The sequence below is a fragment of the Hippopotamus amphibius genome, chromosome 14 (genome assembly GCF_030028045.1).
Source record: "Hippopotamus amphibius kiboko isolate mHipAmp2 chromosome 14, mHipAmp2.hap2, whole genome shotgun sequence".
Lineage (NCBI taxonomy): Eukaryota > Metazoa > Chordata > Mammalia > Artiodactyla > Hippopotamidae > Hippopotamus > Hippopotamus amphibius.
Window position 1 is genome coordinate 72,689,095 of NC_080199.1, and position 141,464 is coordinate 72,830,558.

Consider the following 141,464-nt stretch of genomic DNA (forward strand, 5'->3'; position numbering starts at 1 on the left):
ACATGGTATGATATTTCTGCATCTCAATTCCAGGCAGGTGAGTTAATATGACTTTCTGCGTTAATATGTCAGAATAAAATATCACCATTAGCTTCTGATGATAGAAGATATTTTTCATCTTTCTTGAAGTGCTTACCTCAAAAAATTGTTGGCAAATGCTGATATAAACCTCCAGGTTGTATTTTCTTTATTTTGTGAGTTTCTCCTTGGAATTATATTGGGAGGTATGTCTGGGCTAGTTGCGCAGCTGGTAGATGGGTTCAGGGCACCTGTGCGGGGAAGTCATTTAAACCCACGGAAAGGTCAGCATTGGTGGCCAAGGTAATCCTGTTTTGCAGCATCACAAAGTCATGGACTAAATTCTCTAGAGTAGCAGCCTTCAGACCGTAAGTGGTTTGGGATATTTGATAGAATTCACTTCCAGACCTGCACCTGCATCCGTGCTCTGGACTCTGTTCTGCGGGTACAGGTTCTCTTTCCTCACCTCCCCTTTCACAGTCTCTTTCTCACTCTGTAAAAGAAAGGCCTGCTGCTCTTCCACCCCTAATCTCACTATGATATCTTGCTCTGGGTGGACAGACCCCCTAGGTACAAAACAAAGGATCCACTCAGAATCTTGGTATCAGCGATGGGAAATGACCAGGTGAAAACCCTTATGTAAACCGGGTGGTTTCTAGTTCTTTGCTGTCAACAAAATTGAAGGATGATGTAATGGAGGTATTAGCTGGTAGATCACTTAAACATCGTTTTGGATGACTAAATTACATTGTAATTTTTGGCATACAACTCAGAGGATTTTGAAAAATTAAGTAACAATACTATAATAATATTATTTCCATTTCGCATCGACTTATTGATGTGCTTACATCAATAAAAATTAAAATAGCAATAAATAATATTCATCCATGAATATATAAAAATTGTATAAAGCTCCACTAATCTCATGGAGTTGCATTTCCAATAAAATACTTTCTTATATTTAATAACTATCAAAAAATCTAATATATAACTGTTTTAATCAATTGTGTTTTCATAATAATTATGATAAATCAACCAAGAATTTTTTAATGTTTAAATCCTCAGTCAGAGGAAATTTCTTAAAACAATAATTCCAACATATATACATTTTTTGCCAAGAAGTACGATAGGATTATTAATAAATGGCTTTTGAAAATTGTGGGCATGAGTTTAAGGAGAAAAAAACAATGATTTTGCTTGTTAAAGATGAGCTCATTCCTGTATTTTTAAGGGAATGATAATAGGTGTTAAGTCACCATTGTATTGGAATGCATCTGGATAGAACAAAAGAGTGATTTAGCAGCTTTAAATTTTTTACAGTATGCTGCAATTACATGTTTTATGACTATTTGAACTGTCAGAGCATACAAAATGTTAAAAACGTAATTATAAATAGATGTTAAATATCCTACAAATAGATGAGTCAACATTTTTTAGTTAACCTGTTCAAGATGGGACCAGCATGAGACAAAGCCATTTTGAAAAGGATATGAGAAACTGGGATTTCATGTAGTTAGTGAGAGAAGAAATGCTGAAACAAGATTGCTAAATTAGAAACGGAACTGGCTAATTCCTACACGGCAATAAAATCATAACCCTTAAGGTTGTCTGCTCTAGCAGACAGGAGAAAAATCAACATACCTTATTATTTCTCTACAAGCTAACCTCTGACTTTACAGAAATGTAAAATTGTAAAATGATTGGGTTCTAATCAAGTATAAAACTAAGTCAGACTTCCATTCTCTGAACGTCGGGTTGTCCTAAAACTGGCTTGTTAGAAAATGCTCTTAGCAAGACAGTAAAAGTTCGCAGAATCATCTTTTTATCTTATTTACAAGTTTTGGATAATTCTCCTCAGTAAAACTTATGATGAAACACTTTAAATGTTAAGAAGGTAAGAAGAGCAACGTAATTTTTCGAAATCCTTTTAAAGACTACATGGACAATCATGCTGTAAGTGTAAGGATACAGTTCATGCTGAACTGTGATTCAGAGGGTTCATGGGCTATTTCTGCCCAGGTTTATATGTATTTTCTAAGAACAAGAACATAAATAATAGCACAAGGATCAAACTCAGGACATTTAACGTAGAATTTACGGATGTCATCATTTATCCCAAACAGTCCTTTACAGCTGTCCTCCCCTATCTGAGGTCCAGTATGTGAGGCGATGTGATCCTTACCAAAAGAACTCTCTGATCTTTCCACTTTGTATAGAAAGGAAACGAGAATCTGGGTGGGGATGGATCTGAAGGGCAGGGGATCAAGGTGGAAGGAATATAAAGTTGGATGAGGCTGAGAAGGGCTCACGAAGCACAATTCTGGATTCAGGGTTTTAGCTGGAGCGGGAGGAAGAACCCTGTTTGGTCGATTGTCTGAAATCGGACGGAAGGTGGCAAATGCCGGAACTGGCTTGGTGTATTGCAGAGGAAGGTATCCAAGATGCAGGGATGCTGGAATGTTAAAGTGGATGTGTCGTATAAATCCTGCGCACCCACCTTGGGCGGGACCAGAGGACACACTCATTACCGTGACTGTGGACGGGAGGTTTGGTATTGAGGGGGCCCCCGCATCCTTGCGAGCTCTGTTGTTGCTCTTCTCTGTGGGTCAGAAATTACGGTGGGAACCACTGCCATACAGCTGGGATCTCTAAATGCAGGGTGGATTATCCAGGGTGGCAGAGGCCAGGAGGTGGCACTTAACTGCCAAAGGTGGAAAATATTTAGCATGATCCCAGTAAAAATACCAGTATATTTTTTTGTTCTTCAGCAATCCGTACTTAGATATACCAGGCCATAGGCCTGTTCTTAATATTTCCCTGCTTGCTGTGGAATTCTCTTCCGGGGGCAGGGGGGATGGGGCGGGGGGGGGGGGTTCTGTGTGTTGTGCAATGACTAACCACCCTGACCCACTCCGTCCTCTCTGCACAGACATTGTGAGATTCCAGCTCCTCAGTTTTACATGGAAGTGGCCCCTTCCGGGAACCGTGCTGAGTTGGTACAGGGCTTTCCTGCGCTGTATGCCCCCTCCTGACGGTGGGTTATTACGAATCAGGCCTTCCTACGTCTCTGTGGGCCTGGTGGATCTGAGTTAGATACCACATTGCCCACAGAAGCTTGTCATTTCTTCAGTGATGTATTTGATTCTCTGCTCCCTCAAAGTGCAAATAATAGAACTTAAATGGGGTAATTTGAAAACAATCACTTTTATCTTCTTCTCTGAACCCCCAGGTTTTCCTCTCAGGAAATTGTATTTACAAGTCTTACAGTGAGGGCTTGTGTCATTCATGGTGCACAGCATAAAAGCAGAGCTTTATTAATTTGTGCTTTGCAGGACATTCCTATGTAAATCATAATCCATTTTTCACTCTCTGGGGGGACTGTAATTGGAATCTCTTGGAATAGAATCCCCCTTGAAAGCAGCAATGAACTCAGTTTGAAGTAGTCAGAAGCACTGATGAAAGAGGCTGCCTTCCAACCATCACCAAGTGGGTCTTACGTCACATTGTTGCCCCGCCTTCCATGATAAAGTGTGAGAACACCAGGAGATGGTGATCATGTGTAGACAGACATGTTGATGAGCTGTTGCAAAAACGTCAGGGGGCTTCTCCTCTGTAGGTTCCAAATGTTCTCTGTGATGACAGGGAGAAATGTGTGCAGCTGTAAACTAAAAACAGTTTTAGGACAATGTCAGTTGCGTTCAGGTTATACAGAAATGCATGTGTAGTTGCCTTGGCAGAGACAGCACTTGCTACACATTTACCGTAATCATGCATGTAGCCCAAAGCAGCGCTTAACAGAAGCACACCCAGGTAAACCGTACTTCCAGCCAGGTGGAGCAGAGCCTTGGATGTATGGTGGGCAGAACAATGGCCCCCAGAAATGTCTACATCCTCATCCTCAGAACCTGTGAATATGTTGCCTTCCATGGCAAAATGTATGCAGATGTGATGCACTTAAAGATTTTGAGGTGGGAAGATTATACTGTGTTATTCAGGTCAGTCCAGGTTCTGATGAGAGGGAGGTTGGGGTGGGGGGTCGGTCAGAAGTAGAGAAAGATTTAAAGGTGACGAATGCTGCCGTCTTCGAAGATGGAAGAAAGAGCCAGGAGCCAAGGAATGCAGGTGGCCTCTAGGAGCTGCAGGGGACAGATCCTTTGCTTAAAGGGAAGAAAATGGATTCTCCCCTAGAAGCTCCAGAAGGAGAGCAGCCCTGCCAACACCTTGATTAGCCTGGTGAGATCCATTTCAGACATTTGACCTCCAGAACTATAAGATAATAAATCTATGTCGTGTTAAGCCTCCGTCCGAGTTGTGGTAATTTGTTACAGCAGCAATAGGAATCTAATACGATGGCAGATCCCCAGCTAGGTGAAACGTTCCCACGTTCTGTCTCGTATTCCTCCCAGTTGGAATGGGTATATACTTTACAAAGTGCCCCAAAAGTCCGAGTATGTGTTTTTTATGATATGTTTTCAGAGAGTTTTAGTGATTCTATTGCCCAGTGTGAAAAGGAAATTAAATTTTTAAGTAAGCCTCTGGGTCCTTAGAAAACAATGTTAAATGTTGCCCAGCACACCTCTTCCATACCAAAGGTGCATGCAGCTTTATAAGCAAATAATTTGCACCTTTGTTAGAACTAGCAGCCCAAGCTAAATCTTGCCAAGGATAGCTCATGCACTTTTTATTTCCCCCAGGGTTTCTTGTTGGCAACTTTACTAAATCCCATTTGTTTATAAGTTTTAGAATGTCTTATATCTTTTACTTCTGTCTAAAATTTTTTCAATTATAAGAGCTATTTACAACTAGCATACGAGGGTAACACACACATAAGTTAGATATGTGGCTCTATCAATAATTTTTTGACTAGGGAAATTCCTCAGGAAGATTAGGAGCAAAATGGCATGAATAATATTTAAATACATGACACAGCTTTAATGTAGATTTCTGTATACTATGCTAGATATTCTGATTCATTTTATCCTTTAACTCATTTACTCCTCAGAGCAACCCTAAAAGATAGGAACTGTTATTATATCCATTTTACAAAAGAGAATACTGAGGTGTAGAGAGGTTAATTAACTTGTTCAGCATCACACAGTAAGTTGTAGAGCCAGGATTAAAATCCAAGTATTGTGACTCCAGCACTCTCCTATTTTAACTACAAAGCCCTGTTTGTCAGATTTAAATAACAATAAGGCCCTTTTCCAGGTAATACTACTCAAGGAATCTGGCAACCAGCTTGAAATATTTTTGTTGTAATGTTACTTAAGCGTGTACAAACATAAGACTGATTGTACATTTCTGTATTTGTCTACTCAGGCTGCCATAACAAAATACCACAGACCAGAGGGCTTACACAAAAGAAACGTATTTTCTCACAGTTCTGGAGGCTAGAAGTCGATGATCAAGGTGCCGGCCAGTTCTGTGTCTGGTGAGGCCTCTCTTCCTGGCCTGTAAATGTCCACCTTCTCCCTGTGTCCCCACATGGCCTTTCTTCCCTGTGTGTGGGGAGTGGAAGAGATCTCTAGTGTCTTGTAGGTCTCTATAAGAATAGTCCTATCAGATAGGATCTCACCCTGATGATGCCATATGAGCGTCACTACCTCCCTAAAAGCCCTTCTTCCAAATTCAGCCACATTAGGGGTTAAGGCTACAGCCTATGAATTTGGTGGGGATACAGTTCAGTCCATGACGGTTTCTTATGTTATAGCTCTTACACAACTCTGAAAGGAAAACTAACTGATAAAGGAAATCCAAACAACATTCCCAAACTGATAAAACTAATCATATTAATTTATTTTTAAAGTTTTACGTATAGCTGATTTACAATGTTAATTTCTGCTGTACAGCAAAGTGACTCACACATATATATTCTTTCTCATATTCTTTTCCATTATTGTTTATCACAGGGTATTGAATATAGTTCCCTGTGCTCTACAGTAGGACCTTGTTGTTTATCCCTCCTATATATGCTAGTTTGCATCTGCTAATCCCAAACTTCCAATCCTTCTCTCCCCATCCCCCTTACCCTTGGAAACAACAAGTCTCTTCCCCATGTCTGTGAGTCTGTTTCTGTTTTGTAGGTATGTTCATTTGTATCACATTTTAGATTCCACAGATGAATGATATCATATGGTATTTGTCTTTCTCTTTCTGAGTTCATTTAATATGATAATCTCTATATCCATCCATGATGATGCAAATGGCATTATTTCATTCTTTTCTGTGGCTGAGTAATATTCTGTTGTATATACATACCACGTCTTCTTTATCCATTCATCTGTTGATGGACACTTAGGTTGCTTCCATGTCTTGGCTATTGTGAGTAGTGCTGCTATGAACATTGGGGTGCATGTGTCTTTTCGAATTATATTGATAGCTTTGTCTGGGTATGTGTCCAGGAGTGGGATTGCTGGATCACACGGCAACTCCATTTTTAGTTTTTTGAGGAACCTCCATACTGTTTTACACAAGGGCTGCACCAATTTACATTGCCACCAACAATGTGAGAGGGTTCTCTTTTCTCCACACCCTCTTCAGCATTTATTATTTGTAGACTTTTTAATGATGGCCATTCTGACTGGTGTGAGGTGGTACCTTATTGTAGTTTTGATTTACATTTCTTTTTTTTTTTTATAAATTATTTATTGACTGTGTTGGGTCTTCACTGCTGCACATGGGCTTTCTCTAGTTGCAGCGAGCAGGGGCTACTCTTCGTTGTGGTGTGTGGGCTCCTCATTGCCGTGGCTTCTCTTCTCGTGGAGCATGGGCTCTAGGAGCGTGGGATTCAGTAGTTGCGGCACATGGGCTCAATAGTTGTGGCACACAGGCTTAATTGCTCCATGATGTGGGATCTTCCTGAAGCAGGGATCGAACCCGTGTCCCCTGCATTGGCAGGCAGATTCTTAACCACTGTGCCACCAGGGAAGCCCTGATTTGCATTTCTTAAAAATTAGTGATGATGAACATCTTTTCCTAATCACATTAATTTATGTGATGAATTTTTTTTCCCTAAAAGTAAATTTCTGGTATTATGTTTAATAGCAGAAAAATGGAACCTCGGGTCTGGTTTTGACTATTATGACTATCTGCATTCTGACTTCAGTAACCATTTGATACAAAATGTTGTTAATAACCTCAAGACTGATCCAGAGAGCTCAGCCAGACGCCAATGACTGATGCTAGCTGGAAGTCACAGTCAGCGTCGCAGTCCCATGAGTCTCCTCCAGGTTTCTTGGCACACATGCAAGCACAGGACATCTGCCTGAATGGGGCACAGCTGGAGGCATCAGCACCTCGAGGCTGTGCTCCGGGAGAGGGAGCCTGCCCCTCCCCTCCCTGCAGGTGCTCTCCCTTTTAGGCATGAGAGCTGCCTTACAAGCTGGGGGCAGCCTGGCCTGGGGTGCCTGCTGCTCAGGGGAGTTGCACGCTGAGAACAGCACCTAGAGCGTCTTGTTAAAGCTTGAGTACACTTGCAGCATCTCCCGCTGAGGGTAGGGAGCACCTGGTCCCAGCTAACTCACTGCCAACTCCGCCAGGGGTGTCAGAGCCCTGGCAGAAAAGAGATCTCACACGCAAATTGGGTAGTTGAGAAGAATTTGTTAAAGGGACTGTTTGCAAAGGTGTGGGCAGGGCGTAGGGACACCAGCAGGAATCTTGCAGTACCCCAACCCTAGCAACTGTGAGGAGCCCAAAGGGGCAACAGGAGGGGGCTGTTACTGGCCCACAGGCAGAGGAGCTGCATGGGAGAGGCTGTCCAACAGAACAGGAGGGCATCGCCCACCCACGGTGCCCAGCACCGAGGGAGCCAAAAGACCTCTCTCTCCACCGCTGCACAGCCTCCTGCAGGTGTCTCGCACTGGCCAAACCAAACTGGAAGCCAGAGGGCCAGCAAGCCTCCCAGGATGAGAAGAAGGGCAGAGACAGATGCCAGGGGCAAACAATATGCAGCACACCCAGCAACCTGGAGTGAGCCTCCGGGGTCATTTCACAGACACTCCCATTTGTCCACAGATGCTTTGTTTGCTGACTCATGATAATTAAATCAAACAGGTAATAAGAGCAATGCTAATAGTATAATAGCAACATTCTTAGAACGAATTGGTCTTTTGAAAACAAGATTAGTATTGTGGCATTATTGAAATCTACTTCAAAATGGATATTTAATCTGATTATTGCTGGACTTAGGATCTGAAAACTAAAGGTCATTTGCATGCACGTAATGAAAAACTTCAAACTCTTAAAGGAAACTGGTAATAAGGGAAGGGGCTTATTAACTCCATTTTCAACAGTAAATCAAGGTTTGTTGCTATTGCTTCCACTTTGCCTTCAGTGCGAATTATATCCACACATGCAGAGTCTGTTTTTGTAGGTGCCAAGACTTCATTTGGCCTTTGCTGTACACAAATGCACCATTTGTGAACTGGGTTTGCCCCTCTACTTTTCCAACTAAATGATGACAAAGTAGCATATTACTCATCCCAAACTGTTGTTTTCACATCAAGTCAAACCCTTTATTAAATAACTCTTTGTGAAAATGACTATCATTGATTATCTGAAAAAGGAAAATTTTACTTTTTGTAGTTGGTAAGAGAATGTGATGTTGGGTATCATTTTGATATCAGTGATTGCTTGGTGTTGACACAGAGACACAAAGATTACAGCTACCTGGTTGTCAAAAATGCTTAAATTGATTATCATATTATCTAAGAGTAAGCTCAAAATTAAAAGATTATCACAGAGAATTCTCAAACTCCAAGAATAAGTCCAGAGATCTGTAGTCTAGGTTAACTGTGTGGTAGGTTCCTGACCACTAAGGACATTTGTGCCTTAAAGACCCTCAGAAATGTGGGCTCGAGAAGGTGGAGAAGAGTCTGTTTCACGTGAGCAGAAGGCCCAGGATGGCCGGTCCTGTATTAACCATTCCTGACTGAGCTACAGGTTAACGCTCTTCCACACGTATTTACTGAGAGCGAGCTCTGTGCTGGGCTCTTTTGTAAAGGACACCAGACGAGTACGCTGACGTCCCTCACCTGGGGACCCTCCAGGGTAATAGATAAATGAGTAGATTGAGATCAAAATGAAAAAAAAAACAAGTACCAAAAAAGAAGACTCTCCTAAAGAACAAAAATATTCTCAAATATGAAGAGCCCCTGTGGGTTGGTGGAAGTCTGACTTGGCACATCGCTAGAGTACTACTCCTTGACAACACACAGTGAATGCCTTCGAACGTTTATATAAGCTGGAATTTAGCCTAAGGAAGTCATCTTGAACTCTTGAACATGTACCAAGATTTAGCTATTAGGATGTGCATTACAGCACTGTTTATAAAATTTTATATACATGAAATGCATTGACAGGTTCTCCCTGGAACCTGTCAATATATGTATATTTATATGTATACGTGCGTGTGCGTGGTGGGGGGTGGGGGGGGGGAGAGAAAGGAGAATGAAGGGAAAAGGGATGGAGAGGTAGGAAGGGAGTTGGGAGTTGCAATAGACATGCTTTTATTATATTCCTTTCACTTTCTTCAAAGAAACACCTTTAATAAGAAAAACAGTTAAAGTTCCACAACCCACCTACCTGTTAGGACCAACATAACCAACCTAACTCAGAATCACTGCCTTAAGTCTAATCTTAGCCAAGTCATCCTTCGTCTCTTGCTTTAATTTAATCTCTCATAAAAATTAAAAGTGTGGAAATGGCAAATGACCACAATAACTGGAGAGTTCCTTAGATGAATTACGGTGTAAACATACAGTGACTGCTCTGTAGGGGTTTTGTTATGGAATATTGACAGCATGTGAGACATCCATGATGTATGAAATGAGGAAAGCCAGTTACAGAGGGGCGTGGAACGCGATCCTAGAGCATTCCAGCCTCACTGGCTTTTTTCAGTTTCTCAAAGAAGCCGTAATCCCTCTGCCACAGAGCCTCTGCTGTTTCTTCTTCCTAAAAATGCTCTCCTTCTGACTCCTTTACCTGATTAACTGCTTTTTACTTTTATATCTCACATCAAAGAGCAGCTCTGTCAGCATTTATTAAAGTTTATAATTATATGCTTTAGTGGTAATAGTAGTTTTTGATTACTGTCTGTGCCCTGGATGATGGACACTACAAGAACAATGTGCTGGCTGCGTTTGCTCACCATGCATCTCCAGAATCTTAACACATAAGAGAAAACTTAATATTTCCTGAATGAGCCAAAGTTAACTTTTGTATACATGAAGATATTATCTTAAAACTCTTATTACAGAGTTTTCCTATGTTTCTGAATCCGTGAATGAAAGTCAAATATATTTCAAATTGATTAAACTCAATATGACAAAATTTTCCAGATTGTTAGAGCAAGTAATTCATAGTAATTAGAGAACCTTGAAGTTTTGAGATTAAGGTCTTTCAGGATGGAACACAGATGTGGAAATAGCACCTTCGGGGAATATTCAGTGATGTGGGTCCTATATTTAGATAGTAGAATCATAGCATTTTAAAGTTCAAACGGCATTTCATTACAAAACTGTAGCCCAGAGACACAATACGACCCTCCCAACGTTGCATAATGAGGCCAGCACAGGACCTTTTAACCCAGTGCTCATCCCACCTTGATATAAAGGAGCAGAATAACTCCCAGTTCCAGTTGTGGAATCAGTAGAAACTCGGAGGAGGGATAAAACAGGAAGTTAAAATAGTGACAAGAAATTCTAGATTTAGGAATGTCTGAAAATATCCAGTAGACTGGTGGGTAGAAAAGCCCAGAATAATGCCAGGCAGGTCTTTAGCCTAATTTCTTCTCTGCCTAAAGAATGACTCGCTTTTTAAAATAAGAAATTTGTATTTGTGTGTGTGTATGTGTTTGCTGATAGGAGATGGTCTAGGTGGCACCACTGAGTGCCCAGTGTTTAGCACAATGCCTGGCACAAGGTAGTTGCTCAAAATATATTTGTCAAGTGAATGAATGAGTGAAAGAAAGAGCAGGCAGGCAGGCCCTCCTCAGACTCCCCCAGGTCACCCACTTGTGTGCCGGTGTGTGGAATCACTCATGGTGTGGTAGGCTGAACAATGCTCCCTCCCAAAAAGATACCCAGATATCCACGTCCTAATCCCTGGAACGTGTCAATGTCATTTTATATGGAAAAGAAAAAAGAAAAAAAAGAATCCTGCAGATGTGATTAAGTAGAGGATCTGGAGACTGGGAGGGTAGCCTGGATTACCCAGGTGGGCTGCAGGTGCAATCACATGTATCCTTATGAGAGGGGGGCAGAGGGATATTTGACACACAGACATTAGATGAGAAGTCAGTGTGACCACAGGGGCAGAAATCGGGATGTGACCACAACCAAGGGATGAGGCAAAGAATGGATTCTCCCTGAGAGCCCCTGGAGGGCGCGCTGCCCTGCCAACACCCTGATTGTGGCTCAGCGATATTGATTTCTGACTTCTGGCCTCGAGAACTGTAAGATAATCAGTTTTGGGTAATGAAGGTTGGTTGTTTAAAGCCCCTATGTTTGTGGTAATTTGTTACAGCAGCCACAGGTACAAATTTTGGTACCGGGAAGTGAGATGCTTCTGTAACAGATGCCTAGGAATGTGGAGGTGGCTTTGGAATTGTAGTGGGTAGAAGCTGGAAGAATTTTTGATACACATGATAGAAAAAGCCTGCATCGCTTTAAACAGACTTTTGGTGGAAATGGATGTCAAAGATACTGCTAGTGAGGACTCAGGAGGAAGTAGGAACATGGGAAAGAAAGCTGTATTTTCTTAGAGAATACACATACTGTTATAAACAGAATGTTGGTAGATACTGGAACCTTAAAGGCCCTGCCAGTGAGGGTTCAGAAGGAAATGAGGAAAGTATTTTTGGAAACTGAAGGAACGGGGATCCTTTGTTATGTAGAAGCAGAAAGTCTAGCTGAATTATGTCCTATAGTTATTTGTAAAGCAGAACATATACGCAATGAACTTGGATATTTTGCAGAGATCTCCAAGCTATTGGATTGTGCAACCTGGTTTCTTCTTGCAGTTTATAGTAAAATTTGAGAGGAAAGCAATAAGTTGAGGTAACTGTTAAAGCAAAAATGAACCTGGACTTGATGATTTGGGAAAATTTCAGCTAATCCACATGGTAAAAGATGCTAAAATTAGGAGATTCACCATTAGAAAAGCACATTCCGAAAAGAAAGCCACAGGTGTAGCTGGACAGTCATTGGCTAGTGCCTTGAAAGGATGGAAAGGTCAGAGTTTTCCCTCACACAGAGGGTTCCCTGATCACGAATGTAGCCCGTCAGTCATCTCAGCAGGAGCCAGGAATAGAGATGAGATTATCAGGAAAGATCTGTGGAGGAGACTTTGTCTAACAGCCTGAATCCTCTTGACATACACAGGAGATTCACAAGGCTTTTGAGGTTGTTATATAAGCAGAAACACTGCCAGATTGAACTAGAAGGGACAAAAACAAGGCGAGATGAAAGAAGGCTGATAGGCTCCCCAAATTCTACAGGCAGGACACAGGATAATAATCTGTTTTTTTAAAGCCACCCCGTTTGTGATAAATTGTTGCAGGAACAACAATTAATACAGGAAATTAATACTCACACATTAGGTGCTAAACAAGACATTTTTGCTCTTTAATTAAATCAAGTCATTATTAATTACACCAAAATTAAATGTTGAGCAGGGAATATTCATAACATATGCATCAGGCATAAAGAGTACTTATAAAACAAACACTCATGCACCCACCACCGTGTCTAAGAAACAGAAATTACCATTACCTTTGAGTCCCTCTGTCCCTCTGAGAGCATATTCCTGTCATTCCCCCAGAGGTAGCTACTATCTTGAATTTTGTGTTTATCCTTCTCTTTTCTTAATTTTTTAGATGTGTATCTCTACATGTTTATTTTTTCATTTTGCATGGTTTAAAATTACATAAAGGAGATCCCACTATAAGTTTTGTTCTGTGACTTTTTAAAATTGTAGCTATATTTCATTAGTACTAACTGCAGCATAATGTGATATTGTAAAGATATTCCAGAACTCATTCTTCAAGTGATGAACATGCAGGCTGGTCCCAGCTTTCAGCTCTCCTGAACTGTGTATGCCGCTGTGGACATCCTGTTCATGCTTCTTAGTGCAAGGAGGTGTGTCTCACTAGGCATGTGCCTCAGAGTAGAGCTTCTGGGTCACAGTATATGAGTATCTTAACCTTTACCGGAGGAATTGTTTTCCAGAGTTTTAGAAGTTCAAAATTGAGTTTTAATGAGCCAGTTTCTTCCTTCTTTAACCTTCCAGCACATACTGCTTCTATTATTTGATATATAATCATGTTTGCCTTTAATCTCATATAGGGTTACTTCACGATTAACTCTTAGATTCTTGGTGGTCTTTACCTATGCTAGTGTTTTAGAACTAGGTATACATTCAGTCTGGGAAGAGGCTACATCTTCTTGATGGAGGTGAAGGAGCACAGAGATTAAATGAATAAACTCTAGAGCCAAAATGGTTGGGTTCAAAACCCAGCTCTGCCATCTACTTACCAGCTGTGTGACCTTGAGCTGGTTACTTAATCTGTCTGTGCCTCAGTTACCTCCAGTATAAACTGGGGAAAGCACTAGTACCCACTTCAGAGGGTTACTGTGAGGACAAAATAATTTCATGTGTGGAACCCTTGGAATTGTGCCAAGCATAAGTAAGCATTATATAAGTGGTTGTCATTGCTGTTCTTATTATTAATGTTGTGGTTTCCATAAAGCAAACCTAAGAGTCAAACACTCTCAGCAAATAACACTGTCTCACACTTAATAGAAATGATCAGATGTAAACACCCACATCTTCATGTCAGCAAATCTAAAAACCTTTCTCTGTGCCTACACTGTCCCTGCATCTGACAGTAGACCCTCCTGTCAGATTCCCCCACAGGGCTCTGGGTTCCATGCATTGTCGCCAGGACCGACGCGGCCACCCGTCACCCTCCCTCTCCACTTGATCATTCTTATCTCACACAGACGTTTCCTAGAATCTTCCAGCGTAAAAATATAAACTCCCAAGACCCATGTTCCCCCCTCAAGCTACCTTCACTTGTCTTTAAATCATAAAAAGAATTAACTATAAAACCCTCCCCCCCCCCAAATGTTTATAATTGCTCTCCACAATCGGAACTCCCATCCGGCCCCCACTCACTGGGAACAGTCTTGTCAAGGTCACTTCCATGCTGCTGAGTCACCCTGTCACTTCTTCATCCTCTCTTAATGGACCTCTTGGCAACACATGACACACTTGATCGTTTGCTTCTCAGAACACTCTTTCCTTGGCTTCCCTTATGCACACCCCTGCCCCAGGCTGGTGTCCCTTCCACCTCACTGACCGTCCTCCTGCTCAGGCTGACTCTAGTTCCTTCTGTCCCTACACAGTCTTGTCCAGTGGCTTTCTAAACCTTTAAAAGTACTGATGAGTTCCAAAATTATAACTCCAGCACTGACTTCTCCGCTGAGCTCGACTTCCATAGCAACTGTTTACCTGACATCACCTGGATGTTTAATAACATCCGTGATGATAGCTAAGCAATCACGGGCTTGCTTTCTTTTTCAGACATGCCAACTTTGTCCCCGCCTTACAGCCTTCGAGTTTGCTGTTCCCCCTTTTTAGAACACCCTGCACACGTCTCAGCATTCCTGACTTTGTCCATTCAGTGGGGTCTTCACTCAAGCATCACTTTCTCAGCGGTCCTCTCTGACCACTCCATCCAAACTGGTCCCCAAACCCCACCCAGCCCTGTCTCCCTGTTCTTAGTGCTTTAGAGCATTTATTATTATTAGAAACCATCTTGTTCATTCATTTGTTGCTGGTTTATGTCCTTTTCTCTGTACCTACCCCAGCTTCCTCCAGAAATATGTCTTTAAAATGAAAACATGTGCTAAAAGACTTAATGCCAGAAACAAAGCCTTCACTTTCTATAGATGGCAGGAAAGCATATTTTGCAGGTGACATGCTTATAGAAAGCTTGGGAACATAAAACATGTTTATAGAAAGCTTGGGAGCACCTACTGTATGCCAGGCATTCAAAGATGCCAGGGGTAGAGTGGTAAGTGGCACAGACAAGGGGCATCCTGGAAGGTCTGACATGTGGTGGGGGTTTAATAAACAGATGCTGAATGAATCTACTGATTGATTCATTTTAGTCCACAGAAGTTATATCTCTGATTATGAATGGAAGACAATAGGAACATTCTTACACATGTCTACTCTATTAATCTTTGAGGAAAATACATAAGCAATTATAATGGGATATGGATGTGGAAGCACTAAAGGTGTTCAATAAGTCAGAGACCCCAGAGAGCACTGGTATTTACATACCTGTGCACAGCATCACGTGCAGCCCAGCACGCTATTGTTCTGTGTTCCCAAACAGTCTATAAAGGCTGAGTTTGTGTCTAGATTTCTGATTTGGCTGCAACATGTAAAAATCCCACACAGTCAGACAACATACTTTGGCTGTATCAGCAGAAGTGGCTTTCCAGTGATTCCACCCATCACTCCTTGATGCTGACATCCCCAGTATAAAAATAGCCATTCAAAGTAAATTCCTATTTAAAAGGCAAAGAAAATATGAATAGGACAGTATCTGTCCAGGAAAGTTCAGATTCAAGACTAGTTCTTAAGATACGAATTCTATGAGAATCAGTTCTAAAATATCTCCAATTCATTATATAATAAAATAGATAATGGTTTTATAGACTTTATATAAATATATCTTCAATGTCTGATGGTTTTCTCTTAAAAGGATAGGTTTTTGTCTTTCTTTTTAAAAACTGTGTTTACTGAGCTGCCAATTTTCTCTCTGATTTCATTACTTTCTTTTCCCCACAACCTTCCCTACTGCCACTCCACTTGGACTAATAAATACATTTGAGAAATCAGAAACTTAGGCAAAGGTCTTTTACTTGTGGTTAGGCTTACATCATTCCAAAAAGTAAACATAATTAACAAAACACTTAAAAGTACCAGAGAAGGTGCTCCAGTATCAGTAGAAGGCACTGATCATCGTAACACAGAGAAAGCATGACATGGACCTTCACGTACAGATGCCAGGACAGTCCTAGCAAATGAAGACACTGTTTTCTGAGTGTGACAGTGGTAGGCAAGCGTAGGAACTGGAGGCTCTTCTCCACTGGGTCAGGCAGCCAGGCCCTCCAGGAGCAGTGTTACAGATAACATGAAGGTGACTATGATGGTAACCGTGACAGTAATCCCAGCTCTGACAGCAATACTGACATCATCAGCAATAGCACCTTCAGGTGCTTCTCACCCAGACGATCATCCTGGATCCATTGCTTGGACGGACCACAAAATCCACTTTCACAGAAATGAATCCAGTATATTCAGTTATCACTGAAAACACACGAGTCCTGGTATTTGCTAATTTGGAAAAATGGTAAATACTTTTGCATCATTTTGGAAATCAGTTACATATAAGCTACAAGAAAAATGTATTGTTAAAAAAACACACACATGGGTACTTTAGGTAGCATGGCTTTAAAACCCTGTGCTTGGCTATAAAAACATTACAGGCAAAATTAATGAATAACAATTTTTATTTAAAAAAAGAGGAAAGTATTTTACTATACCAGAATTAGTTTGACATATCAAAACCAAATTTTATGCAAATACCTTTAGAAAACTGAATTATATAATTAAAATGTTAAATACAGAATAAGCTTTAAAAATTAAGAATGTATTAAATTACTATATATTAAAGGTATGATTTGGAAATAAGAGCTATTTCAAAATACTGTTTGCAAATTTCATTCTTTTAAGAACTCTGAGAAGTTGCCAAATCACCATGCGGTCATCCCTTACACCAGGGCGTCTGCTCTGAGTCTGGAGAGAGTCATTACATAACATACAAGTAAAAATAGGAGGAAATACCAGGTACAATTAATTTAATTCACTTCCCGAGACTTACACAGAGCTCAGTGACTTGAATAAAATACAACCATGTTGTTTTTTAAATATTGAGGACACTTTTTCTGGCAGCAGCCAGTACACTTTTGTGTTACAAGTAGGTCATAAAGATAGGGCTTCAGGGAGAAACAGAACAGAGATGAACATCTAAAGGAGGAGAAAGCTCTCGCAGAAGACTTCTTATTCTCTTTTTATGAGGCACAAACAGAAAAATAGATAAAACATAACAACCTTGATTATAGACTACAGAGGATTTTTCATCACTAGACTTTTATGATGTTTTATGAATGAGCCTTAATACAGCAATCTTCCTACTGAGCTACCAGGAAATAATTTCAGTCATCAATAATACGGTTAAAAAGTTCACCTCCATTATAATATCCAGGTCAAGAGACCTTCCCTCTTCTTTATTTTATATATATAATAATAGACAGTCACATCTCTCCAGTCTCATGCCCAAATGAAACTTCCATTATAATGAAGAGAGAGGACAGGAAGGAGGCTTCTGGTACCATTTATTTTTCTGTGACAGAAATAAAGCTGCTCTTTCACAGTTTGAAAAATACACAGTAATCACTGTGTATTACAATAACCGCATAATACAAAAGCAAGTGATTTTTCCCAGGAAAAAAAAAATCTGTTTTCCCTATGACTCCTTCCCCGCCCCCAACTCCAAAATGACCAAATAATGATGTCCACCTAAAGTCAGGAAGCTTCCGATGCCACGTGCCACATGTAAGCCGCGGCATCCAGCACAGCAGGACAGTGCCAGTCTCTGCCTCTGCGTCCTGCCCGTGCCCACGGCCACCACGCTTTACAACTCTTCTTTAAAGCCCTTTTGTGTCTCCCGCCTGGCTCTGTCTTCCTCACTGGGTGCCAGCCACGTGAAATAGACCTCCACGGGATCGATGTTCCAGTGCTTGTGGAACGATATGGGAACCTGGTGAGACAGGTAGTCCTTAGGGTAATCCACGGGCCGAGCCTGCGGGAGAACATAGAACCCCACTCTCACTCATCGAAAACAGTTTTGCTTCAGAATAGTATTTAAATGCATGGAACAACTGCTTTCCTTCAATATCTGATGTTCGTTGTGGGAATCTAAAAGCAAGAAGGAAAATCTTTTCCATTAAAATCTTCCCTCTAACTGTAGGCTCTTTGCTTCTGCATCTCCAATTACTTTCATATCCCAAGTGCATCACGTTCTGCTTCTAGGTTCCATAGTCATGCCTCTGGGAGACTCCTCCATCGTGGTAATAAATATGAAAAGTTCTCCTTGGTAAGTCATTTAAATTACTATTATGACTTCTGCAAAAAGGCAGAAAAACTTACTTCCCAGGTCTAAAGAAACGAAAACATGGTGTACGTGCGGCAAGATGGGGCAAGGAGTTTGGGGGTTCCTGTTGCCTGTCCACTGCTCTAACGTGGAATTGGCGTGGGTCTTACCGAGTAGAGAAACGCGGAGCTCATCAGGGAGAGGGTAAGTCTGGAGAAGGAAACACTCTGGAGACAAAGCCAATCAGTGGCGTCCTGGGTCTGCAGATGGGGTGGGGAATGACTGCAAACGCATGCAAGGGAATCTGGGGGCGTGATCCTAGTGTCCTGAAACTGGGTCTGTGGTTGCCTAACTCCAGAAATTTGCTAAAATTTTCAAGCTACCATTCACACCATTACTATGCATCTCCAACTACCATTCACACCAATTACTATGCATTTCCAATTACTATGTGTGAACTGTGCATGGTACGTAAATCACACATCAATACAGCTATAAAAAATGTCTAAAATACCATTTCAATCTCCATTTGTTGCACTGTGTGCTGTGATCTTCACAGATAAGAAGCTTTACATTTTGCCCAGTTTATGCTCTTCTCATGCAGTTTAAGCTCTCTCTCCGTGTACACAGCTTCCCACCACGCTCCCTCCCCTGCCTGTGAGGGATTTCCTTTTGTTATTTTGGGCACAGAGGTTGATTATTAGAAGCTCTAGAGACTTCTCAGCATCACAGATGCCTCTGTGGATGATGCATTTTACTTTTCTAGTTTAGTCTTGTTCTTTTCCACGACCTCATTTATCAGAAATGATTAGCACATCTCATGCTTAATAAGTCAGCTCTTCAGCTGCATAGATGACTCCTAAGATGCAATTAATCACTTCTGGAATCTGCATCAATACAGGCAAAGACATTATGGATTTATTTTTCCTGTTAGATGTATTTATATCTACAACAGTTCATTTTTCAGTGTGAAAAACAAGCAACAATTTTAATATGTTGCTGGATTCAGTTTGCAGATATTCTATTAAGGATTTTTGCATCTATGTTCAAGACACTGGCCTGTAGTTTACTTCTGTGATGTACCATTTTAAATCCTTTAATTTTTTAGCTGTTGGTTTTTTTGTTTTTTTTTTTTTAGTGATTTTCTTAGTGCTTGCTCTAGGGATACAAGGTACATCTCTGACGTTTTAGGTTAACATTGGCCTCATAAACTGAATTAGGAATCATTCTTGCTTCTTTAATTCAATTTCATCAATGTATGTAAGTTTAAATACATTTTCTATTTCTTCTTGAGAAATAGGCTTGCTTCGAAAGTGAGGCTTTAGAAATTTCTCCATTTCATTTGAATTGTTTAATTTGTTGGCATAATTTTGGTAGGGTATGTAATGATGCCCCCTTTCATTTCTGAGTTTGGCAATTTAGGTCTTCTCTTTCTCTTGGTGAACCTAGCTAAAGGTTTACCAAATTAGAACTAATTTTTGATTTAATTGATTTTCTCTGTTTTCTATTTCATTGATTTGTGCTCTGATGACTAGTATTTCTTTTATTCCACATAGTTCAGATTTGACTTGATATTATCCTTTTGCTTCTCATATCATACCTTTTGCTTCTTAACATCTTGATTACTGATTTAATATCTTTATTCCTTTCTAACATGTTTAAAACTATAAATTTCCTTCTAATCACTATATAGCTGCACTCAAATTTTTTGATACATTGTGTTTTCATTTTCATTCCATTGAAGGTATTTTCTAATTTTCCTTATGACTTATTTATTTATTTATTTATTTATTTATTTATTGGTGTGTTGGGTCTTCATTGCTACGTGCAGGCTTTCTCTAGTTGCTGTGAAGGGGCTACTCTTCGTTGTGGTGCATGGGCACCTCATTGCTATGGCTCCTTTTGTTGTGGAGCATGGGCTCTAGGCCGTGGGCTTCAGTAGTTGTGGCACACGGGCTCAATAGTTGTGGCTCACGGGCTCTAAAGCACAGGCTCAATAGTTGTGGCACACAGGCTTAGTTGCTCCACGGCATGTGGGATCTTCCTGGAGCAGGGATCGAACCCATGTCCCCTGCATTGTCAGGCGGATTCTCAACCACTGCACCACCTAGGAAGTCCCTATGACTTCTTTTTTGAACCATGGGTTATTTTAAAGTGTGTTGTTTAATTTCCAAGTATTGGTGGAATTTTCCCAATTTTTTTTCTGTTGACTGCTAATTTCATTCCATGGTTCTGGCAGGTATACTGTGCATGTCTTCAGTCCTTCTAAGATTGAGACTTGTTTTATGACTGAGCATATGGCCTATCCTGGAGAATGTTCTATATACATTTGAAAAGAATGTTCATTATGTTGTTGTCAGGTGAAGCAGTCTGTGTGTGGTAGATCATGTGGTTAATACTTGCTATTTCTCTTTTCAGTTCTGTCCATCTGTGTTTCATGTAATTTAAAGATCTGTTAGCTGTGTACATACATTTATAATTGTTTTATTCTCTTGATATATTGACATTTTGTCATGAAATGTTCCATTTTCTGTCTAGTAATATTTCTGGCCTTAAAATTTACTGTTTAGTGTTACTATAGCCACTCAAACTCTTTGTAATCAACTGTTTGCACAGTATACCTTTTTAAGTTTTTAAACTTTTTAAATTGAAGTATAGTTAATTTACAGTGTTGTGTTAGTTTCAGGTATAAAGCAAAGTGATTCGGGGGGGGTGTGTACATATATGTGTGTGTGTATATATCTTTCAGATTCTTTTCCGTTATAGGTTATTATAAGATATTTAATATAGTTCCCTGAGCCATACAATAGGTCCTTGTTGTTTAGTTTATACATAGTAGTGTATATGTAAATCCCAAACTCCTAATTTATCCCCCAGCCCCTGATGTCTCCTTTGGTAACTATGTCTGAGAGTCTGTTTTGTAAGTTCATTTATATCAGTTTTTTAGATTCCACATATAAGTGGTATCACATGATTTTTGTCTTTATCTGACTTACTTCACTTAATGTGATACTCTCTAGGGTCCACCCATATTGCTGAAAATAGCATTATTTCATTCTTTTTTATGGCTAATGTTCCGTTGTGTATATGTACCACATCTTCTTTAGCCATTCCTCTGTCGATGGACACTCCCAAGTCCTGGCTCTTGTACACAGTGCTGCAGTGAACACTGGGGTGTATGTGTCTTTTTGAATCGTAGTTTTCTCTGGGTATACGCCCAGGAGTGGGATTGCTGGGTCATATGGTAGCTCTACTTTTAGTTTTTTAAGGAACCTCCATACTGTACTCCATAGTGTCTGCACCAATTTACATTCCTCTCTACAACACAGTTTGTATGGTATATCTTTTCCTTTTATATTCAACCTGTTTGTGTCTACAAATCTAAAGTATACTTAACGCTTACAGACAAATCATGCTTTTTATCCAGTCTGACAATCTCTGTGCTTTGACTGGGGTATTTGTATTTAGTGCATTCATATTTTTTTTTTTACAAATTTATTTACTTATTGGCTGTGTTGGGTCTTCATTGTTGCACACAGGCTTTCTCTAGTTGCTGCGAGCAGGGACTACTCTTCATTGTGGTGCGTGGGCTCATTGCAGTGGCTTCTCTCGTTGCGGAGCACGGGCTCTAGGCATGTGGGCTTCAATAGTTGCAGCACACGGGCTCAACAGTTGTGGCTCACAGGCTCTAGAGTGCAGGCTCAGTAATTGTGGCACATGGGCTTAGTTGCTCCACAGCATGTGGCATCTTCCCAGAGCAGGGCTTGAACCTGTGTCCCCTGCATTGGCAGGCAGACTCTTAACCACTGTGCCACCAGGGAAGTCCTAGTCCATTCATATTTAATGCAATACTAGATGTAGCTGTGTTTTCACCAGCCATTTGCAATCTTATATGCCATTGTTTTTTACACTTAATTTTTTGTCCGTCTGTTCCTCCTTTATTGCCATTTTTTATTAAAATCTTTTAGTATACATTTAAACATCTTTAAAATACAGCTAAAACATCAATAAAGCTATTTTCTTAAAGATTTCTCTAGGGATAACAGGCATCTTTAACTTACCAGGTTAATACTGACTTAATTCCAACAAAAATCAGCCTTGCCCCAGTAAAGCTCCACTTCCTTCCCCTGCCTTTGTTCTGTTGTCATCATATATAATTGCATCTATCTGTGTTATAAAGTGAACAATATAGAGTTATAATTATTGTTTTAAACAATCATACTTGTTAAAGAAATTAAGAGGAAAATATCTGTATGTGAATACAGCCATAAAAAAGAATGAGATAATGCCATTTGTAGCAACATGGATGGACCTATGTGTGTTCATACACACATTTTTTTCTTCGCTTAATTTTATTTATATACACACATAAACACGTATATACATACACAGTCTTTCCAATGTAATTAATTCCTTCCTAAATATTCTAGGTACCACATGGTGTCATTTTCTTTCAGCCCGAAGAATTTTCTTTAGTTTTTTTTTTTTAAGAGAAGGTCTACTAGCGAAGAGTTCTCTCATTTTTTGTTTATCTGGGAATGTCTTTATTCTAATTCCATTTTGGAAGGATAGTTTTATTGGATATAGATTTACTGGTTAAGTTTCTTTTTTTCTTTCTGCCTTCAGACCTCTATTATTTCTAATGAAAATCAGCCAATAACATTTTAATTTCCATTTAGATTAGATGTTTTTGTTGCTTTTAAGATTTTCACTTCATCATTGTTTTCCAGTGATTTGACTAACGTGTTCATGTGTGGTTCTTTTCCTGATAATCCTACTTGGGCCTTGTTGAGTTTCTCAGCTCAGTAGATTAATGTTTCTCATTACATTTGAGAAAATGTATTTCTTAAAAAAAATGTTTTTGTCCCATTCTTTATCCCTTCCCTTTTTAAAAAGGACCCCCATTAAATGTATGTTGCTGTACTTTGCTTTACCACTTGTCTTTGAGGCTGTGTTCATTTTTCTTGTCTTTTTTCTGTTCTTTAGGTAATTTCTATTCATCTACCTTCAAATTTACTGATTATTTCTTATGCCATCTTAAATCTACTGTTAAGTCCATCTTGATAATTTCTAATTTATTGGGTTTTACAACTATAGAATTTTCATTTGGTTCTAAGTTGTTTCTATCTTTCTATTAAGATTTGCTATTTGTTGAGTTATTGTAACCATATTTTCCTTTAATTCTTTGACCACAGTTTTCTTTAACTCTGTGACTATAGGTTTTGTTTTTTGTTTTTTTTTTAATCAGGTGCTTTGAAGTCTTTGTCTATTAAATCCAATATGTAGTCCCATTCAGAGTCTGTTTCTGTTCACTACATTTTTCCCTGAGTATTTTTTTTGCACATTTCACAATAATTGACTGGAAACTGCTTATTTTAAGTAATGTATTATAGCAACTCACAGATCTGTTTATTTTTACTACTGTTTTTTAAAAACTAATTTGCCTGAACTTACACCATGGAATCTTCCTCCATGGAGCATGTGGCTGCTGGTTTCTCAATTTTTAGTTCTTATTTTTATTTTCTAACATGACTTTCTAGAAGTCTCTCTTGAGTCTGAATAACTTAATGGTTAGTTTATAATCCAGGCAGAGATTGTGCTCAAACATCTCAAGCCCATAAAGCTACAATCTATGTGTGGATTGGAAAGGACATTCAAAGCTTCAGTGGGTTTTCAGATAGGCCTTGGCATTCACTTTCTGCCAGGTTCATCCACAGTCTTCCCCAGTGGGCCAGAGAATCGTGGCCAGCTTATCTAGCCCTTCTGTGCTCTCTTATTTCCAGGGTATCAGGTAGTATTTCTGACCAATAATACCTTCACCATAACTGACACTACAGCCCCAGGCCAGTGAAGATGCAGGTTCTTCTTTGTTTCCTACCCAAGTTTGACAATTTCAGCTAAAGTACCTGTGGGTTTTCATCTCTCCCACAAATCAAGTCCACCCCCTCTGACAGCAAACTTGTTTTTTTTTTCTAACCAGGCCCATATTGGTGAAACTACTGCTGCTCTCTCCAACCAAGCTGGGATGGAAGGCAGGTAGGGTGGGCGGGTTTCAGGCAGAAAGGCCTCAGATCCTGTTGCTCTTACCCAGAACTAGAGTAGTTTTTCAGGAATTAATGCTTCTTAATTTCTTTCTGGGTGACTTCCAGAGTCCTGAAATGATTATTCTGACAGTTTTGTGCAGAGGATTCACTGGCCACCACATGCTGCCACATTCACGTGGCATATAATTTTGGAAGAACAGAAAACCACATGGTCTAGACACTTTATTTTTTACGCGGGGATATACTAGACATTCCTTGAGGCCTCCTTCTGAACCTGTGATTTCACAATAACCTTCCCTGACTGAAGAGAGGAGGAATGTGGCCCAGGCAGCTTTGTATCTGAGATTGTTTCCAAATGTCCGCTCTATCTCTAACTCACCAGGAATCCTAGGTTTTATCTCTTTCTCAATATGAACAAATATACTGTTTGGACCAGTGTTCAAACATTACAAATAGAAAGTAATGTCCAAATCAGAGCAGACTCTCTTAAAAGAGGCTTAAGAATTGGAAGATAAAGCAGTGTGTGCTGGGGAGGATAGGTTTTGAGCATACTTTACGACTCTGGAAAGGTTTAACATTTACTATGTGAATTAGAGAAATCAAGAGTTTTGAAGTATAGAAAACAACAACTTTATTTTTAAATTATCTTCAAAGGACTTTTACTTAAGGATTATTTTCCTTCTTTCTTTTTTCCTTATCATTTCATTTACTAACGTATTCTTCCCTAAGTGAAAAAGGCTGCTATAAAAACCTAAGACTATGATAGTAACAGTGATAAATTTCCTTTATACACCAACAGTTTAATTACTGTTCCTTTCTGTGAGTGAAACATTATGAGACAGAGCAAGAGAGAGGGTAAGAGAGAATAACTTGCTTTTCTAAGTCATCATAACCCCACACATAGGCTCAAGGTTTTAAAAGATGGCAAAGTACCATCTGAGTAGTACCAGGAGGGAGGTTTCTCATACATTTCTTAATATAAAGGTCTACTTTTATCCTTCCTTGCAGTCCTCAAGATTCTGCCTTTCTTGGTAATGCAAGCACTTTCTTTGCCTTGTTCAAGTGATCTCCTATGGTGCTATTTCTGTCATGCCCAGTTGTCTATATGGCTATGATAGTGTTTGCTACTGGTTACTAAATAAAGCATGAGACTGTATTTTCAGTGTAAGGGAGCGCACTTAAAATACCTGCATTCAGATATTTCAAATTTCAAAAAGCTTTGAATTTCTTAAAGGAGAGCATTAAATGAGTGTGGGCTATGGTAATTTTTAGTGCAAACATATCTGCTATTCTTACAATATCAGAAGTCACTGATCAGAATATTCACTGACCTGATTCTTCAAAAAAGAAAAAAATATTGCAAAAGGATTCCCTTCTTACTCCACACTGCAGGATGGTGAAGCTGTTAGCACCAACCATCCCACTAAAAACACCATGTCATCATCTCTTCTATAAATCCCAAAGTATATGCTTACCAAGATATTATATGGAAACTTAAGTTTAGCCCTCAGTTTAACAGCAACCAAAGGGGAGAAAGCCCAATGAAAAGTCAGCCAGCAGACAGTGTAAGAACTGAGGACAGTGTAGAATTGCAAACACGTGGTGGCTAGCAGAACTACATTAGGTCAGTCCTGTACATTTCTAAATAGCATCTGATAATTTTTAAATGTCATCAATTTTTTTTTTAACTCAAAATTAAAACAAACAAACAAAAGAACAGCTTTTACCTGATCCTACATGCAAGGATGCTGGTCAAACACAATTTCATTTTCTAGGTGTTTCTGCATTCCATCTTCATGATGTACCTGGTACAGGATCAACCCTCTAGACAAAGAGGTCTGTTAAGGATTTCCCCCTGGAGTCCATCCACATAGTTCTTAAGACAGTTTCCAGAAGAAGAGGTGAAGGGAAAGAAGGAGGACCTTCAAGTGAGAAGAAAGCCCCCCTCTCCCTCTGAGGTAGCAATAAAACACTTTTCTCACCTGATGGAAGAGAGGGCTGTGTGTCACAGGGATTCCTAAGCCGCTAAAGCACATCCCCAGGACCATATCGTCTGGAGCGTCGTTGCTGTAGCAGCGACACTTGCTGGCGAGGAGTCTCCTGATTGCTGCTCTGCTGAAGACCATCCTGGGGAAAGCCAAAGCAGATGGAGAAGGCAGTTAGCCTCTCATGACCAGTAACCTGAACAAGGAAGTAGAGTTCAGAGCCGCATTTCTGATAAAGATGCTGACATCAGCAGTGTTTTATATTTGTTATTCTGAGGAAAATGTGTGTGTTTCTGTGAAAGAAAAATCGCTTTTAAGATGTTTGCCTAATAGGCAGTTTTATTTCTTTATATACATATATCTTATACACTAATGCTTGGCAGTGTTCTTTTTCTAGTTTTTCAGTGTTTTGAAAATATACTTTTCTTTTTCTAATTTTCATTGGAAAATTAGAATAGTTCGTTAGTTGACACACTCTTGATGAGATCAATGACAAAATCTGCCAACATTCCCAGCAGGTAGATGGGCCCAGAAATACTAGGTACCTCAGTTATACAGATGATGACTGACAGTGAGATCAAATCTAATTGAAGAAACCACGCATGGTCCCAGTGGTTCCAATGCACAGAGGCTTAAGGTAATTTTTGAGAAAGAGGGAAAAGAAAGAGGCAGATTGATTGATTTGCCTCAGATAGTGCTAGGATGCTGCCTGACCTGATATGTGGGTTACTTTCTGGTGAAACGCACGCCCATCCCTGCCTTTCTGTGCTCCCCTCAGTGCTGCAGGCGGCTAGAAACTTTACAGTATTTTCCAGACTCCCTGGCCAGATGGGTCCTGGCTTCGTCCTGACGACAAAGGGTCCAATACTGGGGCAGGCCGTCTGCTTCTGGCTCTGGAGGGTCTCTGCGGCAGAGGTGGGTGACGGGGGCAGCCACAGGCTCCAGCAGAGCCCGCACAGGAGAGCAGAGCGTCGATGATGGTCCCAGGTCTGCCCCAGATGCAGGGCTGTTAACCCAACAGCAGCAGCGGCCGCAGCCACCCGCCCGCACCAACGGGCTCCAGAAAGCAGCACCCTCTGCTCCCCAGCCTCAGAGGCAACGGCACTGCCTACAGTTACTGAGCTCCGGGTGAAGCCACCTGCTCCCTCTTTTTCCTCCGGCCCTTTCCAATACCTTGGTACCAAGCTCCTGCTATAAATTCTTCTCTTTTAAAAAAATATACATTGGTTTCTGCTTTCCCTCTGGTCCTAGGGTAGTGATGGATCTTATATCATGAATAACCCAACAGCTGATAGGACTGATATGGTTCACAAGTTCATTCCCAATAAGCAACAACTTTCTTGAAGGCAAAAGTATCTAAAATCTATCCATATATTCCCATAGCCAAATACAGGCTCTCACATACAGTAAGCCCTCAATCAAACCCTGATGATCCAACAACTGAGAACAAAGCCACCTTTGCAAAGCTCTTCCCCGGGGAGGGAGAGTTCTATGATCAGTCTACTCGGAAGGGAAAGAGGACGGGGCTGAGCACAATCCCTGATGCAAACATGTGGATTCCCGCTCAGCTGGGCTCAGTTCAGTGCCGTGTAACTCACTCCGGAGACCATAGCTGGCGAAGCAGTGACACGGAAGACACTCCCTGCCCGTGCTGAGATGTCAGAAGACGATGGAATGTGACCAGACAAGGAAAAGAATCTCTTTATTTAAGGTGATACAAGGAAGTACGGCTGTACAAGAGGAGAAAAAAGTGCTTATGAACTATATGAAAGCGAAAACTGCATGTGTGGAAACTCACCGTAAACTGCCTCTCTCTAGTGTCCATCAGTGACTCTGGGCCTCACACCTACATGCAGAGCCAAATTCCTGCTCTATTGACTACCCCAGGAAAGAGCCTGTGTGAGCAGATGTGTGTTCAACCATAAACAGACATTTCCCTCAAGTGTCCGTCTGATGCACTGTCAAGGAAAGTTTCATAGGGAACTAACTGTGCCAGTCACAGCTGGCATCTTGTCCTCTTAAACCCTACCTGAGTAAAAATGCTTCTCTTCTGCCAGCATCCAGTAGAGCAAAAAAAGGAAAGCCTTTCATTTTGGCCTGCTCTACCCCCAAAAGAGGAAAATTACCAGGTATAGCATAGTATGTCCGTTCTACCAACTTTTAAATATTAAAAAGATGTGTTGATAAATAAAACCAAGAGTTAGTTCTTTGAAAGGGTAAATAAAATTGACAAACCTCTGGCCAGGCTCACCAAGAAGAAAAGCGAAAGAACCCAAATAAAGTAAGAAATGAAAAAGGAGAAATCCCAACCAATACCACAGAAATACAAAAAAAACATAAGAGGGACATCCCTGGTGGCGCAGTGGTTAAGGATCCACCTGCCAATGCAGGGAACATGGGTTCAAGCCCTGGTCTGGGAAGATCCCACATGCACTGGAGCAACTAAGCCCATGTGCCACAACTACTGAGCCTGAATGCTGCAACTACTGAAGCCCACGTACCTAGAGCCTGTGCTCTGCAACCAGAGAAGCCACCACACTGAGAAGCCCACACACCACAACGAAGAGTAGCCCCCACTCTCCACAACTAGAGAAAGCCAGCATGCAGCAATGAAGACCCAATGCAGCCAAAAAATTAATTAAAAAAAAAACATAAGAGAATACTATGAACAACTATATGCCAACAAATTTGACAACCTAGAAGAAATGGACAACTTTCTAGAAATATACAGCCCACCAAAACTGAATCAAGAAGAAACAGATCATCTGAACAGACCAATCACTAGAAGTGAAATAAGATCTGTAAAAACAAAAAACAACAACAAAAATGCCCTACAAACAGAAGTCCAGCACCAGACAGCTTCATAGGCAAATTCTACCAAACACACAATGAAGAACTTATACTGCGCTTTTCAAACTCTCCCAAAACACTGAAGAGGAGGGAACACTCCCAAAGATATTCCATGAAGCCACCATCACATTGATACCAAAACCAGACAAAGACACCACCAAAAAAGAAAATTACAGGCCAATATCTTTGATGAACATAGATGCAAAAATCCTCAACAAAATATTAGCAAACCAAATCCAACACATAAAAAAGATCACACATCATGACCAAGTGGGATTCATCCCAAGTTCACAAGGATGGTTCAACATACTCAAATTAATCAAAGTAATACCCCACATGAACAAGAGAAAAGTCAAAAGCCACATGATCATCTCAATAGATGCAGAAAAAGCATTTGACAAAATTCAACATCCACTCGTGATAAAAGCTCTTACCAAAGTGGGTATACAGGGAACATATCTCAACATAATAAAGGCCATTCATGACAAACCCACAGCAAATATAATACTCAATGGTGAAAAGCTGAAAGCCTTCCTGCAAAAATCTGGAACAAGACAAGCATGTCCACTCTCTCCACTTCTATTCAACGTAGTATTGGAAATCCCAGCCACAGCAATCAGACAAGAAAGAAAAGGCATCCAAATCAGAAGGGAAGAGGCAAAATTGTCACTATTTGCAGATGACATGATTCCATATATAGAAAACCCTAAGGACTCCACACAAAAACTACTAGATCTAATAAATGAATTCAGCAAAGTAGCAGCATACAAGATTAACATTCAGAAATCAGTCGTGTTTCTTTACACTAACAATGAAATATCAGAAAGGGAATTTAAAAAAAAAACCTTTTAAAATTGCACCAAAAAAGTAAAATACCTAGGAATAAACCTGACCAAGGAGGTGAAAGACTTACATGCTGGGAACTATAAGACATTAATAAAGGAAATTAAAAAGGGTTCAAAGAAGTGGAAAGATATCCCATGCTCTTGGATTGGAAGAATTAATGTTATTAAAATGGCAATACTACCCAAAGCAATCTACAAATTAATGCAATCCCTATCAAATTACCCATGGTATTTTTCACAGAACTAGAACAAATAATCCAAAAATTTTTACAGAACCATAAAAGACCCAGAATTGCCAAAGCAATCCTGAAGGGGAAAAAAACACAAAGCAGGAGGCATAACTCTTCCAGGCTTCAGACAATACTACAAGGCTACAGTAATCAAAACAGTGTGGTACTAGTACAAAAACAGACATACAGATGAATAGAGAATAGAGAGCCCAGAAATAAACCCACACGTGGATGGACAATTAATCTTCAACGAAAGAGGCAAGAATATAAAATGGGAAAAAGATGGTCTCTTCAGCAAATGGTGCTGGGAAAATTAGACAGCTGCATGTAAATCAAGGAATTTAGAACACACCCTCACACCATGCACACACACACAAAAACCAACTCAAAATGGCTTAAAGATGTAAACATAAGACATGATACCATAGGAGTCCTAGAAGAAAGCACAGGCAAAACATTCTGTGACATAAATCATACATAAATGTTTTCTTAGGTCAGCCTCCCAAGGCAATAAAAATTAAAGCAAAAATAAGCAAATGGGACCTAATCAAACTTATAAGCTTTTGCACAGTAAAGGAAACCATTTTATAAAAAAGAAAAAAGAAAAAGACAACATACGGAATGGGAGAAAATATTTGCAAATGATGCCACTGACAAGAGCTTAATATCCAAAATATACAAACAGCTCATACAACTCAACAACAAAAAACAAACAACCCAATCAAAAAGTGGACAGAAGACCTTAATAGGCATTTCTCCAAAGAAGACATACATATATGGCCAGCAGGCACATGAGATGTTCAGCATCATTAATTATTAGAGAAATGTAAATCAAAACTACAGTGAGGTACCACCTCACACTAGTCAGAATGGCCATCATTAAAAAGTCTACAAATAACTAATGCTGGAGAGAGTGTGGAGAAAAGAGACGCCTGCTACACTGTTGGTAGGAATGTAAGTTGGTGCAGCCATGATGGAAAATGGTATGGAGCTTCCTTAGAAAACTAAAACTATTTAGAGTTCCATATGATCCAGCAATCCCACTCCTGGGCATATACCTGCACAAAAGTATAATTCAAAAAGGCACACACCCCTATGTTCATAGCAGCACTATTCACAATAGCCAAGATGTGGAAAAAACCTAAATGTCCATCAACAGATGAATGTAAAGAACATGTGGTACTTATACACAATGGAATATTACTCAGCCATAAAAAGGAACAAAATTGGGACATTTGTAGGACATGGATGGACTTAGAAACTTTATACAGAATGAGGTAAGTCAGACAAAGAAAAACAATTATTGTATATTAATGCATATATGCAGAATACAGAAAAATGGTACAAATCAACCTGTGTGCAAGGCAGAAATAGAGACACAGATGTAGAGAACAAACATATGGACACCAAAGGGGGAAAGTGGGGGGAGGAGATGAACAGGGAGATTGGGATTGCCATATATACATTACTAATAAGAAAAAATATCAAATTGTACACTTTAAATATATGTTGTTTATTGTATGTCAATTATATCTCAATAAAAGTTCTTAAAAAAAATACACACACCCCTTTGTTCACAGCAGCACTATTTACAATAGCCAAGACATGGAAACAACCTAAATGTCCACCAACAGATGAATGGATAAAGAAGTTGTAAATGTATACAATGTAACACTACTCAGCCATAAAAAAGAACATAATGCCATTTGCAGCAACATGGATGCAACTAGAGATTATCATACTAAGTGAAGTAAGTCAGAAAGAGAAAGACAAATACCATATGATATCACTTATATGTGGAATCTAAAATATGGCACCAATGAACCTATCTACAAAACAGAAACAGACTCACAGACACAGAGAACAGACTTGTTGCCAAGGGCTGGGGAGAGGGAGGGGGAGGGAGAGGGATGCACTGGGAGTTTAGAGTTAGTAGATGCAAACTGTTACATTTAGAATGGATAAACAACAAGGTCCTATATCTAATCTATATATCCAATCACATGAACTATATCCAATCTCCTGGGATAAACCATAATGGAAAATATAAAAAAAAGAATTTATATATGTGTATAACTGAGTCACTTTCCTGTACAGCAGAAATTAGCACAACGTAAATCAACTATACTTAAATTAAAAAAATAAAATTTTAAAAATGTTAATAAAAAAACATGTTGAAAGGCTATATGACTTCCTTTAATATAACATATACTAATTTTAGAAATAAGAACAACTGAAATGGAAGGCAGGGACTTGCGCAAGGGCATACCTGCAAATCAAGAAGAGGCATGCGGTGCAGCCGGGGGCTCCTAGTGGATGAACAGGTCATGGCTGTCTCTTTGGGCAGCATTGCCAGGGCCTCTTCCAAGAAGGCTGCCAAAAACACTACTGACATCCTGACCACAGCTTCCTACCCAAACATACGTATTTTCAAAAAAGAAGATAGTTATTGAACTAATTATCTCTAAATATCCAAACTTTTGAGGAGTAATCAAAGTGGAAGACAGACACTTGGATTCAAATAGTGCAAGGTCTCATTTTCCAAACAATACAGAATACCTACACAGAAATCACTGGAGTCCACACTCCTGGTTTAGCTCCGATAAGTGGGGCTGAAGAGGGATGATTTAAGGCAGTGGTTTCTAAAAACTTACTTGACTAATCCACGGTGAGAAAACAAGAAACACAGTTCCTATGCAACCATTTATGTATGTGAGTGTATGTGTATAAAACTGAAAAATATCACATAACAATACTTACTCTTACTACATGTGAGGTATGTGATATATCTGTTTTATTCTATTCCATTCTATATTTCATTGTTTTTATTTTTCCTCAGATCTTTATTGGAGTATAACTGTTTTACAATGTTGTGCAGTTTCTGCTGTACAACAAAGTGAATCGGCTGTGTTTACACATATATCCCCACATCCCCTCCCTCCTCTCCTCCCTATCCCACCCTTCTAGGTCATTATTTTTAAATGATGCTTATGGTCCATTCACTGGTTTTATAAGCCATTAATTGATCCTGACTTGCTGTTTAAAGAAACATGTTGGTTCTTAAGCCAGATCATCAGAAAAGCCTCTTGTAATATTAGAGGAACAATTAATGTCTGCAGCTTTTAGCAAAGGTAGATAGGAGACAATCTCATGAAGAACATTTCTGCATCTCTGTAATGTGCTGCTGAGAACAGGTTATGACACTGGTCCATATTAGTTATGTAAAGATCAGCACCAGTGTTCATGCACCTGTTTATTCATTTATCCCTTGTACCCTGTAAAAAATAAGTCCCCACGCTAGGAAGTGAGGATGGGATGGGAAGTGAGGCACAGGTGCCGCCTTCAAATAGTTCATAACTTGGGTGGAAAACAGAAAAGTAAATAGGCGATTAAATGGTAATGGTTTGCATAATATGCTATGAAAGTATATTAGAAAGGCATCAAACCCAGATTTCAGAGGCTGGACTAGGGTGAAGGCTTCCAGGAATAAATAACCGATAGCACTGAGTCCAAAACAAGACGGATTAGCCCGGAGACAGAGGGGGACAGTGCTGTGTAGAGACCAGCAGACACCATATCTGGGGGGAAGACTTTAAAAAGCGCCTCTGAGGAATTGTAACAGGTTCAGCGTGAATTCTTTTAAGATGAGGGTGCAGATAAATGAAGCTAAGAAGGTGAAATAACATCTGCCAAGATCAGGAGAGGCCTGGTGAGCCTCAGTGAGGAATCTGGACTTCATCCTAACAGCAGTGAGAGGTTACGAAAAGATGTGAAAGACTTTCACTCCCCTGGGAATGCAAAGAAAAATCCAAGTAAGATAAAAATCACATTAACCTATGGAACTGTTGAAGAGAGGATAAAATGAAGCCTAGATGAGCCAGTTTCCAGGGAGGAGCCCTTCCTGGGTGAGTAGCAAGAGGGCAAGCGGGTCTGGGGGCGGGAAGGCGGAAGGAAAGACCCGCTGGAGACTTAGCCCCAAGGCCACAGCTTCAGGAGCACCTGGGAGGCTGGGAATTAGGCCAGCAAGGGGTGGTTAAAATTGAGGCCTGATGCAGATCAGTGTGGCTCTGGCTGAAATCTGAATGATTATCTCCTAGTCAGAGGCCAGAAGTAGGAAAGCGTTCACACTAAAAGTAAAGGGCAGGCAGTGCAGGCCCTGAGCAGGGAGTGAGAGCACCAGGTGCTTTCAGAGTCTCTGTGACTGCAGCACAGAGAACAGCACGGAGTGGAGGAGGACAGGAGCAGGGAAGCCAGAAGTCTGTTCCTTCTGGGTTCAAAGTATTAACACCTTCCTGCTGCAAAACACATATACCCTGGTACAAAGAACAAGGCCCTTTACAAAAGGGGAAATCTCGGGCTTAATGGGCACCAACATCTCACCAAGGAAAGAAACTAATGCATTTACTATAAGGCTGCAAAGAGATGGAAACTTTTTTTTTTAAAGACGGTGAGCTCAATACTCCTTGGCTTTATGCTTTAGTGTCTTAAAGGCCTGTGTGGACCCCCGTCTCCTATTGCTAATGGCTGCGGGCGGGTCAACAAAGATCAGTACTCCTGCCCAGGCCTGGTCATCACTAGGAAAGGGCTGCCTCCGTGAGCGGCCAGAGCAAACCAGAGCACCTGGAGTAGGACCCTGCAGCAGTAGGTCCTACAGCAGGAATGGTTCTAGCCAAGGGGACTGCCAAGTAAGAGTGTAAGGTCCTAGCCTTCAGAAGTCTGTAATCCAGTGCCTAGAATGTTGCTCAGCACACCGTGGGCATCCAACAAAAACTTGCTGATTAAATGTAAATTCCTATAGTGGATAATGTGATACTCCCCAAATATCCCAACAGCAAAGCCTATAGAAATAACAGAAGAGACTAACTGCTCCATTGATTTACTCACAGAAATCAAATCAAAATCTTTCCCCCTAAGAGATTAGGCAGATACTTATTTAAAAGCATTGATTTTTCACTGTTACTTAAACCCTATAAACCCCACACAAACATCACTTAATTGCTTAAGTCTCAAACTTCCATACCACTCTTCTCCCAAACATGATTTATAAGCACTGGATAATTAAAGTCTAATGACTTATTTTCTGAAATTAAAATCTATCCAAAATTTTTTTTTTCATTTAAACACAATCAAAACTAACTGGCTGCCTAGAAGCAATCATGACTAAAGGGACACGTCTACCAAGTACCCTGACATACATTTATATACTGTCTCTTAAAAGAGTGAAATATTCTTCACTGTGGGTTCTTTTTAATGTTCACTTTCCTATTACCGTAACAGCTCCCGTTTACAGAGCACTTAGGTATCAGTACAGATCCCGTGGCGACAGCCCCACCTCTGCATCCTGGAAACGGAGTGTAATGTAGTGAGTATCTGCAGCAAGCCATGCTCATAGTTACCCTCCTCCTCCTGTGATGTAGCTGTAGCCGCCGGTGCCCAGGCCGTAGCCGTAACGCTCTCCCAGAAACACGGGTTCTTGGGCGTCGTAACAGCTCAGCAGGTGCCGGAGCCTGGAGATGCTAAGATTCCCAAGGGAAGAGAAGGGACAGTTGCTTAATTCAAACGTGTTTTCAGAGTATTTTATGGTTGTTAGAGCCCACTGATTATATTAGGCAATACCACATGTAAATCATTTAGAGATGAAATTCAAGAGACTTACAGAAAAAAAGATTTTTTTCTAAAAAGAAAAAAAGAATTGAACACTGTATGTTTACTGGAACCAGGAGAGGAACTGAGAAACAAGGGCCTCCCCCCGAGTTTTAACAAGCCCCTGCCAGGCATGACTGCCTCATTTGGGTGGGCAGGGTGGCAGGATGAGGAGGTAAAGGTGGAACCAGTGTCCTAGCTCACTTCTGCCAGTCCTGGTCTCCACTGAGAGTGAACTAATCATCACACTTTTCAGACGTACTTGGTATTTTTAAAACTTCTTCACGGCTGAAAAGGGAACTTGTGAAGTACAGACGAGGTCCGTGTCAAGCAGGTACCTAGCAGGCAGGGAAGGGCATGTGGGCACGAAGCTCTCCAGAAAGCCTTCAGACATGATGCACCCCTGTGCTTACGCTCTCAAATGAGGCTTCCCTCATCTGTGGTCTTCCGTGTCTGTCTGTTTATACCTCTGGCCCCTCTGCTTCTTTGTCGTGTGTCAACAGTGACAGCTTACAGAGGGCCTTGAGAGTATCCATGAGCTGCTCAGAAAAATGCCAGCAGCTACAGCTGCTGTTAGGATGGAAAAAAAAGATTTCATAGGACAATAAAACCTATAAAAAATTTTTAAGTGGAGACAAAGGCTGATGTTAGGAAAGGCTAGTTTCCTTGATTTAAGAACTTTTGTCCCTTATATATGCCTTATAAAGACCTTCTACAGTTTCTTCTAAATGTAGAGCTTTTCAGGTCACACACACCAAATCCTAACGTCCCTCATGATACTAATTAAAAAGTTTTTCCATGGCCAGTGACTTTGGGTTAAATACATTTTATGGACGAAGTAAATTTCCGTGTTTCTCGAGTCTGTGGTTCATCAGCATCGTGCATCTAAGAGGTCGGTATGTCAAGCACTTCTCTCAGTTATCAATCGTGAATTCTTTTCTCAAGAGCAACACTAACATCCAGAACACTGCTGCTCTGGAGTCTCGTTTTCCCTCTCTTTCTGGGGGGTGGGGGGTCATAAGAAGACAGAACAGAGATGTTCAGGAAGGGGCCATCTTTCCCATCCGCGCTTATGCACCTCACACTCAGCTAAGAAAACAAATTTGATGTATGAAAAAAAATCTCTTCCAAGTGTGGTGCCCAGAGTCTACAAGTTGACTGATCAGCTTTATATCTGCCCGAAGGTCAAGGGCTCTGATAATGATGACAGTTTCTAAGTGGCCAGAAAGTGTTTGAAAACTACCCTATTTTTGACACAGAAGTTAAACATTCTGGATACCTAGTTTGGAATCGGTATTCAGGAAGTCACCTAATAAATACCTCTGCGGGGAAAAGCAAGGAAGGATGTGGACACCTAGTAAATCACCATTCGGTCATGGAGAAGACACTCTTAGGAAGTTGCAGGCTTTGCTTGGTATAAAGCTCCCTAAAAGCTCAAAGTCCCTTGGGGCAAATGTGTGACGAAATGAGAAGTATTTCCCTTCTTTCTGCATTATAAAATTAGCAGTTAAAACCTAAACCTTCAATTTCTGAGGTTAAAAGTAACTAGGACTTAACATCTCATCTGGGTTTCCTTTCCTGGTAACATTAAGTATTTTCATGTTCGCAAGTTCATATTAAAGCTGGAGAAGCATTAACTGAGCGTGACCACTATCACATACTTCATATTTGCTGGAAATTGGAAATGTGGCTATAGCAGGCAGGTCTCCAGCTCAACCCAATTGGGCTGGCTACGGGTCCAGGAAGAGGACCTCATTTAACCATCTGTTACCATTTCAGGAATTTGAGGCACAGAAATAAACAGAAACAGTATGGAAATGGTCAAGTGCTGTCAAAGTTCTGTGAATACATTTTAGTCTTTCACCATTCACACTCAATTCCTCTATGTATGTGTATGTATATGTATGTGTATACACACACACACACGTACCTATATCTATATTTTGCATACATCAATGCGTATATTCCAGTAACAGTAATGAAAGTCAGCCACCTCAGAAATCCTACCACTGACACAGCAGCTTTCTTAAAAGGTTAAAACACACTTATTGTATGTCTAGCCATTCTGCTCCTCAGTATGTCACCAAGATAAATGAAAGCAGATGTCTACACAAAGATATGTACACAAAAGTTCACAGCAGCCTTAGTTATAACCCAGCACTATAAACACTGACACAGTGCTTATATCCAAGCTACCATCCATTTTCCAATTCTATCAACTAACCCAATAACGTGCTTTATAGCATTTTCCCCTCCAATACAGGATGCAGCCCAGGATCCTTTATTGCATTTATTTATCGTTCACTTTATTCTCCTTTAATATGGAATGGTTCCTCAGCTTTTTGTCTTTCATGGCATTGGTATTTTTAAGTAATAAATGATGCCCACACCCTATGTTTTTAATAGACTGATTCTCATCTTGGGTTTGTCCTATGTTTCCTCATAATAAAGGCAAGGTTATACATTCCCAGGTGCAGTATGGTACACGTGATGCTGTCTGGCACGTGGTGGCCACCTGTCCTCCAGTGGGAATATCTATTCTGATCACACAGTGCTGTCTCGTGTCTCCCCTGGATACTCACTGTTTTCCCTTTGCTATTTCTCAGTCTCTGGGAAGACACTTTAACACCAGCAAATATCCTGGTCTTCATCAAAATTTACCCCTAGCTTAGCATCCGTTAATGATTCTTGCCTGAATCAATCTTTACTATAATGGTTACAAAGAGATGACTATTCCAGCTCCATCATCACTCCACATCTGTCAGTCAGGATTCCTCCTCTTATCCTGCTGGCTAAGCCAGAGCCCACCCGCTGTGGACTGAATTACGCGCCCACCGACAACAGTCATATGCTGAAGCCTTAATCCCCATGTGACTGTATTTGGAGATGGGGCCTATAAGGAGGTAGTTAAGTTTAATGAGGTCATAAGGGTAGGACCCTGACGCGACAGAGTAAGTGTCCTTAAGGGACCCCAGAGGGCGCTCTCTCCACAGCACACAAAGAAGAGGTCACGTCAGCACCACCAGGATGGCAGCCACCTTCAAACCAAGAGAAGAAGCCTCAGAAGCCTACCCTGCCAGCAGCTTGATCTTGGACTTGCCAGCCTCCAAAACGGTGAGAAATAAATTTATGTTGTTTAAGCTACCAGTCTGTGATATTTTGTTATGGTGCCTGATCTGCCTCTTGCATTTATCTATGTATTTATTTATTATAAGCATGAACTCATTGGTTCCTTATTTTAATGGTTCATAATCCATTATCGTCCTTAATCATACTGATGCTCTTGTCCCAGATCCCGCCAACAGGAACCTTTTTAAGCTCACTTCTGTGTCCTCTTGACATACACTTTTCCTTCTTTTTTCTCCCTAAGCACTTCCTTAGTCTCTGGCATCAAAAAGAATGTTCCAAATGTCTTCTTGTATCTTCCCTGCCTCAGCCTTAAAATCTTGCCTCCACCTTTCTCTGAGAAGGCCTGGTTTCTTTTAGTGGGAAAGCAGTATTAGTCCTGGTCATTAGTTGTTTAGGGCCACTGGGATGTCTTTGCTTCCGGTCTTCTCTGGGGGGAAGAACTAGAAAGATGTGTGTGCGTGTACACACATACACAGACACACTTTTTAGAAATCGTGAGTCTAACAGAAATTATGAATTCTTGCAGATTTTTCCACTTGTTTTCATTTGAAATACAGTTGGGTTCATTTATTTCAGCTTTCTCCTCATCCTTGTTGATTTTTCTCCTGTCCTTATAGATTTATTTTTCAATAGGTAAAATATTAGCATGCTTCCCAAAATCAAAACTAAACTGAGAGGTAAACTCAGAAAAGGGTCACACACACTCCATCTACCCAATCCTCCCACCCACCCCACTTTGGAAACTACTTCATGGTTTTCCGCCCATTTGTTTTTTGTACAAATAAGCCTACATGGGAGTGTTTTATTTCCCCTTTTCCTTACACAGAGGGAAGCAAACTAAATACATTTTTGTGCACTTGGCTTTTTCCACATAATGGTACCTCCTGGAAATCACTCAGTACAATTTGTTCATTTTTTTTCTCAAGGAACCAAAATTTTGGTTCCTTAGTTTGATCCTCTGCTTTTTTTTTTACCTCTACCTCATTATTTCTGCATTTATCTTTACTATTATTTTCTTCCTTGTTTTGGGGAGTTTACTTTGAGATGCTTTTTGAGTTGGGAATTGAATTTTTTATTTTTGTTGTTCCCATTGTCTTGGCAAACCTTATCCAGCCCTTTATTGTTATTAGACTTTTTGAGTGACTGTGTTTATGTGTCTCTCATATAAAACGTACAGTTAGGGTTTGTTTTATGAGCCAGTCTGAAAAGTTTGTTCTTTTATTAGGGGAGTTAAACCCACTCACATTTAGTGATATGATTGATGTTTGATTTCAACACTAAAATTATTTTAGGTTTGCATTAATACACATATGATACTATATTTACTGTGTTTCTTTATCTACTTAACATTTGGATATTTAGAAAGTTTTCTTTTCCTGGTACTTACCTTCTATCTAGCTTTTCATGTCTTATCATGCTTTTTCTCTTACGTGGTCTGACAGTTCTACGTGGTACCCTTTGAATTCTATCTATTACCTGTACAAAAGGCCATTATCTTATCCTACTATCCCTTTTCCTTCCTTTTTTAAGTTGCAAGCTTTCTACTTTGTCAGAATATATAACATTTACATGCTGTTATTTACTCATGTGCCCCCCCCCATTCTGCTTTTAGTTCTACAGTTAAATATATGCAATGCTCACCATCAGTCATTTTGCCAAGATTTCATCTTAGTTGCATGAAGTTCTTTCCCTAATATATTCCTCAGGAAGGGCATGTTTGTTCACGTACACTGAGAACCTTTTCTGTAGCCTCGATCTGAAGAACATCTAGCTGTGTATAAAATCCATGATTCACAATTTATTTGTTGAAAACGTTCCTCCCCTGTTACTATACTTATGTTATTTTGAGAAGCCTGACATCAGGCTAATCTTCTTGTTCTTTAGGTTATTTCATCATTTTTCCTAAAGGCGCAGACAACTGTATGATCAAAATCTAACAGTTTTACTAGGATATGTGATGAAGCTGATGATTCCAGGTCAATTTTCCCTCCTACCTACTAGGCCCTTTCAATATATAAATTAAGGTCTTTTATTTCTGGTAATTTACAGATCATTTCTGTTCTGATTTTTGTCCATCAGGGACTCCAGTTATACATGTGTTAGACTTCACTGCTTCCTCCATTTCAAACACAGACACTGTGAAATTTTACCTTGCTGGTTGCTGGATGTTTGTGTTTCCATAAATATTCTCAAGCTTTGTTCCTGGATGCAGTCCAGTTACTTAGAAACAGTTTGGTCTTCGGGGGGATCTTGCTTTAGTATTTGTTAGGCACGACCAAGCACTGCTTAGTTTAGGGTTTGCTATTTGCCATTATTAAAGCAAGACCCTTCTACAAACTCTACCCAATACCTGTGAATCAAGGGTTTTCCAGTCTGGCTGGTGGGAAGAGGTACCATACTCAGCCCTCTAACAGTGGTGGGCACCACTCCCTCTAATCACTCTGGTTAGTTCTTTCTCCACCTCCAGTAGCTTCCTCACACAGATGCACCCACCAAACTCTACTGAATTCCTAAGGGGCACCTCCACAGACCTGCAGTGTTCTCTTCCTGTGCAGCCCTCTCCTTTCCAGTGCTCTGTCCTGCAAACTCTTAACAGCCTTGGTCTCCCCAGACTCTCAACATCATCACTTCAACTCAAGGGTTTGGCCAGATTCCACCTGGGTCCCCCTCCCTGAGCAGGGATGTGGGAACTCTCTTAGGGCAGTTAGCTGGGGCGGCCATAGGACTCACCTCATTGCTTCATGTGTCTTGCAGACTGTTGTCATTTGCTGCCTAAAATCAGTGTCTTAAAAACATTTATTTCATTATTGTGTCCTATGGGGGGTTGTTTCAGATGGGAGGGTAAATCCAGTCCCTGTTACCCCATCTTGGCCAGCAGCAGAAGTACCCATCATACTTTCTGTCTATGAATATACGTAGACTCTAAAGCTACCCTAGAACAGGAATGACGCCTTACCTTATTAATGTGTCATCATCCACAATGACTAACCATGCTATTTTGTCATGGCTGTGATTCAAAAATCTTTCCAAAATGGCAAATGTCTTTCCACAATGACCTAGGAAGGGTGAGAAGAAAACAAACAATGCATTATTTTCCTTAAAATGTATATAATTCATTTGGAAACACTGTTTTAAGGTGTTATAAGTAAAACTAGAAATGCTGACATGCACCTTAAGAATTTCATATTTTAAAAATTAGCCTTTTCTAATGTCCATAGACATAGTGAACCAGGGAGAGCATTAGAGATCATGCAGTCAAAGTCATTCATTTCACACATGAGGAACTGAAGACCTAGAGGTGAGGGGAATTACACAAGGTCAAGTACAGGTAGGACTAGTATCTTCACGCCAGACACACAAGAAAGTTGTAAGCCTCATAGAAATTACAGGAGCCTGGCATCTTTCCTTAGATCTACTTACAATGAAGGGAAATATTAGAACCTCAAACATCACTACATTAGGGAAAGTGGTGCAAAAGCACAATATTCTACCTTCAGCTATTTATTTTGTAAATATTTGCGATTAAGTTTCTAATATGCCAGACATGGTGGCCAGTTCTAGGACGTGCTCTAAAGGTACAGTGCTAAGACAAAGGCACAGTCCCTTAGACGCCAACAGATATTGAAGCTTTAATGGAAAATGCTGGGACCAGGACAGCAATAAAATGCTTGAGAAGAGAACTCAAGTCGATAAAAAAGAATAAGCCCCTCTTTTCAACAAAGTATTTGGTGACACAGTAGAGAACAAACCACTCGATTTAACCTTTATTTTCCTTATTCTTGATCTATGTATTTTTAACCATTACAGTATGTATTTTTGAAAACCATCTCAAATTCATTTTGGATAAAGTAGAAGATAAATATGAGCAATGATAAGGTCAGACTGGAAATGAATTAAGGAATCACGTAAGGATTACATCAACAGGTAAGTGATTACTAGAGTCAGCAAAGTCTAAACAGCAAGATTAACAGAAACAAACAAAACAAAACAAAGGAAAGAAAACTCAATCAAAAATCGTTTTCCCAAAACAGACAACAGACAGACAGACTAAGGGATATATTTACTAACCTTGTCAGAATAATCGATAACCACAGGAATGGCATATCTGATTCTACACTGTACTTGATCAGTCAAGGCATTATGAGTGACACTACCATAAAATAATCAAGATAAATTACTCTATAGAACAAGATAATTAACTTACTTTTTTTTTCCCATAAAAGGGTTTGGGGGAACCAGAGAACTAAAGAAAAAATATGGCAGGAACACTGGATAAAAATTGATGAACAAAGAGCATCTGAAGGTGAGATGGCCAAATTTCTACTTCAATTTTGTTGAAATTAAAAAAATACATATATATATACATATATATATTTTAAATTAGAAAGCCTGCAATGTGAAGAGAAAAGCAGATATACTTACAAAAATTTACTGATTAAAATATTAATATATATGGATACATAGATGCACTTACACTACATATATTCCATGTAGGGTGTGGTTAAGTTCTACTCAGCAGTACAAACAAAATGCATCCTAGACCATAATAGACCATAAGCTTCAGGAGGATGGAAACTGCCACCTTCATTCCTATTTCCCTCAGTATCTACCCACGGCTGGCAGGCAGCAGCTGGATAGCAGTCCTGGCCAGATAAATGGCTAAAATTAAATGAGGAGATGCTTTGTATGGGAAGATGATAAATTAACTCTGGGTGCCTATTGTGGCCACACTGAACTATGAAGGTACAAAAAGATCTATTATTAAACTCTATCCTGTCATAATTGTTGTGTATCAACGACATCCATATGACCGACTGAAAACTTAAAACCTTTGTTAGCACTGAAAACAGCACCTAAACTGCAAGAATCGGTCCCACATCCGTGGGTAAAGATGTGAGGGGAGGAAGGAAAGAAACTTACAGGTGGAGAAAATTACAGTATTTATAAACGATTTCATTTTTATCCTAATTTACTGTATGTACAGAACGGACATTTTGCTTTTTTTTTTTTTTCCGCTGTGCCACATGGCTTGTGCAATCTTAGTTCCATGACCAGGGACTGAACCAAGGCCACAGCAGTGAAAGCGTGGAGTCGTAACCGCTGGATGGCCAGGGAATTCCCCAGAATGGAACTAAGAACTCACCTCTCTCTGTATTAGGAATTCCCAGATCCACCGCTGGAACGGAACTGTCTGCGTAATCGCTGTAGTATTCAATGCGACCTGCCTGTGCCGCCCAAGTCTGCTTCACGATGGGGACTGAAAAAATGAGAGAGGGGACCATCACTGGCACAGGCATCTAGGAAGCCTGGACTCAAAGCAGCGGGATAGCCACCTGTAAAGTCAGGGAACCATTACTTCTTGTTCTTTAGGGGTCCCAGGACTTGGAGCTTGCTTTCCACCCTGAGACATGCCAGCAGCACAGGAATAAAATCCTCTTCTAGAGGCATTTTCAGATATACCCTAGAGCCAAGCACTTCTCATTGCTAGTGATAAATACACTGCCTCCATATAAGGATACATTTTCTAGTCTGATTATACTGTTGTGTTTAACTTTAATTTTTCTCTTTTCCCAATAGGTTGCTTCATTTAAAATTCACAACTGGACTTTTATTATTTTAATGCAATAAACACAAACAGCAGAAAACTTTGCTGGTTTTCTATATTTTAGGGTGAGATGCTCAAAGGTAGCTGTGTCTCCACACCTGACGTACAGAAATCTGCTTGATCTATTTGATATTAATTTACTTGACCGACTACCCCAGTAATTATTTTCTTCTATACTTTTTTAAATTACTATCTGTACATATCTAAATTTTAAGAAGGGGTATCTGTTGTTGTTTTAATGGAAAAGACCATCACATCTACATTTTATACTCTGTTGATTTAAGAATGTCAACTCTGATGAACCACATCTTCAGGTCAGTATTTTGAGACTTTATCATTTATCAGATCATTTATCTTTTCCTTTTTCCCAATCTAAATAAAAATAAATGATATGCAAAAACTACCCATGCAGGGCTTCCCTAGTGGCACAGTGGTTAAGAATCCACCTGCCAATGCAGGGGACGCGGGTTTGACCCCTGGGCCGGGAAAGATCCCGCATGCCTTGGAGCCACTAAGTCTGCCAGCCGCAACTACTGAAGCCCGCACGCCACAACAAGAGAAGCCACCACAATCAGAAGCCTGTGCACTGCAACAAGGAGTAGCCCCCACTCACCACAACTAGAGAGAGCCTGTGCACAGCAACAAAGACCCAACGCAGCCAAAAATAGAATAAATAATAAAGTAAATCTTTAAAAAAAACCCAAACTACTCATGCAATGCCAAATTTAAGTGTCTAGCTATGCTAGTCAGCAAACCAGGAGACAAACTCAGACAGCCCTTATATAGAAAATACACAAGTCCACCATTTTACAGTTCATTATTCACCAGATTTTAAAAAAGAAAAAGACCTCTGAACTCTGGACATTTGCTACAGTAATCTCCAAATTACCTATTTTAAGCCACTAAGTATTATTTTTATACATTAAAATGCAATTTTTCTGCAGTCATAAAAAGGCAGATATAAAGGTTTCTCCATGCCAGGATGAACAGAGATGCAGTAAATAATATATAAGGTTGTTGAGGGGGGAAAAAAATCTTTACTCTGTCCCAACTGCAGCACAACAAAAATCAGCCTTGGCCCTGCAGTGGCAGTTTGCTTTGCATACAAGAAGCACAGCTTACCCAGACAAGGCTCCCTGCAGCCTGCAGCCTCTAGTGCACACTCTTGGGTAAAATGTCCTCCACTGCGTAACGGGAAGAAGCTGTGAGGAAAGGCCAAGATTCCCCTGGGTCTCAGCACTGGGTGCCACAAATTCTGCTTGTACTTTCCTCAGCCTTTAGCCTTCAGATTCTGTTTGCTCTAAGAGCTTTAATAAACAGCACCAGCATTTCTTCTCAATTCTCTAATCTGAATGAAGTTAAAATCAAAATCAAGTGTGTGTTAGCTCTTCACTACACCTAACTACTTCCAGTTTTCACTTGAAACAGATGAAACAGAAATGTCACTCAAGGTAAGAATTACTGTATGACAATGCCCAGCACCTGACACGGGGCCTGGGACGTAGCAGGTGCTCAATAAATAGCTGACTGAGAACTGGGTTTTGTAAGAATTCCAACAAAAGGCCGAGGGCTCTTTTTGGAACTAGTTTAAAAGAAAGTTTTATTCTTGAATATCAGTGATTCATCCTTTGGTACAAGACTGATACCACGATTACCAATCATTTAAAAACAGACAAACCATTTCAACACAGTAATGTGTTCTGAGACTCTACCACCAAAAACATCCAACAGTGTGTCATCTGTCCCCTCATCACTGTAACACCTGTACATTTCTAAAGAGCTAAAGTTAAGGCTAAGTCTTCTACAACAGCAGGTGAAGACTATTTTCAAAGAGTTGATTCAAAATTACTTAAAACTTTAAAAATATTGGTCTGTTTTATTATCACTGAATCCTAAATTGAATTCATTCTATTATTTAAATATATTTCATATTGTATTAAGGCACTATATTCCGAAAGCTATTAAACTCGGAGAAAATATTTCAATATAGTTACGTGATCTACTATCTCATTTTCAATACAGAGAAGCATACTTTCTCCCACATAATAAAACAATAGTGAATGCCTCTTTCAAGAATGTTTGCCACAAGATAATTTAAAATTGGGGCAAAGGAAAAACTGTACAATTTTTAAAAAATAAAACCCTCTGCCCAGATGGCATAAATCTTCCACGTGGCTTTAAAGCCTGGAAGCAGGAGATGCATCTCCCTACGAGGCACAGAACACACTTTTGCTCCCAGTGAACTGACATGGAAAACTGATTATGAGTGAAAATGAACTGACACTTGAGCCCTGCACAAAATCTACCACACAATCAGATGTGCGTGATCATCTTGATTTAAGGAGTCTGCTGTTTTCCACTAACAGACGGACCCTTTGTCTCAGTATGAAAGTCAGTGACCACAAAATAAAGCCCTGGTTTCTCTTCTCTCTTCAGGAGAGGCTTGGCGATAGCGCCAAGGGTGTGCTCTCATTCCCGGGTCTAGAGATGAGGCGTCTGTAAGACGGAAGACCCCCCTCCTGGCTGACCTAACAGGGCAGTTTGGCCCGTCTTCATCTGCGCAGCAGTGGGGGGGAGAACTCAACTGTCCTTATAATTAATGCACTCATTTCACCTAACACAGGACGTGGCCTGCCTTCTGGTTGCGTTCTGATTCAAACCTCATGTTTTCAATGAGCAGATTGTACCACAGTACCCGTAAGCCTCTCCAACCCGAGGGACCACAGCTACCGCACGCTCTTCAAAATAAGGTGTTCAGATCTTCTAGAAAAGATCACTACAGTGAAGATACTGAACAGATTTTTTTTTTTTATCCTGAAAGGAGTAAACTTTATTTTTAGGAGCTCAGGAAGCTATCAAAAGGAACTAATGGCTGAGCAAATGGCAATTTAACCTCTTTAATGAGAGGGAGACCGCAGGAGAGGAAACACCTCACAACCCACCATTTGACAAACAGAAACAGTAGCTGCCACGAAGTTTTTGAGGCCCACGTGCGAACCGCGTGGCAGGAGGACACGGAGAAAATTCTTAACATTCATTCACTGACAGCTCACGTCACACAAGGAAAAACACATAACCCAAGAGGAAGCGATCAAGAGGAGTATTAAACTGCAGAGGTCTCTTCCTTGCTTAAACGTAACTTCACGTGCTACAGCAGTTCACTGCTTTATGTGATGCCCTCAGAGTTTCTTTAAAACCCTACCAACAGCTTGCATCCCAGCCAGTGCTGCTGTCCCGATGCTGTCGATATGTATTTCTTTCTTAAACTAAAAGAGAGAGTACATTTTTGCTGTGTCCTAAGATGCTTTATTTCATCTAAATCAGAATCAAGACACACACAGTTACGTAAACGTTTGTTTCACTGTTAGGCAAAAAAAAAAGTACAAGATGTAAAATCGTTTTTTTCTACTTTTGGAACTTGGCTTTATTGCAAGTTCTTTCAAAAGAGTACGAAAAAGGAGTTCAATGTATACGCTCCCTTGGCTTCCATCCCTCATCTCACCCCTGGAGGAGCCAGGAGTGGGGGCCGTGGCCAGTGTCCGCTTACGCTGCGTACCTGGGGCAGCGCCCCCACAAGTGAGAGCCTGCCTCCAGAGAAGTCACTGACAGCGTGGCCGGCTCTCGGGTGCTCAGAGATACAGTCTTGCCTGTGTTTATTTTTTCCTTTATTGCCATTTAGTTTTTGTAATTTCAAGTATTTCTACCAGAGTGCGTACAGAAAGAAAAAAGTAAACGACCCCCCCCACCCCAAGTCCGTGTGTTCTGCTTGACTAGAGCAGTAACGTGCGAGGACAGGGTGGCAATCTGAATTCCCAGCTCAATGTATATTTTAGATCAAGTGTGGATCTGAATTCCTGGCTCTCTCCTCTGCTACTGAAAATAAAAAGCCTCCTGCCACCGCTTCTGGCCACATCAGAACCAACCCTGAGCACAGCGGAGCATTAACACAGCTATCCAATGCCATTTATCAAGCGTTAGGTTTACAATACGTCCACAGAGATTACAGCACAGCTCTGCCGTAGCAGAAAGAACTGGGGATTTGGAGCCGGGAAACCTGAGCCCCAGCTCCCCTGCTCAATCTACAAGAAGTTGGGCCACTTGTGTCTTGTCCCATAGTTAGCTTTCTCTGTGATACCAAGTGAATAACAATAATGACCACATCACAAGGAACTGTTGACATGAAATCAGATGATAGAATATGGGTGAAAAACACGCCAGAAAATGTAAAAAAGATTAGCAGTTAGAAGCAGTTACTGTGGCGTTGTCATTGAAGCTAATATGATCACTGGATAATTCTTTGGGCCAACTGGTAGCTGGACTAGATTTCCCAAAGGAGGTGCAGAGCAGCCCCCGGCCTGGCAGGTTTCACTTCCATCAAGTAAAATGGACATCAGAGCCCCTAAAATTCTGCTGCCTAGGCCATCTTTTCAAACAAACAGGTCCAAGTTTAAAGATGGCTTGCCACAGCAACTCGGCTGCAAAGTCCTCAAAATACCTTTTAGGTCTCAGGCTATAGTGACCCTAGATCCAAATCAGTAGCAGTAAGTCAGTGCATCTGGCTTTGGGAGGTTTGGTTTTAATGCTCCTAACAGGCTTGGAAGAGTTTATCATTTTTAAAAACCTCTGACTCAAAATTCAAATATAAAAGCATTTGATAGGTACCTCAAAAGTTTATCGCAACCTTATGCAAAATTAGAAAGCAATAAACTAGATTATTCAAAATGACTAAATTAAAATTAGCAAACTTTTTTTCGTTTCTGTAGAATATGGAAACAACAGGGACGGTCCCAGATTTTACTGCTGTACTATCTACTTGAGAAACATGTTTCAAAAGAGAAAATACCACCACCCCCATTCCTAACACTGATATTATACTCTAAGTGCAGCTTCAAGATCAAATAAATCAATTCAAGCACTTCTGCTTGCTGTTTAAAAAAAAGCCACCTAGTTCATTTCCCGTGACACTTTTTTAATGAAAGGTATTTGTCAAAAATCATCCCACAGAGCCCTTACAGATTATGAAAAAAATGAAAAAAATTAAAGCAAGGTTAAATTTATGATAAATGAAATTTTTAATTTAAGTGCTATATTGATCTTTAATAGTATTTTAGGACTCGTATAATGAATGCATATATTTACTAAAGTTGATTTAATAGGACTTAGGATTTATCATGACTATTTTAGGTAACCTTGAAGGTTTATAGTAAATGTACTTGTTTGACTATAACAAGATTTGAATTGCTGTCAGTGTCTTAAACAATGCTTTAATCCCGAATTATAATATTCTTTTATTTGGAAAATATGTTCCCCTTTAAAATACAGTTTGCAACTATTGTATTATCACATAAATTATATACATGAACTCCCCACATAGCTCTAATCCCACAAAAGTGACAGCCGGTTTAGAAATCTCTCCTTTATAAATATCACACTCTTGGTGAAACTGAGAGTCTTTTCATGGAAAAACATTAAAATATGTGCTAATATTAGAAAATGCAAAAGACTGTCTAATCTTCAATTTCAGAAAAGTACTGCTTGAAATAAGGTGAAAAAGGAGATCAATTATGTATTTATACTTAAGAGAGGCTTTTTAAAAAAATATTACCACCCTAACTTAGTAGAATTCTGTAATGACACGAAAAATCTGAATAAAAATAACATTCATCTACATGCAGGATTTCCTGAAGAAGGAACCACTGCTTGGAAGGCACATTATTCCTTTTTTCTATACATCTACACATGAGCAAATACATATCCTGACTTAAAAGTTCTGACGCATGCATTTGAAATAAACATAAAAAGAAGGAACAGTGTTAGAAAGACATTTTTTTTTGGCATTCTGTCACCCTGAAATCCCCTCTTATACTCTTCTCACAGCTCAGAGACTGCACTTGGACATAACAGGGCACTGTTTTGCAAAATGCAATTATTCACTTAGTGTCTCCTAGATTGAGCTTTTCCACTCCAATTTAAAATACTGCTCGAATCAGTCCTTAGAAGGGCTATGACCACTCATGTTGCAATACAGAATTGTCTTTTCTAATTGATCTTGGTGATCAAAGTGGTATGATGAGGAATACTGATTAAATAACTGCTTTTGCTTCAACAATGTATCTGTCATTATCCCTTTCTTGGGTGGAGTTTATATCGGGTTTGTACTGTCTTTTCATAGGCAGTTTGGATTTTTAAAGTTCAATAAAAATGAATAACCCAAAACATACTTCTGTCACCATGAAATTTCTTGCATGTTTTTACTGCAACAAAAATATCCTCCTTCTTCACTGGATTTCCCTAAAACAAAAAAAAAACAAGAAAAATATATGCATACATGAGTCAATGTATCTTAACCTCACACCCACATTAACTCTCACACGCTCTTGAGTTCAAATTCACCAGTGTCAGGGACATCAAACTTGTCTCCAGGATTAAGCTTTAGGGGAAAAAAGGAACTGTAGCTCCACTGACCACGAAGCCTTTGCTCAGCCAGACCGACACCAGAATCCCAGCTCTGCCATTTCCACTGTGTCACCTGGATGTGTGTCCTCAGCTCTCTCAACTTCCGTCTGCTTGTTTAGGAAACTGGGAGGATAACCACCAGTATGGCTGCTTTGTTACCACTGTTTATGAAGAGCATCATAGGTACCCAATAAATGCAGGTTACCTTCCCTTTCCTTTTTCCAGCCGGTGAAGATTTTGACAAAGGGAGAGAAAAGAATGGGATGTTTTAGTGTAAAGTAAGAGACAACTCCCGTCTGGGGGCCTGGCCTTACTTTAATGTTAAAATATTTTTACGGCTCTTTATCATCTACCCAAGCTCAGGCAACAGCCACATTCAGTCCTCTGCCAAAGGCAGGATTACTTCCAACGCCTGCGGGGAGCCTGGAGGCTTGCTCCAGGCTGGCTCCAGCCCAGGCCACTCACTCAGATGAGGGGGCTCAGGGAGGGCCTCACGGACAACCCACACCCAGGCCGTGGGCGCTTGCCGGAGTGGGGCCGGGGTGGGGCCGGGGTGGGGGTGTGTGTTCTGACCCCTTTATCACCATCTTAGGCCTGTGGTGATACTCAATCCTGAATCTGCATCATTTGGGGCTGGTGTATCATGACACGTAACTGTAGTTTTGTCATGTCAGCCAAGGCACTAAGAGGTCAACCCCTCCAGATTGTCTAGAAGAACACTAAGGAACAAGCAAGTATAATGTCTAGAAAGACACTTCCCCTGCAGGAACTGTGCCAGCAGTACAGATTCTCTCCCGCTGGTGGTGTGTGTGTGTCTGTCTGTATGTACATACATTCCCGTTTGAAAATGCAACATACAGGCTACTGCATCACTGACTTGAAAACAGCAGACAACATCTGGGGTAGTGAATATATTTTTCCTTATGAGAAAGGACTGTTAACTAGCCAGCTGAGTCCCGGGGTCTTCAGGCCCCTCCTGGGAACTGGACCAAGGGTCTACTCTAACGTACAGTAGCTTCGTTCTGAAAGTTCTGGACAGTCTCAGGTGAGATCAAAACAGGGTCACTGGCTGAGAGGGTAAAGCAGGCAGGCTTGAGGAGAAGGCTTAGGAACAACAGGAAACGTATGACCTTGCCTTCCTAGGAAACAGAACAGGAATTCCAGCAGCTACACGTTACATCTTCAACAGAAGAAATGACTCCAGGCCTCCACAGCTCTCAGTGCCACTTTGCTCTCTTCTCTTGTGTAAAATAGGGTAACGACAGTGCTTAGCTTATGGGGCCGTTATCCCTAGAAACATGATACACAGTTCTCACCTGGCACATGGCAGATGGGGTGTTTTTAGCATGTAAAGTGCTAGGACAACACTGTGCACAGCATGTATATTTTCCTTTGACACGCGAGGAAGGTGCCTTTCTATTACTTACACAAAGTGGTAGGAAAGAATGGAATGTAGTAGCACAAGAGGAGTCCACACCGTCTGTGCAAAACTCAGGCACGGGAGTGAGGGGAGGTCCGGCACCTTCGTCCCAGATGTAGAGAGCAATCTGTCACACAGGAAACTGGCATGAATGAAAACGCCTAACCACCACCACAGGTCCCTGAAGGCATGAAATATCTCAAGCGCAAGCAGACCTCCCCTTCTTTAGAGAATATTAAATTGAACCACATCAATATGTCAGCATTCAACAGTTTTTTGTTTTTTACTTACAAAAATTGTAGTTCCATGTGGAGCAATCTAATCTTTTATTAACCATTAACAATTAATCAATATTCTGACCTTCAAAAAACTACAAAAATTTTAAGCTATTTTAGGGAAGCTATTTTAGGGATTCTAAAACATCACAGAGAAAGATAAAAGATATTTAAATATCATCATGACTGGTTTCCTGCAGGATGGTAATTACATACCCTGAAAAACTGACTGGCTGAAAGTATCTTAAAATATTGGATAAACTATCTTTAAAATCATTTTAAATGTGTGGCTAAATTGGCACAAAAATGTGGAGCTTTTGAGGACAAAAACGGAAAGTGGGAACCTCGGGGAAAAGGGCACTGAAGGTAGTTTTCCCCAGCAGGTATCAGCTGGGCTCTAAGGATGCTGAGTTTCTGAAATGTGTTCAGGACAAAGCGCCTGACCCACCCAAGGGCGGGGCGTGCCTAACACCAAACCCCCACAGGAAGCCAGGACTCTGGCACCAGATGGAGGAAAAAATCACCTCCAGATATCCTGGGATTTTGGAACCAAAAGCCAGGCCCCCCTAATTTGTCACCTATGTGGTCCAGAAACATCTGAGTAATTTAAAGTGGCCCTAAGTCGGCCTGAGCCTCTAGCAGCAGGCCAAAACTAACTCAAATCCTTACTGAGGAACCCACAACCTTAATATAGGACCCGGGGGACTGCCACAAAGTTCCCCAGGAGTGCGAGTACTCAGGAAAATCACAAAAAGTAGTGCAAGTGGGAAGTTGCTGTATAACGAAGGGAGATCAACTCGATGATGGGTGACGCCTTAGAGGGCCAGGACAGCGAGGGTGGGAGGGAGTCGCGGGAGGGAGGGGATATGGGGGTATATGTATAAATACAGCTGATTCACTCTGGTGTACCGCAAAAGCAGGTACAAGAATGTAAAGCAATTATATTCCAGTAAAGAGCTTAAAAAAAAAAGTTCTGCAAAGAGATGAGGTGATGCACAGGAGCCAACGAACCCAGCTCCGTCAGGCCCAGAGACTGCAGGGGTTGGAATGTCAAGCACAGAACAGAAAATTACTGTTTCGTACATTTTTATAAAGAAAAGAAAAACTTTAAAACATGAGCAACAAACAACCCAATCAAAAAATGGGCAGAAGACCTACATAGGCATTTCTCCACAGAAGACATACAGATGGCCAAGAGGCACATGAAAAGCTGCTCAACATCACTAGTTATTAGAGAAATGCAAATCAAAACGACAATGAGGTATCACCTCACACCAGTCAGAATGGGCATCATCAGAAAATTGACGAACAGTAAATGCTGGAGGGGGTGTGGAGAAAAGGGAGCGCTCTTGCCCTGTTGGTGGGAATGTAAATTGATACAGCCACTATGGAGAACAGTATGGAGGTTCCTTGCAAAACTAAAAATAGAGTTACCTTATGACCCAGCAATCCCACTGCTGGGCATATACCCAGAGAACACCATAATTCAAAAAGACACATGCACCCCAATGTTCACTGCAGCACTATTTACAACAGGACATGGAAGCAACCTAAATGTCCATCAACAGATGAATGGATAAAGAAGATGTGGTACATATATACGATGGAATATTACTCAGCTGTAAAAAGCAATGAAACTGGGACATTTGTAGAGACATGGATGAACCTAGAGACTGTCATACAGAGTGAAGTGAGTCATAAAGAGAAAAACAAATACGTATATTAACACATATATGCAGAATATAGAAAAATGGTACAGATCAACCAGTTTGCAAGGCAGAAATAGAGACACAGATGTAGAGAACAAACATATGGACACCAAGCGGGGAGAGCAGGGAGGGTTGGGAGGGGGATGAACTGGGAGATTGGGATTGCCATATATGCATTACTAGTAAGAAAAAAAATACCAAATTGTACACTCTAAATATATACAGTTTATTGTCTGTTAACTGTATCTCAATAAAAGTTCTTTAAAAAATGAACACAATATTTCTGAAAGATTGTACAAGAGAGCAAATTTGAAAACAAAATATTTGGAATGTATAGATGTGAAAAATATGACGCTTAAAATAAACATTTTAATGGTGAGGACAAACAGCCTGTTAGACATAGCTGAATAAAAATTAGGGAACTAAAAGATGAAGCCCCCCAAGTTATCTGAAATGCAGCCCAGCTAGAAACAGAGATGGGGAATGTAGAAGAGAAGTTCAAACCTCTGGCATATATCAGAAGTTCCAGAAGAAGACAACAGAGGGGATGAGAAATAGTTGAAAAGACAATGGATGAGAATTTTAAAAAATATAATTAAAAAAAAAAAAAACAGGATTGCTTTACAGTTCTATTATAGAAAGGCTCAATGAATGCTAAGTAGGATTTGAAAAAAAGAGTCTGCACCTAGACATATACATATGGTAGTGAAACTACAGAACACCAAAGACAAAGAACAATCTTAAATTCAGCCAGAGAAACGGCACATCACCTACAGACGAACCAGGTAAGAGTGATGGTTGGTTTCCCAACACAATAGCCTTAACAGAAGCCAGAGCACAGGGGAACAACAGTACTGGGATGAGAGAAAATGTCTCCCAACCTACAACTGTACACACACAATGCAACTACGTCTCAAGAACCAAGTTGAAAGAAATTATTTTTAAACGGGAAAAAAATCTGAGAATTTGCCACCCACTAAAAAGGAAATTCTGAAGGATGTACTTCAGGAAGAATAAAAATGATCCCTATTGGCATGTCCAAGAAGCAAAACAGAATAGTGAGCACAGACACGGCAAATACAGGGTTAAGCTAATGCAAATGATAACTGCATAAATAAGGACAACATCTGAGTTGCAGGGTTGAAAACACAGAACAAAAATACTGGACAAAAGAGCATAAAAATTGGGAGAGTGATAATCAGAGTTAAATTATTCTCAGGCCCTTGAATTTTCAGGCTATTGATTAATTAGCCATGGTTAGGTTAAGAATGCATGTTAAGTGACTTCCGTGGTGGCACAGTGGTTAGGAATCCGCCTGCCAATGCAGGGGACACGGGTTCGATCCCTGGTCCAGGAAGATCCCACATGCCATGAAGCAACTAAGCCTGTGTGCCACAACTACTGAGTCTGTGCTCTAGAACCCACAAGCTACAACTACTGAGCCCATGAGCCATACCTACTGAAGCCCTCGCGCCTTAGAGCCTGCAAGCCACAACTACTGAGCCCACATGCTGTAACTACTGAAGCCCACACACCTAGAGCTCCGCAACAAGAGAAGCCACTGCACCACAATGAAGAGTAGCCCCTGCTCGCCACAACTAGAGAAAGCCCACACAGAGCAACGAAGACCCAATGCAGCCAAAATAAACACATACATAAATAAGAATTTTAAAATTTAAAAATATTTTTTAAAAAAGAGTGCGTGTTAAAATACATTAAGTGGAAGAGAAAAAGATGGCGGCGAAGTAGAGAGACGTGGAGTGCATCCCTCTCCACAGATGCATTGGGAATGCACGGAAGGACACAGTCATTCCCACAGAGAACCAGCTGAACACCAGCAGACGGCCTCGGACACCGGAAAGGGCTGCGGAGAACCTGACATAGCCGGTAGGGAGGCATCTACGAGGGCTCAAAGAGGGTGAAGCGGCGGAGCTGTGGCAGACGGGAGGGAGTGAGAAACATACGGAGGGTCCGCAGCGCAGCTCAGCGTTCCCGGACCGAGACATCGATCCGCGGCTGAACGGAGGGTCCAGGAGCGGGAGCGTGGGAACCGGAGAGCTGGTTCAGGGGGAGAAACATTGTTGCCGGTAGGGTGACGGACCGAGAGGACAGGAGGGAGGAGGTCCGCGGAGAGGAGTGCCGATCCCTGAGAGCTGCCCGGCCATGATGGCGGCTGGAGGCTGCAGGCTCCCGGGCGGGGGGGAGGAGCCGCGCGCATAGCCTCTCCCTCTCTTTCAGCGCCTCTGCAACAGGCAGCGGAGAGACGCCCTGCGGGGCCACATAAGGCGCTCAGGGATAACAAGCACCCTCAGGCGCTCGGGCGGGGCTAGATTAAAACTCCTTGCAACGCCAGCAGCAGGGAGGCTGCCAAGAGAAAAAAAAAAACAAAAAAAACCAGCATCAAAAAGAAAAAACCCCGAGAGAGGCCCAACTCTAAGACTTTCTGTGTACGCCTGAGCCACCAGCGCCTTCTGCAACAGGCACCTCCAAGCCTGACTGAAGCAACAGTGCGCCACTGCTCACTCCCTCCCAGGAGAAGGAGCCACTATTGCACCCTCTCCCTCCCCACACACCGAGGCTTACAGACGAACAATAAAGGAACCTCTGCTGGTCACAGAATAACGCAAAAAAAAAAAAAAACCCAAGGCAAGGAAAAGGACACTTACAGCTGAGACGCTAAGGAAACAGAAATAGTAGTATCAATACCTATTGAACTGGTCCATTCGGGGATCAGTTCTGGATTTTTTTTTTTTTCCTCTTTTTTTTTTTTTTGATTTATTAAATACGATCTTAGCCCTAAGGGATCTACAAGTTTTACAACATAATTTTATAAGGATATTTTTTACTCTTTTTTTTTTTTTTGCCTTTTAAAATACTTCTATATCTAGCTAAGTTTTTGGTAGTACGGACAAAATATCTTTCATACTTTCCTTTCATCCCTTTCTTTTATACACTTCTATTCCTTTCTTTTTCTTTGCATATTTCCAACCACATTACGCTCTTCTGTTCCCCTTTCTTCCAGCCATTTTAAGTGTATTTTATCTTAACATACTTATAAGCAACACTATCGGTCTGCTCAGACTCCTTGCTCTATTCTCCAGATGATGCACTGCCTTGGTATTAATATTAGGCTTTTGTCTTTATCTTAGTTCTTAGTACAGTTGTCTAATTACATTCTGAGAATCTCCATTCTCTCTGGTGGTACTCCAGCTCATTTCTATATTTGATCCTAGCTTACAAAATCTCCCTGGATTGATGTTTGTATGTGTAGGGTGTTATTTGTTGTTTGTTTGCTTTTGCTTTTGTCTCTGATTTGTTCTGTTTCAGTTGTCAATTTCTGCTGGGTTTCTCTCTGAATATCTGATAGCACACTGGGGTTCTGTCAGGTCTTTCTAGAGCCTTATGTCCTAACGGATTCAATAATTGTGTGTCTTATACATGTATGTGTTTCCTAGACTGAATATTCGTCTAATCCAATACTTGGACATTAGTCTGAGGCTTGGACAGTCTTCTATAAACACCTCTATCACCAGGACAAGCAACCCCAAAAGCTTGGACAACCATGAGGAAACAAAGAAACACCATGCAGGCAAAGGAGCAGGAAAAAAACCCACAAGACCAAATAAATGAGGAGGAAATAGGAAAAATGCCTGAAAAAGAATTTAGAGTAATGATAGTAAAAATGATACAAAATCTCGATAACAAATTAGAGAAAGTACAAGAAACAGTTCATAAGAACTCAGAAAAACAAACAGCAATGGATAACAAAATAACTGAAATTAAAAATACTCTAGATGCTCTAACCAGCAGAATGACTGAGGCAGAAGAACGAATAAGTGAGTTGGAAGATAGAATGGAAGAAATAAACGCCACAGAGCAGGAAAAAGATAAAAAAATAAAAAGACTAGAAGACAGCCTCAGAGACCTCAGTGATAACCTTAAACATACCAACATTCGAATTATAGGCATTCCAGAAGAAGAAGAAAACAAGAAAGGGTCTGTGAAAATATTTGAAGAGGTTCTAGTGGAAAACTTCCCCAACATGGGAAAGGAAATAATGAACCAAGTCCAAGAAGCACAGAGAGTCCCATACAGAATAAACCCAAGGAGAAATACACCAAGACACATATTAATCAAACTAACGACAATTCAACACAAAGAAAAAATATTAAAAGCAGCAAGAGAAAAGCAACAAACAACATATAAGGGAAAACCCATCAGGATAACAGCTGACCTTTCTACAGAAACTCTGCAGGCCAGAAGGGAATGGCAGGATATACTGAAAGTCCTGAAAGAGAGAAACCTACAGCCAAGAATACTTTACCCAGCAAAAATCTCATTCAGATTTGAGGGAGAAATCAAAAGCTTTCCAGACAAGCAAAAGTTAAGAGAATTCAGCACCACCAAACCAGCCTTACAACAAGTGCTAAAGGAACTTCTCTAAGTAGGAAACACAAGAAAAGGAAAACACCTACAAATACAAACCCAAAACAATTAAGAAAATGGTCATTGGAACACACATGTCAATAATCACTTTAAATGTCAATGGATTAAATGCTCCAACCAAAAGACACAGACTGGCTGAATGGATACAAAAACAAGACCCTTCTATATGCTGCCTACAAGAAACCCACTTCAGACCAAGGGATACATATAGACTGAAAGTGAAGGGATGGAAAAAGATATTCCATGCAAATGGAAGTCAAAAGAAAGCTGGAGTAGCAATACTCATATCAGATAAATTAGACTTGAAAGTAAAGACTATTAAAAGAGACAAGGAAGGGCACTACATAATGATCAAGGGATCCATCCAAGAAGAACATATCACAATGGTAAATATCTATGCCCCCAATATAGGAGCACCTCAATACATAAGGCAAATGCTAACAGCTATAAAAGGGGACATCGACAGTAACACAATTATAGTGGGAGACTTGAACACCCCACTTACATCAATGGACAGATCATCCAAACAGAAAATAAATAAAGACACACAAGCTTTAAATGGACACATTAGACCATCTCGACTTAATTGATATTTATAGGACATTCCATCCAAAAACGACAGACTACACTTTCTTCTCAAGTGCACACGGAACATTTTCCAGGATAGATCACATCTTGGGTCACAAATCAAACCTCAGCAAATTCAAGAAAATTGAAATCATATCAAGCATCTTCTCAGACCACAACGCCATGAGACTAGATATCAATTACAGGAAAAAAACTGCAAAAAATACAAACACATGGAGGCTAAACAATTCACTATTAAACAACCAAGGAATCACTACAGAAATCAAAGAGGAAATCAAAAAGTATCTAGAAACAAATGACAACGAAAACACAACAACCCAAAACCTATGGGACGCAGCAAAAGCAGTTCTAAGAGGGAAGTTTATAGCAATACAGTCCTACCTTAAGAAACAAGAAAATGATCGAATAAACAACCTAACCTTACACCTCAAACAACTAGAGAAAGAAGAACAAAGAAACCCCAAAGTGAGCAGAAGGAAAGAAATCGTAAAGATCAGAGCAGAAATAAATGAAAAAGAAAGGAAAGAAACCATAAGAAAAATAAATAAAACTAAAAGCTGGTTCTTTGAGAAGATTAACAAAATGGATAAACCATTAGCCAGACTCATCAAGAAAAAAAGGGAGAAGATGCAAATCAACAGAATTAGAAATGAAAAAGGAGAAGTCACAACGGACACCTCAGAAATACAAAACATCATGAGAGACTACTACAAGCAACTATATGCCAATCAATTGGATAACCTGGAAGAAATGGATACATTCTTAGAAAAATACAATCTTCCAAGACTGAACCAGGAAGAAATAGAAACCATGAACAGACCAATCACAAGTACAGAAATTGAGGCAGTGATTAAAAATCTCCCAACACACAAAAGCCCAGGACCAGATGGATTCACAGGCGAATTCTATCAAACATTTCGAGAAGAGTTAACACCTATCCTTCTCAAACTCTTCCAAAATATTGCAGAAGGCGGAGCACTCCCAAACTCATTCTATGAGGCTACCATCACCCTGATACCAAAACCAGGCAAAGATGTCACAAAAAAAGAAAACTACAGACCAATATCACTGATGAATATAGATGCAAAAATCCTCAACAAAATACTAGCTAACAGACTGCAACAGCACATTAAAAAAATCATACACCACGATCAAGTGGGGTTTATCCCTGGGATGCAAGGATTCTTCAATATACGCAAATCAATCAACGTGATACATCATATCAACAAATTGAAGGATAAAAACCATATGATCATTTCAATAGATGCAGAAAAAGCTTTTGACAAAGTTCAACATCCATTTATGATAAAAGCTCTCCAGAAAATGGGCATAGGAGGAAATTACCTCAACATCATAAAAGCCATATATGACAAACCAAAAGCCAACATTGTTCTCAATGGAGAAAAACTGGAAGAATTCCCTCTAAGAACAGGAACAAGACAAGGGTGTCCACTCTCACCACTGTTATTCAACATAGTTTTGGAAGTGTTAGCCACAGCAATCAGAGAAGAAAAAGAAATTAAAGGAATCCAAATTGGAAAAGAAGAAGTAAAATTATCACTCCTTGCAGATGACATGATACTATATATAGAAAACCCTAAAGACTCTACCAGAAAACTGCTAGCACTCATTGATGAGTTTAGTAAAGTAGCAGGATACAAAATTAATGCACAGAAATCTCTTGCATTCCTATACACTAACAACGGAAGAGCAGAAAGAGAAATTAAGGAAACTCTCCCATTCACCATTGCAACCAAAAGAATAAAATACCTAGGAATAAACCTGCCTAAGGAGGCAAAAGATCTGTATGCAGAAAACTTTAAGACATTGATGAAAGAAATCAAAGATGACATAAACAGATGGAGGGATATACCATGTTCCTGGATTGGAAGAATCAACATCGTGAAAATGACTGTACTACCCAAAGCAATTTACAGATTTAATGCAATCCTGATCAGATTACCAATGGCATTTTTCACAGAACTAGAGCAAGAAATCTTACGATTTGTATGGAAACGCAAAAGACCCCGAATAGCCAAAGCAATCTTGAGAAGGAAAAATGGAGTTGGTGGAATCAGGCTTCCTGACTTCAAACTATACTACAAGGCCATAGTGATCAAGACAGTATGGTACTGGCACAAAAATAGAAAGGAAGATCAATGGAACAGAATAGAGAACTCAGAAGTAAGCCCAAACACATATGGGCACCTTATCTTTGACAAAGGAGGCACGAGTATACAATGGAAAAAAGACAGCCTCTTCAATAAGTGGTGCTGGCAAAATTGGACAGCAACATGTAAAAGAATGAAATTAGAACACTTCCTAACACCATACACAAAAATAAACTCCAAATGGATTAAAGACCTACATATAAGGCCAGACACTATCAAACTCCTAGAGGAAAACATAGGCAGAACACTCTTTGACATACATCAAAGCAAGATCCTTTTTGACCCACCTCCTAGAATCATGGAAATAAAATCAAGAATAAACGAATGGGACCTCATGAAACTTAAAAGCTTTTGCACAGCAAAAGAAACCATAAACAAGACTAAAAGGCAACCCTCAGAATGGGAAAAAATAATTGCCTATGAAACAACGGACAAAGGATTAACCTCCAAAATATACAAGCAGCTCATGCAGCTTCATACCAAAAAAGCAAATAACCCAATCCACAAATGGGCAGAAGACCTAAATAGACATTTCTCCAAAGAAGACATACAGATGGCCAACAAACACATGAAAAGATGCTCAACATCACTCATCATCAGAGAAATGCAAGTCAAAGCCACAATGAGGTATCACCTCACACCAATCAGAATGGCCATCATCACAAAGTCTGGAAACAACAAATGTTGGAGAGGGTGTGGAGAAAAGGGAACTCTCCTGCACTGTTGGTGGGACTGTAAGTTGGTACAGCCACTATGGAAAACAATTTGGAGGTTCCTTAAAAAACTACAAATAGAACTACCATATGATCCAGTAATCCCACTCCTGGGCATATACCCAAAGAAAACCATAATCCCAAAAGAAACTTGTACCATAATGTTTATTGCAGCACTCTTTACAATAGCCAGGACATGGAAGCAACCTAAATGCCCATCAACAGATGAATGGATACAGAAGATGTGGCATATATATACAATGGAATATTACTCAGCTATAAAAAGGGATGAGATGGAGCTATATGTAATGAGGTGGATAGAACTACAATCTGTCATACAGAGTGAAGTAAGTCAGAAAGAGAAAGACAAATATTGTATGCTAACTCACATATACGGAATCTAAAAATGGTACTGATGAACTCAGTGACAAGAACAGGGAAGCAGATACAGGGAATGGACTGGAGAACTCGAGGTATGGGAGGGGGCGGGGGGTGAAGGGGAAACTGAGAAGAAGCGGGAGAGTAGTACAGACATATATATACTACCAACTGTAAAATAGTCAGTGGGAAGTTGTTGTATAACAAAGGGAGTCCAACTCAAGGATGGAAGATGCCTTAGAGGACTGGGGCAGGGAGGGTGGGGGGGAATCGAGGGGGGGGCGTCAAGGAAGGGAGGGAATATGGGGATATGTGTATAAAAACAGTTGATTGAACCTGGTGTACCCCCCAAAAAAAATAAAATAAAATAATAATAAAAAATAAATAAATAAAATAAAATAAAATAAAATAAAATAAAATAAAATACATTAAGTCCCCTACATATGAACGAGTGCCATTCTCAGAGCACATTCCTAAGTCCAATTTGTTCCTAAGTCCAACAAAGTTAGCCTAGGTATCCAATGAACACAATCAGCTACCTAGTACTGCACTGGAATAGGTTTATAATATGTTCACATCTTTGAAAGTTCGCAGCTTGAAAGCTTATATGTAGGAGACCTACTGTATTTAAAATAACCATTAAGAAACAGACATCGAGACTGAACTTCAAAAATAACAGGAGGGAAAAAAATGGAATAAAAAGTTTTTTTAATCTAAAAGAAAGCAAGGAAATATTCAAAAGAAAAAAAGAGTTGACAAAGAATAAAATAAAGTGTTAGTAAACATGGAAATGGAAATGTGCTGTATGGTTTGAAGATAAAGATGGTCAAACTGGGAGAAAAAAACACACACGTCCTCTTTAAGAGAGACGCAGAAGATGAGGACACAAAAGGACTGAAAGAAAAAAACGAAAAACAATGATGAGGCAAACACGGAAAGAAAGCTAGTGCAGAGGTGTTCCTGTACAACAAAACAAACTCTAAGGCAAAGAACATTACTAGAGATCAAGGTCAATTTACCAAGAGGAGGTAGCAATTCTAAACTTGTATGCATCTAATTAACATAGCCACAGAGTATAAACAGCAAGAGTTGGCAGTTCCACAAAGAGGCACTGTCACCACTATTATGGAAGATTTTCACATTCCTCCCTTAGTAAATGGTAGATCAAGCAGACAGAACAAGAGGAGGAGGAGGAAGGGAGGAAATAAAACGTGGAGAGCACAACAGATTAACTGATGAATCTACTTCCTCTTTAATAGACATAAAGGGAATATTACACCCCAAACTAGAGAATATACATCTTTTTCTCCATTTATGAAAGGTGAACATGAACTATGCCATAAGGCAAGCCTAAAAATACTTCAAATGACTGTTACATAGACCAATCATACTCAGTTAGAAATCAATAACAAAACACAGTAACAACACACAAATACACTGAGTCACAATGAAAAATGTATTTTTTAAAGTGGATCACAGTCAAAAAAAAAAAAAAAAAACAGTTTAAAAGCTTATGCCATAGAGAAACTCCTGGAGATGATCATCAGGGCACATGTCAAAAAATCCTCATAGAAGCAGTACGGGCAACATCAAGAAACCAGTAGCAACACAGAGGCCCAGTACCAGGAGGCCGGGCAGACACACTGCGGTCCAGTTCTCGGAGGGACTGTTCCAGAAAATGATGATTAGAACCACATTCATGGTACAGTTCTGTTTCTGTAAAGTCCAGACGGATGCAAAACTACGAGGGTGGGTCAAAAATGATCCGCACTCCAGCTACAGTAAATCTTCTATAAATTCTATGGTCAGAGTGCGGACCGTTTTTGGCTCACCCTCGTACATAATCTATTATTCAGAAAGACGTTCACACGTTATAAATAAAACATGCAGGGAGAGAGGGTGAGAATTCAAAACAGTTGTTGACCCTGGTGAGAACAAAGGGGGGGCCCGCTGGGGAGATGCTTACAGGTGGCCTCCAAGCAACTGGTCAAGTTCTCTGTCGTGACTGATCTTTATACCTTTCACTTATGTTCGAGGGGTTTTTTTGGTATGTTGTTCAATGTTTCACAGATTGCCAGATCTGGGTACCTCTACTTGAGCTGCCTTTTCATCAAAAATATCTAGACAGACCTGGCTTTCAACAAGTCATGCTTTCCCTTTTTGGAAAAGAATGATTTTTGACATGAATATTTCTTCTCGAATAACCTATCTCATCATTTGAAAATACTCCCCAAATTAAAATCCTGTGAGAGCCCTTTGCGCTCCTGGCAAGCTGCCAGCACTGCTGGACTGAGTTATGTGTCATGACTGACCCCAATGTCCTAAGACAGAGTCCTACAGAGAGGAAAGGCAGGTCTGTTTCAGGCAGTGAGATGTACCCATGAATGAAATGCACAAAGAGACCTTCTTAATGATGATTCAGGAGAGACTAATGGGTTAATGATGGGACGCCTGCCACCTGCCTCCAGGGTGATTGGTCACAGATGCCCACTAAATGCCAGGGGGACCAGCTGGCTCAATTCCGCTTTACGGGGCCCAGCACAGAGACATAGCAAAGGCACATGTGCAACTGAAGCATGAGATAAGACCAGAGGTATTTCACTGACGTTGCATGTTTTTAAAAATCCACCTCTGGGCCCATCCACCTAGTAGCGTGAAAACAAAGGATCAAGAATCACAGACGCAACTGTTTTTTCCGCTATTCCTTCTCCACCTACGTGACCAAAATGAGCTTTAAAAGAAGGCCCTCACTCACTGGAGTGTGTGCAGTTTCCACGATGGGAGATGGATGTGAGTGGGGGAGGAGTGCACCTTTAAGGGAATACAAAACACTTTTTATATCACAAGATGTGAATTCTTGATGACAAAGACTTTTAACCAAACAAATCATGACCTACCTCATGTTTTAAATCTATCGTAAAGTCGGATTTCAGGGATTCACTCTTTAATCTCTTGGTAAGCCTAGAAAAAAGAGACAATTTGAGATTTTTTAAAAAGCCAAAAAAAGCATCAAACAAGAATAACACATTCTTGAGACTTTCTAATGTTTGGAAACAATAATATAAATTTTAAGATAAAAATAAGAGTTTCATTTCCTTGAGGCAAAGGACTATGAAAACACAATTATTTTGGACCAGGAAATGAATGCAAGGTGTTGCAAATGTAGTGTTCGGTATTTCAACATCTGGAGAATAACGTAAAACACAATATGATACAAAAAATGTCTTTAAAAAAAAAAAGCCATGAATTGTGTTGACTCCTGATAATCCTTGACTAAATAATGGCAGAGAAAGAAAAAGAAAAGAAAAAAAGCTTACATGAAAGAGAAACTCAAGTTGCTACTTTTCAGTCTCCTGCGTTTAACAACCCTAACGAATTACAGTTTGTAGAGTGTTCAGGGGGAGAGAGCCTGTGGGTTCAGGAGAGAGTAACAGTTTCAAGCCACTTTCTTGCTTCAAAAAAATCTGTAATGGGTCTTCTGGACACAGAATAAAGCCCCAGACCCCTGGGCCCAGGCTCTAGAGCGCCCCCGCCCGCCCAGCGCGGACCCGCTGCCCCCAGCGCACACCCGCTGCCCCCAGCGCGGACCCGCTGCCCCCAGCGCACACCCCTGCAGGCACAGCTGCCGAGTTCACCCCCAGCCAGCCTTCACCTGGCAACCTTTTCTTCAAGACCAAACTCAAGGGCTTCCAGGCTTGCCTGCAAGAATAAATGGAAGCTTCCTTTGCTCCCAGAGTGGGACGTACAGCCCTCTTCACCACGCACGGCAGTCCCACCAGTTCCCTCTGCACCCCTCCTGCGTCAGACCCCCAACACCACCCATCACCCCGGCCAAAACGAGCACTCGGTGAGCGGCCTGAATGCACGAGGGCAAACATCAGTACACGCCTCGATTCCAAGCTGAGTGACGTGCTCAGCAAGACCTCTGCCCTGCCACAGGGTCTATTTATGACAGGGCTACAGACCCGACCCTCCTTTCAATTACAAACCTCCTATTCAGTATTTACAACAGTGGTTTTAAAAAAGAGTAATAAGTTTCAGAAGTCTTTCCTGAGTTTTCAGTTTTCTGAGCCACCAAGATTTCTTTAAAAATTTACTTCTCAGGAAAGATAAAGGAGGACGCCGCAGGTGATAATTTACATGTAGTTCTGAACCACTGGTCTCACGGTTGAGATGAGCGTAGCCCGAGGGCAGAAAGACGGCTCTAAAAGAAGCCCCAGTGGAATCTCTGTCACACTCCTGCTCAGTATCTGCCCACGGACCCATGAGCAGGAGTGGGTGAGGATGTTACATAAAGAGACTACATCCCCAGATACGTTCCTGATATATATTAAGAGAAAAAAACCGGCCCTGACATGGAATCTGTCCAGCTCCAACTCTGCTTGGTTGGAGCCAGGTTTTATGAATAAACTCTTTCAAGGTAACTTTGGGATTTGGACTCATGCTAAGTGCCTTCAAAATCTGATTGGACTACATTCAGACTCCAAAGACAAATGAAAAAAAAAAAAAAGTCATACCTGGGCTTACTGCCAAAGGCAAGGAACACACAACTGTGATCAGAATCCAATGGCCTGTGACATCTACAATCAGATGGCCATGCTGCCCACACCCCTTAGAAGACAATAAACACCTCTGAACTGTTGACTTCAACATGCTCTCTACTCTTCTGGATTTTTTAAGTTTCTCATTCAATTCTTATACATTTTTCATTGAGGGAAACCACAGAGGGGTAAAAATGACAGCCACTGATAGAATCTCTTTAAGATGAAAGAATCTCTTTCAGATGAACAACGACAGATTGGAGACCAATCAGTATGTACACTGACATCTGCAAGTGGCTACGTTTAGCAGCCTGTGGAATCTGCCAAAACCAGTGATGGTTACTTCAATATCACGAACTTCACGTGAATGAGTCAGCCTCATGGGACACCCAGGGCCTAACCCAGTCACCTTGCAATCGAGTCCCCGTTCTGAAAGTGTGCAGCGGGCATTCACCTAACTTAAAAGGCCAGTCCCAGTGGTGGGAACTTGGTTTCATTTTTCTACACACCAAGCAAGGGCTATACCCGAGGGCTTTTCAAATGCTAATTTCAGTAACCAACAATGCCAAAAATACAAGGCCAGATATCCCAATTATTTCGTGAAAATATTTCATTAAATATTCAGTTTCTGGCAAATAAGACGTCTGACATTCAGCTTTCCTACTTTCAGAAGGCGTTAAGTCATGTCCCAATAACACAACCAGCTAGACTGGAAACCTGCAACAAATATAGGGTCCCTTCAACTCCGTACCAGGAAAACTTCCTACTTGACGTTTCTAGTCCCACTTGTGAGACAGTCAACACAGCAAGATATTGCAGGAAATCTAGATAAGGTTTTCTGGTGGAAAAACAACAGAGGAAACCAGTAACAGTGTTCCGTAGTAACACATATTGAAGAAATCATCTTATGGAAAATTAGGAAGCGTTTCTCCAAAGATGCAAGTATACTTTTTTAACTGATGCCGTGGTTAGAAGATCCCGTAGGTGGAGCACTGGGAAACGCTGGGCAGAGAATTCAACACTCACTGCTGCAGGACTGCCAGCCCCACAAACACTTTTGGTGAGAAAGTCTAGGAAAGCGAATGTCACGAGATGTCTTTAACCAGTTTTTCTGGTGACTTGAGCGGAAGAACGTCTTAAGTAACTATAAATCATTGTTCTACCTACTAAGTGAGCCACAAAGTCAAGGAAAAGAGACACAGGGCATCAACACTCCCGGCGTGGGCGCTGTCGGCTACCCACACAACACAGAGCCTCCCCTTCCTTCCTCTAAGAGAATTCCGACTCTGATTATTCAGGGCAATAAAGGGGCTCCAGGGTCAGAGTCACTTTGATCTCAGTCGATGCACTGAAGTTCCCCAGCATCTGTGAATGGTCCAGAGGTTGGCAGAGGCCTGACGTTGTCCCAGTTGACTTTAATTAGACAGGACCCACCTAGAGACTGAGGATAAGCACTTACATTCCAGGTCAGAGGCTCTCTCCTGCTGGACATAAATAAGAAACATATAGCCCTTACTGCCTTGAAACCACAGAGCAGAGCAGATTTCAGATGAGGTGACACCGTGCCCTACACTGGAGAGACAGAGGGAGTCAGCCTCCTCGGGGACACTGCTGAACTCCTGCACCAGCCACCCCCCACCCTTGCGGTTCCAGCCGCAGCAGTCCCTTCATCCACTTTGCCTATGTCTCTGCCACTTGCGTCTACATTGGGAAGGAGAGTATTCCATTGCAAGGAACTTTCAAATGTCCAGGGAGCAGTTCATAGCTTTGGGCAACCACACATGGCAAAGTTATCTCCTACAATGGGCTGAAACGCTTTTCAGGACTCCAAACCCTAGAAGCAGGACACTAACTGTAAGAAATAATAGAAACACTTTCATCTCTGCAGATATAAAAACCACAGCTGCACTATCAACTTTCCGTTCCCTAAAGAACAAAAACACGTCATCTGAGTTATTTAGGTTAAGAGGGCGGTCGACGGCCACATTTCTCCTGAATTACAACTTATCTTCCCCTTTCGCGTGGCAAACAGCATGGCGGTGACTATCACACACACCGCTGGGGACGCCTCCTGCCCAGACCGTGTTTAAACGCGCCTGTATATCCACGCACATACCCAGTCATCACCCCATCCCTGGGCGTGCGGCTGATTCATTTCCTTACTGACGATCAGAGTCACGCCTGGAGCTCACTAGGTCCACCGGCAACAATGGTCACACCTCTGGGTGCAGAGTCCTGAGACTGCTCTCACGGTTGATCATTCGCCTCATTTTGCAGGTGAGTAGGAGGAAGGACAGAGCAGCTGAGCTACGAGTCTGAGGCGATGAGTGAGTGGTGGGGCCTCGCTGCCTCTGCCGAAAAGCTCACTCAGATCTATCAACTGCAGGACTCGGTGAAATAAAAGTCGATTCATACACAAAACAAAATGTAAAGAAAGTCTAATAAATTCTTACTTGTTTACCAGTGGAATACTAAGGGCCCAGCCAGCTGCAAAGTCTGGATACTGAAAAACTGTAGGGTTTTCAGAAAAGGCATAATGGTGAATTATTGTGGACTCTTCATCATGTAATGCTTTTCCTAAAAACCATTCCTGTTAAATAAAGAGAGAAATTTTTTTAAAAAGCCATCTCATGTAAGACCAAAAACAAACTGGTATCATTAGTTTTAGTTAAATATTCTGCATGATGGAGAATAAGCACAGATTATGTATTTTTAAATAATTTTCACAAAAATATTATTACTTATATGATAATGGATATAGCATAATCTTGGTCTACAGAATAAGTAATTTAAGTTCATCAGGTTGAACAAAATGTTAGTCATCATTATTCTTATAAACACATAAAAGTGGTATTTTATAGACTATTCCATATCAAAATACTATTAATGTAAAGAAAGCAGTGTTCCTTTATGTCCCACTGAGGTTTGCAAAGGTGAAAAATTCCTTCCAGAATCAGTGCCTATTTTATTCATTCATTCATTAACATTTATTAATATGTGTTACCAATCAACATTTAACATTTATCCCACACCAGCTGGGAACAGAACTTACACAATAGTGGAGAGACAGAAAGTAAGCAAGTAAATAAAGTAAGTTCAGACAGTGACTGCTGTGGGCTATGATGAAAATAAAACAGAGCGACAGGGGACCACCCGGAAAGAGAGGGGAACCTCTTAGGAGGTAACAGCTGCACGGAGCCAGCCAAGCACAAATCTGGGGAAGAATAAGTAAGGCAGTTAATACAAAGTTCCTGAGGTGGGAAAAAGCTTGATACATTCGATGAAAAAATAAGTCCAGTGTGGCTGGAATATACTGGGTATGAGAAACACGGTATGAAAGAGAAGCAGGAGATAGACCAGGGTTCAGATGTCACAACAGAACAGCCTGCATCAGATCAACTCTCCCACCGAGAACAAGTACAGAAGCTGTACAGAAGAAATTCTTAGAGCAAATGATTGAGGGCATCAGAAAACAACAAAGGCAAAGAGGATGCGAGGGCTAACATCCCAGGGAGAAGGGCACCCCACCCATGGGAGCCCCACATGCACCTCCTTTTACCCTCAAGGAATTTGCTGGTTCCCAGAGCAGAGGACAGCACACAACGGAGAACAGCAGCTGGGGACTCGTGCAGTCTGGCTGCACTGCAGAGACAGAGGCTGGAGCTGGAGGCTGCCAAGAAGGTAGAGATGTAAGGGGATCCCAGAGGAGGGAGCCCAAAATCTTGCCTGCAATCTCCCTTCAACTCCTCGGCTGCACCAAAACCAAGGGAAAACACAAGAACCAAGAGGAAAACAGCAGTAAGTGGCTGAAATCGGAGCAGAGGCTTCTCAGCAGTAGTTCTGGGAGCCCAAGGTTGGAGTGCAGGGTCTGCCAGGGGAGAAGGGTCTGGGAATAAGGGTGGTCTGTAAACAGACCCACCGGAACAAGGTCTGCGACCCAGAGAACAGTAAACCTCCTGAAGGAAGGGGTATCATCCACAGCCTCTTCAGGTTTTCACATAAAATATCTGATAGTGAGAAATTACCAGGCACGCCAAGAAACAAGACCTGACCAAAAACAGAGAAAAATGAGAAATAGATTCCCAGATACATCAGATTTTGCAGTCAAAAAAAAAAAAAAATACTATAATTAATATATTTAAGAAAAAACACGGAGATGAAGATTTTTACCAAAGACGTCTATAAACAAGAGTCAAATGGAAATTCTAAAACTGAATAATGCAATAACTAAAGTTAGGAATTCAAGAGAATATTAGATATAAAAGAAGAGTGAATAGCAACCTAGAAGGTAAGTTAGTAAAAATATCCATATGGATGCACAAAAAAGAAAACAAAGAGGGACATACAGAAAAGAGCTTACTTAAGTGCAACATGAGACACAGTGAAAGGTCTAAAATACATGATGTTCAAACTAAGTGAAGTGAGAAAGAGAAAGACGAATACCATATGATATCACTTACATGTGGAAACTTAAATATGGCACAAATGAACCTATCTACAAACAGAAACAGACTCACAGACATAAAGAACAGACTTGTGGTTGCCGGGGGTCGGGGTATAGGGATAGACTGCGAGTTTGGGTTGGTAGGTTCAAACTATTACATTTAAATGGATAAACAACAAGGTCCTACTGTTGAGCAGAGGGAACTATATTCAATATCCTGTGATAAACCATAATGGAAAAGAATATTAAAAAAGAATATATATGTGTGTATAACTGAGTCTCTCTGCTGTACAGCAGAGATTGGCACAATACTGTAAATCAACTATACTTCAATAAAAAATAAACTAAAATAAAATACATGATGTTCAAAACCCAGAATAGGAAGAGAGAGACAATGGGACTCAATCAATATCTGAAGAAATACAGGCTTAGAATCTTCTCAGAAACTGACAAAAGTCATCAAATCATAGAGTCAAGAAGCTCTATAAACTCTAATCAAGAGAAATACAAAGAAAACCACACATAGGCATATATTGGCTGAAAAACCAAAGATAGAGAAAATCTTAAAAGTAGTTTTGGGGGAGGGGTTACATCTTTCTTTCAAAGGAACAAAAGCAAGGCATGCAGTTAACTTTTCAACAAAAACAAGTGAAGTGAAAGAATGGAGCATCTTTACAACAACAGAAAATTACTGCTGACCTGGAGTGCTATACCTAGTGAAACTATCTTAGGTGCAGTGGGAAACCACAGGAAGTTTTTGAGCAGGTAAGGGAGATGACCTGAATTACAGAGATACTGGATTATTGGGATGGCAAGAGTGGAAACCAGGAGAGCAGTTAGGATGCTTAAATCATGGTCAAGGAAAGATGACAGTAGCCTGGACCAGAGTGATAGTATTTAAATGGTGAGAAGATGGATGAGGGGTGTATCCTGGAGGGAGACTCCACTGAATGTCCCAACATGAAGTTGAGGGGAAAGAGGACTCAATCACCGGTCCCAGCTTTTTCATATGAGCAACCGGATAGACAGTGATGCCATTTCTGAGACGTGGGAGACTGAAGATGGAAGAGGTTAAAAGGGGGCATGAAGAGTTCAGTTCTGAACAAGCTGAGTTTGAGGCTCCCGTCAGACAAGTAGGCAGCTGGACATAGGAGTGGGGAGCACATAACTCCCTCCCTCAGTTCCTTCACACGTGGCTCAAGTGTGACCTGATCTGTGAGTTCTTCCTGAACACTCTCTATAGAAAAGTAAGCCCACCATCCGTCTACCCTTCATCCCTCTTATTTTGCTTTATTTTTCTCTATAGCACTTATTACCATCTGACACATTATTCCACCTTTGCCTACTCCCTGTCTCCCCTGCACAGGACTCTCCCTCCTTGTGACCAGGGATGTTGTCATTTTGCTCTCTACTGTATCCCCAGGACACCTAACATGTCCGAGGTGCTCCTAGTTTTGTGTTAAATGATGCAACAAGCCCGGGGGGCTTTCAAAGGCAACTATTAAAGAAACATCAGCAGATAATTTAGCTCAAGTACCCTAAGTTCTAAACGTTTCATATATTTTCTCTCTCATCCAACCGTCACCACCTCACTCCCTATTCCTTATCAGAAAGTAAAAGCAGGAGCGATATAGTGCTGTCTCCTCAGAGCCCGCCTCTGCTCATGGTTCTGTTCCAAATACCTCCCAGAGTCTTAGTTTGGGTCAATTCATCAACAAGTCATAAATGAACATACATGAAAGCCAGTAACATAACTGTGTGTCTAGGTTCATAGTTCCACCCAAGAAGTAATTATAAGGCAAACAGCCTCGGCTTGAGATAGAAAATTCAACATCGTTTTAAAAAATCAAACTACTAAACATTAACCAGTATGAAAAGCATCACAATTAACATACCATGTAAACATGGCTTGTTTCAAGAAACTAAACACTTCAGGATATTTCAGCATCTTTCTTAATAATCTTTCACTATTATAATCGCCTGTTCCAAACATAAATTTATGCAGAACATGTTTTTATGTTTTAACAACTAATAGCAGTGTTCAGCTGTTACCTAGTATATAAGATTGTTTTTCCATATTTTTGTGGGCAGTTACACTGTAAACTAAGGGAGAAATTAATACAGATTCTGTGAAGAGGCACTCCCCCATCTTTCTTAATAACTTTCTTAATGGCTTCTTAATAAAGACAATTATAATCAAGACAAACTATAAAAGAATAACTCAATGTTCTATTAGTATGTTAGAATCACTCTTTGCCAGCACTCATGTTTCACCTCTATTAAAAATTAAAAATTCAAGACATTTCAGCAAATGCACACATATTAAAAGCATACTGTGGGGAAAAAAAAGAAAGACTTCAGTAAGATACAGAAATTTAAAAAAATCACCTAGAAAGACAACTTAACAAAGATTAATTACTTTAATAAAGATTAAAGCTTTTCACCTAAAATATAACAGCATAAATTTGCATCAGTAAGAACGACAAAAGGATATTGAAAAGTCAGAATCCAACAAAATAACTGATACACTAACACAAAATTATTATTTTAATGTAGTTTATCTGTCTCAATATCAAAGCCAGGTTTGTTCTATTCTTTTTTCCTAAAACTTCATATGGTGGGGGAAAAAAACACACACTGGTTTGAGCTAACTTCAATATTATGTAATTTTTATTCCCTAATGGTAGTTTCAAAAGAAATAAAGCATCCTAGATTTTTTTTATGTGGTATATAGCTCACAAAAGAAGAAGAAAATATCTCATTTTCCCTCTGTTCTGTACTTGCTTTTCATGAACTTGCTTTGAACTTTTAAATTTATCATTCCAATTTTCATTAAAAAGTACAGTGAGTCACCGTCTTCTGTACAGAATTAGAGCTACGGATGATGGAAAAAATAATCTCCAGGTGAAATGAACACTAGGAGGAGATTAAAACTCCTACATCCTAAAAAAGACCTGGGAGTATTTCTCAAGTCAAAGGCAAACATAAAAGCCTAACAAATGTTTTCCATAAAACATGGCACAGAGTACACAGAGGCTGCTCAGCGTCGTCTGGAAAGACTGGATGAGACACGTTCGTAATTCTTTTCTCCTTTGAAGGAATTATTTTTTTAACCTATCAACCTTCTCATTCAATTATATATGTACTTTCCCAGAAATCAAAAGCATGAAGAGAAATCATAATGGATCCTTTCAGCATTTTAAAAACATCAAAACCAGTGGTTTTATTAAAATAACAAACTTTCCAGCATTTGAAAAATCAGCCTAATGATCACTGGTGCCCAGCTTTGCGTGTCCACATCAACAAAGCAGGCGGGCACCCAGAAGCCGCGGCTCCTCTCCACATCCTCGTTAAATCTGATTCACTGCTGGGGTGGGCATCAGGATAGGGCTGGGGTGGGTGTCCAGCGGTCCCAGAAAGGACCCGATTCTGCTTATTCCACGTTTAAAGAATTGCACACGGTGATCAGGGAGTAACCGGGACTTCTCCAAGAGAACTAAACAGCCTGGTTTACCCTCCGCACAGCTCCAGGGCCGCCTCTGAACCTCTGAGACACTGAACACAGCCCAGGAGGACAGATGACATTACAGAGTTGCTCAGTCGCATGCAAATATTTATTGACCACCTACTAAGGGTTAAACACTATGCTCAGTGCTCAGAACTTATAGGTAAACAAGATCCAGCTGCGACATCATAGCTGCACAAAATAAAATGTTAAAATATGAAAGCAGCAGTGAACTTCTCACACAAGATGCATCCCTTCTCACCTTCAGACCTTCTCAAATACTGTTCCCCCTGCTTAGACCACTCTCTCCAGTAACTCCTACTCATCCCACGGGCTCAGGTTAAATGTCACTTCCTGCCATGACCTTCCCAGATTAGCTCTGATGCCCTGCTGTGCGCTCCTAACAGTGCCGGATCTTTCCCTTAGAAGACATCTCACTTCTCAGAGGAACTGCTGCTTCAATGGTTCATCCTCTCCCTGCTACTCTGTACCATCCAGGCAGTCAGGACCCTTGCCTGTCTGGCCGGGCCCTCTCTATACACAGTTGGTACTCAAAAAATATTGCGTATCTAAAATAATATGTGGCCACTGTTGATAAAGAGAAATAACCAATTTAAACTTCTTGATTAACCCTAGGTTATAGTTTCTTAATTCTCTAAAATTGCTAACACATATCAATAGATTTTTTCACTTAAATATGGCTCATTATATGTTCCACCCACCGATGGCTACAAACCCCAAAGAGAATTATTTAACATTGCTTCCAGATAGTCAACTCTTATTTCATTCTTTTTTTTTGTTTTTAAGTGAAAGCAGGTTTATTGAGAGATATACACGTTCCATAGATAGAATGTGCTCCATTTTACAAGGCGAGAGCAGCCTATTTCATTCTTAATTTTAAATTAAGTGTTTTTATTAGACTAAAAAACCTCTTAATCAAAATTAGACTTCTTTTAAGCATTTGCTCCAAAATAAAAACACTCATATTGAAACTGTGTTTACCTTAGAGGGGTCGTATCTTCTGAGTGTTTCTAAGAGTCGTGGAATTTGTATTCCTGTCTCTTCTTCACAGAAGAAAATCCATGATGAATTGCTGCTATATGTTACAGCAAAGCTGACAAAAAGAAACAGGTTATAGTAATCACTTTTATAAAGTGAGTTTACAATAAGGTTTAAAACTGATAAGCAGGAAACAGATGAAGGACAAACAAGCTGGCAAGAAATCTGGAATTTTTTCCCCTATATTTTTCTTCCATGTAGTTTCAGCTTATAGGAAAGCCAGATACTAGTGGTTTATGAAATAGCTAGAGTTCTTAGCGTTAATTCTTTCCATGACAAACTCCAATTCAGAAGAGATACAATTCTCAAATAAAATATCAAATATATTGACATTATATCTTTTAAGAAACATTTAAAAATAAAAGCTATTCATGATTAAGAATCAATCATCAATGCTTAAAATGTATGAGTAATTCAGTTTGATTATAAGCACATCTAGTTTCTCTAATATTAAAGTAGTTCTAAAGACACATGGTACATATGGTACACGGGAGACTCAGAAAACTGAATCATTTTTTGTAAAAAAAATCCAAGAAATACCTAATTGGTTTGAACAAGTGCTTATGTAGTACTTAGGATGTATAACTTGGGAAGAATTGTTTTAGACATGAGACAAACAGTAAGGAGCTGGGGAATTATGGTCAGTGTAGATTAATTCAAATAAAACCCACTGCCTAGTAAAACAGGAAAAAAAAAATCAGTCATCAAGAAATCTGATTCAGGTAGGGGTCATAGAGTCCACATTGACTTTACTTCCTGACTCTGAGGAAAAAACACCCCCTCAGTAAGAGAACTAGGAGCCTACAAGTGTCAGGTAGAGAGGCCAACACAAGCATGGTTCACGCCGAGCAAACGTACTGTGGTAACAGCGGGAGCACGGTCCACGCACCTTCCTGCTGAGCCAGCTGGTGGAGGAGGAGGACTCTGGGGACTTCCTGAAGAAACAACCGTCAAAGCAGCGAGAAATAAAAACCACAATATGACCACAACAACGTCTTAAAAAGACTCTAATTTAAAACCAGGGATTTTTAAAGATTTGACATTTCACTCTTCCTACTACTCTTTCTTCTCTTCACGAGCCACTAGAAATGAAGGATTTTAGCTGAACCCACACAACCCCTTCAGCACCCAGACTCCAGACGGTGCTGAAGCCCTCCAAGAAGGGTCTCCAGTGACACCCAGAGCCGACCTGGAATTTGCAGAGTTGCAAAGGCTACTGAAAGGGAAGAGGCCGGGGGCAGTCAGGGAAAACTCGGAGGCATAAGGACAGCTTTTACTCTGCACACAACAGAGGGAGCACGTGGAAAATAAAACACTTTGGCTAAACAAGAAGAATAATATCCAATTTAGCTCATATGAAGAAAAAATCTTCGAGTGCCCTAAAAACAAGAAAACGCCATCATAACGAAGAGCTTTGCATCTAAATACTAGAAATAGAATCCTCAAGTATTCAGGCAACAACAGTAATGCATAATGATGGATTTCCAACATTTATAAACTTAGGAGGAACTAAGGTCCAGAAATAGACAAAACTATGGTTACATATACACACATACCTATGCAGAGAGAGAGAGAGAGAGAGGGAGAGACTGACTCATAGTTTTAAATATATAAATGTGAGCTTTGAGGTTAAGCACTGTTTAATCTGTTTCAAGTTGTGATAAGCCGAAACTCAGATATGTAACCTGCTTGGACATCCCTACAACAAACTTTAGTGTATTCTGTTTTATAGTACCTACATCCTGGCAGTTGTTACAAAGGACTTTAAGAATAAACAATTAACTATTTGAAATATTACCACACTAAAGTAGATTCCATACCATTCTTGAAGTTCATATAAGTTTATTATTTAAAAAGATTAGTTTTCAATACAAATCTTTGGAATATCAAATAAGCCTCATTTCTTTATTTTACATAGGATTTTTTTTAACTTCCATGTACAAATATGAAATGGAAAAACACTCACAATATGGCATGTTAGAGAGAAAAAGCAAACTCCTAAAGGCTGAATGAGCAGCTACCCAACGTAACTCCAGGCTTTCCTATTGTTGATTCTGAATGATGAAGTTATTTTCATTTTCTTTTCAAAAATTTCTGTATGTATATATATACACACACATATTAGCTATATGCCATATACACATATATGCCATACGTATAACATGTATATGCCATATACATATCTATACACATATATGCATATATAGCTATATGCTATATACATATGCTATATATACATATATACACATACATATATATCACATACATATTCACGAGGGATTCTATAAGCAAAAATCACATGTGAAGAAAACTAGTGACATTAATATCTGCATAAAACTTTCAAATAATTATGCGAGCTTGCTAATGTGAACTAGCTAGAGTAACAACAAAACTAAAAAAAGTCTTACAAGAAAGTAAGTAGTAAAGGAGCTATTACGTAGCAACTGAAATTATAATAAGGAATACATTATGACAATGGAATATCTTTATGTTACATGTTAAAACAGACATAATTCCAACCATATAAAACAAATTCATAGATGAACAGAGACCAGACCATAAGGGAGCCAGAAAAATGAAAATATTTGTGTCAGAAGGATGAAATTATTACATATATGCTTTCAAATACACTCTTAAGTAAAAAATTGTTTTGAGCAAAAATAAATACAAAAATGTGGCTTCAAACAAGAACCACCCTTCCAAGTTCCAGGAACTGTACAAGTGATGTCAACAGGCATTACACCCAGACAGGCCACCTCCGCACAAAGGCTGGGAGGGCACGTTCCTGGCAGAGATGCAAAGGCAGACTGACGAACACCTTCTGTCACGGCAGTAAAAGTGCAGCAGGCAAAGGTTTCGTCAGCGCAAAGGTGGAGTTACATTCTAGACTAAAATAAGCTCTCTGGATTACTGGTGGGTTACAATCTTTCCTACCTCCATTACTTTTAGTTTACTAAATCATGTGCCTGGATTGAGTATTTGCTTCAGTTGGTGAACACAAAAGTAGAAATCAAGTTTTCTGTACCCCTGTATCTCCAAATAGAAACATTCTAAAGACTAGTGTGCTGTTGATAACTATCTCCAAACATGTGGATTCCTTTGTCTCAAAAATACAAAATAGGTCCTACCAGAATTACAACTAACTGCTGAACAATCATCGACAGAAAGACACTGGAACTCACCAAAAAAGACACCCCACATCCAGAGACAAAGGAGAAGCCGCAATGAGACAGTAGGAGGGGTGCAATCGCGTTAAAACCAAATCCCATAAATGCTGGGTGGGTGACTCACAAACTGGAGAACAGTTATACTGCAGAAGTCCACCCACTAAAGTGAGGGTTCTGAGCCCCACGTCAGGCTTCCCAACCTGGGAGTCCAGCAACAGGAGGAGGAATCCCCAGAGAATGAGACTCTGAAAGCCAGCAGGATGTGATTGCAGGACCTCCACAGGACTGGGGGAAACAGAGACTCCACTCTTGGAGGGCACACAAAAAAATGTGCTCACCAGGACCCAGGGGGAAGGAGCAGTGACCCCATAGGAGACTGACCGAGACCTACCTGCTGGTGTTGGAGGGTTGCCTGAAGAGGTGGGGGGCAGCTCTGGCTCAATGAGGAGACAGGGGCACTGGCAGCAGGGGTTCTGGGAAGTGCTCATTGGTGTGAGCCCTCCCAGAGTCCATTAGCCCCACCAAAGAGCCTGTAGGCTCCAGTGCTAAGTAGCCTCAGGCCAAACAACCAACAAGGTGGGAACACAGCCCCACCCATTAGCAGACAAGCAGATTAAAGTTTTACTGAGCTCCGCCCACCAAATCAGATTAAAGCCTTACTGAGCTCTGCCCACCCAGCCCTACCCACCATCAGTCCCTCCCATCAGGAAGCACGCCTGAGCCTCCTAGACAGCTTCCTCCACAAGAGGGCAGACAGCAGTATCAGCAGTACTTTGTCTTGTGGAACTGAAAACCACAGCCACAGAAAGACAGAGAAAATGAGAAAGCAGAGGACTTTGTACCAGATGAAGAGATAGGATAAAACCCCAAAAAAACAACTAAATGAAGAGGAGATAGGCACCCTTCCAGAAAAAGAATTCAGAATAATGATAGTGAAGATGATCCAGGACTTTGAAAAAAGACTGGATGCAAAGATCGAAAAGGTTACCAAAGACCTAGAAGCATTAAAGAGCAAACAAACAGAGATATGCAACACAATAACTGAAATGAACAATACACTAGAAGGAACCAAGAGCAGATTAACGGAGGCAGAAGGGCGAATAAGTGACCTGGAAGACAGAATGGTGATCATCACTGAGGCAGAAAAGAATAAAGAAAAAAGAATGAAAAGAACTGAAGACAGCCTAAGAGACCTCTGGGACAATGTTAAACACACCAACATTCGCATTATAAGGGTCCCAGAAGGAGAAGAGAGAGAGAAAGGACCTGAGAAAATATTGGAAGAGATTATAGTTGAAAACTTCCCTGACATGGGAAAGGAAACAGCTGCCCAAGTGCAGGAAGCACAGAGAGTCCCAAGCAGGATAAACCCATGGAGAAACACGCCAAGACATACAGTAGTCAAACTGACAAAAATTAAAGACAGAGAAAAGTTATTAAAAGCAACAAGGGAAACACGACAAATAACATACAAGGGAACTCCCATAAGGTCTCAGCAGAAACTCTGCAAGCCAGAAGGGAGTGGCACGATATATTTCAAGTGATGAAAGGGAAGAACCTACAACCAAGAATACTCTACCCAGCAAGGATCTCATTCAGATTTGATGGTGAAATCAAAAGCTTTACAGACAAGCAACAGCTAAGAGAATTCAGCACCACCAAACCAGCCCTACAACAAATGCTAAAGGAACTTCCCTAAGTGGGAAACATAAGAGAAGAAAAGGACCTACAAAAACAAAAACAAAACAATAAGAAAATGGTAACAGGAACCTACATATCGATAATTGACCTTGAATGTAAATGGACTAAATGCACCAAGCAGAAGACACAGACTGGCTGAATGGATACAAAAACAAGACCCATATATATGCTGTCTACAAGAGACCCACTTCAGACCTAGGCACACATACAGACAGAAAGTGAGGGGATGGAAAAAGTTATTCCATGCAAATGGAAATCAAAAGAAAGCTGGAGTAGCAATACTCCTATCAGATAAAATAGACTTTAAAATAAAAAATGTTACAAGAGACAAGAAAGGACATTACATAAAGATCAAGGGATTCATCCAAGAAGAGGAGATAACAAGTATAAATACATATGCACCCAATATAGGAGCACCTCAATACATAAGGCAAATGCTAACAACTATGAAAGAGGAAATGCAAGGCAGAAACAGAGACACAGATGTAGAGAACAAACACATGGACACCAAGTGGGGAAAGCGGGGAGGGTTGGGGGGGAATGAATTGGGAGATTGGGACACCAAATTGTACACTCTAAATATATGCTGTTTATTGTCTGTTAACTGTATCTCAATAAAAGTTCTTAAAAAAAAAAATACAAAATAGGTCCTCCCTTGATGCTCAGAAGCCTGGTGTAACTATTGATTAAGCCAAAGCCATTTTACTTATAAACTTTTATCTACTAATCCTCAAAAAGGGCCAAGAGCTCTTACTGTTTTATGTGTGTGTGTGTGTGTGTGTGTGTGTTTGTGTGTCTTTGTGTATATATCCTGGCTGTGAAGGCACACACAGACCCAGACTTAGATACACACATACTCATGTGTATTAGCACCTCTAAGGTAAAATAATCTAAAAGGTCACAATAAAATTTTCCATGAAATGATCGTATCTCAGTTCTTACCACTCAGGACAATAATAATTTATATTCTTTCTACCTACCTGTCTGTTCTACCCACAAGACTTAGACCTCCTTAAAGATGCCACATCACCCGCTGACAGAACTTTTAGATGCAGAGAGAGATTTTATTATGTAATTGCATGGATGAATAAGAGAGTTTTCAAATGAAAAGTCAAGGAAAAAGTAAGAAAATGTTTTATCAAAGGAGACCTTTGGAATAAAAGCTAGAAGCTAGAGCAAAGGCACTCATGCCTGTCATCAATCTAAATGATGCCTATTCACCAAACCATGATACTATTTCAAACCTAAAAGTTGAAGGAAAAATTCTATCAAAAATGAGATAATACCGCAACAGAGGCAAGCATAAAAGGACTAAAAATACAAATAATCAGAAATGGATAAATGGCAGAAAAGGAAAAAAAAATGAAAAAGTTGATCACAGTAATTGAAACATTCTTACGTTAACGCTGTTTGTCTCGTTGAACCAAAATCTACCTTCGTTTCCATCTCTGGCATCTGCTGCTATCCTAATAAGCACTTTGAAGTCAGAAAGCCTACTGGACCTTCAGGCAGTACTTCCTTTGAACATTTTTTATCAAGGCATCTTCACATTTAATGCCACTAATAATTACTGGGAAGCAACAAATTCAAAACCAACACTCTAATGCATTCCCTGGTTCTCATACATATTCACCATCTTCATTTGGGAAAGGGTTTTGATTGCATAGCTGAGCATTCTAAAAATGCTTTGAGAATGGAGAAAGCCCATTATTCTTGATATGGAGGGAGAAATCATTAAACATTTATATCTAGAAATATTAATAATATGAATGAAAAGCCAACATTTGAATGTGGATCAAAGCAGATTAATATTTTAAATGTCATAAATAACTTTAATTATTTGGCAAATTTGGTTTTGAACCACTTTAGTCCTTCTGCCTCCGTCTGGGGAAAAAATTCAACTAATTGAACTCCATGATGCTGGCCTTTTCCCTTCACAACATCTGTAACGTGTCCATGCCTTAATTTAAAATATAAGCCTGGCAGTACATGAGTTTATGGTCTAATTCCGTCTCATTATTCAGACCAAGTACTAAATTAGAAAGCAAAAACCAAGACATTTGTTCAGTATTAGGCAAAGGTTCTAAAGGACTGAATCCTGTTTTAAGACTGATTCCAGTTCAACTGTATTTCCAAATCCCTAAGAACTAGTTCTTAGGCACTGAATTGAGGTTTTAGACCAACATACAAATCATGACGAAAATTAACATCTCTTTATTGTTATCATTTCTTCCATAGGAAGTAGGTCTATCTTAGGAGGATAATAATAGAGATGTGTAACATGCTGTTTGTAACATATATCAGACAAATTTCCTAGTCTTTAAAAACCCAGTATTCATTTGTGGACCAGTAGATTACATGCGATGCTGTAATAACAAACCTTCCAGGAGTCTGCGCCTATATTAAAAGATATTTTTTCCCCACGAGTCTGTCTTAATCCTTAACTGTCATTACCTAAGAGAAAAATATTACCTCATCATTGATATACTTTATTTTTATTAACTATTTACTTTGAAATGCATGACTAAGTACACTTTTATAGCTCATATAAATTCAGTCATTCATGAAAGGCTGTAAAGCTTAGCATTTAGGGACCTGATTTCTGGAGCCAAAGTGCTCGCATCAGAATCCTGGCTCCAGCTCTTCTGAGCCCCGCGGCCCTGAGCGAGTTCTCAGACGTGCCCGTGGTCTGTTACCTCATCTCTAATACGGGGGTCACAACAGTCCTGGGGATCGAGAGGTACCACGTGCCAAGCACGTGGCACAAGCTTGCGTGTGATGCTTATTAATGTCATTATTGATTGTACAGCGTCTGCTGAGCAACCACGTGCCAGGTGCTGTTCTAGGTACACAGTAAACAGCTGTGAAAAGGCAGGGCCGAGCCCCTCCCCTCTTAGATCTCAAGTTCCAATGAAGGAGGCAGGCAATAAACAAATAAATCTAGACTATAATGTCAAACAGTATAAAAAAATAATAAAGCCAGGTAAAGTGAGAGAGGGCACAGGCCACTGTTTGCTGCCCGCACAGGATTACCTGCACACGGCAGCGGCAGCGGTCTGCTGCCCCGGCCGTGATGAAGGCCCCCCCTGTGTGTCAGGAGTCAGGACAGCACTGAGGTGCAGGCCTGGCCGCACTGCTCGGTTAGTGATGTGAGCGTGGGCAAGTCGCTCAGTCGCTCTAGGCCTCAGTTTCCTCTCTGCACATGGGGAGAATTACAGAAACTACTTCACAGACGTCGATGAGCTGGTGCTTGAAAGCGGCACCGAGCACTGAACTGAGCCCGAGGTAGAATACCGATGCTGATGCGGAGCACTCAGTGAAAGCCCACGGTGAGCACTGCTGTGGCTGCCGGCCTCCTCCAGGGTCTCAACACTGCAGACCCTGGCCCCACGTGTTAGGTGTCTCACTGGTCCCTCCAAGCCCACCTCCCCAAACACGGACTCAGGGTGTTGTGGTAGCTCACAGAGTAGCTGATCTCCCTGCAAACATCCCACAAGACCCGAGATTTACTGTCTCCATCAGGGGGGGTCCTCACCGTTGCCCCAGGCAGGAGTCCAGCAAACTCTCCCTATTTCTTCAAGGCTCAGTTCAAATGTCATGAGAAAGCCTCCGCTGACCTTTCCAGGCAGGGTGGCCCCCTAGCACGAGCCTCCCAGAGGGCGGCACAGGCGGGCCCCATCCACCGGGACTCGCCGGGAAGAGGCCACACTGCAGGGTGCCACCTCCCCCAGAGCACTGGCCTCCTCCTCACTCGGTCCCCGCTGTCACCACCAGACACTGGGCACTGATGTGAGGGAGGGAGATCTGAAGTGACCACTTATCCAGGTCCCTGGCTCCAGACTCAGAATCCTGTGTGGCCATGTCCAGCTGCCCACCCTCCATGAGCTGGGGAGACCCCAAGATTGGCCTCTGATGTCCTGAGTGGGCTGAGCCCACTCCCACCAGACTCACACCGGGTAAGGGAATTCTCCAGTAAGGGAAGGGGTCCAAATGCTGGGTACCAGACCGAGACCCCTGTTCACAGCATGGTGTGAAGAAGTCGCTACCGCTGAGCAAGCCCCCGAGGAAGTGCACTCGGTCTCACTGCTCTGCCTCCTCCGGGGGCACCTTGCCTAAGTAAATATTCCACCAAGATTTAGTAAATATGTGCATAAATTCTCATTCAACAGTCAGTAACAAAAACGCCAGTTTAATAAATACCTACATGTGATTACTTAACACTTATCAAAATTAGGACAAAAAAACACGTTTTCACTAAGTAATTAAGCATCCAATTGCTCTCACCTAAAAGGTAAGTTTGGTGAAAGCAACTCGGTTCTCACAGCTAACCTTTTAATGAACCACCTCACACTGTCTTCTTGCCAATAAAACAAGTCTAAGAATAGAAAACACAAGGCCTGTTTTCTCAAGCTTCTTCACACTAATCTCTGAAAGGCTTTGCTCCCAGCTCTCCTAGTTTATCACATGGAAATGAGGTTTTTTAAACTAAAGAGCCAAGACCTAACTCTTCTCAAGAAAATAGTGATTTCCAAAACTTTCTGTGAGTAAGCAGAAAGAATCATTTATTTCTAAGGTTGTGAATCTGCCAGGTTTTAAATAAAGTTCATACCACAAAAGAAGGCAACAAAACTGGAAGTGTCTGTTCTCTTCAAAAGCTATTTAGCTGCTGGTAGGGAGAGGACAGGGGTTTCTAAACAGCTAGTCTGGCCCGTTTAGGCCTAAAACAGAACATGTAATCCAATACCTGTCATAAAGTGAAATTTACAGGGGTACCATACCCCCCTAAAAACAAAACAAAACACAACACCTTATAAGCCAAACTCACTTCTGAATTTTCTTTTCTGTATTTGGAGGATGCTTTAAAAATGGGTCCGTAACATGTCCGTGGTTCTGCCCCTCCCACAGGTCCCGCCTTCATTCTAAGTTCTGCTCCTCCCCTCTCTCCCTGTACTCACTCCTACAGGGGCTTATTTCCCATTCTAAGTGATTCCCCAACCAAGCATGACCTATGCCCTTGTGCTAAGGTTAAAGGTCACACTTCAGAGTCTTCAAAATATACGAGTCTTGATTTTACCAAAACCTACTTTTAAAAAAACACATGATGCTTTATCCTCTCTCCTTTATTGTTTCCAATTTAATCTTATTTTGAAATTCCTCTGGCGAACAATAATGGTTTCTATAATTTTAAAGCAAGCGTTGATACATTTCTGAAGGTGCAGTAAAAATCATCTCAATCTAAGATCAGCCTTGGTTACTGGATCCCAGGTCCTAGAAGGAAGAAAAATTCATTTGACAGCCTCTCCATTACAACATAAACACAAGCTTCTCCAACAGAGTCTTCAGCAGCAACTGAGCTGTCTGTGCCCATTTCATGGAAAAAAAAAAAAAATGTTCACGCAAACATCCACTCAAGAAGGAATTTTTTCAAGTGCAAAAAACGGAAGTCAAATCATAATTGACACACAGATGCTATGCACGTAATAGGTGTTTAAAACAAAACACATCTGGGCTTCCCTGGTGGTGCAGTGGTTAAGAATCCGCCTGCCAATGCAGGCAACACGGGTTTGAGCCCTGGGCAGGGAAGATCCCACACGCTGAGAAGCAACTAAGCCCATGCACCACAACTACTGAGCCTGTGCTCCAGAGCCTGAGAGCCACAACTACTGAGCCCATGTGCCACAACTACTGAAGCCCGTGTGCCTAGAGCCCATGCTCCTCAACAAGAGAAGCCACTGCAATAAGAAGCCCATGCACCGCAATGAAGAATAACCCCTGCTCACCACAACTGGAGAAAGCCCGCGTGCAGCAATGAAACACAGCCAATAAATTAAAGCTAAACAAAATTATTTTTTTATAAAAACACACTCAAGTGCCTGATTAATTCAGAGATCATCACACAAATTCTCCTAGTGGGTTTCTGTTTGCCTCACCTGTCTGGCTTTTGTTTATACACCTCTCTGAATAGTCAATCTTTGTAACGTCACATTACCCTTCCTTGGCAGTCCTTCCAAATCTGCATTCTTCTATCTATAGATGTGCATTTAGGAACCCTGTACTGGTTAACCACCTTTACCAGCTCTGCTTTCCATTTTGATCTAAAAAGATCACTATTCCTGCTGAAACCCACTTTACCCACCCTCCCCACCCCAAACAAATCCTAGGTCCCCTGGCATCCCAAAAGCAAACCTATCTGACACTTCAGGTCTTCGTCTTCCAGATCCAGTTCCGTGCTCCAAACCAACATCCCTGCAGCTGATTCCCTGCCTCTCCCACCTGATGTGACAAGTCTTCCTTCATGTGCACAGTTAGCACTATACTTACTCGTGCTGTTTACACTTTGCTCCACTTCCTAAACAGCTTTGTGACCGTCAGCTTTCTCAAGGGCCCCATGGACTGTCTAGAGATGTCCTGCTACGTCCCAAAGTACCTAATATCGCTATAGATATGCAATTAATATCTGTTGCATAGATATTTTAATAGGCTTATTTTGCACTTCTAATGTCTACTTAATGATGATCATTTCTGAGTTCATTACCATCTATCTTGTAAGTAATTCAAAGAAGTAGAGTATCTTTTCTGATTCCTCTCTAACTCTGCTCCACAGCAACCCAGGATGGGTCTCTGTACATAGGAAGCACTTGGTAAAGTCTGCCAGCTTTCTGATGAGAGGAAATACATCATGATAGACTTCAAAATCATTATGAACTGCATTATAAACAGCAAACCTGGAAACAGGAGTGACAACTCACAGTGACCCAGACTGCTTCAGAAAACAAGGAAACAGCTTCACCACTCTGGTAACAACTCCAAGTACTGTGTTAAGTTTCACAAAGAAAGTTTGCTCAGGCTCCTGTTTTTATACTCACATGAGAAGAATGAAAAATGTTTGTGTTTTCAATAAGACCACATTTTAGCACCTTGAGGCAAAAAAGGCACAGGCAATGACTTGCCAAAGCAAAAGAGAACAGCTAGAAGCAGATGCATAACTGCAGAAACCATTAAATTTTTGCACCTTAATTTTTGGCAGATTTCGTAGTCAAGTGCAACCCGACAGGAGTGATGGATAAACAAACAGCAGTTCTAGATATCTGGTGGCGTGGGAGGAAGAGATATTTTAGTCCATCAGATGAATATTCAGATGACAAAACTTAACGGCTGATTCCTCCCTCACTTAAGCAACTGTGGTGAAGGCTCACGGTGGGCAAATCTAAGGAGAAAAGCAAAATTGTAACCTGAAGACATCATGGTTCAGGTCTCAGGTGACATCCTGGCCCATGAGAGGCACAGTGCATACCTGGCAAACCACGGGGCTGACCCCTCCGAGGAGGAGCCCGCCTGCTCCCCGCTGCCGTGCTGGGGGTGCCCTGACAACTCTGCCTCGGATCCAGCCGTCCTCAGTTTCCCTGATGGATGACTAGACTGTCAATTCTTTTTCAAGAATATGTCAGTTTCTTAAAACAAGCTCCAGTCAAGCTGTAACTAGGGAGCCATTACTTGCCTCTCCAAGTAACTTTGCTGCCCTACAGTTTGTGCATCTTGGCACTTAATTCTCTGCAGTTAATCTTCTTTCTCTATTTTCATGTAGTTCTAGGTCAGGGTAGCTCCTCATTGCTCCAAGTACTGTCCCCAGACCCGACATGAGCTTTCAACAATCTGGGGGTCTCCGAAATGCTATTCAAGGAATAAACTCGACTTGCAATCACATATGTAACATAAAGAACTCTACAGAGAGAAAAAAAAATGAACCCGTATCATGCATAGTTGCAAACTCTAAAATCTTTCCAGCCACCTCAACCAACAAAAGACTTGTTAACCCAAATATGAAATTACCTAAGTCATAACCATATACCCTGGATCTTGTGAGCAAATTAAATCCAAGTGCTAAAATAAAGTTCTGTCACAACTACTTCAGTCCTCATAGCTGGCTTCCACGCTAGGAAAGAATTTCAGAGTAAGAAAACCAGACCATCTGATCATTAAAGGGAGGTTTCCTATTGCTTTAGTCTAGACTCCATTCAAGATCATGGAAATTAGATGCTGGGGGAGAGGCGTGTGCTTGATGATACTGCTTAATTAGATCTTTAACTGTAAAACCAATATTGCCACCTAGTGGCCATCTAAGTCACTGGCTAAACAGGTGGTGTAAACGGCAAACTGTAAATGCAAAGGACTATACAAACTAAGTAGAAGCATACTGAAACTAAACAGAAGCACAGAATAAAGTGTTGGAAAAGTTCAATACTTTAGAGAAATGGAACTCTTTTCTAAGTTTCAAAGTTGAGAATTACGCATCCACGAAAATACAGTCTCTAATATGGTGTGTTGTACAACTTCAAGGTTATATCCTTACAAGGAAGCTGCTGTCCTCCACACACCAGGATGCAGACGTAACGGCGGTTAGCCAGCTTCGGCCACGCAGAGGAGGACTTGACTCCACGGCGAAGGCAACGTACCGAGATGGAAGGAGACCCGAGCAGAGCTGCCTACCCCCGCGTCCCCCCACCCACCCCCCACGACGGACTGTTTGCGGGGGAACTAAATCTCCACCTTCCTTCGTCACTGTTAAGCTGTCTGTATGAAAGCAGTCCGCGAATTTTCTGGTTCTTTCCCATATTGTCATTCAATTAATCATGAGATCCTACCTTCCGAGCATTAACTCACGCTCCGTGTTTTACTCTACTCTTCTCCCTAAACTCTGCGGCTCCCCTGGAGAAGTAAAATAGCTGTTGTATTCACTATGAGAGGGGTTGGCCCTTACCAATTTAAAAATTAACAAAAATTTTTTGAATGAGTAAATTTACAGTACTTAAAATTACGTTTAGCTTTCATTTGTTCAATGTCTTCTGGATTCCATTCAACTGCCGTATGCTGACTACCCACTGGGCTGAAGGTGCTACGGAGGAGTCAAATCAGAACCAGACAAAGCATCTGCACTCAAAGAACCTGTGATTTCACACGGGTGTGCATGTGTGCGGTCCAAAGTGTGCACAGGGGTCTTCCCTGGTGGCACAGGGGTTAAGAATCTGCCTGCCAATCCACAGGGGACATGGGTTCAATCCCTGGTCCGGGAAGATCCCACATGCATGGCGCAACTAAGCCCACGAGCCACAACTACTGAGCCCATGTGCCACAGCGACTGAAGCCCGTCTGCCTAGAGCCCATGCTCTGCAACGAGAGAAGCCACTTCTCACTAACAAGCCCGTGCACTGCAACAGAGTAGCCCCTGCTCTCCCCAACTCGAGAAAGCCCATGTGCAGCAACGAAGACCCAACACAGCCAATAAAAATAAAATCAATTAATTAATTTAAAAAAAAGTGTTCACAGCAGCACTATTTACAATAGCCAAGACAGGTATACAAACTAAGTGTCCATCCACAGATGAATGGATAAAGAAGATGTGGTACATGTATACAACAGAATACTACTCAAAAGAATGAAATAATGCCATTCGCAGCAATATGGATGGACCTAGAGGTTATCATACCAAGTGAAGTCAAACAGAGAAAGACAAATATCATGCGATATCACTTATATGTGGGATCTAAAATATGATACAAATGAACTTATTTACAAAACAGAAATAGATTCACAGACACAGAAAACAAACTTATGATTAACAAAGGGGAAAGGAGAAGGAGGGATAAACTAGGAGTCTGGAATTAACAGATAAGACACTACTATATATAAAGCAAACAGCTAAGACCTACTGCATAGCACAGGGAACTATACTCAGTATCTTGTAATGAGCTATAATGGAAAAGAATCTGAAAAAGAGTGTGTGTGTACATAAAACTGAATCACTTTACTGTACACTTGAAACTAACACAATATTGTAAATTAACTCTACTTCAATTTAAAAAAATGGTTTAAGAAAAAAGTGACCATACTATAAAAGAAATAAAAGGAAACTTCTATCACAACAGAAAAGAGAATAAGGAACAGTTAGGCAACGAATTTCAGGGATTCAGTTTAATGAACATTCACGGAGGACCAGGCTCAGTACATGGAAAGCTCTATGCTTGGTTCCGAGGCATCAAAAACTAGTAAGACACACTCTCTGCTCTTGAAATTTATGAAAGAGACAGACAGAGATGTAACAAACAGAAATAGTACAAAGTGAAAAGTATACAATAAAAGTGGAGGCAAGGAGAAAGTGATTTGTCCCTGCGGGTCAAGACACTGCACAGAAAAGCTTCACCGGGACCCAGGAGCTTGTCAAGAGGAAGGTCATCCCGTGCAAGGCCACAGAGGCTTGGCATAACAAGGTGACCCCAGGGACCATGCAGAGTTCGAAATTATTGGCAAAGAAAATGCAAGGGGACGAGTGGTAGGAAATGAAGCTGGGATCATAGATGGGGATTTTAGTTAACAAGCTCTGGTGCAACCATCTTGGCAAAAAGTAATGAGCATGGGAGGTTCCCACGGCTCGCTGCTGGGACCACACCCTCTCAGCTGCTGCCACCTTGCCTCCATCCCTAAATATGACGGCCAACCTCAGCTGAGACAGGAGCCTGTGAGCATCCTCCCCACAGGCTACTGCCAGTTTTAAGTACCCAGTGGTTCTGCATCCCAGGCCCCATCCTCTAAGCAGCCCCAGGCCTCCCGAAGAAGCAGGCATTCCCAGCCCCTCACAGCACCTTCTGCCTACAGGGCAGAAGAGAAGACAGAACATTTCATAACCTATACTGCTTCCCACCGAAAGGTACCCACATGTCTTCTCCCCACTGTAAACCAAGTCCTCGGAGCACTCTCCTGGCCTGGTTCCCTGGAAGCTACTCTTCCCAGAAGAGCAAAGGGGAAAAGGCAGGTAGGGGGCCAGTGATGAGTACCCACTTGCACAAAAAAGGCCAAAAAAAAAAAAAAAAAAAAATTAAAAAGCAAACGACAACAAAAAAGGAGCTGACAAACAGTAGAGCAAGTATTGGGGGTTATACTCAATCAGCTGGCCTTGGCTGGCAAAGAATGTCATCACCCACATTAACAGCAAGGACTATCACTATGGACTAAACGGGGAAGGTATCTGATCTACACACACGACTCTGCCTCTGCCTCTGCAAAAGGGAAGGTATTTCTGGGAACGAGGTACACCGAGATACACGTGCCCTTAATTCACATATGAATTGAAATGATACACAACTCCGTCCTGACGTCATCAGTGATTCACAGTTTGGGGTAACAGCCAAGGCCTGACTGAGCTCAATTCCATGAACGCTCGCCTGGACCCCACCGAGGGACTATGTGGGCCTCTGGCTCCACCCACCCCCCGCCTCCCTTGCAGAGGCCCCTACTGGAGCCCAGGGAGGAAGCCCTGCCCATCAGGGGTGCTGCAGGACTGCCTCTCTGATGGAATCTGAAAAGGTTTAGTAGAACTCTCCAAAGTTGGGTTTCCAGACAAAGGAGAACTTGAAACTCATCAAGCTGCTCCTATCTCCAGTTACTGAAAACACCACCACCACACCTGTCTGCAGCCTGCAGTTCTTTCCTCGCCCTGTGATAGGTATGATGCTCCAAGTAGAGGAACCAAGGATCTGTCCTGGCGGGGACATGGGGAGGGTGGATGAATTTTATACGCAAAGCATTTAAAGATTAAGCACAATAACCCTTACTGTCAGCAGTGCCTTAACCTTGAATACCATTCAGGTTGTTCAGTTTTCCATCGATATTTCCCACCCTTTACTTCCAAGCTCCCACCAAGAGAACGCAAGCCATCTGCAAACACACAGCTCCCTTGTCAGAGGTCCTGATGGCTTTCACTTCCAGGCAGTGCTTCTGTTGTGAAGGCCACAGCCACGTAGTGTAGCCGGGAGGAATTTACTTGCTTGGCTAAGGAAGAAAGCTTCTATGTGGCAGCACAAGAAGGTAGATCTTCCTCTGCCCCAAACCTCCAGCATTATCCAGAACAGATTTAAATTCAGTTCATGCCTATTTTAAACGTTATTAAAGTGTACCTGGATGTGTGGATCTTTCTCTCCATAATCCTTCTCAGATATTATATTATAAATCAAATCAAAAGTTCAATTAATATCCAATTAAAAGACAGATTAAGAAACTCACAGAAGAAGCACCGCACTAAGGTTAATGAAAATGTTATTTCGACATAAAAATTGCCGTAGAACTTGTTAACAAAATTTTGAACATTAATTATCTTTGCTATTTTAGGCTCTTCCTTTAAAAAGTTATTTCTTCCTCTTTTTTTCTATCATACTTTAGATGAAACCATGATCATCCTATACATTTATATAATTCTCTTAAAATATATATAATAAAGGACGCAGATACAGAGAATGGACTGGAGAACTCGAGGTATGGGAGGGGGTGGGGGGTGAAGGGGAAACTGAGACGAAGCGAGAGAGTAGCACAGACATATATATACTATCAACTGTAAAATAGATAGTCAGTGGGAAGTTGTTGTATAACAAAGGGAGTCCAACTCGAGGATGGAAGATGCCTTAGAGGACTGGGGCGGGGAAGGTGGGTGGGACTCGAGGCGGGGGGAGTCAAGGAAGGGAGGGAATACGGGGATATGTGTATAAAAACAGATGACTGAACTTGGTGTACCCCCCCAAAAAAAAAAAAAAAATATATATATATATAATAATTTAGATGCTTTGAGCATTAGGAATTAACTAGAGCATTTTAAACAATATAGTGCATATTAAGCCAGCAAAACAAAAACAGAAGAGGTACTTTATCTAAATAAAATTGATTCTCCATGGACCAAGAGCTTTGGAAAACATCAATGTACAAAGAAATAAATAATTATTAGACATCCCAAGCCACCTCTACATACCTGTGTAAGATCTGCAGCTTGCTTTAAGATGCTGTGTTTTAACTGTTCTGCTTTCTTCGCATGAAAAGAATTACTTTGACTCTGGATGACAAATACAATTCCTTTTAAATCTAGAACAACAACAACAAAAAGTTTTCAGGTATTTTTTTTAACAACGACTGAAATAAACTTGAAAACAAGTCAAAAAAAAACAAAACCCAACCACAAGGCAAGCCTTCAGGCAATAAACTCTTACGGAAAAAAATCAATTTAAACGTAATCCTAGTGACAAAAATTTCTTTTTAAACTGATCTCTGCAACTTCCTAGAAGTTAGCAAGTAAATAAGCTAGCTGTACTAGACCAAGTCTGTAACAAACTGTGAATCTGCTCCTGTATCTGTCAAAAAGTATGCAAATGTAAACCTGGGAAAGTATGCAGATGTCTAGAACACTCACCTCCCTAGTCACTGAAAATCCAATGTTTGCCAGAAGCCTTTAAACAATTCACACGTAATCCTACAGTGTGCCTACCTGTTAGGGGTTGCATCGTGTACCCCAAACTTCATGTCTTGAAGTCCTCACCCCCAGTACCTCAGAATGTGACCTTATTTGGAACTGGGTTTTTACAGAGGTGATCAAATTAACGTGAGATTATTAGTATAGGTCCTAATCCAATACACAATACTTGGGGTCTTTATAAAAAGGAGAAATCTGGGCAAGGATGCTGTGAAGACAGGGAGAGGACAGCCACCTGCAAGCCAAGTAGAGAGGCCTCAGAGGAAACCACCCCAGCCACCAGAACCGGGAAACGAATTTCTGTGGAAGCCACACGGTTTGTGGCACTTTGTCCGCAGCCCTAGCAGATGAACACTCTACCGCAAGCACGTCCTGGACAGCCCTTCACAGTGACCCTCAGCAGTGCCCCCACAAGGCACCAGGCCAGGACGCCATGTGATCTCCAGGAGAGCAGCCCCGATTCCATGCAGCAGGGCTCAGGCAGGAAGGGTGGCATAAAAGCCCGTCACTAAGACTGGCTTCTGGGCAGCTGGCATCTTGACAGGGGCAGGCAGGGAGGCAGCCCTGGTCTGTCACCCCCTCCGGACCAGGGGAGGACATGGACATCTCACCGCAGAGGGGGCGGCCCAGGCCCCACACCAGGGAAACACGTCAGGCTGCCCAGGTTCTGAGCTCAGGATAAAGAAAAGAAACTGCCATTGTGTCAGGACCCTGACACCAGACAGGGGTAGTGGCCGAAGGTGTATGTCACGTAAAGTTGTAACCTCCAAGCAGCATGGATGGACCTGGAGATTATCATGCTAGGTGAAGTAAGCCAGAAAGAGAAAGACAAATATCCTAAGATATCACTTATATGTGGAATCTAATAAAAAAATACAAATGAACTTATTAACAAAACAGAAACAGACCCACAGACTTAGAGAATGAACCCCTAGTTACCAGAGGGGAAGAGCTGGGGGGTACAGATTGGGAGTTTGGGATTGGCATGTATACACGGCTATATTTTAAATGGATAGGAACTTCCCAGGCGGTCCAGTGGTTAAAACTTCGCCTTCCAATGCAGAGGGTGCGGGTTTGATCCCTGGTCGGGGAGCTAAGATCCCACATGCCTCATGGCCAAAGAACCAAAACATAAAACAGAAGCAATACTGTAACAAATTCAATAAAGACCTAAAAATTTTTAAAAAAAATAAAATAAAATGGATAACCAACAAGGACCTGCTGTAGAGCACAGGGAACTCTGCTAAACACTCTGTAACAATCTAAATGGAAAAAGAATTAGAAAAAGGATAGATATATGTGTATGTATAACTAAATCACTTTGCTGTACACCTAGAACTAACACAACACTGTTAATCAACCGTACTCCAATATAAAATAAATTTTTTTAAAAAATAAAAAAAATAAATACAACTGTAGCCTCCAGCCAGGCTGACAATAAATGAATGTGGGGACCCTCCCCCCACCGTAAGCATTTCCCTTTAACACTTGGACCCTGGAACACTAAGCTGGCTTTAATTTATTCCATTATATTTTATGGTTCTCATGTTCAGTTCTATAGTTCCATTCATTTATCCACTCACTCAAATATTCACACAGCAAACAGCTCCACAGAGAGCCGTCCAGATCCCAAAAATAATCCAAAATGCTCCTTGGTTAAAACTCAACAAAAAATCTAAAAGGAAATGCTGAACAACCTGCTGAATGTGACCTAATTCTTTCTTTGTGGGAGTTCATGTAAATACGAACCTTCCACATACCTAGCTCTGTTTTTTAAGTCAGCTTCTTGGTTCTATAAATCAGACACACAGATAAGGCTCAAGGGTGTCCTCTATTTCAACTGAAATGTAACCTCCGATCCAGCCCATCTGAAACATTAACATAACTGACTTGGCAAAATGAAAAAGATTTATTTTTGTCAAGAATGGAGTCAATAAACCTCTGAGAATAATTTCTGCAAAATGTATTAAACTGAAGATGCACATGTGCATTGACCCAGAAACTCCACTCCCATTCGTCATCCTTGAGAAACTCTCAATGTGTGTACAAGGGTGCATCACAAGAGTGCTCACAGCAGCACTGTGTAAAAAGAAAAACTTGGCAGCAAACCAGATACCCACTAACAAGATACACAAACTGGACGACTACACGGCAATGAAGATTAACGGACACTACATGCATCAATCCAGATGGCTGCTGGAGGTGACCCTACCGACAGAGAAAAGCAAGGTGTGAGGGAACAACCATACAGTATACATCAGTGGTTTCCAAAAATATAAACATGAATATATACAAAGGGGATCTATACCACAAATATGCATGTGCACACATCAAATATGATGTAAAAGTACGAAGGACTACATGAGAATGATGAACACCAAATCAAGATACTGGTTTAGGCACTTCCCTGGTGGCGCAGTGGTTAAGAATCTGCCTGCCAATGCAGGGGACATGGGTTCGATCCCTGATCCAGGAAGATCCCACACGCTGCAGAGCCACAACTGCTGAGCCCACATGCTGCAACTACTAAAGCCTGTGTGCCTAGAGCCCGTGCTCCACAGCAAGAGAAGCCACCGCACTGAGAAGCCCACGCACTGCAACGAAGAGTAGCCCCTGCTCACTCCAACTAGAGAAAGCCCACGTGCAGTAATGAAGACCCAACGCAGCCAAATAAATAAATATTTAAATATATATGTATTTTTTAAAAAAGATACAGGTTTCAAGGCTGCAGCGTGTTAGGAATCTTTTATTTCTTCATCTGGGTGGTAGATACACGGATGTTACTCTTTGTAGCTTCCTGTATGTTCAAAACAATGCATAACAAATTCCTTTTAAAAGAACAACTCCATCTGTCAAAAGGTTAACCCTGCAGGAATCAACTCCCACCACCTCTTTTACCAGATCAGCAAAGTTCCCACTGTTGGCAGAAGCAGCTCTTCCACGTGGGGAAGAGGCTTAGGGAGAAGGAGAAAAGCGAACTCTTCCCCTTTTCATATACTGGGTCCTGTGCTATGACTTGCATGTGTTTCCTCTTCTCCTGAGAGGTCACCCCCTTCCTTCATCCCATGCTTGGCTCTCACATGCTATGCGTACTCATTCAGCCAACATCTCCAAGCCTCTTCTGAGCTCACGCGTCCAGAGACAAAAAGGAGCGAGCGCGGCCCCAGGACGGGAGTCTAGCTCAGAAGACGCCATCACAGCACAAGGCCGTGGGTGTTGCTGCAGAGCCAAGTGGGGCCCTGTGAGCACCGAGGAGGGGAGCCAGTGCAGGGACAGCTTCTGTGAAGGGGTGTTTCCTGAGGTTCCTCTGAAATGCAGCAGTGGGACTTTCCTGGCGGTCCAGTGGTTAAGACTCCATGCTTCCACTGCAGAGGGCATGGGTTCAATCCCTGGTTGGGAACTAAGATCCCACATGCCAAAGAAGTTTTTTAAAAAATTAAAAATTAAAATTAAATAAAATGCAGCAGTTTTCTGCAGATGAAGGCACAGAAGGTGGCAGAAAGAAGGGGTTATCACAGAGCCCACAGTCCACCTTATCTCTGCAGCAGCCCTGAGAGGTGACCAGGGAGTTTATCGGGCATTTCTGAGAAAAGGATGAAGGGAACAGTCAGTGGTAAGTTAGAGAGGAAGGCTGCGTCAGCCAGATCAGATCAGGAAGGATTTATGTGCCAGGCAAAGAGGCCCGGTCTACAGATTAACAGCTTTCAAAATGGGGAAGGACCCCAGAGCCCTCCAGGACCCCAGCTAGCAGGGCCTCCCCAGGGGACATGATGAAGACACCAAGTCCTAGGGACACCCAGGGACGACTTTCCCAACAGAGGGCCGTGAAGGTTTGGGACAGCAAGCGGAGTGTGGGGCCCTGAAAACATTAGTTAGGTGTGGCTGTACAGTGAGGTACGGAACAGGACGCAAACGGCGGAGTTACCTCTATGGGGCAAAAGAGAAAGGGTGTACCCAGATCCTAAAACCCTGATACACTAAACGACAGACAATCCCATTCAGTCCCACCCCCGCTCCAGAAAAGAATCAGCATAGTACAGTTTGGTTCTTAAATTCCTGCTGTTCTTTATATCAGCACCAAGAAATATTTCCTGATGTATATTCTAAGCCCTCCTAGACTGCACTGCATTCTGGCTGAGCCCAGACCCCAGGCCTAGACCCCAGGGCTGTCTTCTCTGTTCATGCCATTCAACCATCTGTCTCTTTTTCTTTTCTTAATATTTATTTATTTGGCTGTGCCAGGTCTTACTTGCAGCATGCAGACTCTCAGTTCCTGCATGCAACTAAGGGATCTAGTTCCCCAAGCAGGGATCGAACCCGGAGCCCCTGCGCTGGGAGCGCCAAGTCTTAACCGTTGGACCGCCGGGGAAGTCCCAACCACCTGACTCTTAAGCTCCCACTGCCCAGTCAGTGGAGCCAAAGAAGACGATTCCACTATTTCCCCATCCCTCTGCAGACACTTCCATAAACCTATGGCAATTTGCCTTTAGCAAACACTGTCACAACTCGAGACAAACTGTCACTGTTTCTCCTCCAGGAATGAGCGATAAATGGGTCGTGCACGAAGTGCCTGACAATAGTGACAAGAGTGACGGGCGAGAAGGGAAGATAAAGACATTAGTCAAGGGTCCGGCGAGGACCTACGTGGTGACAGGAGCTGCAGAGCTTCCAGGAAACAGGACCGGAGATGGCTAAAGAGGGAGCCCTGCAAGAGGATTAACTCTGCTGTGAAGGGAAAAGCAGAGGTTCTCCAATTCTCCCATCTCTGAGATACACCATGCACCAAACATTCCACTAAGTGCTCCTCTCTCCCGGTCAGAAGTTATCTAGGAACTCGGATTTCCTCACACTGGTGCTTTTCCAATGAGAAAGTAGAGTGCTGTTCTTCTGACAAAAGCTGCATATATACATTACTAATAAAAAAAAATATCAAATTGTGCACGTTAAAAAAAAAAAAAAGCGCCTGAACACACACACACACACACACACACACAGGAAGAGCCACTCCCATGATGTCGTACTTGGTAAGAACAATGGTCACCAGTGAATGTATTGATTAGGCAATGAGTCCAAGGAGGAAAAAAGACTGCCCTTGGAGTCGGTCACCCAGCCCTGAGTACTGAGAGACCATGATCCAGGCGCTGATTCTGCTGGGACAGCTGCTCCAGGCGCCCCACCCCCACCCAGCCCTGCAGACTCACATTAAGAGTGTAGCAAATAAGTCCCCTGGGTCTTTTTTCAGATGCACCAATACCACATTAAGTATCCCTGGACTTGCCATTTGCAACTGCGAGAATATATAGGTTCACTCGCTCAGGCAGCTTCCCAGATACACTCAAGCCCACGTTCCAGACCAGGGCCACTGTTCATTTAAGAACCATTTACCAGAGGAGGCCCACCCGTTCCCACAAAATAAACACACAGACAAATGCCCAAACCCACAAGCACTGGCCAGAGGTAAAATCTCTGAGGTTTCTAAGTCTCCTCCTGTGAGGAGCAGCTGAGCCACGCAGGGTGTTGCCACGCAGGGAAGACAGAGCCACGACCCACGGCAGCACCTTCAACACGGCCGCTCTCAGACCCGAAGACGCCAGCCGTGCCCCTGTGGTCCCTGCACACCCAGGCCCAGCCCAGGCCATCCTACCCCTGCACCGAGATGGGGGGATGGGGGCCTCTCCTGCCTTCTAGACGCCTCAGAATCCAGGCCCCCGAAGCAAGGAGGGCCTAGGAAGGGAAGCATCCCTTCCCACCCCGCTTCCGAGGCCCACCTCCCAGGTCTCCACGGCCCACCCTGGAATGACTGACGATCATCAAGTTCACAGCCTCCGGGAAGAAACACGACACACTGAGGTGCAGCCGTGCCCTGCCATCAACACCCTGCGGCCCGCTGCCCGTGTGGGGGTGGGGGGAGGTACGTGCATAAAGCAAGTGCAGATACGGGCGCTGATAGGCTGTGAGGCCAGCCTGGTGTGTGTCTGCAAAGCAGCCAGGAGCCGCCTCCGCTGCAGGGTGAACAGGACACGCGGCTGCCAAGCTGACCCCAAGGGGATGGCGTTGCTGCCTGCAGGTCAGGGGTGGCGACCCGACTCCAGGCGGAGGGGATGTGAGCAAAGGCCACGGTGGACCCTTCCTCCCGCTAAGTGCGCGCCCCTAAGAACAGACGCTATCTCATTTGCCTCTGCAGCCCCCACAGTGGCCCAGCCTGGCAACTCAAACCGCGGCCGAGGGAATTAAACCCAGCATATTAGCTGCTACTTCCAATACATCAGTCTGAAAGTGTTCTCCCCGTGTCTTCATGAGGGTAAACACCAGGCTGAGCCAAAGACGTACTATTTGGACAACAATATCTATCCCGTAAATAAAATGAGAAAGAAAAATTCACTGAAATATAATTTACAAGAAATACACCTGGATACAAACTCTTAAGTTCAAAAAGAAATCATTACTCACCTATGTCATTTTTCTCTGATACACCACTTTTCTCCAAATTCTGTATTTTAAATAAAAGAGAAAAGAATAAAATGTCGTCACATAACAACACTAGCAATACACCAAATAAATATGTATGGTACATATTAACATTTGAGGGGATGACACTGAAAATGAGAGCTTGGAAATGCTTCCCTAAAGAAACAGACCAAGCAGCAAGGATGTACTTCTGCATCACAACAGAAGATTCCTATGGGGCCATTCATCTTGGGCAAGTCACTGAATTGAGTTGAGTGTCTTTCTTCCTGTGTAAAATGGTTCACGATGCTCTCGGGAGGGTTCATTTTAAAACCCTGTAAATACTGAGCGTTACAAACGTATCAGAGACAGTTCCGGAAGATGAGCTCTACTAATTACTGTATTTAACATTTTGGGGGCTCAGACGTACTGCCATCAAGAATGTCACCACTGTGTTCTCTCCTACCTGAGAAGCAGGTCTGGGGCCCTGAGCAGGACCCTGGAGGGGTCAGACTGAGGCTCATGAGATTTCACAAGCACAGAAGGGTCGTCTCAGAGCTGCAGAGCTTCAGACACAGAAACCTGGACGTGGGCACGTGGGCGCAGAAGCACCTGATCCTGATCGTGGGTAAATCGGGGAGGAGCTCTTCAAAGACTTCTCTGACAAAGCGCAGAGTGTCAGCAGCTAAATCTGCCACTTTCATTGTCTTCTCTGGCAGAAGGAATTTTCTAATTGCCCCTTTCCATTTGTAAGTGCTACATGCTATAATTATGACAATTGGACGGTGGCAAATATCCCTCCATTTTCTTCCCAGACTGCAACAAGAAATGCAGTTGTGAGCCTTTATCAACAAAACCCAACAGCTAAGAAGCCAAGATACTGCCATGAGATGCGGGAGGGACTGTGACAGCACACAAAGGAGAGAACACAGGGGAGCAGCCACCTTTGGGAGCATTTTCTTAAATTATCTTTGTCTCAAAGAACAGAAATACCACCAAGTCGAGAAGAACCTCAGAGCTACATACTGATGTGCTACAACTCGGGGTCAAGTGACACTTTACCTAATCTTGATAAAAACACATATATTTCAGAAAGGCCACTAAAAAAGACTGGAAAGCTCAAGCTACTTCCCTTAATGTGCTGAACCAGAGCCAGGCTATCATCCTAGGTCAGGGCTTGTGGACTCCCTGCCCCTCTGGCCTGGAGCACAGCCTGCGCTTGGGGAGAGAGCCCTAGGCTTCCCCGTGACCAGGCCGCCTTCTCCTTGCCAGGCCACAGCTCTGGCTGCCAGATGAGGGTGGTGGAAAACTGGAAATTTTAGATCTAAAAATAGCAGCGGAATAGATGAAGAAAATGTGGTCCCTTCATGCAACGGAATATCATCCAGCCTTAAAAAAGGAAGGGAATTCTGACACCTGCTACAGCATGGATGAACCTTGAGGACATTATGCTAAGTGACATTGGCCAGTTATAAAAAGAAAGAGACTGTATCACTCCACCTACATGAGGTACCTGGAATTCACAGAGATGAACATAGGGTGGGTGGGGGCCAGGGGCTGGGGGAGGGGTGGAGAGTCGTGGTTTATTGGGTGCAGAGGTTCAGTTCTTCAGGATGAGGACAGTTCTGGAGACTGCTTGCACGACAGTATGAATATACGTACCACTACTGAACTGTATACCTAAATATGGTTAAAATAGTAAATTGTATGTTATGTATATTTTACCACAATTTTTAAAAAATTGCATGGGAGATGATCCAATCCAACACTCACTCCCTTTGTGCAACTAAGGGAGGCTCAGAAAAGAAACAGGATTTGCCCAACATCCAAGAGCCATTCCAGCTGCAGAACCAGGATTAAAATCCAGGTCTCTGACTCTGTTCCAGCATTCCCTCCTCACACCCCCTGCCCCCATAACGTAGGCCTAGTCCTCCTCCAGAGGCGTTCCTCAGAAAACATGCGTCATTAGGTGGAAACGTATTTTGAGAGTATGCTAAAATACCTACAACAAAAGTCACCTTTACCAGAAGTTGAACATAAAAAGTATCCTGAACTCAATGTTTCCAGACTAAGCAAGCTGGAACAGGAATTGGACTTTCTACCAGATGCCTTTGTGAAACCAAAGAAAATCAACCAACCCACAGCTTCCCATTTGTTATTAAGCACTGCAGCTCCGACTGCCTGACACAATAGCTAGGAAATGATTAGCCACTTCAAATGGCTCAATTTGTAAACTGTAAAAATAAAATATCTAAGGAACACTTGAATTAGGTGAACTGAAACGGAACCAAATGGTCTCCAGTAATTTCCCCTTTGAGAAAGAAAATTAGACTAAATGAACGGATTGACAGAACATTTAAAATTCTGTCTCCAGCTTCCCTGGTGAAAAGGCTTAGTTCTTCCTGAGAAGAAACACGGGGTTTGTTTTATTCTCTCTGCTGCTACATGTTTCTGACACTGACTCTGAATATCCCTGAGAATGTACTCACTGTCAAAGTTTCCTAAGTCACCGGAACTGCTACCAGGGCATCTGCCCCACAGACAGCTCCTACCCCAGCCAGGCAAAGACAAATCCAAGTCACCCTTCTGTGCAGGTTTTATCTGAAGGCACAATAGATTCGAACGCTTGCAGTCCGTATATGTGATGCTTAGTTTATAAACCCTTCATTAAAAGCAGATAAAACAGCCTCAAAAGAATCAGTTATGAAATCTTTTAAAAAGAAAGAGACGTAAACTGGCATCTTCTACCTGGTTGCAAACCACCGCCCCCTAAATTTTGAAGAAAATGAATGAATCCGATGTGTTCATTGTTACACTCGGTTGTAAGCTGGGCCCATGTTCTAATTCTGCCTCCACCACCACTAGCTCAGGCCTCAATAATTGTAAGCTCCTACTCATCTACTTTATATGAAGTCAACCATCACCATAAAAAAATTTAACTGATAAAAGCAGTAAGGTCTGTGGTTCCTCTTGTTACTCTGATCTGTGTGGGTACCTGTTAAAAGGCTGCATAAGACATGTCTTGCTGTCATAGCAGGTAAACATTTAAACAGGGACTGGCACTGCTCCGAGTGGTGGACACACACACACACTTTACCTTCAAAACAGCTTTTTGAGGGTGGTCCTGTTACCCCATCTTACAGACTAGGAGGCTGAGCACAGCGAGGTTTGGTGGGTCCCACAGGGGGTCAGGGTTGGAGAAGGGCCGTGAGCCACAGCAGTTTGGCTCCACAGCCCGACTCTAAGCCTCCATCACACAGGGTCCAGGATCATAGGCCAGCACAGGATGTAGGGCCGGGCAGAGCTGCAGCTGGCAGACAGGTCTGTGGCTTGGCTGAGACAGCAGCCTGAGTCCGAGCCGGGAGGGCAGGCTCCACGGAAAGCCGGGGTGGGTCAGAACCCGACAGAGCCAGGGGCCAGGAGCCCAGGAGAGGAGCCTGGGCCTGAGGTCAGGTCCCAGGCAGGACGACGGGGCGGTGGCAGCCTCGGGATCGTGGTGCGAAGCCACTGGACGCCAGCCAGCATGTCAGTCGATTTGCAGAAGGACCCCAGCCCTGAGCAGGGCTGGCCTAGCTCCAGGGAACCAGGGCCCTCGACCAAAGCGAGCAGTGGGGCGAGCGGGACGGAAGGCGGCCTCCTGGGCAGCGGGGTCAGATCCTGATCAGTTCCACTGAGAGTGATGTGCTAACGGCAACCCCAGGTTAACGCGGCTGCTGCTAAGAGCCTTAACTCCTACCTCGGGTTCATCTACAGACTCCAGACGACCTTGGACAAGTGATTCTTCTCCGTCTCCCAGCCTCGGGTATGGGCTACAGGAGACATTTGATCGCTGCCTCTCCTACGGGATTAATGGCTCTGTGGCCTAAGCACAGATGGGATTGATGATATTTTTCAAGGGCTTTAATACCTTTGCATGAAAAAATGGCACTAAGACCTAGGACTCACCTGATCTCTATATTTATATTTATATGTGTATTTAAGGCCCAAAATACATATATTTCCTCTTTTGAAAAGATCTGTAAAAACTTATATTTGAAAGTATGTGCTATAATTTCTAAATTTCCTACACAAATTTTTAATTCCCTATTAATAACCCTTAAATTCATTATAAATGAGCCTCACTACTGACACACACACACACACACACACACAACTACAACACACATGGTAAAATGTAATACAAAGTTACCGTGTGAAAAATTTGAGGAGTCTGAAAATTTGGATTCTGACTTCACTTTTAATAGTCATGTGACCGTGATCAAATTACTGAACTTCTCGGAGGGTAAATTTCTCTGCTCTCCAAGCAGTAAATATCTGCTTTGCTTAGCAATAACACGACCACTGACAAAAATTAAATGAAATGTCTTAAAATGCTCTATTAACCATAAAGAATCTTAAAACCATAAGGAATTATTATTCTTGTTTCCCCTGTGTAGGGATCCCACGGTATAGTTAGAACTGATGACACTCTGTTGGTAAAAGAAACATTCTATTTAAAAATGTTTTTCTACTAAATTGTGGGGTAAAAAGAGAGTCAACTGAGCCTTAATTAATGTGACAAAAACAACTCATATTTTTAAAATATTCTCTCTCTCATATGCTAAGCTGATCTAACGCAACCCCAAATGGTAAAACTTAGACACGGTTCTTGAAAGCAGCCGATGGAAAAGGAGCAGCTCTGAGATTTGGATAAGTGCTGCCCCCTCTCCACGGGTCCCCCAGGGCTCGGTTTCGGGTTCTGACTGTGCAAGGAGCCTGGCGGTCACCTTTGGAGTCTCTCAGCCAGTCCCCAGGATGCCCTCTCAGACGGCGCCACCTTCAAGGTGAGGGACACTCAGGCTCTTGTGACCTCAACACAGCGCAATCCTTTCACAGGCTGGGAAAATTAAGCCCACGGTTAAGACACGGTCTTAACTGGAGGAAACTTAGGTATCCAAGCAAGACTTCTAAAATGTCTAGCTCCATATCCAAGCACCTTTTTTCTTAAAATGAAATTTAAAATCAAGTTGATCTGCCTTAACTTTTAAAGGATTTTTTTTTAAGCAAGCCTCTCTGTGGGTTGCTGCTGTGGATTCAAAACCTATGTGGGCCAACACTTCATTAATTCACTGAAAGATGAAAACATTACGGCTCCCGTTAAAGAAACTTCAGACAAAAGCTCAGAAAGGAAGAATAGGTTTGACTTTAGAATTAGTACCTTAGACTGTCTGACCTCTTTCTTCACATCTTCAGAAACCAAAGCAAAAGCTGGGGAAAGAAAAAAAAAATATTTTTACATTAAAATTAGCAATTAAGGGGCGACTGGGGGAAAAATTAGCAATTAAGATTCCTTCTCATATTCAACAGTTTTGCTTCAAATGGGGAAAAAAATGATACCTTAACAAGATAAATTTTTCTCATCTTTAAAAGCAGCTGCACTGCTGCAAACTAGTACCACAGGCTGCCCTTCTCCAGACCTAAGATTATCCATCGGTGTAAAGCCGACATGCTTCGGCCACCAGCTAAGGAAACACTTCTACATCAAAGGAGTTGGGATCCGAGTGTGCCACTTGTGTCTGCAGCTATAACCCACAGATAGATGCATACAGAACACAACTTCTTAGAAACCTGGATTCTGGTGCCTTCTGCAGCAAAAGGGAATTGCTGAGAATCCAGCGGGAAGAAGTACAGATTCCCACTCTCACATCCCTGCCAGAACTTGGCGGGCAGCAGAGGTAAATCTGGGGCAAGCTTTCCACCTCAGCAGTTTCGGGTCAGCCGTGCGGTGCAGATACTGCTCTGGGCACGGAGGGGAGAGTTACCTGAACCCTGCTGAAGCCATGGGGCCAGGGGAGTGAGAGGAATTGGAATCCTTCCCCATTTAGAATGATTTAATGTTTTGAGTTGGAGCCCATAAATAGACAAAGATATCCCTGGAGACACATCTAGGCTCTACATTAAAAATAATAACAACCTGACCATAACACTTCAAAAATGGAAAGCAAAATGATAAACCAAACAGTCAGGAAGGCTGACCACACACAAAGAAGAATACCTTAATTTTACAGTGCCTGTCTCCTGGAAAGCTAAGAGGAAAGTATTTCATAGACTTTGCTTTCTCCAGTTGGCACTCCCGGGAGAAAGCAGGCAACGCCAAAGAGCAAGAAGGTACTGAGGGGCTGGCCAGGCAATTCCAAGGAGCAGAAATGCAGTGCAAGGAGCACGGGGTGGCGAGGCAGGGGCTGCTCCCGAGGTGACAGGAGACCCCAGTCAGAAGCAGGAGACAAGGCCGCCCATCCCAATACCTCTGAACCCTCCCACCCCATCCCCAGACGTCCACTGCCTCAAATTCCCTCTCCGCTCACATCTGTTCAAAGGAAACAATCTAAAACATATTCACACTAGGAAGCAAATGACTAACACGGTTTAATCATTTCCACTTCCAGGATGACACTGCAGGAGGGTGAAATCCCAATGAACTCTGTGGGAACCGAGATGCCAGCAGGTATCGTACGAGGCTCCCAAGAGTAAAGCCCACGGCCAGCCCCGCCCTACCCTTCACTCTGCTCTATTCTTCTCCAGAGCACTTACCACCCCTGACATAATATATATTTATTTGTTTATTGCTTGACTCATATATTAGTTTAATGTAAGCTCCATGAAGGCAGGAATGTGGTTTTATGTAGTGTTTGCCCCCAAACCTAGAACACAGCCAGCACACAGAAGGTCAATAAATATTTATCGGGGGCTTCCCTGGCGGCGCAGTGGTTAAGACTCTGCCTGCCAATGCAGGGGACGTGGGTTCTATCCCTGGCCCAGGAAGATCCTACATGCCGCGGAGTAACTAAGCCCGTGAGCCACGACTGCTGAGCCTGTGCTCTAGAGCCCATGAGCCACAACTACTAAGCCCACGTACCACAACTACTGAAGCCCACGCACCTAGAGCCCATGCTCCGCAACGAAAGAAGCCACCACAATGAGAAGCCTGCACACCGCAACTAGAGAAAGCCCGTGTGCAGCAAAGAAGACCCAATGCAGCCAATAAAATAAGTAAATTAATTAATTAAAAAAATATTTATCAAATGGGTTAATGAACGAATGAAAGTCTTCCCAATCCATCACTTAAGGGCTGTTTCCTCCTCACAACTGAACACCACCAAGCCAGTAGAACAAAGGAGTTTAGTGGCCCCACTTGGTTTATGTTCTCTAGGATCTGATCTGCTTTCTCACTTTTTACAGACACACACACACACAGCCCCACCACGAGGAACATGTAAAGCCCAAACCAATCATTAATTCTAAGAAGAGAGGACATTTAACCTCAAACACCATTTAAATTCTGCTTCTGGGTATTTAATATTTGGGTTTTTTTTAAATTTATCTCTAACCTAGCATGCATATTTAAAACCCTCAAAAAGATCTCAAAAATAGAATTATTAATAAACATCATACAGGGAGGTTGCCACACGTCAGCACCACGCAGCCACAGAATTCCAGAACACAGAACACCGTGGCAACCTGCGGGATATAAAAACTGTGGTCGATCTAATGCAGGACTTGAGACTCAAAAATCCATCTCCCCCAACCCCACTGATGCCTAATTCTGAACATGGACAGTGAAAGCTCTCTGGGTTAGAATTTCCTCTTTTATCAAGAAAAATAACCTTCCCAGTTTAACAAGTTCAGGGACTCCTGTTAGTCTTACCTCACTTTTTTTTGCAAGGCCAGATGGCTATGTGAAAAAGAAGAGTATGTCAACCCAAAAGCCCCCACCCTTCAGAACACAGACTCTGTAACGAAGAAAAAGTGTCTTCAGTTGGTATTGGTTCTAAACACGACTCATGCATCACCTTCCATAAATAAGCAGCCAATAGTAGTTGACAGTGTTACTGTTTAAAGTAGGAATTACATAGAGGAAAGATGTTTCCCGTAAATCAAATGAATTCCACAAATCTTCCCTGTCTTTGTGGAATAAAGACACCATACTTTTATTCAGACAAGGCTTCTCTGAGGGAAGGATAAACTAGATTTTAGTTGTCTCCAAAAATACATGGGCCTAAAGTTAAAATATCCTTTTAAAGAAAAGGAAACAAAACATATTTCTCCCTAGCACCCTGCTATAAAATTAAGAAACTCCTTTTTCCCACGATAGAAATAAATTATACAATATTTAAAGCAATAACATAAGAAATACCGTTACTTGCAGGCATAAGAGCAAATCATAATATGGCAAGATAATCCCCATTAGATGAATATTAAAAAAAAAAAAAGTTGGTTTTATCTTTGCATTTCCATATTCTAAATAAAACAAAAGAAATCATCAAGGAACCAAATGCATTCTGAAATCACGGAATATGCCATACCATTAACAAGCCCGAATTTAAAATAATGAATCATTTACAGAATTCCTACCCACAAAATGCCAACGTTTGCCGTTTGTGGAAATGAAGGAGAAATGGTGCTAATAGAGGAGAAAAGTGAGAAAAATTAGCAAGTGGGGTAAGAAATGTTCTGTCACCTTCAGGAGAGCACAGAGTGGGAATCTCACACAGCAGGAGGGAGGGAGGAGGACAGGCAGTGAGGCCCCAACCAAGGAGGGTGGCCCCCTGGGGCTCAGTGTTTGCTGTCTAGCTTCATACTAATTTCCAGATTCAGTGGGGGAGGGGGGGAGGGGGCAGGTAATGTTCTTGAAAACTCGGCCTTAATGCATAGTTGGAGAAATATTCCAAGGTAAATCATGCTCTTCTCTGCCAAAGTGCTGTTTAAAAGCAATTTTCCCTTTTCTATTTTCAACATGAATTCCTGTGAGTTGCTACAGGGAACTATATTTAAAGTGCAAATCAGGGCAGGCAAGAGAAATAAGACCTTTCTCATGATAACTTTAAATAATTCCAGCCAACTAATGCGTGTTAGCACACCTATCCCGAGAGATAAATCAAACTTCACAGCTAACCTGGGCCTAAGATTTATAGGCTAGCCTCAGCCCAAGAGTGCGAGAAAACGGGAGAGGAATTAATTGCAGTGCCCTTAAGCAACACTAACCAACTGTCCTCTGTTCCTGGGAGGGAGGCAGCAGGACCAGCCCAGGCAGGAAGAGGACTGCGCCTCCTAACTCCTAACTCTGTTTTGTTCCTGTGCCCGACTTACCCTCCCAAGCTCTCCCTGTAACATTCATCAGAGAAACCAAATTAAATACCAAACACCAAAAGCAGTAAGACGCTAAATGACCCCCTGAGAGGGGAGCCGCGGGGATGACGTGAGATGAGGCGGCACGTGTCTGGCGAGGGCTCAGGAGGTGCGGGTGGTGCTGCAGCCGGTGGAGGAGATAAACGATCGACCGCCTGGGGCCCGGTGGCCGTGGGTCCCCCACACAAGCCGGGGGGGAGCGGGCAGGGATCCAAGCGAGGCGGGCCTGCCGTCCAGGTCAGAGCTCACCGCACCCCTGGGAGCCCATGACTGGCGCCTCCCCGGCTCAGGGATCCTCCTGGCCCGTCTTTGCCGTGACCTACTTCACTTAACAGGTTTAGGCGGCACAGCCCCGCCCCTGCAGCTCCTGCTCCTTAGGGCTTCCACGCTTAATCCCAGCTCCTCCAAAGGGGCCTGCAGCTCCAGGATGCAAGGCCCGCAGCCAATTTACGCGCTTCCGACTACCTGCTTTGAAGATAATCCCTGGCAGCAGAGGGAACAGAAACAAAGGCACCTGGCCCAGGGACAGGGGCAGGACCTGCTTTCCTCTCCTCCTCGGACAAATCCACTGTCCCCAGGACTGTGAACGTGGGGCGCGTGGGGCGACGCCCAGACACAGGATGGCGCACCGGGCACTCCGCAGGGCTGAGGACAGAGGGCAGAACCAGCCCAGGGGGCGGCCGAGGACCCCACGGCTGAACCCACGTGACCGGCCCAGAACGCCCGGCTCGCGTCGAGGGCTCTGGGTGTGAGCAGCTGCTGCAGTCATCACCACCCATTACGCTCCTGTTTGTTCCACAGAAAATCAAACTGTGGCTGCAGGAAGGCTGCGAGGAGCTGGGCAACGGGGACTACGCAGCTCCCGGGGGGCCGCCGCCTTTCTGATGGCACCGCCCGAGGGAGCCCCTGAGGAGGCAGGAGGGCAGAGCACCCAGCAGGGCAGCAGGCTCCCCGCTGGGGCCTGACGCGGTAAACCCCAGGCAGCAGAGATTTCAAGTACAAGAGGGGGAGGCCTGGAAACAGGCCTCTGCATACAAAGCGCATTCAACAGTCCTGGGGGAGGGAGTGACCCAGGCCTGGACACCTGGGGGGGAGAGAGTGACCCGGGCATGGACACCTGGGGGGGAGGGACCTGGGCATGGACATCTGGGGGGAGAGGCTGACCTGGGCATGGACACCTGGGGGGGAGAGAGTGACCCGGGCATGGACACCTGGGGGGGAGGGGAGTGACCCGGGCATGGACACCTGGGGGGAGAGGCTGACCTGGGCATGGACGCCTCGGGGGAGGGAGTGACCCGGGCATGGACACCTGGGGGGGAGAGAGTGACCCGGGCATGGACACCTGGGGGGGAGGGGAGTGACCCGGGCATGGACACCTGGGGGGAGAGGCTGACCTGGGCATGGACGCCTCGGGGGAGGGAGTGACCCGGGCATGGACACCTGGGGGGGAGAGAGTGACCCGGGCATGGACACCTGGGGGGAGAGGCTGACCTGGGCATGGACACCTGGGGGGAGAGGCTGACCTGGGCATGGACGCCTCGGGGGAGGGAGTGACCCAGGCCTGGACACCTGGAGGGGAGAGAGTGACCCGGGCATGGACACCTGGGGGGGAGGGGAGTGACCCGGGCCTGGACACCTGGGGGGGAGAGAGTGACCCGGGCATGGACACCTGGGGGGGAGTGACCTGGGCATGGATGCCTCGGGGGAGGGAGTGACCTGGGCATGGACACCTGGGGGGGAGTGACCCGGGCATGGACACCTGGGGGGGAGTGACCCGGGCATGGACGCCTGGAGGGGTGCGACCCGGGCATGGACACCTGGGGGGGAGTGACCTGGGCATGGACACCTGGGGGGAGAGAGTGACCTGGGCATGGACACCTGGGGGGAGAGAGTGACCTGGGCATGGACACCTGGGGGGGTGTGACCTGGCATGGACATCTGGGGGGGAGTAACCTGGGCATGGACACCTGGGGGGGGAATGACCTGGGCATGGACATCTGGGGGGAGAGAGTGACCCGGGCATGGACACCTGGGGGGGAGTGACCTGGGCATGGACATCTGGGGGGGAGTGACCTGGGCATGGACGCCTCGGGGGAGGGAGTGACCTGGGCAAGGACACCTGGGGGAGGGAGTGACCTGGGCAAGGACACCTGGGGGGGAGGGTATCACTGGGGCCAGAGGTGAGGCTGGAGACAGCAGGGGCCACATCCTGAAAGGGGTTGCTTTTAGGGAGTCTGGTTTCATTCCGAGTGCCATTAAAAGCTTTTTGAGGCTTCTAAGGAGATGCCATGTTGAAATGTGTGCCTTAGACAAGTTTCTAGAGGCAGCGTGTGGGGTGCGCTGTGGGGGGAGGGATGGACGGACGGACGGAGAGACAGACACACACGCCAGCTAGGAGGGCCACGGAGCCAGACGATGAGAGGTCGGGGACCTAGTGAAGGCGGGGCAGCGCCCAGGCACAGCGGGGCGGGAGCAGGAGGGGAGCTGGGGACACTGAAGCAGCAGAGGCTCCAGGCCTGGAGATAGACCCGCCAGGTGACGCGAGCAGGGACGGCACCGACAGAGAGGAGTGTAGGTGATTCCAGGTTTCAGATTCCAGGGACGGGTAGACTGGGGAGCCAGTCATAGGCTAGAGGATAACAGAGGGTGAGTAGACTGTGGGAAGACTCAGTTTGGTTCCCAACTTCCCAAGGTGCCACACCCCACCGCACCTGGTCCCCAGTGTGCAGCTCAGAGCCAAGGGTGAGAGGAGCCTCCACGCACCGAGTCTCCACGGCGGGAGGGAACGGAAGCCACAAGGCTGGATGGGAAAGACGGGAGCAGGGGAACCCCAACATCTCAGGGTCAAAACTGCAGAGGGGACAAAGGGTGCGTCCAGGCAGAGAGGAGAAGGCACGTGTGTAGGGCATCTTCAAGGTGTTCTTTGGAGCAGTCCTCTCCTCAGAGCTCCACAGGACGACAGAAGATGCCGCGTCCCAGGAGCCCCGCGGGACCACGAGGACGAGCACAGCACCCTGGCCACACGCGGAGTCCAACCCACGCCCCGTGCAATCCAGCCCAGGCTCTGCCACTTAGCAGCTCAGCAACGTGGCCTCCGGGAGCCTCTGTTTCCCTCCCTGTAAAGGTCGGGATTTGAACCAGGGTCAGACAAGTCAATGCTCGTACAGGTTCAGGGCCATGCCTGGCCTATGGGAAGAGCTGAAGCCTTTTGCTCAGGTGCCAGATACAAACTCTCAGAAAATAAGATCGGCTGCTTTGGGGACAATGCCAGCACAATTCTGCCGCCACAGCAGACGGAGAGCGGTTCGGTGTGTAGGGTCGGGAACCCCTCTGCCAAGTTGCCTGGGCTCCTCGACCCTGACAAAGGACGCAGCGAGTTGGGAGAAGCAGGGAGAGGCGTGGCCCCTTGTGGCAGGGAGCACACAGCCCTGACACCCCTCCTCACTGAGCCCAGGGCTGCCTGCATTTGATCTCCCTCCAAATGAAACACGTCCCGTTTCCTCTTAGAAGCCGGTGGGAAAGTGGAGTCTGGAATACAGATTTTCCCTCACTTGGCAACAACGTTTGCCAGGACCAACATAGTCTATGTGCCAGAGGGTAAGCATATGTACAGGAAGGACAGTAAATGGGAGGGGGGAAGAAAAAGAAAAAGGAAATAACCATATATTTTAGGAAAGAAAAGATCTTTTGCTTCTTTGATTCATATTTCATTTAAACAGACGATATGAAAACCCATATGCCACTCAGGATCTGAAAACAAGAAAACTCCAACTCAAACAGTCTGGAGAGAGATTCATAAGCGCGTCGCACAGGCTAAGCCATGGGTGAGGGGCAAAAGAATCCCGGTCACGCCACCCACTCCAGAACACACGGAACAGGTCCCAGAGGACAAATACGCAGACACAGGGAAATCAGCGCTCCGCACAATTCCTAGAGAGAGTATTCAGCAGTTAACTATCAGGCTCATTTATGCCTTTCGGTATCTTAATTTTGTAATATAAAAAGTGGGTCCCAAAAAGCAGCCCTGTCAGTGCCACTGAATCCGTGGCATCCACAGCCTCAGATGTCCTAGTGCCGTTAGGAACTCACCTATTATCCAAAACCTCTGCTCCAACAACCCACCACTCCAGGTTCTGAGACTCACTCCCCACGCACGTCAGTCCCTCCAGCAGCATCTGGATATCTGCCAAACGATGCTGGAACCAGAGGAAAACTTCTTAGTTCGAATTCTGGGCTTTCTGGTTCCTCTCCCAAGGAGACAGAGCCCCTGACTGCAGAATATCAGGCCTCAACTCCACACTCTTCGTCCAAAACAGCTCCTTACTTCATCTTAAAGACAAAGCAACCAGCAATCACCTCCACATTCTACAGATGTTCAGGAAAATTACCCAGTAACACTCCCAATTTACACCTGGGCTGGGGTGGCCTAAGCAGGGTCCTGTACCTGCCAGCACACACAACTCACCTGGCTCCTTGTTAAAGATGCAAATCCGCGGGGCCTCATTTTGGCTCTCTTGAATGAGAAAAATGTGGAGCAGGAACCCAGAAATCTGCATTTTAACAAAGGGGACTCTCTAAGACTCTGAGGAGTTCCCTGTGTGCTGAAGTCTGAGAGACACTGGGATGGACAGGAAGACGGGCATTCAAGGGAACAGAAGGAGGCTTTATTCCCCCAACAGGTTTTGGCCATTTATCTTCCTTTACTTCCTTCATTTCATAAATGAAAAACAAGCTCCTGTGTATCCACCCTCAAGGATCTGGAGAAGATAAATTCAGCGTGATGTATAAAGAGCCTTGAGCTTCTTATGGGAAGCAATGATGTAAACCAAAACATATCACCTTTCCAGATCATAAAATATTCCTTTAGGAGTGAAAGTAAGTTGTATCCCTCAGAGAGACTGGCATTGCTATATTTGAGATGCATTCAAAATCTTATTTGATGATACCTTAACTCACTTGTTTTGTCGAAACCTGCAGCTTTAGATCATATCAGCTTTACAGATAGACTGTATGCTTCCCCGAATTCTACCAAATCTTCAGTACACACACATTTTAAGTAAATGTTTAAATAAATTTATGTTGCCAATCAAGGATCTCTTCTTTAAAAAGAAAAAAAAAAACCTCAAATTTCCCCCAAATCTCTCTCAAGCCAACCTCTCCTCTGAGCCCCAGACCCGCAGATCTAACTGCCCACCAGACGTGGTACCTGAGCATCTCACATGCACCCCAAACTCAACCTGTCCGAACAGAACTCATCATCTTCACCTCCCCTTAAATTTGAGAAAACCGTCCGGGTACTTAATGCCACAGAACAGTACATTTAATGACTCAAACGATTCATTTTATGTCATATATATTTAACTACAGTAAAAATTTTTTCTTTTGATTAAATCTGGTCCTTCTGCATCAGTGCTTCTATCAGTAAACAGTGCCACGCTCCACCTACAGCTCAGAGCAGAAACCTATGACTCATCCTTGACCCTTCCTCTCTACCTACTGTACCAGTCCAACCACCGCACCTCAGATTCTTAATCAGCTCTCACGTGGTGGACTTTGGCGGCCTCCTCACTGGTCCCACATGTCCACGCTGGCCCCCTCCCATCCCTCACAACCAGTGTGAGCTTCTCAAAACAGAAATCTAATCACACTACTCTCCTCTGACAGCCCTGCCACACCTCCCTACCGCTGTAAGGACAAAGTCCAAAATCCCTACCCCCTGCTCTGCGAGTCCCTGCAGAAGCTGGCCCTGACTGACCTTCCAGCTGCGCCCCTCTCTCCAGTCCCGTCCTTTCTCCACCGGCTTCCCTTCCTCCAGCCAGAGCTCTGCCCCTGCAGGCATGCTCCCCCCCTTCCTCCCTCCAGGTACCTGATCTCGGCATCCCCTTCGGGTGTAAGCTCTCTCTGATGCCCTTCCTTAAGAAACTCCGAGGTTCTCAGCCTGGCGCTATTGATGATCTGAACCAGATAATTGATTCTTGGGGGGGTGGGGCGTGGTCCTGTTCACTGTGGGCCGCTCAGCAGTGCTGCTGCCAAACCACGCCCTGTGGCAGCCATGAGGTCTCTCAGCACCTACAAGTGCTCCCTGGGGGGCAAGATGCCCCCCCCCCCCCCATTGAGAACCACTGTTCCAGACTCCAGGTAAAGCCACACAGTCCCTACAACACTTGTCACGGCGCTCAGGTCGCTGCCTCCACAGCACCGAGCTGGCTGCAATCCACGTTCCTGGTGCAGTTTGTGTTCAATGTCACCTTCCCTTCAAGACTGCAAGTTCCACAAGGCTACAGACAGACTAGATGGGTCTTCCTCCCGCAACAGCCCCAGGGCCTGACACATAGTAGATAGTACTCAACACTTTCTGAACAGACGAAGACACTTTGGGTACAGTTTTTCCTTTCAATACTATTTAAGTTATTAACATGTTCTAGTAGTTCAAATCAGCACCTACACTGAATCCAGTTTCTTTGGGAGTAGCGTAGTGGACAGACCTTTGAAATGTGGCCTTAAGGGAGACTTAATCAATAAGAGGTCTGATGAACCCCTGACACCCATCATCACTTTTCCTTTATATTCAGAAAGGTGGAATTAGCACTCGTGTATATTGTTCTTCAGCAAGAATCTGCTCAACACCAAGAAGGAATACACACAATGCTATAAGGAGGCAAAATATACAACATTTGCAAACTCTGCTTGCTTTGTAACGTTTCTAATGAAAAGCAAGAAAACCTGGCCCTTAATGAGGTCAGTAATTATGACTTGCTCAAGTACTGGGCCCACAATGTTTGCCTCTGATGAGGAAGTTAACAAGAGGGTCAGGACATCGCCGCCCCTCCCGCCATGGCCATTTGAAACAGCTGCTCTTCCATCCGGAGAGCCTGACTATCTGCTACAGGCAAACTCCCTTGGGTCAAGTCCATGACCAAGGGGGCCATGCCAGATTGGGGGTCCTAGACTACCTGCACAAAAGAGCATCCACCCAGATGGTTAAAATCTGTGCCGGTTGCACTGCTGAGGAAATAAACGGAGGGCTTAAAAATCCAAAATAAAAAAACACAAAACAACCTGGAGCCAGGTGTGACTCTTGAGGTCCTAAAATGTTTGACTCACTGCAATGAAAAGAATCCAAGCAAGACCCGGCTCAGAATGAAAAATCATCCCTAATTTTGGCAGTTGCTAAGAAATATAATCCTGACTCAGAGTAGAAACAGGGATAAGAAACATAAACGTTAACATAGATTATGTTACCATTGGTCCAAATAAGCTTCTTCACAGATGTATCAATGAGAATTAAGTTTGGCTGCATGTAATAAAAGAACCTTAACAATTAGGCTTAAACAAGACAGACTTTTTATCTCATGCCATACAGGTGTGTTAACAGGCAATGCTGGGCTAGCACGGAGCCCCACATCCTCCTGGCACCCAGGTGGTGCCATCCTTTTTGCTCTACCGTCCTGACTACTGGTTTCTGTCTTCAAGGTCGCCTCATGGGCACAAGATGGCCATCGTAGCTCCAGCCATCAGATTTACATAATTGGCAATGGGAAGGAAGAGGAAACAATGGCAGAAGACCTGCATCCCAGCTGGGTCAGCCACCTTTCATAAGCTTTACCAAGAGACGCACCCAAAAATCTCTACAGATAGCTCACTGGCTACCCGTTTGCAAGGGCCACGGAAAAGTGTTTTCTCACTGGACACACTGCCGTGGCCACAACCACTCCTCCACCCTTCCCCTCACCCCCTATATTATTAGTCTGCTAGGGCTGCCATTATAGAACCCACAGACTGGGGGGCTTAAACAACAGAAAGTTTCTCACAGTTCTAGAGGCTGGAAGTCCAAGATCAAGGTGCCAGCAGGCTTGGTTTGGGCTGAGACCTCTCTCCTTGGCCTGCTGGGTGGATATCTGCTCACTGTGCCCTCAAAACCACCTCTTCTCTGTGAGCATTTCTGGCGTCTCTTCCTCTTCTTCTAAGGACACCAGTCCTATTGGATTAGCGCGCCACCCTTATGACCTCTTTTAACCTCCATTACCTCCTTAAAGGCACATCTCCAGATATACTCATATTGGGGATCAAGGTTTCAACACAGGCATTTGAAGAAACAATTCAGTCCATAACACTGCCGATTATCTATGAGGTTTTTCATTCAGGAAAAGAAGGAACTAAGGGATGTGGTGTAGCAGACAGCAGACTCTGCTACAACAGAATCAGTTAAAACTGTAAGGGACGGCAAAGTTCTAATATTTTATCTAGTCTATGCCTCCCATTCTATATGAGAAAACCGAGACTCTAAGCTATGAGAAACCACACACTGGCTGACCTAAAGGTGTGAATAAATCTTCTGAGACTAGTACTGGCTTTGGACTTTAGAACTGAAGTTGCAGTGGGTTTGGTTTGTATAACCATATGGGTTTAAAATAAATGTTCTATGTTGACCTTTCTCTAAAAGCTCAAATGAATATACCACAATTTGTGGGAAAACTAAACTATATACAGTCAAGCCCCCGCCCCCCTTCTAAGGGAATATTTAAGGTATTTTGACTTTGCCTGGATTATTCACATGCCTTGGAACTCCTATCATGTTCTCTATTTCAGCAAGAGTCCAAGAATTCTTATTTCAAGATATACAAAGACTGGGTACCACAGCTTTTTATTACTCCCTGCCCCTCCGCAACATCAAAGCAGAGCTCAACAAAAGGAACTCAAGATTGACTTCAGACCTGGAAGAATACAGCTTCCTGTTTGTACCAGCCCATGAAAGCCAGTTCACAAAGCCAAATGTCTCACAGGGACCTTTTAATAGGTTTTATGTCTTATTTATTGTGCTTATCTGACAACTTCACAAGGCTAATAGACATCTCTAAAAATGTGTGGACATTTGAGTTCATTCTGAATGTCCTTTAATGTATTATCAAGTATGGACAGTGCAGATATTCCCTTGCGTGCAGTGAAAAATAGATACACACAGCAACACAAGTGTGCACGTCAGCCTATAGTGAATATATTATATACATGTATTATGCCCCCAGTACATCCTTACAAAATGCAGGGCTATAAATAGAATGCCAATTTCAGCTGCCACCCACCCCATTTGGTGAGTTGCAAACCGTCTTGGCAGCAGGCCAACTGATGCAGGCAGGGGTCCCTTAGCCGAGGTCCCACCCCTCCAGCCTCCCCTTCTCCCAGGGCTGCTCCCCCCTCCACCAGCAATGCATTCTTTCTTCCACTAAAGCTGATCCCCGCCAAGTTTAGTTGCTCCCCACCATCAATTAAAGTCTTCTCTGCCCAAGGTGCCCAAACATTTTTAATTACATTACTTACTTAATCACGCGTATGAACAATTACCAATTAATCCCCCTCGATTTTCCCACACTTACTGAGCTCCTATAGACATGCCAGGGGTACACAGACAAGGTCCTTATTCGGAGAGTTTAAGGCCAAATCAAAACGGCAGTCAAGGTTCCGGCGGGCTACCAAAACAACAGTGTGCAACGACGCGACGTCTTTTCCTAAATGACACCAGTCTGCCATTTCTAAAAATCTGAAATTACTGCCTCTTAACAGGCTGTAAACACAAAAGTCTGGGATAGAAGACAACCACCCTGAGAAGACTGAGAAGGAATAATTTTTCCTCCAAGCTTTCACACTTGAACACATCTCATCATGAAAGTCAATTGCAATGATCTTCTAAAAAACTTTCATCACATTATTTTATGATAAAGCGGGGAGCACGCTCCTGTGAGGAGCATGAAAGGAAAAGGGGGCACGACAGCAGCAGCACACAAGCACTGTTTTACATAAGTGTTCTCTCACTTCCCCCCCATGAAAACGCAAGATTCGGGAAGGCTGCCCCACGGCCTCCCCCACGCCACGACGGCCACACGGAGGCCCAGCCGGACACCCGGTCCTCCCTTCCTGGTCAAGGAACCCGCAGAAGGGGCTGGTGCCCGGTGGGCATCCCAGCCTAGGGGGGCCAGGGCAGGTCCGCGGGACGCCGCGGGGAGCCCTGGCAGTCGCCCCCACGGGCCGGGCCGGGCCGGGCGGGCGGGGCGGGGCGGAGCGCGCGGGGGCCCGGGCCGCGCAGCCCGCCCGCCTCCAGCCTCTGCCGCCGGCGCGGGGCGCGGGGGGCCGGCGGGGCGCTGGCGGAAGGTGGGGGGGCGGGCCCGCGGCCGCCGCTTCCCTCTCTCCAAAGTTTCTCGCAGTTGCACATTCGCTCCGCGCTTCCTGTGGGGGTGGGCGCCGCGCCCTCGTGCCGGGCCGGCCGCCCGCTCCCGGCGGAAGGAAGCGGGAAGACGCGGGTCGGGCGGGGGCTGCGGCGGCGGGACCCCGCGAACCCGCAGGGGCCGGGAAGGCGCGCCCCGGGGCCCCGAGGTCGGGGGACACGGGTCCAGCCGGGGCTCCGCGAGAGGGCGCAGCCGCGGGCGCGGCGGGGACGGGGCGGCGGGGCGCGGGCGCCCGCGGGGCGGGGCGCGGCCGGGCCGCCCGGCGGCTCCCCGGGTGCGGACGCGGGGCGCAGGCGGCTGCGCCCGGGGAGCCCACGCCTCTCCCGTGCGCGCCCGGGCCGCCCGCTACTTACCCAGGGAGCAGGCGAGCAGCGAGAGCAGTGCCGGGAGCGCCAGGCGGCGGCTGCGGCGGGCGGGCGGCCGCATGCCGGCAGCGGGGCTGCGCGCCCTCTCCGGGCGCGGGGACTGGAGACGCGCGGGGAGCGGAGCTGCGCCGCTACCGCCGCCGCCGCCCCTGCCGCCGCAGCTGACCCCTCTCTGCCGGCTCCCCTCCTCCCTCCCCCAGCTCCGCGCCGGCTCCGGACGCGCCCTCTGGCGGCTGGTCGCGGGAGCGCCCTCGTGCTCGCGGCTGTGGCTGAGGTCCGCGGCCCGGGCGCGGGAGGAGGTGGCCGCTCCTCCGCGGGGACAGCGCCCTGCTTCCAGGCATCTGACCTCTGCTCCCTCGGCCTCCACGCCTCCTCCTCCTTCCTCTCCCTCACCTAGGCCCCATCCTCTCTCTCCGTGCGCTCCCACCTTACTCCATCACCTCCCTCTGCTTGATCGCCAGCAGTAGGTCACTAGTGCCCCTTCTTATCCCCAAAGTGAAGCGGGGGTTGGGGGGGATGGGCGGCAGAGGAAGGAAAGGAGAATCACTTTTCTTCCCTGTTAATGTACCATCTGCTATAAAAAAAAATCAATAATTCAACTCAGTATTGTTGGCACCAATGTTCTGCTTTGATGAAGGTGTTTTTAATCAGCTCAACTAATTTACTTCATATTCTCTTTTTTAATGGAATTTTGCCAATAGCTTAGGCCTGGAATTTGGCCTTTAATAGAAGTTTGTGTAAATGTCATTTTGTATAAATGTAATTTTCAGTGTTCACCATAATGGAAGGGAGAGGAACTTTTATTCAAAAGTCTGATAAAAAATAAATTACACTGGAACCGAGAAAAGCAGAGGGAGCACAGAAACCTCCTTTGCAAAGTCCCTCTTGTCCCCAGGTGAACCTGAGTTTAGACCATGACCTCCTGAAGGTCACATCCATGTTTTCACTGGTACTTCGTCATAGTTTTTGGATGCCCACTATATGCCCGGGACTGTGCCAAGCACCCTATGAACACCAGTATCTACCACATGGACACGCAACATTCACCCACTTGCTAAACATTACATGAAGACCAGTGCCAGGCCCCAGGGATACCAGTAAGACGTGGGGGAGACAGAGAAGCAGGTCCACGTGAATGTTTGGTGTCTTGAGACCCATAAACGTGAATGGTCACTGGGAGGTTTAACCTTCAATACACGAGGCCAGTATGGTCATCTGTCCTTACAACAGTGGCTACAAGTGTTTTAAAAGGAAGTCTGGAGACAAGGGGGTTTCTCTCTCTGGTTTATGTTGACTTCTTAAAACTGGGAACTGCATATTTTGTGCTTTCTATTTTGTGTGAATGCAAATAGTGCCATTTGGTTCCATTCAGCCAAGGTTTGTGGCTGCAAGGAAAAGAAATGTAGGACTCCTTCCTTCCATTTTTTAGTGAAGCTTTTTAAATTTATGGTTGACTGCATTGATCCCTTCTATCCTTTAAAACCCACCTGTCTGGTTTAGAGTTCTAGAAGTTTTCCAATTTCCAGAGCTGTTTAGCTTTCTTCCAAGAAAATATTCTTCACATATGTTAGATATTAAACATTAAATCAAGGTGTTTAGGGACTTCCCTGGTGGCACAGTGGTTGAGAATCCACCTGCCAATGCAGGGGACACGGGTTCAATCCCTGCTCCAGGAAGATCCCACATGCCACGGAGCAACTAAGCCCGTGCGCCACAACTACTGAAGCCTGAGAGCCTGTGTTCCGCAACAAGAGAAGCCACCACAATGAGAAGCCCATGCACAGCAACGAAGAGTAGTCCCTGCTCACCGCAACTAGAGAAAGCCTGTGCACAGCAACAAAGACCCAATGTAGCCAATAAATAAATTTAATTAATTAATTAATCGTTTAAAAACACACACACATACACAAACAAAGGTGTTTAAACAGACACAGAAGCCTAGAAATTAAGCAGCTTCCTTACTGGTTATGCATTCACATACCTACTCCGTGTTTGGAAACAAGCAACTCTAGATGCTTAACCAAAATTTTCATCCAAATTCATCATGTGGAGTAGAGGTGTGGGAAACAGCCCTAAATACAGCCGAGAGCACCATCTAAGTCATCAGCTTGCCCTGGCGTTCTTCCTTCCCACAGTAGACACAGATAAACGGCACATCACAAAGCTTCATAACTCACATGTTAAAAAGGATTACCTTTCACTTACTCTAGTCATATGATTAATGGACTTGCTGGAAGTGTTCCCTCCCGATCACAGGTTGAGAGTTTCCTGGAACAAAACGTGCTCGCGGGGACACTAATGTTCCTGGTGATGCCTGCCTGCCTCAGCGCCTGAAACACCAACTGTAAGGGGACACCTTTCAACAGAGAGGAATTAATTTCATGCACTGTAAGACTGTGATGGAAAAAAGGGCAGGTCACAGCTCTGCCTTCCTGGGGTTCACTGACCTGAATTCCAGATGCTCCCCACACACTGGCCCTCAAAAGTATACCCTTCCCTTGTGCAGGGGTAGAACAGGGTGTCACCTACTTGGGGGGGGGGGGAGCTATTGCATCATGATTGAAACAGGTAATTTGGGGAGGGCATGGGTTTGATCCCTGGCTGGGGAACTGAGATCCCACATGCTTCACGGCACAGCCAAGAAAAGAAAAAAACCAGACTGGTAATTTTTAAAAGAATTCTCTAAATACTAAAGGAAAATATAAAGATATATGCAGAAAACCATGGATAGACAAGATATCTAATAAGTTCCAAACAGATGGTTTCTGATCTCATAATAACTATACTTTAGGCCCAAAAGACTGGGCTCCATTTGTCATTCAACTGACGCTGAATGCCTTCTAGCTGACATGCCCATTGCTAGGCTCTGGGGCAGATACAAAGAGCATAAAGCCTGGCCTTGGGCGCAAGAACACACAGTCCAGTGAGGGAGATAGAAATATTCAGAAGTAAGGTTCCTGCGGTAACGTTATACTACAGCACAGGTGGAAACACTTCGGAATTTACAGAGGGGAAAACAGCATCTATCAGTGCCATGGGATTTGGTCAGAAAAGCAGAAGTGGCTTTGGGGCAGAGTCTTAAAGGGAAAATAGGTTTCCAGGCTGAGAAAAAGAGGAAAGGCATTCCCAGCAGAGGCAGACACGCATAAAGCAAAACTCAAAGTTGTCTGGTGGGTGGGGGAGTGATGATAAGGGCGCAGGCTTCATGCCCAGCCCCGCCCAGCCGGCGTCCTCTGTCCCAAGACTGGGCATCCTGTCTTGAATCAGCAAAGACCAAGGGACAGATTCCAGCTCTCCGTTCTCAGGGCATCAGGAGGGTCATGCTCTTCGCACACAAAAAAAGTGGCCTTATGAGTTATGAGTGCCCTTGGGGGTTACTTTCCAAACCTGAAATCCAGCCTGGGGTCTGACAGTGGATTATAATCTCTAAAACTGGGTCTTTGTGATTCTCAGACCCATAATTTAACCACCTGCTAACCATGCCTCACACCCCCAGAGTCAGCGCACACCTGGTCATAGGAGAGAAACCAGTCACTTCACCTGAGGCTTTAAGCTTTAGGGAAGCAAGGGAATCTTTATCCCCTACAGGAGAAGAGATGGCGAAAACCTCCACTGCTAGGTACAGTAGACCGAGTGGCTATGGCCTCCCCTGCTGCAGGCTCTCAGGAGGAACACTCCAATGACAATTAATACAGGGGTCTCTCCCATGCCCTGGAGGAGCTTGTCTCCCTTTGCTTCCAAAGCTATACCAAGATTGTAAGCGAAACCATGATTTTTACCCAAAGAGGCTTAACCACAGGATTCCTACAGACTATCAGCCCTGAGACAAGATCCAGGAAATAAAACAGAGGTTACCATCTTGGTAGGCCCCCAGGACAAGCCCAGAAACCTGAAGCCATTGACATTCTGGGTTTTTGTTTGTCTGTTTTTGTTTGTTTTGAAGATAGAAAAAGGTGTAAAGTCTTCTCCACCAAAAAAAGCTATCTCCTAGGGCTCCTCTGGTAGTGGGGTGGTTAAGAATCCACCTGGCAATACAGGGGACACGGGTTCAAGCCCTGGTCCAGGAAGATCCCACATGCCGTGGAGCAACTAAGCCCATGTGCCACAACTACTGAAGCCCGCACACCTAGAGCCTATGTTCCACAACAAGAGAAGCCATCGCAATGAGAAGCCCGTGCACCACAACGAAGGGTAGCCCCCACTCTCCGCAACTAGAGAAAACCTGTGTGCAGCAATGAAGACCCAATGCAACTAATAAAAAATAAACAAATTTATAAAAAAAAATTTTTTTTAAGTGATCTCCTAGAAACTTTTGATCAGAAACAGATTATCTACTTGGCTCTTTTATTCTCCTTTCTAGAATCATAAAACCTCCCATTCTCAGTAAAGATCAGGAATCGCTCCTAATAGGCCTATCAACAAGAGCAACAGGAAATGTCTGCATCTAGCTTTTTTTTTTTGCAATTTAAGTATATTTTATTTCCCCTCTATGATCCATTTTTAAAATTCAATTTCTTTAGACTTAAAAAAATTGATCCATTTCTCTCACACTCTACCCCCTGCCTCTGGCAACCACCAGTCTGCATCTATGAGCTTGGCGTATGTATATATTAACTTCCACATATAAGAGAGATCATACAGCGTATGTTTTTCTCTGTCTGACTTACTTCACTTAGCATAATGTCCTTGAGGTTTATTCATATTATCACGAATGGCAAGACTTCTTTTTTATGGCTGAATAATACCCCACCAAATATATACCACAAGTTCTTTACCTATTCATCCAACAATGGACACTTAGGTCATTTCCTTCTTTTAGCTATTTTAAATAATTCTGCAGTGAATATGGGGTGCATATATTCTCAAATTAGTGTTTTTGTTTTCATCAGATAAATACCAGAAGTGAAATTGCTGGATCTGATAGTTCTATTTTTAATTTTTTGAAGAAACTCCTTACTATTTTCCATAGTGGCTGCACCAATTTACATTCCCACCAACAGTAGGATCTGTGCTATTTGCAGATTACATGATACTATGTACAGAAAACCCTAAAGACTTCATAAGAAAACCACTAAAATAAAGGAATTCAGTAAAAAATGAAAAATATATGCATTTCTATATACTAATAATGAATTATCAGGAAGAGAAATTAAGAAAATCTCATTTACAATTGCATCAAAAAGAAATATGTAAGAATAAATTAACCAAGGAGGTGAAAGACCTGTACACTGAAAACTGCAAGACATAAATGAAAGAAATTAAAGAAGACAAATAAATGGAAAGATATTTCATGCTCATAGATTGGGAGAATTTATATTGTATTGTTAAAATGTGCTAACATGCACTGAACATTTGCCATAGCTAGACACTCTGTTAGTTACTTTCAAATACATTATTTCATTTAACCCTCACTAAAATATATATATGACTATTCTTTTTCCCGCTTTACAGATTAGTAAACTGAGTCTCAGGCAGGTCAAATACCAACAGCCAGAACTGCCTTTAACGGCAGTTTCTTCCCACCAAATCACACTCTGTATGCTGGGTGGTAGCAGCAGGAATAGGAGAAAGGGACCATTGTGAAGGCGTGACAGAGATCACATCAAGAGTACTTGTGATTAGTGGCTGGAGTGAAGAGAAGGACCACAGGAGACAGGTGGAGCCATTAGCTAAAACAAAGAGCTGCCAAAGGAATGAGTTTATGGGGAAAAATAAGAGTATCATCATTACTACTATTATAAATGATAGCTATACCCTCACAATATCAATAGATTAATAGTAGCAGTAGCGAACATTTAACAAACACTTGTTATATACCAGGCACTAAGTACTCTCCATGCATTATTTCTTTCCTTTGTTTGTTTGTTTTTGTTTTTGTTGGAGTATAATTGGTTTACAATGTTCTGTTAAACAGCCTCTTCAATAAGTGGTGCTAAGCAAACTGGACAACTACATGTAAAAGAATGAAATTAGAAAACTACCTAATCCATACACAAAAACAGACTCAAAATGGTTTAAAGACCTAAATGTAAGACTGGACACTATAAAACTCTTGGTTTTAGGAAAATGTAGGGAAAACACTCTTTGACATAAACCACAGCAAGACCTTTTTGACACACCTTCTAGAGTAATGAAAGCATTATTTCTTATTAAATAATATTTTATTTAACTCTCTAAACAGTTTTATTCCTATTTTAGAGAGGTCAGGTGGCTTACACGTCAGCAGTTCTCATGTGTGGTCCGCTATCCTCCTGGGGTCCCTAAGACACTTTCATGTGCCCAGGTTCACAAGTCAAAACTTTTTATAACAGTACTAAATATTAAAACATTACCTGGGTTTTTTCCTGTGTTGAATTCCCACCAATGGTGCAAAAGCATTCACGGGAAAAGGTACTGCCTTAGCACTAATGAAGGCAGGGGCAACAATAAAAAGCCAAGTTCACTTAAGAGGACCCTTGCTGAAGCAGGACAAATTAATAATTTTATTAAATTACACCCTTGAGCACACATCTTTTTAACATTTTGTGGGGCAAACTGAGGTGTAACATATAAGTACTTCTGCTCTATATCAAACTATGATGTTACCTCAAGCAAAAGCACCTGTGTGATTGCTCGACTTGCAAGCTGAACTAGCTGCCTTTTTCACACAACATGGCTTTTAGCTGACAGACTGATAGGTAAACCATGGTTATTCACCCTTAGGGACTGGGCAAACAATTTCTCAAAAATAAAGTGAGCCTGCCACTTCGAGGAAAACAACTGGTGTTATTTGTGACAACTGTAAGATTTAAGCTTTGACATAAAGCTTGAACTTTTTGGACAACTTGTTTCTGCTCCCGTGAGCTTCACAGCCTCCCATCCCTGAAGACTTTGCAGTGATGTCAATGATAGTGCTAATAAATGTGATTTTTTGATACTGTAGTCAACATTTGGAAGTCCTGCAACTTCTGGGAAACAATATTTTCCAAACAGCCTATGTAAGATGTTACAAAATCATGAATGGGTTTTTTAAAAAGTTCCATTCAAAGCAAATGGGTTTTAATGTAACCCCATACAGAAGTTCACTGACACAGCTTTAGAGTCATGTTGCATCTAACCGTTAAGAAACTCTTGATCATGATGAATTTTGGTGTAATGTCAAAGAATACCCACAATTTTATGGAAAGATTATTAAAAACCCTTCCATTTTCCAATTGTGTATCTATGAAGTTGGATTTTCTTCACTTACTTCATCCAAAACTATATATCCCAACAGATAAAATGAAGCAAATATGACAATCCACCTTCTATTAAACTAGATATTAAAGAATTTTCAAGAATGTATATTAATGACAGTTCTAATTTGGGGGGACATAGTTATTTCTTATAAAAATATATTAACGTGTGATAATATAGTTATTTTTAATGAATTGATAAGTCACTGTTAAAAATCTTTGGTCTTGTATCTAATACAACAAATATTCAGAGACATGATGCATATAAACAAAAGTTCTTTGGGGTCCTCATAATTTTTAAGAGTATAAAGGGAGCCTAAGACCAAAATGCTTGAAAACTGCCAATTCAGGACATATAACTTGTAAACTGTAGGAGCCAGGATTCAAACCCTGATCAGTCTGACTCCAAAACCCTCCCTCTTACCCTGAATTGCTCCCTGTTTTGGTTTAGATTTGTTGCATTCAAGGCGCCAAATTTCCAAGAATCCCACTGTCTCTCAATTACCTATTTAAACTCCTAGTCACTAAGGATTTAAAACAAAAAGTATCAGTTAGATGGGCAACGTTATGCTCTGGTAACAAACAACCCAAAAATTTCAGTGGCTTGAAGCTACCAAGGCTTTCTTGGTCCTGCCAGGTCTGCTGCTGGCCCAGACACCCCACCAGCCCAGCCGTTCTGCATCGTGGGTGACCTCCGGGCTGGCCGCCATCTCAGCTCAAGTTCCCTTTCATGGGGTGGTGTTGGAAGAGAAGAGCACGTTGCAGGCACAGAATTTAAAAGGACCTCTCAATGTTTGGAATCAGCATCTTCTTTCTATGATCCCTTCAGGTAGCATCCCTCAGTCTGCTGAAATGCTTGAGGTTAAATCATAGAATATATGAAGCAAGATGAGGAAAGACGGTTGAGGCCTTGAACGGCAAGCTTACAAAGCTGTACTTCCTCTGAGTGTCAGTAGGGAAAATTTATGTTGTTGACAGGCTGACCCTCATCAAAGTAGCCCATGAAGAAGGCTCTGGTGGGAGAATCCGGATGCACCAGAGAGTGTAGACAGACAGACAGACGGCAGTGAGGTGGTTTGAAGACCGTTGTGATGGTCCAGGCATAAGACGACAAAGAGCCAAACTAGAGCCGTGGCTGCAGAATTAGGAAAAGAAAGGGAATGCAGGAGTCATCGTGAAGGATAAATCGAAAGACTGAGGATTAACCAGAAGAAATTAAGCGTGATTGTGACGTTTGGAATCTGAGTGCCAAAGTACCACGGTCAGAGACGTGAGGGAAAAGAACACGTTCTGTATTTCTGTTTTCTGCATTAGACAAACTGCATCTGGGGTGGGGGGGAGCAGCTGAACAGAAATATTCGGTAGGCAGATAGACATGAGGACTGAAACCAAGAGAAGGGTCAGTGACTGAGGTACAGATTTGAAGCGATCCGCAAAAGAACTGGAAAGAAAGTTCACAGGCATCCTGAAGAGCAGAGAGTGGAAAACAGCAGAACACCAAGTTAGGGGCACCATCCTGAGCGCTGTTCAGTTTTTCCCTCTCGACACCAAGTACTTTTCCGACGCTGCATCTCCAACGCTCTGATACCAGCCAGGTGTCCAACAAATCCATTCTGACACCATCTACCTGGACTCCGTGTCAGATCCCACAAGTTAAAAGCCTAGTTCCACAGACTGCCCCATTTCAGATGCCAACGGACCGAGAGGCTGAAAATGTGAGGTTCCCACAACCTCCTCTTCAGATTCAGTGATTTCCTGGAACAACTCACGGAACTGAGGAAGTCAGTCTCCTTAGGTTTATCAATTTATTACAAAAGATGTATATGAACAACCAGCATGCATTGGGTGACATCCAAAAGGGTCCCAAGCACAGGAGCGTCTGTCCCCATTGAATTGGGGTGCACCACCCTTCTGGAACATGGAAGTACTGGCCAAATTGGAAGCACTCCAAATGCCATCATTTAGGGGTTTTCATGGAGGTTTCATTATGAGGCATGATTGATTTGTCATTGGTGATTAACTCCAGCCTCTAGCCTCAATCTCTCTCTTCCCTGGAGGTTGGGAGTGATTAGAGGGGTGGGAGGGTGCTGAAAGTTCCAAGCTTCTAATTAAGCCTTGGTCTTTCTGGCAACCAGCCCCCACCCTCAAGTATCTAGGGGCCCACCCCAGAGTCACTTCATTAGAACAAAAGAAACTCCTATTACCCTTATCACTCAGGAAGTTCCAAGGATTTTAGGAGCTTTTTGCCAGGAACCAAGGAAAAAGACCTAATACGTTTTTATATCACAGGGGCGGTCCTCATTTAAGGGCCAAGGGGAGGAAGAGAAGCTAGTGACAAAGCATTCCAACAGGTGGGAGGAGGAGCCAGACCAGACATTTCAGAAGGAGCTAGCAAGTGAACATGTAGCTCTCATTTGTTTTGTTTTGGCCACACTGAGTGGCTTGTGGGATCTTAGTTCCCTGACCAGGGATTGAACCTGGACCTTTGGCAGTGAGAGCACAGAGCCCTAACCACTGGAGCGCCAGGGAATTCCTTTTGACTCTCCAGCATCTCAGCCCTTTGCTACATTGAGGGAATTTCTCGCCTTACTGGACAAAGCCTGATCACTTTCCCAGCCTCCCCTGCAGCTAAGGAGGGAGTGGGGGCATAACCTTGACCCTGCCAATCAGACACTCATGCCCCAGGCTCTGAACAAGAGGCTAGGGACGCTGCATGGAACACTGCATTGAACTGTGGCAGCAGCGACAGGCCATCCAGTATTGGAGCAGCATAAGGAGCGATACTCAGGGCCAGCACCAGATTCCGCGGATCAATCTCCAGCAGGATTTTGGGAACTTATTCTTGGCTGTCTGGCTTTCAGGCCTGGTTCCCTGCTCCTCCCCAACATCCACGGTCCAATCCCCCCAGATTATATGAGCTACCCAATGCCCTTCTGTTCCTCTTCTCCTTAAATCAACCTGAGTGATTTCTGCTACTTGCAACTAAGACCGGAACTAGAACAAAAATGTTGCCAATAATGTAAAGGCCTACAGACTGTCCAAGGGGGCATTTGAGGGAATTCCCTGGGAGTCCAGTGGTTAGGACTCCTTGCTCTCACTGCCGAGGGCCCAGATTCAATCCTTGGGTGGGGAACTGAAAATCTCACAAGCCACACAGCGTGGGCAAAAAAAAAGGGGGGGGGGGAGGGCATTGACGTCACGATTTGGTTATTTGTGATTTTAGAGATCTAGTCATAGGAATAACATGTTATTAGCAGTGGAAAAGAGCGTGTGTTCAAAGATAATGCTTATCTAACCCCATGTGTGAGATCAACAATGTGCTCACCAAAAGTATGGATTTGCTACAGGCTGCTGCAGGACCATTATGGTCCAAGGGTTAAAAACCCAAGGCCCTCTTCTGCTGGGGCGGGGTGGGGGTGGGTATGTTTTAGAGGTTCGGTGCAGCAGGAGAGTTTTGGATTCTCATTCCTTCTTCCTCCAACAAAGGGAGACCCACTCAACATCACAACTAGGAAGAGGATCCCACAGGTTGGCCCCGTGGGCTGTGGGAAGGTGTGATCAGCCACCCTTCTCTTTCCTCCCCTCCTGTCCTCACAGGGGGTAAAACACAGGTCCAAGAACTCGGCAAACAAAGTCCCTCTCCACCTTTCCACCACCTGGTCCTCCTCTCCCGCCCCTCGCTGGTCCCACTATGGATGCAAGGCTCTCTCCAGCCCGCCCACATTTTGTAACAGCATCACATTCTTTCACACGTGTGAGAAACACTGCAGTATTTTTCATCTGACTAACATGGTCCCCCTGCTTTTCTGCCTGGCAAAATCACAGGCTTCCTGGGGCATCCAGATCAAATACTGCTTACTCAGGGATGTTATTCTGAGTCCTCCGCACCTCAGATCAAATGATTCCTGTTTCTGGTCTCATTTAGCAGTGAGTCTAACGACCAATTATACACCACAGCTACCTACGTCTATTCATAAATGATGTGTGTCACTGGACCAATTATGTCATCTAAAAACTTACCAAAATAGAAAAATTTAAAGTATGAGATAAAAAATATAAAGACAAGTTCTAATATTTTTTTCCTGTCCCTCCCCTACCTCCAGCCTGGGACCCCCCTTTCAGCATAGTTCTATCATATTCATAGCATCTATCACATCCTATTATAATTCTGTTTCAATACCCTGTCTAATTTCCCTTGTATCCACAGAGTGCCTGACGCAAAGCAGATGCTTATAAATATCTGTTGAATTAACTTATATAACATTAGAAATCATTTTTTACAAATAGTTCCAAGTTCCCATAATTTCTCAGGAATGGCTGATTGTAGACATTGGTGCATTGAATGACTTACTGAAAAATCCGGTTTAAACTCAGGCAAATTGCTCTCCTTCAAACTGTCCTGACACATGTGCTCAGCTGGGTTTTCTCCTGTCAGTCTTGGATGTATGCCTTAGGGCACAAATGAACACTATCCAATCCCAGGCCTGGGCTATTAAAAAATTCCAGGGTTTGTTTTGAAATGAAGTATTTGGACGTTACCATCTCAGCTACGACTGGGTCATTAATTTGCAAATGTAAAATTCTCCCCAAACAAGCCAGAAGCCCAGTTATTCACACAAGTCTTGAGTCAGAAAAAAAAAAAAAAGGAATATACCTTAGACAGTCACAATTCCCATTTCTGAAAATTCTTTGAGCATTCAAGGCTCAGTGCTTTTTCTTATGAGAATTATCTGTGAACACTTATTAAAAAATAGAATCTTTAAAAAATATTGTTGTGTTGTGGTCCTTCATGGTGTTCATTCTAGTTGTTTAAATAATACTGCTGATGGCCAAGCTAATCAGGAAACAACGTGTTAATAATCATTAAAGTGTTAATAATTAAGTGTGTGAGTTCTCTGACGACAGCCTAAGTGCACCTGCCTGATGGGGAGGTGCCTGGTGAGTGTTAACTCTGCACCATGTTCTACAGCTTCATTTTCCAGCATCCTGCCAAGAAACCTCCAAAACATACCCTTTAATAATTAAAAAAAAAAAAAAAGGCTAACTTGAAATAGGTCCATAAAGAGTCTTAGCTGAGCACTTATTCTTTATTTTGTTCTTTGTTTACTTCTCCCTCAAGACAACATTACATTTCTGTTAGGGCTGTTTGGTAACAGTAATATGGGTGAGCTATTAGGAATGCTGCTTTTGTTTGGGGAAACCCTACAGATAAGGAAATGAATAGTAGATTGTATGCTATTAAATGAGCTGTTTAGGGTTTGAGCTGGTGTTTAGGGTAATAGACCACTCATTCATCCTTCCCCCTTGGGATTTATTCCTGTGTCCTACACCCAAGGAACAGTAGCTGAAGAACTGCTAGAATTACAACCCCCACAGCTAAGCTGGAGTTAGGCTGGGTGCGTATGGCTGAATGTGGTTGAGGCCAGGAGACTTAACAGAAGGTTTTTCTTCCAATCCTTCCCTTCCAAGTCTAAGGTGGCTAAATTGGTAGAGCAGAGCAAGCCCACTCACCCAGGCAATCAAACGGGCAGAAATGACAAGCAAGGCCCTGAGGAGGCAGAATGTAAACAAGAGAGTAGGTCTTGTCAGTCCAGACCTTTAAGACCAACAACACAGCTCACTAGCAAAGCGCAGGCCAGGGATTGTCTTGAATTCTAATCATTCAGTAAGTTCTCCTTCTGCAGAAGCACTGAAGTGCTTGAGCATACAGATAAATATGGGTTAAAGTATCCCATCCACTATGGGGAGGGAGACTGAAAATGATGAGAAGGTCTGAAAATTCCTCTTTTCCGATAATGGTGATATTCAGTTCTGTGATGTGCTGGTGTTTTTGAAATTTTGTGGGTTTGAGGTGATGTATCTGTCAGGTTAGGCTATGCTATACAGAAGTAACAAAAGACCCCCCTCTCTCATACTATGTGTCCATCAAGGTTTAGCTGTAGTTCTTCTCCACGTCATTCTGACTCTAGGACACAAGATGATACAGCAGCCTCTGCCTGGGACCTTGGCAGTTGCCACAGCAGAAGGGGAAAAAAATACAACAAAATGCACATCACTTTTGTTCACATCTCTTTGGGCAAAGTGAGTTGCACGGCCACACATGAGGGAGGGGACGTGTCAACCTTTCTAGGAAGGATTACCACAAGCAGAACACTGAACACAGTTGAACCATATTACAATCTGATGCACACTGTTACATTTTTATGTTGCATACTGACCTCAGAGAACTTTAGAAAAGAGAGACACAAAAGAGACCCAGAAATGGAGAAATACAGCTATGGCAGTGTTCTAGCCTGTTTTGCTTCATCGACAAATAACTCAAAAACAAATAATATAGGCTTATTTTTTGCTCATAACGCATGTCCACATCAGGCGGTTCTGCTCTCTGGTGTCCTCACCCAGAGACATGAGCCTCTGCCCCATCATCTGCCACATGGGGGACCCAGGGCAGGGAAAGAGAACATGGTCACATGCACAAGCTGTCTTGACTTTCACCAAGAGGTAACACAAGACATTCCTGCTCCCACGCTGTTAACCAAAATAGGCCACATGGCCATGTCCAAACGTAAAGGGAAAGTACTATCCCATGAGGTACCTGGAAGGAGGAGAACGAAACTACAAGTGACCCCCCCCCCCAATGATGCCCACGGGGGCCACTGAAGGGGTTACATGGGTTGAAGGTGGCCTGGGCTGAGCAACTGAATAAAGAATCCAGAATCCACCAAGCACCTGTGACTGCTCTGGCCAGATTTTGAAGAATAGGGGGAAAAGAAACAACAACAATAACAAAAACATCTTTCCTTTGTCCCTTCAACTTAAATTTCCCTGTGGGAAAAACAAATGAAAGGGTTAAAGTTTTATATGTTGATGCAAAATTTGAGTTATTTTGGATACTAGCAGTGTTATCGAGGCCAGGTTCACACCTGATGCTCGCTGTGTAAAATTGGGGCAAACCCAGCTAGGCATGGAAATCGACCACTGATGAGTTCTCAGCCTGTTGTAGAGGGTGACCCCCAGCACAGCAATGAATGCCTCGCCTTGATCCAGCTTAGAGGCCACATCATAAAGGTCTTGAGGGACCCAAAGGCCCTTACAGATTCCTGTGGGAAGGAGCGGGGAGGATGGGGATGTTAATTCTGTGAAGGGTCCAGGGTCCACTCCCCCACTGGGCACAGCAGGCATGGTGTCTGGGGCCCACAATTCTTTTAGGGCCCCAGGGCAATGTATTACGTCTTTTTAAAATCAGAAGAAACAAAAATTTTTAGGCCAAAGAAAATGTTTTAATATATAATATTAATAGATCCATCTTTTTATCAATGCAGTAGTAAAATATAGTTTTTAATTTTATGGGAAAAGGGGCTCATGAAGACAACAGTGCCTAAGACCCATGAGAGTTAATATGGTGCTAGAAGGGGCACCCAGGATTCTCCCCAACCTCCTCTCTGGAGAACAACAGAAATATGGTTAGCTACCATACAATCCAGCAATCCCACTCCTTGGCATGTACCTGGGAAAAAACCATATTTTGAAAATATAAAAGCACCCCTAAGTTCATTGCAGCACTATTTACAATAGCCAGGACATAGAAGCCTCCTAAATGTCCATCAACAGAGGAATGGATAAATAAGATGGGGTATGTGGAATATTACTCAGCCATAAAAAAGAACAAAATACTGTCATTTTCAGCAACATGGATGGACCTAGAGATTGTCATACTAAGTGAAGTAAGTCAGACAAAGACAAATACTATATGATACTGCTTATATGTGGAATCTAAAAAAAAGGGGTACAAGTAAACTTATCTACAGAACAGAAACAGAGTTACAGATGTAGAAAACAAACTTATTGTTACCAGGAGGTAAGAGGGGGGTGGGATAAATTGGGAGATTGGGATTGACATATACTAATGACTATATACAAAATAGATAACTAGTAAGGACCTACTGCATAACATAGGGAACTCTACTCAATACACTACAATAGCCTATATGGGAAAAGAATCTAAAAAAGAGTGGATGTGTATATGCATAACTGATTCATTTTGCTGCACACATGAAACACAACATTGTAAATCAACTGTACTCCAATAAAAAATTTATATAAAAAAAGAAAAATACATACACACGCTGAACAGAAAAAGAAAGAAAGGAGTATGGTTGACCCAGTCTGACTATTGAATGCATTTGAAATTAACAAGCCAAGAAGGCAAATCAGAAAATTCAGGCCTCAAAGGGAAAGTAGAGTTTCTGCCTACTCCCCACCCCAGGGCAGACCGAGTGGAAAAGTGCTGATAAGATGGTCAGGTCTCCATAATAATTCGGGGATCTAGAGATGGTGGGGCTTTCCTGGTGCTGGAGTGCCACGAGGAAGGCGTTACAATGCTCAGGCAGAGATGAACGTCTACTTCTGCCGCCTCCTCTCCCAAGGTGGGGTCCTGTGTCAGGCCTGGAGGTGTTCCCAATACAGATCCTGCTTCTCCCTACAGCGAGCAGGGATGGGAGATTCAGCGAGTTCTACCCTCTGCCTCAGGGAACAGCTATGATTTCTCCGGATTGCTCCTCGCCTGGGTGCTTCTGCCCCCGGCTTCATCTTTCCTCACCATTCTCTCTCATCTGCACCACTGCAAGAATGTCTAACCTGGTGACCCTGTTTCCACCCTTGCCCCCCCATAGTGTAGACCTGTGCTACCCAGTATGGTAACTGAAACTGAGCTTGACCGTGTGGGACTCCTGGGCACAAAGACTTTCTGTGTCCCCACCCCACCCACCTCCACTTCTTGTTTGCAGGAAATGGGCTTCATTCAGCCTTCAGGATCGTCCCTGAGTTCCAACAGGCAGGTTCAAGCAGTTGCTAATCAGGGAAGGGAGGGGGTGTGGGGACAAGGGAGGAACAGTCAGGAAACTATAGTGCAGCCTTGGGGAGGGTCCTGGTTTCCCCTCAAGGGACACACATAACATCTGTGGGCTGTTTTGCAGATACTGAAACTCCCACCAGGCAGGGGAAGTTAACTGTTTGCTGCCCACAAGCGCGTAGGCCTCACGCTGGTTGGAACTAGAAAGTTGATGATGTTGACGCCCAATGACCTCACCACCAACCAATCAGAAGAATGTCCACGAGCTGATCACGCTCTCTTTGAACCATGACTATAAAACTTACTACCCCCTCCAGGTGGGGACACATAGTTTTGAGGGTATTAGCCTGCTGTGGTCCCCTTTGCCTGGCAAAGCAATAAAGCTATTCTTTTCTGCTTCTCCCAAAACTCTGTCTCCCAGATTCAATTCAGTACTGGGGTACAGAGGCCAAATTTTGGCTATGTAACCACAAGCCAGGAAGGGCTATTAAACACTTGAAATGTGACTATTCGAAGTAAGAGGTGCTGTAAGAGTGAAATATACACGAGGTTTTGAAGATTTAGTATATAAAAAAATGTAATAACGAGCTCAATAATTTTCTGTTGCTCACAGGCTGTGCTCTTAATAATTTAGATATATTAGGTTAACTGTATTGAAATATTTTCACCTGTTTCTTTTTGCTTGTTAACGTGGCTGAGGCAGGTTAATAACAAAAACAGGGAAGGACAAAGCAACCACAGGAAAATGCAAGCCCCAGGGAATAACTAACTTATGGCCTCTTTCACAAGACCCTGCCAAGGACAGCACAAATATCTGGGTCAACTAGATAAGGAAAAACTAACCTACGCACTCTGGCTTCTGTACATTGCTTCTACGTAGATAAACATAGCTAGAAGCTCCCAAAAGCACAGGAACTGATCTATAAAAGGAGAAGCTCTCCTTTGGTTCAGGGCTCAGTCTTTGGATGTGAATCCACTGGGCCTGTGCCGGTCCACTGGGCCTGTGCTGGTACAATAAACATTGCTTCCTGCATTATAAGCCTCGGTGTCCTGCCTACCTCTATCGATTCCTCCAACATGGCTACTAGAAAACAATTTTTAGTTACATATGATTTGCATTTGTGGCTCAGGTTACATTCTGTTGGATAGCATTGCTCTGGACTCCATGTAGCACCTAGGGTGATGCTTTGAGGGTCGTGAGTCTCATGTCACTTCTCTACTCAAACTCTCCAATGGCTTTACATGTCACTCAGGGGCAACGAAAAGATCTTATTGTGGCCTGTGAGGCCTCAGATGGCCGTAGATGATCCCAACTACCTCTCCGACCCCCTCGCCTGTCACTCCTGCCTCTGCCACTCCATTCGGGGCACACTGGCCTCCTTGCCCCTTGCCAATCCTGCCAACCAGGATTCTACCCCAGGGCCTTTGCATGTGTTATCCCCTCTGCTCAGAATCCCTTCCTCAAATATTTGTATGTCACTCCCTCCTTCCTTCAGGTCTCTGCTCATCTGTTACCATCCTATTTAAAGTAGGAGTGTGTTCACGCACACACACACTCCCCTGTACCACCTGTTCCCTCCTTACTCTGCTTTAGTTTTCTTCATGGTGCTTACCACAAGCTGTCATTTTTTTTGTCTGTCTCCCTATCTTAGAATGTAAGCTCCATGAGGGCAAGGATTTTTGTGGGTTGTTTACTGTTGAAGACCAAATGCCTAGAACAGTGCCTGGCATGTAGTAGATACTTAATGAACGTTTGTTGAATGACTATCAGAGTGGTAAATATGTGTGGATCCAGGGGGCAAAAAGTCCAGGCTGCCCCTCGGGTCTGCTGCTAGCCGAAGTAAAAGGATCTCCTCCACCGCCAATAGATTTTTACTCTGGGGTTTGAAGCAAAAAGCCTTACAGTAACGGTCTCCTTTGCCTGACCTTGTCTCAACAGAAACTGCAGGAAGTGGCTACGGCAAGACGGGACCTGGGTGCCATCCAAATACCATCAGCCCTAACACAGCTCACCAAGGTCTCTTGTCTGGGACTTCCCTGATGGCACAGTGGCTAAGAATCCGCCTGCCAATGCAGAGGACACAGATTCTATTCCTATTCCGGGAAGATCCCACATGCTGCAGAGCAACTAAGCCTGTGAGCCACAACTACCGAGCCCATGCACCACAACTACTGAAGCCCATGCGCCTAGGGCTCATGCTCCACAGCAATGAGAAGCCCGAGCACCACAATAAAGAATAGCCCCTGCTCACCACAACTGGAGAAAGTCTGCACTCAGCAATGAAGACCCAGTGCAGCCAAAAATAAATAAAAATAATAAATAATAATAATAAATTAAAAAAACTCAAAAGTCTCATGTGTGTATGATCTTTCTTCCTTCCTTCCTCCCTCCCTCACAACTAAAACAAAATACAGTATTTTTAAATTCTTAGGTAAAATCAAAAGAAAGCAAAGAAATCCAAATAGCATAAAACCACTTGCTGTAAGGCTTGGGCTGTGCTCTTACAATAGCTAGAGTCAAGTCACAGATGGATTAAATTTTCAAGAGCGAGGCCTGGCTTCCTTGGGCTTCGGCTTTCATCTTCTCCAGGTCATCTGTGCTCTGGACATTACCTCATCCGCCATTCCCTAGCGTTCTCCTGAACATGCTCCGTCCAAGGAGAAGCTGAAAAGTCAGCTTCTCTTGTTAAGAAACCCTTGCTTTCTAGAGGCCTCTAGCTCACAGTTTATAGTCACTTACACACAGTCAACCCCAGTTCTTCCAGTCAGTACCCCCTCTGCCCCCACTGGCCTGGAGTCATCTCTGTAGGCTGTTCCCACCCCTACTGGACTCAAGGCACCCTTCCCTCCACCCCCCCCCCCCCCCCCCAGATTTAGCAGCTCTGTCCCAGTTCACAGGGAAATGAGCGCCTGAAGGCTGCCGGGGCCCCAGATGGTAAGAGCCTCCTGGGTCAGCCTCACCACCTGAGAGCAGCCTGTGGACCCTCTGTGCCCCTTCCCCAGGGGGGGCCTGGACTCTGCTCGGTGTGGGCTCAGATAGGAGTACCATCCCCACAGATACTCCTGAAGCCTCACCTACTCCATCCCCACAAATTGCTGGGCACCAGATATTAACTTGTGCCTCTAATGGAATGGAAATTCTGTTCCATTCTGTGGGACTTACCTGTTAGGGGTTTTATGAATTAGGCTGTGCTTGAAGAAAGGAAGGGATTACTTAAAAGCACATTCCGTTTTCTCACACCCACCTGCGCCCGCCTCTCTCACCCCCAGCCTGCCAGCCAAGGTCCCCAGGCCCGTCCCCATCAATTCCTTCAGATCAAGCAAAGACTTCCATGATTAATACCCGGCTCCACCACCTAACCACTTCACAGTTGGGGGAATTACTTAATCCAGCTGAGTCTTATTTGTAAAAACGAGGATGAAATACAAAGTACCTATCTCAGCGAGACCTTGGCGCTTATCTGGAAAACACGCTTGACGCCCACCCCGCTCCTCCAGGTGTAAGTACTACGTCAACCTGGAGCTGGGCCGGGCTTTGCCCCCACGTGAGGAAGGCCCCTGATGGAAGGAGAGCATCACGGGGCCAGAGCGCAGCTGAGAGGTGGATAAAGAAAGACAAAGGCAGGGTGAGTCGTGATGAGCCCACCCTAGCCCCTGGATGTAGCTGCACCCAAAACCTTCAAGTTACGTGAATCAGTACATTCTCCTTCATTCTTTTTTGTTGTTGCCTGAAATTGCAAAAGCCCAAACTGAAATACTACATTTCTGGTCCCCGGCTCTTAATTTAGGCGGCTTTGTGTAAGAGATTCATGAATCTCTGGCTCCCCTGGGTGGCAAAGAGAATAAATTCACATGTCTAGGATTCCTATTCTCTGCACAAGCATCCTCATCTCTACGATTTATTTACAGTTCGACTCCTCTCGTCTCAGATATACTCAGGTTTGCTCTTAACCCACAAATGCCTCGACAGAGATTTTTTTTCATGGCTCACCTGCTCTCCTGGCTGTGGCCGTGCTGTGTCTGTGGTGAGCCCGTTGAATCCCCTCACTGGTCCTGTTTGGGGTGGCTATTGGGTTTGAGTCGGGGTAGAGTGAGTGGCCTGAGTCAGGAGGGCAGTGGGCCACCCTCCTCCAGAAGCGGTCAGGCCATGAAGCGCCATCTTGACACTATGAGAAGGTTTTGCCAACCATGTGACTCCATCACTTTTAAAAGCCCCAGTCACGTGACCTGGGCTCACCAGATTACTTCGAAAGAGGAAAGTGCAGAATTGGGGGAAAAAAAAAAAAAGTCAAGCTGATAGACATTTTCATTATGAAATTTGTGAGGACATATTCAAAAACACAAAGGGACTTCCCTAGTGGTCCAGTGGTTGAGACTCTGCGCTTCCACTGAAGAGGGCATGGGTTCGATCCCTTGTCGGAGAAATAAGATCCCACATGCCAAGCACTGTAGCCAAAAAACAAATTACTGAAAAAATAAAAAATAAAACCACAAAGATTTGGCCATATGGGTTTTATTTGATCAGATCAATGTCCTCCTGGAGAGCCACAGCTATTCCTTGAAACCCTCGTAGTTTCCTACTCAGAGACAGTCTGGAAACACAGTTAGTGTGTGTCACTCTGACGTGCTTGTTTTTACATCATTGTTGCTCATTTCCTCATTTCAGAAACAGTAACCTACTCATCCTCACAGGTATCACCACCTCCTGTGCATTTGCATATTTGGCCGAGAAATGGAGGACCCTACCTCCAGCTCCGCACCTCGGCTCA

General features: G+C 43.0%; 1 protein-coding gene across 1 annotated transcript; it reads right to left on the reverse strand.

Annotated features, from left to right (window-relative positions):
- Positions 1–15,934: 15,934 nt before the first annotated feature.
- B3GLCT (beta 3-glucosyltransferase) lies at positions 15,935–120,814 on the reverse strand. The gene is made up of 15 exons (XM_057707497.1): positions 120,619–120,814; positions 106,081–106,130; positions 100,887–100,926; positions 93,942–94,051; positions 77,142–77,218; positions 76,227–76,338; positions 69,729–69,865; positions 65,632–65,695; positions 52,462–52,581; positions 50,800–50,869; positions 44,117–44,230; positions 41,930–42,029; positions 35,598–35,717; positions 26,274–26,418; positions 15,935–17,956 (listed from the first exon to the last, which is right to left on the reverse strand). The coding sequence occupies exons 1-15, from the start codon at positions 120,689–120,691 to the stop codon at positions 17,789–17,791; spliced, it is 1,500 nt and encodes a 499-aa protein (XP_057563480.1). The 5' UTR covers positions 120,692–120,814; the 3' UTR covers positions 15,935–17,788.
- Positions 120,815–141,464: the final 20,650 nt, after the last annotated feature.

What these genes read in the sequence shown, in the direction of transcription:
- B3GLCT (XM_057707497.1), bottom strand. Translation starts at nt 120,691, where the DNA reads ATGCGGCCGCCCGCCCGCCGCAGCCGCCGCCTGGCGCTCCCGGCACTG. An exon ending in CGATAGATTTAAAACATGAG is followed by an intron (nt 52,582 to 65,631) that starts GTAGGTCATGAT and finishes CCTGTGTGACAG; the next exon opens with ATTGCTCTCTACATCTGGGA. An exon ending in TACATCACAGGAGGAGGAGG is followed by an intron (nt 26,419 to 35,597) that starts GTAACTATGAGC and finishes GGCTTTCCCCAG; the next exon opens with GATGGTCTTCAGCAGAGCAG.